Source organism: Clinocottus analis, unplaced genomic scaffold, assembly GCF_023055335.1.
Source record: "Clinocottus analis isolate CAN_PGR_092001 unplaced genomic scaffold, fCliAna1.0.p SCAF_6, whole genome shotgun sequence".
Classification (NCBI taxonomy): Eukaryota; Metazoa; Chordata; class Actinopteri; order Perciformes; family Cottidae; genus Clinocottus; species Clinocottus analis.
Window position 1 is genome coordinate 636500 of NW_027176218.1, and position 141516 is coordinate 778015.

Here is a 141516-nt window from a genome sequence, read left to right on the forward strand (position 1 = left end):
GGTAAAAAAGACACAAATCTACTTACATAGAATTATACATATCTTCCGTTTCTGCAAAGCACAATGTGAATGTTGAGATTATGTTTCACAAATACGGTTGAAATCAGCTGCATTTCACTCTTGCATGAATGCACGAAACCAACACGTTAACATTGTGAAACGATTGGTTGAACTTCAGCAAAAACAAATAAAAAACACTTGGTTACATTTTGAAAAACGATTATGTTTTGAGTTCAACCAACGTAACACATTACTACAGTTAAGAGCTGTACACATAGCGCGGGCGTGGCAAATACATTTAAATGTGAACTACTCACCTGTTAATATTTTGCATGAAATTTGACAGTGGAAGCTTTAATTAAAGATTTGAATAGATTTGCGTAGGCAGAGGACCGACGAGCAGGATCCTTGTTGCACAGCCAAAGATACTTGTCAGACATTTTTATTGAGGTCCTTTTAGCTAAATTATCTGAGTGACTTTAAGTTATGTCTAGTAAACAGTTACACTGCATGTAGTGTATGTATGTCTCAGGCTTTTATTGTGAAAGGTAAGAATGGAAGGAGTGGAAAAGGAACGTCCCTGTATATATATATATATATATATATATATATATATATATATATATATATATATATATATATATCCTCACTGTGTAACTGTCTGATGCCTGGAAACGGCCGAGTTGATAAGCTGCAGCCATTTGTCCTGAAACAAGTAGCACCTTTTGCAAGTGTTGACATGACGCGTTGGCGTTTGTTTGCATGCATCAAAAAAACAGACGCCAATTGACCTCGGTCGGCTTTTATTTAGACATTAATCTCTTCAGATTTTCTTGTAAAAGTAAAAAACAAAACCTAATTTGACGAAAATAAAAGTGCAAAATGAAAAACAAAAAGAAAGTTCTTCCACAAATGCGAATTAAAAAACTATACATGTTTAATCCTGTAAACAGGCATTGTAAACAAATGAGCCCTCCACTTAGAAGATAGCAGTCGGCGAGTCATGATTCAGAAATGTTATTGCATTCTAACGAGCAGATGTGAAATGGCAGCAAACTAAAACACTCAGCTCCTTTTATAGAAGACATTCTTCATGCCTTCGTCACAGGGAAATTAACTCCAGCGGACGGGTCGCACGTGGACTCTATTCTATTTCAAATTGTGTGTGAGAGAGTTTTTTTTTTTTTTTTTGGTGTGTCAGTTATTTTTAGAGTAGCTTTCTTCACTTGTGTCCAACAAAGTTTCACATTTAACCCAACGGGTCAAAAGAGACATAGAGAGAAAATCTGGTTTCCTCGTGGGATCAGGCGGAGCTTTGGAGTAGAAACAGAATCTGTCATTTTCTGGGCAAAGGAGACAGAAACATCCAACGACTTCCGACATGTTCAGAAGACGGTCCAACCCGGTTCTGTCACGTGAAGTGGTGATTTTACTCCACGCTTCATGCGACGACCGACGGATAAACTGTCTGTCCACGAACTAGACACGTAACATTGTTAGTGGAGGCCTTTTCTGCATCTACTGTTTTTTTGTTGTTACTTGAATGCGACCTGTGGTTCTGTAAAGTAAAGCCAATGCTGAAGTGTCTAAAACCTGCATTCTCTCTCCTGACCACCAGGGGGCGACTCCTCTGGTTGTATAGAAGTCTGTACTTCATGTGTTAAACCTGCATTCTCTCTCCTGACCACCAGAGGGCAATTCTTCTGGTTGTATAGAAGTCTATGCTTCCTGTGTTAAAGCTGCATTCTCTCTCCTGACCACCAGGGGGCGACTCCTCTGGTTGTATAGAAGTCTGTCTTTCATGTATTAAACCTGCATTCTCTCTACTGACCAGCAGGGGGAGGCTAATGGTTGTATAGAAGTATATGCTTCATGTGTGAAAGCTGCATTCTCTCTTCTGACCACCAGGGGGCGACTCCTCTGGTTGTGTAGAAGTCTATGATTCATGTGTTAAAGCTGCATTCTCTCTCTTGACCACCAGGGGGCGACTCCTCTGGTTGTATAGAAGTCTATGCTTCATGTGTTAAAGCTGCATTCTCTCTCATGACCACCAGGAGCAACTCCTCTGGTTGTATAGAAGTCTATATAAATGACTCTACTTCTCTTTTGATTTCTTATCATATATGCAGACTCAGTAACAGCATCACCACGCCACACAGTGAACGGCACAACGTTCATTTGCTACACCACACAAGTCAGGTAGTTTAGTTTAAAAACACGCTGAGCCTTTTTCGATGAGGTCACCCTTAAGGAATCTCACCTCACACACACACAAACACACACACACAGACACACACACACACAGCTCTGCTGTGCCAGGGATGTCAACATCGTGCCAGACTGAGACAAGCCTTCCTCAACATTCCACTCAGGAAGCGGTGTACGGAAGATAACGAGCTAATGGGAAGGGAGACAGTGTGTAGTTAAGTGTGCGCATATTTGTGTCTGTGCGCACTTCAGCCACACAACTTTGGATAAGCAGCCCAAGTGGCCAAGCTAAGGCTAATTAATAGCGACCAGGAAGCGTAAGATTTGTTTTCTTTGTGCAGCTGAACATGAAATTAGAGGCGTTATCTCGGTCCCTCAGGCCGCCGGTCGCCATTTTCTGAACTGATCTCCTGCAGGAAAACATAGGCCTGCTGAGGTCAGGCGGAGGAACAACTGTGTACAGAGCTGGTGGAAGTGTTGATGAAGGGCACTTTATTGGTGGGAACGTCATCTTCCATCTCAGCTAGCTAGCTAGCTAGCTACGTCCATGAAGAATTCAGACAGGAAATGGACACAAAAACGAAGGTCGGCTTGCAGAAGTAAAAACCAGTACATTGACACAGACCTAATTCTATCCGTGCACGGAAGATTTGTGACTAGCTGGAGACATTTCAAAAGAATTAGCGGCTAAATAGCTGGATATTTCCCTTTAGGAGTTGGTGGAGACCAAACCAGAGCGAAAACCAGAATCAGGAAGGTGACTCAAAATAAAGGCCCATTTTTCTCCAAGCAGGTCAATTACGGCTGCGTTACTGTAACTGTCTGCTAGCATGTTAGCCGTAGCTTTTTAAGAACTGAAAATGCCCCGGTTGTGCATCTTTCAGCTCATATCAACATTCATCTGCCCTCTAGTGGCAGCTTAAAATAATAAATACTCCTGAAATGGTCTACAAACACGCTCGTCCTGATGAATGAGCATGACTTATTACAGTAAAGTGCAAGTTGTCTTATCTGACAAATGTCTTTCTGATGAGCAGTGCAAAAAAACAAAACAACCCAATGTGGTTTTGCAGCGGTGCAGGTGGTTAAAATCAAGCGTAATCCACTGGTCTCGCTCACCTTTGGGTGGCTAACAGACAGTGATGACTCGCTGTGTTTGTCTTTGCGTCAGCCTCCGCTTCATTAACTGTCAATCTGTTCCCGTCGTTGACTTGTTTGTCTGCCATATTTAAGCCTCATTGCGCTTCTCTTCACTCCATCACCTCTCTAATTCCATCCCTCCATCACCTTTTCACACCATTTCTCTGTCTCACACTCGCCTTTTTAATTTTTTTTCACCCTTTTCTCCCATTAAAAAAAACATATGTGAATCTCCTCCCTTTCTTTACATGCCCCCTTTGCTCCTAACCATCAGCAAAATGTGGTGTAGCTGCCGAAAAGTGTCTATATAAAGCCTCCTTCACCCACTCAGCCCCCCTCCCGCCCCCCCTCCACACACACTTCCTCCCCTTCTTCCCACAATCCTCTCTGCCTCTCAGCCCAACCGACCGACGCAGAGTTTCCTGGCCTCGGTTCAGGAAATTGCCGCTCCAAAGAAGGAGGAGGAAAAAAAAGGGGGGGGAAGAGGAGGAGGAGGAGGATGGAAACTTAGAGACGGCCGCTTTGCCTTGGATACAATAATAAAACACACACAAACACACACTCACGCACACATCCAGAGAGTGAAAGAGAGATAAAGAGAGAGAGTAGATGCACACACTGCCTGTCTCTCTGATGAGGTAAACCGTCTGGATGTCTCTGTTATTAGGACATAGTGTGGGAAAATAAAGACACTCAAATAAACAACACTCTTGTCTCTCTCGCCCTTTGCAGACATGAATTATGTCACAGCGCCGGCTTTAGGTACCTGTTAAAGTTAAAGTGATGTGTTTCTGGCCTCCTCTCCGGACATCGAGCTGCAAAGCTGGAGCAATATTTTGGCACACGGTGCGTGAGAAAAGTGTCGTAGCACCGAACAAGAGGGAGTCAGATCGTACAAACATCAAGAAACAGAAGCGTTAGCGGTCCACTCGCATTATCGTCATAAACATGGATGAATTACTGGACGGGCACAACGACTATGAAAAGGAGCGAAAGTCACAACGAAGAGACTCAAAGCAACTACAAAGAGACACTAAATGAATTTAATGAGACACATACAAAAACTACAAAGACACAAAACAACTACAAAGAGACTACAACTGACTACAAAGACGTAAAACAACTACAACAACCACAGACAAAAAAAAGACAACTATCTGAGACACACACATAACTATCTGATAGACACATATAACTATCTGATAGACACACATAACTATCTGATACACACACATAACTATCTGATACACACACATAACTATCTGATACACACACATATCTATCAGATACACACACATAACTATCTGATACACACACATAACTATCTGATACACACATATAACTATCTGATACACACACATAACTATCTGATACACAGAACTATCTGATCATGGATCATGAGCCAAAAACACAAAAATGTAGACATGCACCAAAGGTTTGCTAATCACCCCCTCCCACACACACACACACACACACACAGACACACACGCTGTAACCGCAGCGCGGCGAGCCAGCGCATTCTTCAGATGACGTACGTCCTGCTCCGCCACAGAAACCCCTCCGAGCTGCTTCTCTCCGTCAACACCGGTGTCTCCCCTTTTTCCTCTAGTTGTAACTTTTAGCAGCAGGTTGCGACGACAACACAAAGCTGCCATGACAACACACACACACACACACATCTGGGAGTGTGTGTGTGCGAATGTAATAAAAGTGGCTTCAAGAATTTAACAATGGACCTAAACAAGCGAAGCAATCCACGGCACGGTTTCAAAAATCCAGATAAAAATGCGTCTTTAACTGACGACGCACATGTTGTTGTTTCTAATTTAGTCTTCATTTACTCTGACAATCAGGCGCGCCCCTCCGAGGGACACTTAAAGGAAAGAATTCAAGAGACGGGGAAACAAAAAAAAATACTAAAAACATCGGGAAGAGGCGTGAAAGACATGTGAGGGAATTCCGTAGGATGTTCGGAGAGTTTGTCAAAAACCTGACAGGGGAAACCCTATCATCCCATGAAATTCCTTCCAAAGCCTCTAACCCCACACACACACACACACACACACACACACACACACAATCTGCAGAATTGTACAAACATATGCATTCAGAAGGGGCCTCGCGCGGACACGATAGAGGCGGTCGATTAGCGAATGGGAACGTCACGCCCTCCTCCGCATGTCCGAGGACACCCCCGTGGCCACGTGGTGCGGTCCAGATGGGGAGATGGAGCGCTTTGTGTGCGGTGGGACGCGTACGGGGGTCCAGGAGAGAAAGGGATTTCCTCGCCCTTGTTAGTGGAAAGCCTGCTCGTTGAGTTGTGTGTGTTTCTGTATGTGTGTGTGTGTGTGTGTGTGAATCTGCAGGCACACGCCCTCATCCTGTGGCCCGCATTGTCCCGTTTGCCGGAGCATTGTGTACCGGCTGGCAGCGGAGAGGATATGACGCCCTTGTTTTGGAGCCCTGGATGTGAAAACGATCCCCCAGGGAGCGTTCTCCTGTTACCCAAATAGGCCTCAGCTGGCCGCTTCCGTGTATTGTCACCACGTAGAGGGGAAAGACGTGGGAGGGTTGTACAGTAGGAGAGACTTGGCAAGGACTCCCACAATGGATTCCCAAGTTAATCAGGAGGGGAAAAAAATGTGAAAACAAGGTGGAGGAAATGACCCCAGAGGGCGTAAAGTGCACCGTGTGAGTTCTTTTCCTTTGAGCTGACAGGGGAAGCCGCGTCACAGATTCCTCAACGACGGTTTGATGTGAATCCTCGTCCTGCTGGACAGGCGGGCTTCTGTCGAGAGTTCGGCGGACCTTTTTGGGTAATTCGTTGTAGGTAAAGGCCTTCACAGATCATGGGATTTACGAATAAACGACACAAAAGTGTGAAATGTAAGCAGGGGTGGATCTAGAGCGTATCGCCTTTGTCAAGGTCGAAGGGAGTAATAATGTGTGCTGTCTTAGTTAAATATGAACTCATCTGAACATGTTACGCACAACTTGATTGGCTGATGCCTATATTTACATTGCGAAAGCTAAAAAAAATAATATTTTCAACCGTTTATCTCACCTCTGTTGGAATAAACTGACACTGACAGGATTCCTCCAACACTGAGTAGTGATCTCCTTCTAAATATGAGTCTAGTCATGTCAACATTTTCCAGACCTCTGCCATGAAATTATTCAGAAAAATGTTTTAATAATCGATAGGAACCATGACCAAAACCTACATATTCTAGGGGACTGATAGGACCGAATAAATGAGGCCCCTTTAAGAGAAGGGGCGTGGCCCAAGAGGGGCCAAAGAGCACCAGGAAGCAAATGTCCGTTATGATTGTTGGGATGGAAATAAACGGCCACAAGGTTTGGCCAAAGGCAACTCTCGCCTCTTCGTTTGTTTCCATTCTCCTACATTGGTGACCCCGATGTGATCTGAACACGCAACCTTCTGTATCTACAGCGAGAATCTGCAGCTGGACACTCAACAGTACCGAGGTCCAAAAGGATGAATTCATGACTGTCGTGTAGCATGAAGCTAGAAGAGCCTTTGGTACATGGTGACGTTTCTCCGGACAGACAAAGCCTAATTAAAAAACCAGCGTTGGGCCCACTCAGATGTGGGTTTGCATGTGGTCCGGGTCTCTTGTTAGGAGGGGTGGCTGGCCTCAGGCCCAGATGGGTCTTTGCTTTTCTAATTGGTTCACTTACTGGGTTAATATTGTTCTGCTCATGATCAAAAGCGTGGCCCGCTGTCCCCGTCTGACCTCCCCCGCTCACCAAATGTTCCCTTTACGGTTAACGAGCAAACTTCTGGAGTTAATTTGGAAGTTTCCATCGCTGCATAAAGTCTGCTTTTTCTCTTTTGCATAAGTGCAGGGTGTATAGGACATTAAAAGCATTGCTGTTCTCCTACCATAAGTTAAACCATAAGCTAGGATGTGTAATTCGTGGTTCAAAGCAGGATAATGCAGAGCTGGTACTCCCAATTATGGCGGAACAAGCCTCTGTAAGTAATTCAGTTTGGGCTTTTGAGTTGGAGCCAACCGAACACATGTAGTTGCTCTTGACATTGACTGAGAGTGTACAAACAATAAGTAGTTATTCTGCTGCCTCTGCTTGAACTTGACTTGAGACTTTATGGCACTGGTTCAGGACTTGATTTGGGCTCGATCCTTATTTATGACTTGTAATACAATACCTGGATCAATGAGTACCGCAAAAGTTGGGTTACAAGCCGCTACTATCTTCGGTGGGCTAACAGCAGCGCTAGCTTGCTACAGCAGGGAGCTAGCAGCAGCGCTAGCTTGTTACAGCGGGGACACCCACCGAAGATAGGCGCGGCTTGTACCCCAACTTTTCCGGTAGATTCCAAATGACGTATTTCGTTTGCAGGTGAACATGTGGTCGTGTAACGCATCAGCAGAACTTAGCATCCCAGATCAGGGGATCAGATGTCACACTACAGACTACCGCACTATACTGAAGGGAAGAAAGGGAAGAAGAGGAATCTAAAGTAGGTCCATCAGAGTCGATCCTTGAGAATGGACGTCTGACTCTGCTGATGCTTCTTCTGCCTATGGTTGTGAGTCGAGAACCCGGCACGAAAAGAAGTAAGCGCCGGCTCTGGTTGTTTGTTACTCCGTGATAAACAAGTGTTACTCTCTGCAGAGCCTGGAGGAGTGGATCTCCCACATTAATTAGGAGGCTGGTGAACCAGACGATGGAAGGGGTCACTATCACTGAGGTCTTCTGCAGAGGACACTGTCAGCGGGGTGGGAGTGGCCCAAGCACTCAAACAGAAGGTTTTTTTGAAGCATTGACACACACATTTGTGCATGCATCAACAAAAAGAGACCAACGCACACTCTTCTCTCCCAGCCGGAGCCCCACAATCAGATGCACACTGCTGCAGGAAGAGCTACCGGCGCTAATTCCTGCCGCGGCTCCATGGCGCTGGGCATTGTGAGCAGGCAGGATTTATCACGGGGCAGAAACAGTGAGGCTCCTGTTCATGTGTCCCGTTAGAAGACGAATGGTCAGAGGGGCTGTACGGTTACACACCCCGTCACACACACACACACACACACAAAGCATATACAACGTGGGAAAAAAAGAGTCAGGGTGAGGGGGAACCATCACAGGGAGGTGGTAAGCAGACGTGAGTCCCCGTCGTTATCATTATACACATTACAATCATTATCAATCATTTGAAGAATGCCAGTCAGGGCATTAGGGGTAGAAAAACACATGGTGTTTAGCCAGGGGTTATATCTTTCTTATGATTGAATTGTTTTTTACAAATACCCTACATGTATTATACTTATTTTTCCCTGTTGGCTTAGCGCCAAACAGCTGATCCACTGAAGGCACAGGTAGAAAATCCACGGCCCGCTACTGGGAATCACCATTTACTTGATGCCATTGGGCCCGAAAATACTTTTCCCTATATATACAGTGCAGAAGAGATGTCTTTAAATCATCTTTTATAGATATCTCAACTACGAACACTTGACTCGCCCTCACTTAAATCATTAAGTCCTAAACGTTGACGGTGTAGGGTTCAAACAAAGTGAAGCTTTAAACAGGACACTATACTGTCTAAAAGAAAACAAGAAGTGTGAATGTTACTTAGTCAGTTTCATAGTAAAATCTTATGTGTTGTTACCCGACAAGACACTCGAATGCCCCAGAAGGACCCGAGCGATGCGCTCAATCGTCCACGCCGTCAAACGGCAGCTGCATCTCGTCACCGCCACAGCTGTCCACCTCCGGACGGGGATGCGTGAGCGTGTTCCTCATCAGCCCATCCCTCACAGTACCGCCTGGAGACAGGGCCAGGAGGAGAGAGGGCGACCACATATTCCTGTATGTGTGTATGGATTATGTTTACGTGAAGTACATCTGGGGAATAACTTTTTTTAAATGGAAAAAAACAGACGGATTACAGAGGAATGTTCCAGCGAGCTATGCGATGAACTGACCCACAAAAACAGGAGTTATCTCTGAGTCACCATGCAGGAGCCGCGTCAATGTGTGTATTGTTCAGGGAGAAACAAAAAAAAGCGGCAACCATATTTTTTCCAAACAAACTGGAGTGGAACTTCTACAATGACTGTGTTTGTATGTGTGTGTGTGTGTGTGTGTGTGTGTGTGTGTGTAACACACGCTGCTCTGCTATAGGTGTGTGACTTCCACGCCCTCACGCCTCGGTGGCTTTTACTGAGTCCAATCATGGAGGGAGAGCCCCCCACTTGGACGTGAACCGGGCCGTGACATTGTGGAAAGTGTGTGTTTGGCTCAATAGACGCCTGTTTTCAAGGGACAACGGGGGGGAGGGGGGGAAGGGGGAGGGGCCTCAGAGCGCTGTCAGTCTAGACGGCCGGTTGGGAAACACACGACCCAGTCAGGCCCGAGGTCGCCTCAGCGCTCCGGGTCGGCTCGTGGGGCAATTTGTCCGAGTGGAGTGAGATGTGTTTATAAAGAGGTGGAGGTGAAGAAGTGCTTTAGCAATCAATGACATCATTTCTAAAGGAGTGCAAACACGTTATTAAGGGGGACATTAGCTTTCTTTAACAACTTATTTGTTTATTTTCATGTCCAATTACAACTCCAGCCCTCACCTTACCTAAACAAATACTGAATTAGCTTCACTACTCAAGAGGGAACATGAACAGCTCTTTGCATTCAGTGCATCGCGCGGTGGAAACTGCACGAGAACACATTTAAATGCAGCAAGGAGCATTTCAGTTATTCATAAAAATGTTCTTAAATTATGTCTTTGCGAATAAGAGAACGTCAAAGTGTTGTACTTTCCATCAGGGGGACTTTGCATGTCTGTTGTTATCTATGAAAGTAGATTTGTTTGTTTTTTAGTCGAGCAAATTTCTTGTTTGTAAGTAAATTATCTCCAAATCTTTGCTCTCAAAAAAAAAAAACTGCCCAGAAAGAAAAAACGCTATAATTTACGCTGAAATTTAAATTTAAATTTACGCTGAAAAAAAACAAACTGCTAAAAAAAAAAAAAGAAATACTAAAAAAAAAATAAAAAAACCTGCTCTAGTTTTAAGAGCTTTTTTTTTTTGAGCAATTTTTTTGAACTGGGAATTTTTTTGGAGAGCGTTTGTTTTTGTTTTTTTGAGAGCACTTTTTTGAAATTTGCTGGGGTCTACATTTGTAGTTATAAGAATTATTTTTATCATTAATGATTGTAATAACGGGCAAAACTACTACAACAAGGCCTTGTCCTTTAATTCCTTTATTAAATAAGTAGTTGTTCTTAATATTCAATGTTAACATACGAACATAAGACCTATCGGACGTAATAAAAAAGAGGATTTGCTTAAAGGGACAGTGTGTGGAATGTGGTGACATCTAGTGGTGTGTTCGCAGATTGCAACCAACTGAACGTCAATCTGCAAAGTGCTCTGAGTGAACTTGAGATCCCTTTTGGTAAACAGTGTGTAGGACTTTTATTGTGAAAGGTAAGAGCAGAGGAAGCCTCTGAATCGTTGAACAATATAAGTTGAATATTTCTGCTACGCACAACTCGATTGGTCGATGCGTTTATTCGCGGCGCAAAAGATCCGAAAAATTGTTCTCGAAAAACATTACGTCACTTTTTGGGCGTTTAACATGCATGTGATGGTACTCAATAAAAATATCCTGACGCACGAAAAAAGGAACAAATTTGAAAATAGTTATGGATATTTAAATCTAAAACATCCCCAGAAATGCCGCACACCGGCCCTTTAAATCCTCTCAGTGTGATCAGCAGCTTTACGAAACAAACGCTAAAAGTCGTCGTCTGTGCTCGTCGTGCAGCGGAGACGAAGCCCGAGCCGGAATGCGTCCTGACGGTTACCTCACGCGCAAAGAAGCTCGAGGTATAAACGTCGCTGCCAGGAGCGTTTGATACAGCGAGCCTCACCGCTATCGGAGAAAATAACAACGCTCGAGACAGTCAGACGGATCAAAGCCGGCCAAGTCTCTGCAGGATCCTCCAGGATTAACCCTCAGTGGCCCGGGCTTTTAACACATGAAGCATAGACTTCTATACAACCAGAGGAGTCGCCCCCTGGTGGTCAGGAGAGAGAATGCAGCTTTAACACATGAAGCATAGAATTCTATACAACCAGAGGAGTCGCCCCCTGGTGGTCAGGAGAGAGAATGCAGCTTTAACACATGAAGCATAGACTTCTATACAACCACAGGAGTCGCCCCCTGGTGGTCAGGAGAGAGAATGCAGCTTCAACACATGAAGCATAGACTTCTATACAACCAGAGGAGTCGCCCCCTGGTGGTCAGGAGAGAGAATGCAGCTTTAACACGTGAAGCATAGACTTCTATACAACCAGAAGTGTCTCCCCTGATTTCATTGTGTGTCTCAGTTTACATCTGACAGCAGAAGCGACTTCATCCACGTCTCCGGCGCTCGATGGACATCAGAGTTCAAGGATCTTCGTTCCTTTCTGTTGCTTCAGGTCTTTGTTTTTCTGATATTCTCTGTGACAGGAAAGGCCGGCGTGCGCAATAACAACATTCCCTTGAACACATTCTTTCAACAAGTATCGACCGGCACACCAAAAAAAACACACAGAGCCAGTCAGCGGAGATAAGCAGTGTTGAAACAAGTCGATCCTCTTGATGGGATAATGTCTCAGAGATGTTCGGGGGGGGTGGAGGAGCCGTGTAATTATGAAAAATTAATCTCTCCCACAGACATCGTTGATTTAGACCAAGAAAGGGTGAGAGAGTCGATCCATGTCTTCTCATCTGCGTCTACGTTTCCCTTCATTGATGAAAGAATGACATTTTTTGTTGGAGTTTCCTGCAGCTATCCATCAAAGGCAGCAACGCAGGGGCTTTGTTTGAGGGAAATGTTCCCAAGTGTGGATTTTGGCACCGATCGCCAGGCGAGGAGGCGAGGAGGCGAGGAGGCGAGGAGGCGAGCGGGAGGTGGGTGCGGTCAGAGGTCAGAGGTCACAGGGTGAGAACCGAGCCACGGCCGACATCGAGACCCCGACCGCGCCGTCATGGAGGGGGAAAAAAACGAAAGTTTGTCTTTTCATCTTCCGTTTTTGGCTCCATCCATATTGTCAGAAGGAGACTTAGGAAGAAGGAGACTTAGGAAGAAGGAGACTTAGGAAGAAGGAGACTTAGGAAGAGGGAGGGATGGAGGGATCTGTGAGTTCTGACGGCCAGGAAGTGGAACAGGATGCGACCGCACTTCAGTAGTTTACTTTAAAACATTGTCCACACACTAAATCAATAAACCTATACACACATTCCTGCCACTTGTTTCCATTCTTTAAACATACTGTTAAAGTTCCTAACTGACACATTGTTTGTATTTTATAGTTTAATGCCCTTTGAAGCGTTACACACATATGTTATAAAATACCAACAATAGATTATATTGTACGTAACACCCTAAAAGATGGAAGTCAATGGTTGAAATGGACTGAACCAACGGCACCGACGCTTCTGTTTTTACAGGAGAGGACATTACAAATATACGTCTGCATGTTAGCAACATATGGGAGGTTTTTACAAGGCCAACCTGACGAGTTAGCAAGCTTTTAATCCTAAAATAGTGTGTGTGTGTTTTTTTTTTACCCTAAAATAGCTTTTAACCCTAAAATAGTGTGTGTGTTTTTTAACCCTAAAATAGCTTTTAACCCTAAAATAGGGGGCCCTTTTATATCAGGTCACATGGTACAAATCAAGATAAATTCATGGAATAAGTAAAAAATTAAAACAAAAAAATGTTAGGTATCAAATTAAACATAAAAATCAGGGCTACAATAATATATAATCCCCATGTAGGAGGAGGAGGAGGAGGAGGAAGGTGACAAAGCGATTCTCCGGGACAGATCTGTAAACATCACACTCTCCTGACCACCCGGGCCTGCGACACACACACACACACACACACACACACACACACACACACACACTACACTCTGGGTTTGTGTGTCTCGAGCGTTCGATTCCCGCGCCGTACTCGCGTGGTCTGCTCTGGCGTGTGTTTACTACAGTGTGTGTGTGCGTTCGCCTCACAGCGCACGTGTTTATGCCGTTTGCCAGGAAACAACTGTGGAGCCCGTTTGTGGGCGGAGCCTGGAGGGCGCTGCGGCCCTCCGCCCGAAAACAATGCCACGTTGGATCTTTCAGCTCAGTACATCTGTGATGCATTTTGGGATTCTTCTTTAAACGATGCCAAAGCGCTACTGAGGTGCTACCGATGCTTCAGAGGGGATTCAATCCTTTTGTGTCGTTCTCTTCGACCTGATCGACACGGACGCGGGTATTCTTTTTAAAAAACAGGCTTTTTCATCCAAAATGTCGCCTCGTTGTCGATTGAAATAAACTCTGAAGTCACGAGTCCAAAACTCGGTTCCCTTCTTTTCATGTCAGCTCAGAAAAAACAGTTTCTTTACACTTTCACTCGGAAAGGAATTTCCAAAAAGTTTGCATGTGAATAAAAGGCAAAAAAGAGCCTAAAAAAAACTGTGTAGGAAACTGTACGTTTCATGTAATTAAGGAAGTTTATTTTGAAAAGCCACTGTCTGCATGTAACTATCGGGAACTGTACATTTTGTGTACATATGAAAGTTTATTTTGAAAGGACTCTAAACGCATGTAATGAGCTGAAACTATACATTTTGTGCGTATATGGAAGTTTATTTTGAAAGGACAGTGTAAGGTTAGCAGCGGGAACTAGAAAACAGAGTTCTTTCACACTTTCACTTCGAAAGGAATTTCAAAAAGTTAGCATGTGGGCGAAAGGAAACTGTACGTTTTGTGTAAATATGGAAGTTTATTTTGAAAGGACAGTGTCTGCACGTAACGATCAGGATCTGTACATCTCGTCTAAATGCAGAAGTTTATTTTGAAAGGACACTTGATGCATGTAACGAACAGAAACTGTACGTCTCTTGTAAATACAGAAGTTTATTTTGAAAGGACACTATACGCATGTAACGAGCTGAAACTATACATTTTGTGCATACATGGAAGTTTATTTTGAAAGGACAGTGTAAGGTTAGCAGCGGGAACTAGAAAACAGAGTTTCTTTACACTTTCACTCGGGAAGGAATTTCAAAAAGTTAGCATGTGGGCGAAAGGAAACTGTACGTTTCGTGTAAACATGGAAGTTTATTTTGAAAGGACATGTAACAAGCGTCCCTCCCGTCACAGTGTGAGGCGTTAAGCCGCCGAGGCGTCGGGATTCAAACCGCCGCCGGCGAGAACGTGCCGGCCTCTCCGGCCTGTGAAAGCGTACCAAGAGCAAATCCTCACAGGAAGAAAAACCAAAAAAAAAAAAAAAGAAAAGACAGGAGTATAAAAAAGGAGCTGGCAGTCGGTTCTCATGACCGTACAAGGCCGCCTCACATTCCTGCCTCCGACATTAACGCCGCTCTTAAACTCTGTTCCCGCCGCTCGCCAAAAGCTCAGGGGAGGAACGCTCCTCCAGCTCCTCCAGCTCCTCCAGCGCGTTTCTTCATCTGTTTGTATGTAGGAGGGCGTCATGGCGGCAGATCAGTGTGTAAAAGGCTAATAGGAACAAATAAGGGCGGAGAGAACGAGGTCGAAGAGGCGAAAAGTCTGGAATGAGAAGCTTCCTCCTGAAGGCACGACGAGGATGAGGAGGATCTGCGTCCTTAGAAACAGCTCAAGTGTAGTGGATATAAACACATAAAGAGGGATGACGTTGGCATCACGAGAGGTTTTAATGATGTATTCATCAAAGTACTTTGACGTCAATCACTTAAGATTTATATTTATAGCATCTTAATTTCCCATATTTAACATCTGATCTCCACACTTTCCCATTTAAATGTCTTTTTGCTTTAAATTTACAGGCTTGTATATATATATATATATAAATATATATATATATATATATATATATAAATATATATATATATATATATATATAAATATATATATATATATATATAAATATATATATATATAAATATATATATAAATATATATATAAATATATATATATATATATATAAATATATATATATATATATATATATATATATATATATATATATATATGCGGGTCAGTAGGTTAATCCATGGTAGTTCAGAAAGAGACATCAGTATGTCAGCTCAGCGCACACACACACACACACACACACACACACACACACACACACACACACACACACACACACACACACACACACACACACACACACACACACCTCCTCAGTATCAGAGTGCTGTTCCGTGTCATGGGTTGAGAGTCTCTTCTGTGTGGATGGTTTTTCCACTGCTCCGCTCCGCCTGGCACAGCAGAGGAATCCCCTCATTAAAACCAGATGTTACTTTAAAAAAAGGAGAAGAAGATAAATCCAACAAGCGTTCATACTGACACACACACACACACACACACACACACACACACACACACACACACACACACACACACACACACACACAAAAGCATTTATGTGTGCTACTGGCATGCCAGCAAGCGCCCACAGTGTCTTTGATGCCAGCGCGATCGACTACTGACCAAAAGTGTTAGACATCTTTAACAAGAGTGAGTGGGCGTGTACATCCTGCGCTTGATTGACACCTTGTTTACTCTGGTTGGAAACAAAAGTCTGGTTGTATAGAAGTCCATACTTCATGTGTTAAAGCTGCATTCTCTCTCCTGACCACCAGGGGGCGACTCCTCTGGTTGTATAGAAGTCTAAGCTTCATGTGTTAAAGCTGCATTCTCTCTCCTGACCACCAGGGGGTGACCATAAAGCAGGGGACGCTTTAGGGGCGGGGCTACAAGCTGATTGACAGGTCGCTACGAGGGCCGTATATAGCATCACTTTCATTCATCGGTTGCAAAAAGCCAAGATGGCGACGCCCAAAATGCCGAAAACGCAATGGGTGACGCCATGAAGACTACAGAGGCGGGGCTTACTGTGATTGACAGGTCGCTGCCGCTACTAGAGACATATACGGCGTCTCTCTGTCACTCTTCCGCATTCCAAATATGGTCACTGCCGTTCGACTTAATGGTATGTAGGTGAAATAAATACTTGAAAAAGTTAAGCAATTTTTCTAATTACTGTCACATTATTCTGAGGTCAACTGAGTTCACTCGGAGCCGAGCTACAAAGACACTGCATGTGTAAATGGTTGCAGTGAGTCATGCACATGAAGCGAGGATGCGTTCAGGGCCCCGTGACTTTCCCCTTTTTTGCTCTCACAACGCCGTAAATCAAAAAAATTCCTCACTTCGAAATCACAAAATGTTTTGTCAGATGAAAGTCGAACCCGACGAGTGCGGATGAGCGCTCGCTGTTGTTGTGGAAAAATAAAACGCACGCATAGCTCTACAATTAAAGCTTTTAAAACCGTAATTTCCTTCGCGTGCCCTCTAATCAGGACATAGCGGAGCGCCGGCGTCACCGTGTGTCATCATTTTCATACGTTGACCTCGAGCGGAGCCGATTGCCTCGCGGTGAGAATTCAGCTTCTTCTTTTCTTTTTCCAGCTGACGGCATTGAGAAGAGGAAGAGAGAGAGCGGTGGACAATGGCAGGAAAGGGAAACGTGCACAGATAGATGTGATGGAGGAAGAGCAAAGACTGATGAACACAACATAAAACATGTATAGACTCTGGAAATAGACACTTTTAGTGGTTTTCTGCTGGTCTTTCTTGAAGTTTAGTTGTATTAAAGCAGTGAGAACACAGTAACGCACTGTTTTCTGAGATAAAAACCATCAAATACTTTTCTTTTTTTTAAAGTACACGCACGCTCAGCTGTGTCAACATCCTCAACTCGTCTATAAAAGGTTTCCACCTGGTAAACTTTCCAGGATCATGCTCACCCGGCTTTACGACGCTCTGCCGTCACCTGACATGACACGAGACTTGAAAATTGAGCAATAATGTACGAGAGGCAGTACTGTATCGTCAATAATGTAGTGTATGAAGGTGTTGTTACAAACACATTATTCACCGCGAAACATGTCTAAGCTATTATATTGTGTACATAAACAGCTGGGGCTTTTATTGTGGAGGGGGAAAACGGAAAGAGAGGAGGATTTGTTCGAGTGAAAAGGGAGACAAGAATGAAGTGGTTGCCGTCTTGTGTTACCTAACGGAGCGGCGTGTTGTTATTTTAATATTAGAACGAGAGCACTAGAACTAGAGTACTAGAACTAGAGTACTAGGACCAATGCACTAGAACTAGTGCTCAAGAACCAGAGCACTATAACTAGTGCTCTAGTTTTAGTGCACTAGAACCAGAACACTAGAACCAGAGCACTAAAACCAATGCACTCGAACAAGTGCACTCGAACTTGAGCACAAGAACAAGTGCACTGGAACTAGTACACCAGAACTCTTGCACTAAAACCAAAGCACTAATACCAGAGCACTAGAACTAGTGCACTGGAACTAGAGCTCTAGTTCTAGTGCACTTGAACTAGAGCACTAAAATCAGAGCACAGGTTCTAGTGCACTGGTGGGTATAAAACAGAGCTCTGCGTTAGCATTCCAGCAGCTTGCAGCGCCGCCAGCATGTTTAACTGAAACAAACATCGCCGTCCGGGAGGCGGAGGCGGAGTCAGCGACCGGCCAACACATCATGCAATGCAGACGGTAACCACGGAGACCCAGAGTCAATACGCAGGTCAATAAAACACACGGCCGAGCCGGCGAGGATCCGGCCTCGTGGACATGAAGCCTTGTGCAAATATGAGAATCGGCCTCTCCTCGCGTCTGGAGGTCCTCAAAGACAAACAACCCGGGGACGCCGGAGGCCTTTTTACGACGGCCATTACATCGGAACATAGCAGCGATAACGTTGCTAGCTAACGAGAAAAGGAGCGCTGCGGCGCGTCGAGTGATCTGGACTCTGACCCGACGCCGCGAGGCCCGAAGAGACGTCGTGTTCCATTCAGGGATCCGTCCGTACGACTCAGCGTTCTCTTCCAGGAAGTGAACACCAGCGGGACGAGTCCGGGCCCGTCGGCAACGTCGGCTTCCTGGCAACCGGATTTTTGGATTCCTCAATCGAAGGCGCTGACAGAATCAGAATCAGAGCCATTGAAGAATTTCCCCAAGGGGATTAATAAAAGTGTATGTTTCATTTATTTGGTATGATGCACATACGAGGAATCTGTCTCTGTGGGCGGTGCAAACATGAGACAAACAACAACAAACTACAAACATTAAATGTACAAAAGATTATCAGGTAAAGTGAACAGACAAACAGAAGTTACTGTAAGAAGTGACTGTCGCTGGATGTGAAAGTGTCGTGTTAAAGTGGCATGTGTAATAAAATATGAAGTCAATAATGTCGACTAGTTAAAAAAAAAAAAGTTTGAAAAACATAAAAATGAAGTAAAAAAAAAAAAGTTTGAAAAAAATAAAAATAAAGTTGAAAAAAAGTTTGAAAAAAATAAAAATGAAGTAAAAAAAAAAGTTTGAAAAAAATAAAAATAAAGTTGAAAAAAAAAGTTGAAAAAAAATTAAATACAAGTTTAAAAAATATTTAAAAAAATAAGTCAAATATAATTTTTTTTAAAATTAAAAATAAAAAAGTCAGTTTTATTTGTCACTTCTTCTATCTGTGCAAACACACAGAAGACTTGAAATTGTGTTTCACTGAGTGTAAAGTAATGAAGTGCAATAAAACAGTTAAAAAGTAAAACATACGTTTCAAAAACTGAAGAAAAGTCTGAACCCTCTCTTCCTTCCCCGAGCAGTAACCTGGACTCTATCTACACAAACATTTTTGTATTGTTCTGAATGTTGGAATTTGTGTATATTAATATACAAAACGCTGCTTACGACCAGAATAAAGTCAATAAAGTCAAACGACATGAAAGATGAGCAGCGGGTCATAAATTATACAAGTTTGTTCTCGACGTAAACGTCGACACTAAAACTAAACAAAGTGACACGTTAACAGCTTTCGGCCCGCGGCTCACAACACCCAGAGCCCAATGCATTGTGGGGCCTCGTAGACACACAATGCAGTGTGAACGCACAGTGTGTGTGTGTGTGTGTGTGTGTGTGTGTGGTGCCGATCAGGATGATGATTTAAGCGTGAAGAAAGAAAGTTGTAAAAGAATCTGGAAGCACATCAACAGATATATCAATCTCTTATTTGTAAGTACCTGTCGAGCCTCTATGCACACACACACACACACACACACACACACACACACACACACACACACACACACACACACACTTATTATTTTCCACGAGTGAGCACGTTGACGCTGCAGCGCGTTGAGGTTTCCAGTAAAAACACGATGCAAATTCCCGGCGTGGAACTGCAGCGCAAAAAACACAAAGCGCGAAACAAATATCACATGCAAAATACAACCGAGGCGCACAACAACACAAGAAGAAGAAGAAGAAGAAGAAGAAGAAGCCCTTTCTCTCTACGCATGAACTCTGTTCATAATGTGAGGTAAGTGTTTGACTCCTTTTGGCCGGCGGCCATCTTGGAGACAATGGCTCTCTCTCTGAGACGGAGCTTCCTTGGATTGTGAACCGTTTGCACTGAACACACGAGGCCTCGGAGTTGGTTTTTCCATCATGGCCGACCGCCGCTGCAGAGCTCCCATCAGAGTGTGTGTATATGTGTATATAAATATATATACAGTGTAGGAATAGAGCAGAGAAGTAAGTCGCTCTCCCTCTGGGTGCTAATCCTGCATCGAGGACGTGGACGAGTTGTTTTGAAGCCTCAGATTTGGTATTCAGGCCGTCGCCATCTTGTTTTTTTGCAACCAGTGAACTGAAGTTTACAAAGTTTACTCAAGGAAAACGTCAAGAGAGAAGTCATTTATATAGACTTCTATACAACCAGAGGAGTCGCCCCCTGGTGGTCAGGAGAGAGAATGCAGCTTTAACACATTTAATAAATATATTGAGAACAATAAATATACATATATATTATGATAATTATAATATATATACATATATATATAATGATATATATATAATGATATATATATATATAAATATAAAATTAGATTATTTTAAAGTGCAGTTTTTTCCACGTACGGGACGGTTCATGTCACAAAAAGATATGAATATACAATAAAGAGAGACGGGTTCATGTGCAGCAGTGTTCAGTACCGTTCCTTTATTCCTGAACAACCTCACAGTGTTTAAATCCATCAGGACGATCTAAAGAATTCATTTTATAGCACTTTCCCTTTTTTATTCATCATTTAATATATAAACTTTATTCTTTTTTAATGTTAATCTATAATCCATGAATAGACTAATACAAGATTTAACGTTACTGGATCAGACACACACACACACACACACACACACACACACTCACACACACACACAATCTCTCGGTGACGTGCAGGAGGATGGATTACAAACACAAAAGGGAGACTAGATCGTCACCGTTACCATGAATCTGATTGGCCGACAGGAGTCTCAGTAGTGAAGCGTGGCATCAAACCATCAGCAGGTTCCAGAGGAGGAGAACAGCACCAAACACCACCAAAGAAGAAAAGTACAAAATGAATCTCATCGGTAAGAAAACAGTGCAAAGAAAAAGCGACAAATAAAAGGACTTGTTGAAAGAAGAGGACTTGTTTTAAGGCAGGAGACTTTGTAGGTCTGTGTGTTGGCGGCGTCGGGCACCTGAAGTCCCTCGGCATCGGACCCCCGACTCCCCCGCAGGCGAAGAAGAGGCATCCTCACGCCGCGCTCGTCTTCTTCTTGCACTCCACGGAGCAGAACAGGGCGCCCTGCGCCGCCATGAAGCGCCGGCCCACCAGGCACGAGGAGCAGCCGGCGCACTTGAAGCATCCCGGCTCGGCGTGCCAGTGGTGCTCGCCGTACGAAACCCTCTGCGCCTCCGGCTCCACGGGCTGCCGGCAGGCGGCGCACCTCTGGGGGAGGGGACATGACGATGAAGACGACGATGAAGACGGCGATGATGACGATGATGTCAGGGCAAATAGCCGGCTATGCACGTTGATATTACTTTTTTTGTTTCACTCCCTAAGTTCTACTGTTTATTTATATTACTTGATTTGTTTTGGGGGTTCGCTACACACACGAGTGAAACACACACACACACACACACACACACAGGGCTCACCACGGCGTAGCTCTTCATGTAGCACGGCTGGCAGACCGGCTTGTCGTTCTCCATCACGTACGTCTCCCCGGCGAGGACGCAGTCGCAGTCGAAGCAGCAGAAGTGCTTCAGGTGCCAGTTCTGCTGCTCGGCCTGAGTGTACTCGTTACTGAAGATCAGCTGTGGGCGGGCAGGAGGGTGAGCCGCATGCTAACGCTAACAAAAGACCATATATTTCGATACATCGGGATGTTTTGAGACCATCTCTGAAGGTGTCGGTCGAACGCGAGTGCGTTTAAAGGTCTCGCTCAGGGGCCGGTTGACACCAAAAAGAGGCAAAAAGAAAAGATTCATGTTGGACTTAAATATGAAGTGTGGCCTGAAACATGGAACATGACCCCAAATGAATGCTAATGTTGCTACGTGTCTTCTGCGTTTGTAAATGGGCAACTCAACTATTTGCCAACACAACTAAGGGAGGCAACCGTTGCAACTTTCTTGGTGGTTTCCGATAAAAAAAGAAGTATTTTCTTGAAATTCAAAATTACGAGAAAGTAAGACTTTTAACTTATTTTTTTGAATAACCAAAAGACAGTGAGAACCGTCGTTGTTACCCTTTTACTTTGTTATTATCATCTATGGTGGATATTTCCATACAAATATGTATTTAAAAGAAAAGAAAAATTTGAAAATACATTATTTTCATTCATACGTTTGCTTTAATTGGCCTCAGTCGTGTTCATGATGTATTTATTCAAAGCAACTTAGTGTTAGGATGGTAAAGAGGTCAGAATTATCTCATTTATTTCACAAAGCAGTGAAAACGCTTCGTTAAAAACAATATTTATAAACGTATTTATCAAAATTTCTCTCCAAAATAACCTTCACTATCTCTAGACTCTCGCGCTCGCCGATAGCCTCAAACTCCGGCGTTTTCCCGCCTTTTTTTCCGACAGCGAAAGCTCCCCCGCTCACCTCGTCGCAGCCGCCGCAGCGCGGCTTCTCGCTGTCCCCGTAATGGCGTCCGCAGAACAGCTTCCCCTTCTTCCAGAAGTAGATCATGTCCACCAGCAGCTCCTCGCAGGTGCAGCACACGAAGCACGCCGGGTGCCACATCTTGTCGTAGCCGGCGCGCTCGGCGTAGACGGCCGGCTCGCCCACGCGCATCGGCTGCTGGCAGTGATGGCACGACTGGGAGGGAGGGAGGGATGAAGGAGGGATGAAGGGAGGGAGAGAGAGAGAGAGAGAGAGAGAGAGAGAGAGAGGCCGTCAGTGAGGAGGCGGAGCTTCATTTGGGTGTTTTGCTAGCAGCGCTTCCATGTCAACGACCATCTTGTGGGGTTCAATTCCCATTAATACGCGTTTAAGTTCATCAAATCAGTTTCAAATGATTCTAGTTTTAAATTAATTGTATTTTTATTCATCAGTTAGTTTGTATAATTGAAAATAAATGAATAAAACTGCAGCCCATAAGTTCCTGAAGTGTAATGTCATGTCTTTAAAGTCAAATTCTCAAATCAGTGAACGTTTGTTTTACTTGTTTTTTATTACTTACTTTTCTTTTTTTTAAATTTACTTTAATGTTTTTATTAGTTACTTTTAATGTTTTTTATTATTATTATCTTTTTGGACTCACTAAATGAGCAGAATTCCCCTTTTATTCTTTTCTCTAGTTGTAAAACACTGAGGTCATTGATCGCTGACGGGGTGAAGGTCAACGCTCTCTGCCGGGAGACGAGTGTGTTGTTGACCTCGAGTGTGACGGAGGATGGAAGCTCAGAGAGCGAGACGAGGAAGATGAGGAAGACGAGGAGACAGAAAGACGGCAGGACGGATTAAAAGAAGTCACAAGGAGACTCATGACTCGCTTTGACGGCGTCCTGATGGAGTCAGAGCCGGTCTCATGGCGCCACCTGGTGGCCTGTTGTGTCATCACGGGCAGTGATGCATTGTGGGACCACGAGGATGAAACAATTAAAGAAATCAGTTGAAAGCTGGTCAGCGCTGTACTCATGGAGCAACATGACGATGGTTTATATTTCTCACTTTAACGTGCTGTAGCTTTGTATTGTGTGTTCTTCTCATTCTTCACATTTAATGTTGTATTGTGTATTTTATCCTGTGTAGTTTGCTCCTTTTTTATGTTTGCATGATCCGTCAAGAAACTACAGATGGGAATAAACTGCAGATTAATAATCTGCTGCATCAAATATCAAATGGTGACATTATGATTTAATTGTACATGGTCCCTTTTAAATAAAGATATAAATTATATATATATATATATATATATATATATATATATATATATATATATATATATATATATATATATATACATACATACACACACTTCAACAAGTTGTACAACATGAAATTGATCTAAATGATGGTTTTAACCCTCGTAAATGACCGTTATGATTTATAGCAATAATGATACCACATTATAAAGCTTCATAATGAATATTAGGTCAAGTATCATAATACTTGTAATGTACTATTGTCTTTCATAATGCATCCTGATGTGATTAGAAGTTACTCTAAGAGGTCGTTGTTTGTAAATAAATAAATAAATAATTTTTTTCTACAGTTCATTGCTTTGACATGTTCAGTTTTTTTGCTGTATAAGGAACTATCTCTGTTATTACTGAGACAGGAGGAAGAGTACTTACAAAGTCTCGCTGTGGGAGTCCAGCTCGCTGAGCTGCCGGGTCGCCCATGGCTCCGGCGGTGGCTGTGGTGCCCGTGGCTCCTGCAGCCGGGCCGGCGGCACCGGCTCCGACTCCTCTACCCGCCGCTCCGGGTCCGAAGGCGGCGCCGCCTCCGGCCCCAGCAGCAGCACCTGCAGCCCCCGGGCCAGCACCTGCACCAGCTCCAGCTCCAGCTCCAGCACCAGCTCCAGCTCCAGCACCCGGTACAAACCCGGCCCCTCCGGCTCCCCCTCCAGTTCCCCCTCCGGCTCCTCCCTGCCCTGCAGCCCGGGCCAGCGCCATCTCCTCGGGCAGCACGACGTCCCCGACCCCGAGGGCCTCGTCCTTGTACTTGCGGACGAACTGCTGCATCTGCTTGACCTCGGCGGGGCTCAGCTCGTGGCACTTGGCCGGGTCCTGGTCGTGCTCAGGCAGCTGGCGCGCCATCTGCTGCCGGCGGTAGGCGGCGCCCTCCGAGCCGGCCACCGGGCGCTTCTCTGGCGGCAGCAGCTCGATGTAGCGCACCGCCTGCGGGACAGAGGGAGAAACCGGGACGAGTGAAAGACGGCTCGAGAGTGAAGGATGGCTCGAGAGTGAAGGACGGCTCGAGAGTGAAGGACGGCTCGAGAGTAAAGGACGGCTAGAGAGTGAAGGACGGCTAGAGAGTGAAGGACGGCTAGAGAGTGAAGGACAGCTCCAGAGTGAAGGACGGCTAGAGAGTGAAGGACAGCTCCAGAGTGAAGGACGGCTAGAGAGTGAAGGACGGCTAGAGAGTGAAGGACGGCTAGAGAGTGAAGGACGGCTAGAGAGTGAAGGACAGCTCCAGAGTGAAGGACGGCTAGAGAGTGAAGGACGGCTAGAGAGTGAAGGACAGCTCCAGAGTGAAGGACAGCTCCAGAGTGAAGGACAGCTCCAGAGTGAAGGACAGCTCCAGAGTGAAGGACGGCTAGAGAGTGAAGGACAGCTCCAGAGTGAAGGACGGCTAGAGAGTGAAAGACAGAGGCGACGAGAGCGCGACGGAGGACCAATCAGAGAACTTCTCGTGGTGAGAAAGAGAAGCGAAACAAGCGTCCTGCAGACTAAACAAACAGGACATCCTGGTGGTAAACCCAGGCAGGAGATTAGCTCAATGGTGAGAGAAGATGTACTCCCTCTTTTCTTTAAAAAACTAATCATTATTAACGTCAAATATTATCTCAAAACATGCCTGCTGTGTCATGTTGCTCCTTTCTGGGGAAATGTATCCTGCAAATTTTGTATTTCTACAACTAAAACTTGTTATCATCAACCAAGAGCTCTTTTAAAAAACATTTCTTTACTAGTTGTAACTCTCACCAGGTACTTATTGGCGACCGGCGGTGCCCACTCGTAGGTGACGGTCTTTGTCGGCGCGTCTTTGGAGACCGGCACCAGGTTGGCCGCTGTGGCGCCGACAGCGACCGGCGCTTTGTTGTTACCCCTGAGAGGCGTGAGGCCGGCTGGAGCCTGAGCCTGACCTTGAGCCTGACCTTGAGCCTGGCCTTGAGCCTGGCCTTGAGCCTGGCCCCGACCCCAAACCTGCCCGCCGCCCAGTGCCGAGCCTGCAGCGGCGGATGAGCCGCCGGGAGGCGCCGCAGCGGCAGCGTGGGAGCCGGCGGGCGGCGGCACGCCAGAGGCGGTGCCAGCAGGCGGCGGCACGATGTAGGCGGTGCCGGTGGCGGAGCTGGGCAGCGTGATGGTCACCATGCCGCCGTTGTAGCTCGGCACGCCGTCCGTCTTCAGCTTGGCGATCAGCCCGGTGTACTTGGTGTCCTCGAACAGCTTGCCCACCTTCTTGTTCTCCTCAGAGTTCATCTGCACGTTGTGCTCCGTGAGGCCGCATTTACAGTTTCGGCAGATTTTTCTGTGACGAGGAGGAAGAAGAGACGGACACATTTACTGAAAATGAGGTTTTACAAATATGCTCAAAGTGTTTTTTATGATGCAGATGAGTGTTCCTGTACATGTGGGTTATTATATGATGCTACGTTTAGTGTGGAAAATATTCACGTTTAAAGAGGTCGAGAAATGACTCAAACCCATTAATGAATATTAAAACAGTCGATTAATTAAACGCGTTGCAGCTCTGATGCGTCACTCTCGATTCCTTCACTGCTTCGCGTCTCATTTCATAAGCAATAAACAACTTTTACAATCCCGAGTGTCGAACTCGGCTTCAGAGCTCCGTCCTCGTGCCTCAACACGGCCGGCTTCATGTTTGCAGACGAGCGATGACATCATTTTACGACCCGCCGGCCGCGTGCTTCAGCACGACCGGATCCCTCTGAGCTTTTTTATATATTTCATATCGCAGTGAACACAAAAACAAACAGCAGTAATGGCGGCATTTCAATCCAGGAAGTGAATAAATTATTTTTAAACTCACAGTGAAGTCCTTTCCTTTCATTCTGGAGATGTTAAAGGGGCCATGTGGTGTTTTTTTTATACAACTTCATATTGTATATTGTGTTGTCGGTACAAACCTCCAGAAATGAAGCTCGAAGCCTTCACACTTGTCCTTGCACTTCAAACAGGACGCCCCGGCGCCGAACTCGTGCCCGAGGGTCATCTGCCAAGAAAAACAGAGCACAAAGGGGAGAAAAGGACGTTTAGAGACCAGAAGGGGAACCCCGAAAAGTCCAACGCAACAATACTAAACAGTTATATATTTATAACAATTTATACTACATTTATTTACTGCTGTGCTCACATTTTTACACACAAATACTTTTGTTCCTGCTGCTCTTGAATTACATCAGACCATTTCCCGCCACAAAATTTTTTTTTTTTTTTTTTGTGGCGGAAATGGGCTTCCATAGATTTATGTGGCAAAAGGTTGAGACAGAAACAATTTCACCAAATCAAGAGTCTACACTTCATATTTGAACATGCAAAAAAATATGCATATTATAAATACGCTCCAGCCTTATTCTAGTTCATCCAGTTCATCTTGTACAAGCGTGTTAAAGTCCATGAACGCCGTCTCATTGGGGTTCAGAGGACTCGTTTCTTTTCTGTATAGAAATATGAAATCCCTGTAATTCCCGTAGCGGCGATCGGGTGTTTGATTCCCCCCCTTGCAGTTTTTTGTTCAGACTGCTGCTCTTCTCTCAACGTCGGCATCCTTCAGAGCCAAACAATGCTCACATCACCGCCACGTTTTACGACCTTATATGGTCAACTATTCGACGCCTGGTGGGGGAATCTCTGCAGGAAACCTCCTTTTGTGAGAGAGAGAGAGAGAGAGAGAGAGAGAGAGAGAGAGAGAGAGATGGGGTTTTGACCCAAAAAGACTGTCACTGCTGAGGAATGCAGACAGAATCGGGTGTTTTTTGCTTCCATGACACCTTAAAAAGAGGAGCGAGACTTTCTGAACCTGAAGAGTCGAACGCATCAGCGGATCCTAGCGAAGCGGCCGACGCCGTGAGCATAAACAGAGCGAGGGAGTCCGCTCTCCTCCAGCAGTGAAGGGTCGTCAAAGTGGGCTTTACAACACACACACAGTGGAGCTACTGTCATGTCGGTGAATACACTTCTGCTCTGACCTTAAGCACCGCTCTCATTCTGAGCGAGCTATTTATGTATTACTTCAATTCTTTTAAAATCAACCGTATCCGTTTTAAACGAGGATTTAAAATCATTATTTAGCTCTAAACCCACCGGCACCAAACTGTAAAACCATCTTAAAAACTTCTCATTACTCTTAACTGACCGCAGAATGTAGCTAATACTATAACACCAAAACTTTAAACTCCAATTTGAAAATGTAACTCTTTAAAATGGCCGCCCTTTTTCCACATGGATTTACCAAAATAATGTAGTTGCTCAAAAACTCTTCTTTGAGGAGAAACTAGAGTTTCTCATGAGCGACGTTGGCTGAACGACATTAGCTTAGCTAACGCAACTTTTTAATGATGGCGAAATGCATCATGTAAAGCTCTTATTTTGTGAAAGAGTCGTAATAGAAGCGATTGTCTCATTTATACCTTTCCTACCGACTGCTAACCGTTCTCCCTCGAGCGATGTTAGCTGAACAACGTTAGCTTAGCTAACGCAACTTTCTAGTGATGGCTAAATGCATATATATAATATTAATACTTTTATTTTTTAGCATCTTTCTTTAAAAAGCATATTAATTATTTCAAACTGAGGACATTTACATATTTTTTTTTAACACTTTTAGGACTTTACATGGATTTTTCCAGGCCTGGAAATAACCAACCTTTTATCCATGACTTTCCCAGGTTGTCCATGACCGTAAGAACCCTGTATGTGTGTGTGTGTGTGTGTGTGTGTGTGTGTGTGTGTGTGTGTGTGTCCTTGCAGCACATGTTACACACGTCAACTGGCTTTGTGCTGTGACTCAGCCCGCAGGAGGGAATGAGTTCGGTGGTAAAGAGGCAGTTTGGACATAAACTACAGAGTTCTGGTCTCATGAGTCACGTTCATGAGTCACACACGTTGTTTGTCACGCCGCCGTGCGATCAAGACTTCCTGTTTCTGCCGCAATGAGGAGGCCGAAGACCGGGGCGTCTCCAGCGTTTCATGGAAGGAAAGCAGGAAGTAGCATTTTGCTGCTTCACCCCGTAGCAGCTGTCAGTTTTTTCTTCTTCTTAACAATACTTAATATTGTGTAATACAACGACACAACTTCCAGAGTATCTTGGGGTGATGAAACAGTTTGGGGGTGTTTACGTCCAGTTTCTGGTGGTTTTGTGACTGCTTGCCAGATAAAAGTCCCACAATGCAACAGAGAAACTCTGAATAATCAAATCTGACAAAAAAACAAAACAGAAACAACTTTAATTGAACATAACTGCAGTGACGAAGATGATGATGATGATGATGACTTCCCGGCTTGCCACACAGCGTGCTCATTGTCACTACTCATTACCTCGGCCTTCTTTTTTCTGCCTCCTTTCTGGAAGCCGGCGTGAGCTTAATTGAGCAGAACATTACCTAAACGAGCAGGTTGCTTTACTTGAAATGAGCAGCTACAGTTTGATGATAATTACGTTGGTTTTCTTTCTTTGTCTCCAGCAGACAGAAAGAAAAACACCCTGCAGCCGCTCAAGACTTTATCTCCTCCAGGGGATTAAAAGCAGATGTCGGACCGGGTCGGTCTGGGTCATCCAGATGCTCGGGACACACTTTACTGCAGAAGTTAAATCTGTTTTCATGGAGTTCACTTGTTTAGGTCTCACTGTTTAACGCGCCTGCTGCATTTAATTGGGTGTTAACAGCAGAGATTGCCAACAACATCTGGAAGGAGACCGTGAAGGGCTCCACAGGCCACCAAAATAAATCATGTGTTACCCTAAAAGCACATGCATGCCCGATTAGTTACCCTGCAGATGAGTAATGGGTCATAAGCAGACTGTACAGACGGACATGGATGAAAGAAATGTAAAGAATGCATCATGTGATGACCATCTAAAATGTACTCTCTGATCATACATGTATGAACATATGTTAGAAGAATGCTAGCCTTTTAAAAACAATTTAAAAAAAGACACTTTTCTGAGAAACAGCTGACCAAACTCCCTTTAAAGATTTCCTGAAATGTATGTAAACATGCTAAAAAGCATAAGTGTATAAATAGTAATACATAACGCCATATTGTATAAGCAATACTGAGAGCAGCTCTACAATTTGGCAGCTGCATCATTTTGAACAGCAACTCTTTGGTGAAACAACTTGTCCCAACCGGTTAGAGCATTTTTGCTGCCAAGCTGATTTTGTTGTAGTCGGTGTGTCAGGGAACAAGTCAATATCGCCAAAAAATATAAGTTGTTTTTGCACCATATTAATGCCGAATGTTTCAACAAAATGTATTGTTTCGTAATATTAACAGAGGACGTGCAACAGAGGTCGTGAGTTTTGTTAAAAAGCCGAAAGATGCTATAATTGTCAAAAATTCAAACGCAGTTTTGCGTAGGAGTATTTTTTTTGTTGGTCTGCAGTGTGTAGAGTGCTCATATCTCACTGTGTAAATCACCTACGATGACGCAAGAAAAGGAGAAGGAAGTGGAACGTTTCCCGATTCCGCCAGATTTAGAACCATATCTCTGTGACCTATTATCATGAAGATTATAATTTATTAAAAACGTTAAAAAAAAATCTTAGGTCCGCCTCCGCTTCGAAGCGGAGAAGATCTTAAGAGTGTTAAGGTGGGAACTCAAAAGGATGTAACTTTTGCTGATAAGGAAAAACTACGTCACAAGGTGAGTTTAGTGAAACCTGTCGAGTTAGCGCGAGTTATATAGGCTATAGATATAGTTTTTGTCAATGAACGTGACTCACAAAAAAAGGTTAGAAATAAAAAAAAAAAAAAAAGCAAAACAGGAAGAGTCTGTCGGTGCTCGTGCAACTTTTCTCTGCACACCTGCCCGGTGCCTCCACACCTTCTCAGAGCGTCCCCCCCTCCGGTCAGCGCGAGGGAGCCGGTACACTGCAGGAGGGAGGAAGAGGAGGAGGAGGAGGAGGAGGAGGGTTGAAGCTTACCTTCTTTACTTCCTTCTCTATCTCCATTGTCGTTGTCCGTCGGAGCGAAGTTGACTCGGTGGAAACGAAGCGAGCCGACGAGCCGCCAGTTAAACAACTGACAAAACCCCCAGAAAGCTGAGAGGAATCGGACCGGAGACGCTCCGCAGCAACCCGGTTCTCTCTGCGGATGTTTCTTTTTTTTTCTTCGGAGGTCCTGCGAACTACTGCCGTCAAGTTAGAAATAATTATCTACAGGGTTTCCGGTCAGAGCTTTCAAGATAAAAGCTTTAGAAATAATCTAAATATTTCAATAATTCAATATTCTTTTTGTAATTTATTCTTATTATATTTTATAAATAAAATGAAACAGTATTTATAATATTGATATGAATAAAATAAATATATATAAACATATATACAACGTTATATATATATATATATATATATATATATATATATATATATATATATATATGTATTTTGTTATATATATATATATATATATATATCACTTTTATTATATATATATATATATATATATATATATATATAAATAAATATAATAAAATATAAAATGTTATATATATATATATATATATATATATATATATATGTATATATATATATATATATATATATATATATATATATATATATATATATATATATATGTATATATATATATTTATATATATATATATATATATATATATATATATATATTATTTAGACAGACATACAGATAGATAGAGACTGTGTTGTAACTAATTATCTAACAAACATACCAATAAGACACAGAGCGATAACTTAAAAAATATATATGTATATGTTCATATTTTAAGATATTTTTTTTTGGAAAAAAATCAATGCTAAATTGACACATTTCATTTAACAGCTTTTTAACATTTTTTTAACAATTTAACACACAATTCAAATTATTTTGAGGAAAATAATGTATATTGTGTTAAATAAAAAACTTTAAGATTAATAAAGAAATAATTGACTTCCTTCTAAACATTTTTACATTTTAATTTATTTGACTGTTGACTGTCCTTTACTTTGAAGTCACAGTTTCCTTACTTCCGGTAACTTGACGTCATCTCTGGAGCTTGACGCTGCCCCTCCTCTGGGGGTCCCGTTCACTTTTCACTGAGTTTAAAGGGAGGGGCACTTCCGCCATGATAGATCTTCATATTGACCAATAGGAATAGAGAAAGTGGGCGCTGGAGCGGAGGACGACCAATCAGAGAGCAGAAGGGGCGTGTCCTTGTCACACAAAGGAAATGATACCGTTTGGACCGTTTTGACAGATTCAACCTGTTTTAGTGTGCTAATATTTACTTTATTTAGCCTTTTTTAAATTTATTCTGCTTGTCATGATGCTGATGTGTTTAAGGGAATATTGTAAAAAAAAAAAAAAAAAAAGAGAAAAACACAAATTACATTTTTGCATCTATAAACTCTCACCATCTCCAGGGACGTCGTCATTTCTTCTGCACAATCCAACACTTAGTTAAGTCTCATTGGGATGCTGTGGCCAGCAACCTTTAATGTGTAGAAGAAAGCATTTAAAAATGAATACATGAGTCAAAAAGCTTTTACGCTGAATAACGATGGATATGATGGAATATGGAATATAGATTTTCTTTCACACCTTGAGTCTGTACTCTGGACTACAGGTGGCACCCTCGACCAGATCTGAAAATCACCTCACAGTAAAACATTTTATTCTATTTACTAAATGAACATCAGGCTGTATAGAAGAAGACTTGGAACTAGAGATTAAGACATAAACTCATGTTTACAATGTTTACTGAGGGAATACATCAAGAGAGAAGTAGAGTCACTTATATAGACTTCTATACAACCAGAGGAGTCGCCCCCTGGTGGTCAGGAGAGAGAATGCAGCTTTAACACATGAAGCATAGACTTCTATACAACCAGAGGAGTCGCCCCCTGGTGGTCATGAGAGAGAATGCAGCTTTAACACATGAAGCATAGACTTCTATACAACCAGAGGAGTCACCTCCTGGTGGTCAGGAGAGAGAATGCAGCTTTAACACATGAAGCATATACTTCTATACAACCAGAGGAGTCACCCCCTGGTGGTCAGGAGGGGGAATGCAGCTTTAACACATGAAGCATAGACTTCTATACAACCAGAGGAGTCACCCCCTGGTGGTCAGGAGAGAGAATGCAGCTTTAACACATGAAGCATAGACTTCTATACAACCAAAGGAGTCGCCCCCTGGTGGTCAGGAGGTCATAGACTTCTCTAATAACATTTTGGCTCACAAAATATGAGTTAATACACAAAATTGAACAGTCAACAAATATGTTCTAATATGGACGACGTGTTTCACCAGAAAAAAGATTGCATCAAAATAAGGAAGTTGAATATTCTCAAAACGCTGTTTCATCGTGACAAAGACAGACTTCAGGTCGGTGTGAGCGATGCCGGGCGTGGACGCTGTCAGCTTCACCGTAAGTCTCCTGTGAACCAGAAACTCTCCTGCAGGTGTTTTCCACACCTGACTCTCGTCTCGTCTCCTGTCTCTCTTTACTTTTCCTCTGCCGTGTCCTTATCAGCCGGGTTGCACAACACGGAGTTGCCGATTCCGGGACGTCGAGTTAGCGGCTAGCGTCGTAGCCCCTCGGCGCTAGCACACGCTTCAGGTGTGTGGTGGATATGTTTCACGATAAGGACACGGTGAAGGGATTAATATGAGGATATAATTAGATTAGTTTTGTCCATTGCTCAAAGTTGAAGCATTTTCTATAACGTTACCTGTTTGAATGTGAGTTTTAAAAGTAGGAGTCATGTCCTGTTGTCTCATTTCTGTCTTTTACCGCTAACATGTGGAGTTCACAGTAACAGCTGGTTTGCTTGTTGCAAAAAAACCCACAAAAAAAGCACAAAGAGGAAGCTGAAACACGCGCTGGATGTCGCCGGCTTCCGCTCGAGCAGAGAGATTTCATCTCCAGCCGCCAACAGAATTTAGACCTTTTTTTTAATCGCGCTTTTATCTTCATTTTTCTTAGAAACTGTTGATATTCTCTGAATTTTGCTGACAGGAAAAAAGTGACAAGGGCACAGTGACAACATGTAGCACTGAGATAAAAACCTATTCTGAAGGTCAGATGGCATGAAATGAGCATCAATAAAACGTATGTTGGGTAAAATTACAGTAATAGCTCTATAAGGTGAGAAAGGGTATTTATTACTTACATTTTTATTTATTTTATTTAAATGTATTTGTCATCCAATTGATGAAAGTGTAAAAGGAAAAGCAAAGTAAAAGTGTCTGTCTTGAGGATTAATCTCATGGAAATAGATCTTTGTTTGTTTGTTTGTTTTGTTTGTCATACGCGCTCTAGAATTTGTAGTGATGACAAATAATTGTCTTCTGTAAATCTTCTGGCTGCCAATATGGAAAACCTAAATAGCCAACTACTTTATATACAAAATACATAAATATTGTCTAATTTCTAGCTTCTTAAATATGAGATTTTGCCACTTTTCTCTGTTTTATTTAATCATAAACTATTTTTTATGATCATAAACTGAAGTCAATTGGAGTTTTAGACAAAGCAATCTTCTAAAATTCTACAAATCGTGCAGACTCTGGAGACTGAGCACACACACACACACACACACACACACACACACACACACACACACACACACCTACACCCTCTATAGGCGCGCGTGGTGAAATCACCCATGATGCAACTTGGCTTCTGCTATCTCCGGGCCGGCCGTGTGAAAGGCACCAGCCGTCCGTCCAGCGAGGTCGCAGGAGGTCGAACACGTGACCCCCGCTGGGCTCGCCTCATAAAAGCCTGTGTTTGGGCCCCGCCAGGTCCACACCGCCACGTCATGATGAAGGGGCTGCTCGTACTCGCCGCGCTGCTAGGCGCCGTTCTGGGCAAGGAGACCTTTGAGGGGTAAGAAATGTGGATTATTAATGGCTGGATTAATATATATTTATATGAGGATTAAAGTGTTTTAAGTGTTTAGTGGTCGACTGAGAGCTCGGCTTGTTGTGCAGCCTGACGGCAGCGGGAAGGAAGGACTTTCCTTTACTTGTCACCCCATCAACTAGCGGAGCCAGGGGATCGAACCGCCGCTCCACAGTCGCCATTTATGAAGTAGAGTTTGGAGTTTTAGCTCCAGTTGTACAATAAAAGGAGGGTTTCTTTGCCCTACAGGAAGTTTACGAGCTCTGCAGAGGAGCGTCGGTCTTTCTTCACAACGTTAGCCAACTTCCCTCTCGGAGTCGAGTCAAAGGATGTAAAACATTGTTTATCTCTCTCTCTCTCTTTTCTTTCTTTCAGCCATCAGGTGCTTCGCATCTCTGCAAAGGATGAAGTGCAGCTGTCGCTCATCAAGGACCTGGAGACCAGGGTCGAGTTCGAGGTCAGTTGTCGCCCCACAAACACTCATGCTAACCTTCTGGAAAACACCCTTCTCCTCGAAATATGTCCTCCCCAAACTAAAAAGTGTGATATCTGCAACCACTCGGGCTGTTTGAATAATGTTGGTGTTATAATAAAAGGAGCACATGTGAGATGTTGTCCAGATGTGTAGATATCAGTCTACATGTTTCTGGTTAACAGGAAATGAAGATGACACACAGGAAGAAATGAAAAGGTTTCAGGTCCGCCTAGAAAAAAAATCGGCCCATTGGAGCCATTGGGTCCATTGGGCCCAATGGGCCCATTGGGTCCATTGGGTCCAACGGGTCCATTGGGTCCAACGGGTCCATTGGAGCCATTGGGTCCATTGGGTCCATTGGGGCTATTTGAAGTTCCTCGTGTACCAAACCATATATTTCACTTGTATATTACTTATGGTGTTCAATACATCCAAATACAGCAGTTTTCATAAAGCAAGCTATGATTTACAGCTTTATATAACAATTGCTCAGTCTTCCTCGGCTAAATAAGCTCTGAAATATAAAATGCAAAGTAAAAAGGACTTAAATTGGTTGTCTCTTCTTCCAGCTGGACTTCTGGAAGGGCGTGACCGATGTGGAGACTGCCGTGGACGTCAGAGTTCCCTTCCACAGCCTGCAGTCCGTCAAGATCCACCTGGAGAGCCTGGACATGGACTACCAGATCATGATCCAAGACCTGCAGGTATGTATATATGTATACATATACAAGACCTGCAAAACGCTGAGGCGCTTCAGGTTTGAGGGCTTCAGGAGTCCGAAGCAGATTTCGGGGCCCAGAGATGCTCTAAAAACAAATGTCTCGGACCGCTGACGCAACATGTGGTTCTCCTCAGGCGATGCTGGACGAGGAGCAGGAGGAGATGGAGTTCGCCGCTCGCGCCGCTGAGCCCAGAAACACCGACAGCTTCGACTACTCCAGGTACCACCCCATCAACGAGGTCAGTACTGCTCTCCAGCAAGCGCGTTGATGCCACAGACGACCTTTATTTCACACATTGACATATTTGATGACGAGAGTGACGTAAATAATGACTTTAAGTCAAGTGTCTGGTAATATTCCTGCAACTAATAATGCTAATATTGTGCCGTTGGTTCAGATCTACAGTTTCCAGGACATGCTGGTGGCTGAGAACCCGAACCTGGTCAGCAAGATCGTGATCGGGCAGAGCTACCAGGGCCGAGCGCTGAATGTGCTCAAGGTAAATACAAAGAGACTCTGGTTACATATCAATGAAATAAATAAATTAAAATAATTAAAAAAAATAATTAAATTGAAAAATAATAATAATGATAATAATAATAATACAATTAATAAAAGTAAAAAAATGTAAAAGTAAAAAATATAATAATAATAATAATTCGCATATTAAAATAGAAGTAGAAAAATAAAATAAAATAAAATAAAAAAATAAAAATCATCAAATATATATATATATATATATAATAAAAATAATAATATTAAAAAATAAAAAAAAATAAATGAACGACCACAAATATAATATGTAGAGCGCTTGCTAGTTAAATAAGTACATAAGACAATAAAAGTCTCCTCGCTACTTTCCTTCCTGTAGTTCAGCACCGGTGGAACCAACCGGCCCGCCATCTGGATCGACACCGGCATCCATTCCAGGGAGTGGGTCACTCAGGCCAGCGGCACGTGGTTCGCCAAAAAGGTGCTTTGAACAAATTCTCCAAATTCTTCTTCTTCTTCTTTTCACCGCTAGCTAAACAATCCCGTTCTTGGCGTTCCTTTGCGAGTAGATCGTGACCGACTACGGACTCGACCCCGCCCTCACCGCCATCCTCAACAAGATGGACATCTTCCTGGAGATCGTGACCAACCCCGACGGCTACTACTACACCCACAACTCCGTGAGTCCCTGGATCTCTTTTCCACCGATTGATTTGAGAAGCGTTTTCCTGCCACGTTCATTGTGACGAGCTCCTCCGATGTTTCCAGAACCGGATGTGGCGTAAGACCAGGAAGCCCAACCCCGGCTCCAGCTGCGTGGGAGTCGACCCCAACAGGAACTGGGACGCCGGCTTTGGAGGTAAAGTACTGGTTGTTGCAGCTGAAATGCACCAACATGATTTTACAATCAGTAACGATTTTTAAATCGTTCTCTCTGAACTCACACAGGTTTTTAAATTAATTTAGTGTAAAGTCAAATCTCTGCTTTCATGTAATGAAACATGTTAGGTTTTAACAAATTAAAAAATTAAGTTCTACCAAAGTGAAAAAATTATCTTTATAATAAATTATACTTTTTTAATTTGTATGAATGTGATTGTTTTACTTCATATTTAATCAAAATTTTCGGTTTCAACCAAATCAAAAATATTATTTGAGAGAAACTAATTAATTTACTTGTATTTTTAGTCCAAAAGTATATTTTTTTCAGTCTACTTAATGTTCCATACCATAATACTACTGGTGTTTAGTTGTTTTTTTTTAAATTTTAACTTTAGAATTGATCCAAAATGTGCAATATTATAAAGACATAAATGCATTCATGTCTTTATAATATCGCACATTTTGGATTCATTCTCTTGTATATTTGCAAGTTTTTCACAGAAATGTAAAAGTTTGTATTATTATTGTTTCATATATGTGTACAAAGCTTTTCTTTTTTAAATAAATTGTATTTAATATGACTTTTTCTTGACATTCATTGCTCGATGACCTCAAAGTACCAACAGTTTGCTTCCTACTCACAGTGGCTTCAACCAGAAGGTTCATATTGACACCGGTGACTTCCTGCCATGTCTTTGTCCCTCTTGTCTCTTCTGGAGACGCTTGTATTCCAAGTGTCGGCGTCTCAGGAGCGTTTTTCAATCATCTCTTCAGGACCCGGAGCCAGCGGGAACCCGTGCTCCGAGACCTACCACGGCACCCGGGCTCACTCCGAGTCCGAGGTCAAGTCCATCGTGGACTTCGTGAAGTCCCACGGGAACATCCAGGCCTTCGTCTCCATCCACTCGTACTCGCAGATGCTCCTGTACCCCTACGGCTACACCAGGACCCCCGTCAAGGACCAGGCGGAGCTGGTAACACGCCCCTCGCTCTCTTTTTATCTTTCCCTTCCGACGACGTGAATGAATAGACGTTGAATTGGTGATCGCGGTCGTCTCTGTCCCGCAGCACAGTCTGGCTAAGAAGGCCATCACCGACCTGGCCTCCCTGTACGGCACCAGGTACCGATACGGCAGCATCATCAACACCATCTGTGAGTGTTCCACTTCCTCCAGCTCTTCTACAGTTCTTCATCGTGTCATATTTTCAGAAAAGTAAAAGTTTTTTTGCTTGTTTTTAGGATGAGAGGCAGCAACTTGTCACATGCTTTCAGTCTTTTACACACAAAAAACATTCATACACGTTGACCAATGGATTTCCAAGACTTTTCCATGACTTTAAACCAAATTTCCATGACTTTATCACATTTCCAAGACTTTTCCATGACTAAACCAAATTCCCAAGATTTTTCCAGGACTTTAAACCCAAATTTCCAGGACTTTTCCAGGACTTTAAACCAAACATCCTTGAGCCATTTTAAATTTCCAGGATTTTTCCATGACTTAAAAACACTTTTCCAGGACTTTACCAAATGTCCAGGACTTTTCCAGGACTTAAAACAAAATCTCCATGATGTTTCCAGGCCTTCAAACCAAATTTCCATGACTTTATCACATTTCCAAGACTTTTCCATGACTAAACCAAATTCCCAAGATTTTTCCAGGACTTTAAACCAAACATCCATGAACCATTTTAAATTTCCAGGATTTTTCCATGACTTAAAAACACTTTTCTAGGACTTTACCAAATGTCCAGGACTTTTCCAGGACTTTAAACAAAATCTCCATGATGTTTCCAGGACTTTAAACCAAATTTCCATGAACCATTTTAAAAATTCCAGGACTTTTCAAGGTTTTCCATGACCGTATGAACCCTGATCGTTGGCCCAGTGCGATGCTAACTTCCTGGTTGTCCCACAAAAACAAAAACTCCTTGGACTCTTCATTATTACGGCTGCCATTTTCATTTTCCACTCGTCACATCCTAACCGGCGCCGTGTTTCCTTCGCACAGATCAAGCCAGCGGCGGCACCATCGACTGGACCTACAACCAGGGCATCAAGTACTCGTACACCTTCGAGCTCAGGGACACCGGCCGCTACGGCTTCATCCTGCCGGCCAATCAGATCCTCCCCACGGCCAAGGAGACCTGGCTGGCTCTGATGGCCATCATGGACCACGCCTCCAAGAACACCTACTAATGTGTCTTCACCATCACGTTGAAGCTAAATAAATCATTTAGTAGCTTTTGCACTTTGCTCCTGCGTCCTTGTTTCGTTTAATAATGCACAATCAGGTGTCCAATATGAGAAAATAAGGAACGAGTCGAGGTCAGTCGGTGTTTTATAAAGCGAGAGCGACTTAAACAAAGACACGGAAACGACACGAGAAACAATTAAACGCTTTATTAGACATTAATTTACAGGCGACATCATGCGATGCGATCGTTAGTGCGACCGGAAGTCGTTCATATTGTCTATAAATGCACTTATGTGGAGGCTGTGTGAGAGAAATGAGTCAGCAAGTTATGAGCAATACTGTGTATTAATGCAGGTGTGAAGGCACACACACACACACACACACACACACACACACACACGCACTATATAAATTACACCTAATGTAATACATAGTTCTGCAGCATATCCTTCATATCACAAATGCCGTGTATTTCATTGGCTGTCACGCCTTTTTGGACCAAAATAATGTGAAAAACAACAGATTGTAACAGCGTGAAGTGATTATCGGGTTCATCAGCTGGCGAACCAAAGAAAAAAATGGCCGAAAAAAAAGATTTGAGTGCAAAAAAAAAAAAAAGGTTCACAGAGGAGGAGGCACTGTGCAAACATTCACATTCACAGCATTTATTAAATATTCTAAGAAAGGGAGAATACTTCAGTCTGACATAATGTCTCCAGAGCAGAATTAAACATTACGACGTCTTATTACTTCCTACTTGTTGTCCAAGTCTTAATTAGAAATGTTCAAATATCTCAGCCGTTGACGGTCAGAGCTCATTACCTCATAAAAATCTTTTTGCGTCTGCGCGGTCGAGCGGTGTCAACCGGACTCTGTGCTCCTCTGTGTGGACGATGGGGGGGTGGAGGTTTGGGGGTGAGGGAGGTGGTTGTGGGGTGAGGGAGGTGGTTGTGGGGTGAGGGAGGTGGAGGTTGTGGGGTGAGGGAGGTGGAGGTTGTGGGGTGAGGGATGTGGAGGTCATTTCCAGGGTCTGCCGCTCTGGGCTCGGGCGCCGTCCCTCGCGCTCGTAGAGGAGCTCAGTCGGCTCCGGGCGCCGGCTGCTTGAGACGGAGGGCTGCTGGTAGACATGCTGGTGGACATGCGGCTGGACATGCGGCCTGCGGTGGACACATACACACACACACACACACACACACACACACACACACACACACACAAACACAAACACTGACGCGGCTGCTTATATACAACCCACTACCGACATCCAGGTACACACAGGGTTCATACACATGTCGACTAACAGATTTCTATGACTTTAAACCAAATGTTCATGAGCAAACATTGTGTGAAATGTGTGTGTGAACAGTAAAAAGTGATAAAATGTAGTATTTAAACTAACAATGAGGATTCAAAGCATACAGTAAACCTTAAATGACTCAAATGAATGAGAGACAATAGTTTGATTCAAAGAATAAACATTTATATAGATGCCTGTATGTATGCTGCTGATATGTTGAGCCTCTTTCTTTTAAAAGCAGATTCATTATTTATAACTAAATGAACGACATGAACACATGAATATAACACATTTACACCACTTTAACTACACTTTGGGGGATTTTTGTTTTTCAAGGACTTTTCAAGGCCTGGAAATAATCATTTTAAAGTTCAATGACTTTCATGACCGTAAGAACCCTGTGACTAACTGTAATGGACTAGATAGATCTTTTACTCGACTTTTGGGATTGTATCTTATATTTTCAATGTCTTTCAAGGCCTGGAAATAGGCCCATAATAATTCCATTACTTTTCCAGGTTTTCCGTGACCGTAAAGAAGCCTGTTGGGAACTTTGGCTCTTTTCCCCGAAACTTATTCCCCAAATAAACGGCTAAACGATGCTCTAATTAAAGGTCTTTTGCATTTGCTGAAACACAAGGTCTGAAACGAGGGACTTATTTTTTTTAAACTCTCCTAAAAGTTCACACAGACCGGCAGCAGCGAACAAACGGCGCTCTTACTGCTGCAGTTGCTGTGGATGAGGATCTCCTCCAGCTGCTCCTGGATCTTGGTGAGCTCGTCCGACGTGAAGCGCCACCTCTTCTCCGCCGCTAGCGCCGGCTGCGTTGGCGGCGGCGGCGCGGAGCTCTTCTTCGGCCTCTTCGCCGTGGGCGAGGACCGGCACGCCGTCGGGATGGAGCCCGTCGTCAGCCCTTCAGGGAACCTCTGAGCGACGACCTTTAGACCTGGGAGACGGCGGCGGACACGCGGAGCGCCGACTGTAGGGTTAAGACAACTTTAAAGAAGTGAAAACGGCTCGACGCTTTACCTCCGGACAGCAGGAACAGGTTCTCAAAGCCGCGCTCGCACATGACGGTGGCGGCCTGGCCGGCTACTCTCTCGTCCTCGTCGTACATGATGATGATCTTCCCCGCCGTGTTTTTCTGCAAAGGGGTTAAAGAAAAGCCGACTCAACGCCGATTTATCTGCATGAAATAAAGGCCAAGAGGCCTTTTTTGTGGTGAAGGATACGTATTCCAGCACGTCTTTGGTGTAGGGGTTCATCGTCCGGGACAGCGTGGCGATGGGGAAGCTGTGTGCTGTTGGAGAGAGCGAGACGCGATGTGAGAAGAGATGATCTAGCGCCGTGTTTTCTTTTAAAATTCCTTTTTTTAAATCACCCACCGCTGATAATGTGGCAGCAGTCGTACTGGTCGCGGTCCCGCACGTCCAGCAGCAGGTAGGGGCAGTCGGGGTAGGGCCCGGCGGCGAGCTCGGGGGACGCCGCCGGCTTCTGAGAGCTGCCGTCCACGTTCAGCTCCCCCACGCCGCTGATCACACTGTCAGCGGCCAAAAACAACAACAACAACAACAGGTTAGCGGCTGCGATATCTGGGTTCAGAAATACAGAAACGTGTTGATTTCTGGCGACCCCTAGTGGACAAAAGCAGTAGTGTGTTTACGAGCACCGGCATGCATTCACGAACAGCTATAACAAATACTATTGTGATGTCATGAGAGGAAGGGTCACCAATGGGAGGTACAGCCCCTCCCAGTGGCTGCAGCAGGGACTACAAATACATAGAGAAGGTTTCAAAACCTTTTTTAAAGTTCCTATTTATTAATTAATTAATGGCGACTTGTGTTCTTATTTATTTCCATTCCCCGTTTGTATGAGTTTGTCTTTTCTAGATATTTATTTGGTTTCGGCACTCTTTACGATAATAATGCACAATTAGGAGTCCAATATAAGAAAATAACGAATGAGTCGAAGTCAGTCGGTGTTTATGAAGCAAAAGCGCCTCACTGGAGAAAACCAAAAACACGGAAACGTTCCAAATTTCCATGACTTTTCCATAATTTTACCAAATTTCCATGACTTGAAACCAAACGTCCATGACTTTGAGTTGAGGTCAGTCTGCGTTAATGAAGCAAAAAAGCGACTAAGTGGAGAAAACCAAAGAGGATAACAAAAATTCAATGTTCTTTTAGGGCAACTTATTGAAGCTTTACTTTGACTCTAATGCAGGCTGGACGACCATATGAACTGATTCAGTGTGTAGAAGGAACTCTTGTACATATGAGGAGAAAGACGCGAGGGCGGAGACAAACACAAACACAAGCGCAGCACTTTCCCCGTGTGGCACTACTTTCTCTCTCCATCTGCCCTCAACACACGAGGGAATGAGACCTGGAAGCTCAAAAGCTCTGGCGTGACAGAGACCACAGGTAGAGTTACACACTGAAGGGGGGGGGGGGACAGGTGAGAGCATATGGAGGCGAGGTCATTGTGCGATGGGCAGGTGTGTTCAGGGTGAACCATGTGTTGAGTGGAGCTGCAGACATGACGGGTGTCGGGTTACAGGCGCTTGTGGTTGTTGGACAATGAGTGTAACTGAGCATAGGAAGCAGGGAAAGTAGTTAAAGGGCCACAAAGAGGCCTTCTTACTTAACTAGTTCTTGCTGAACTAGTTCCTAGCTAACGAGTAGTTCTGAGCTACGCTGAACAATATTAGTTGTAGTTGCTGGATTGAAAAAAAAACCTCCGCTCTCAAAAAAAAACTTTGCTCCCAAAAAAAATGCTCTCGAAACTAATATTTTCTCTCAAAAAAAAAAAAAAAAACCCTCTCAAAACTAAAATTTTCTCTGAAAAAAAAAGGTGCTCTCAAAAAAAAAAAAAAATTTTTTTTTGAGAGCACTTTTTTTTTGAGACCGCAATTTTTTTTGGGAGCAAATTTTTTTTGAGAGCAAATTTTTTTTTTGAGAGCAATTTTTTTTTGAGAGCAAATTTCTTTTTGAGAGCGTTTGAAAAAAAATGGAGCAATTATCGGAATTGAGAGCAAAGATTTGGAGATAATTCACCTAGAGACAAGAAATTTGCTCGGATAAAAAAGACACAAATCTACCTTCATAATTTCCAAAATGACTACTTGATATTTATCAGCCATTAAAATAAAACGGCTCCAGCTCTGATGGATGCATGTGGAGCCGCCGGCACGATGGAGTTCCATCAAGGTGGCCCGATGCTCCAAACACACACTGAAAGACCTTGTTGACCACCAAACCGCGAGGTGCGAGGTGCGTAGTGTACGGTGAGAGGTTTGAAAAGGGGGCGGAGCCGCTCAGCACCTCAACAGCGTCGACCGGGTGGTGAAGCACTTTTCCCCGGCGTCTCCTTCCTCCTGGCGGTCCGAGCAAGGCGAAGCCCGCGTGGAGCCATTGGTGTGTTCGGACGGGCACTCGGGGTCGACGTCGGACGCCACGGAGAGGCCGTCTGCAAGACAACGGGGAGGGGGGAGTTCTGAAAGTTAAAGTGTGTTTCGTAAAAGCCCATTTGGTGCAAAGCAGGAAGTGGATAAAAATACCACTCCACTTGTTACCTTCTGGGAGGCGGAAGTCGCCGTCAAACTCATTTTGATTCAGGTCGGAAACGGAGGCGACCTGAAGAACCTGGTGTGGGAAAAAAAATGGGGAAATCTAAGATGAGTGGGCTTTGGAAGAAAAAATGTATTAAAAAAAGCAGAGACATAGGAAGTAAGAGTGCAACAATAGCAGTAAATGAAGGTCATAAGCTAAGCTAATGACTAAACTCAAACTATTCACACAAGTATTCATCAATTATTAATCCCTGCGTCTCTTGCTGCATTCTTTCAAGGAGGGAAATACATGCATTGATGCTCACCAGTTGTGCAAACGTTGTCACCTTTAACCGCTTGAAGATCTCATCTTTGCGATACCTGTAATCTGAAAACAAAAGGGGGTGGAGGAGAAAGAAATATGCTTATATTTCGGTGGGGTTTCTCTGAAGGGTCTGACCCCTGGGGTGATCACACAGAGAGGCAGTGCAATCCTGCATTGGAGGGGAGGGAAGTAGTGTCACCCAGCTGCAAAATGGCCACCGTCAACAAAAGAAGTTCTTGAACTGGTAATTCTTCATTATACACACTGAACAACATTTCCCATAATCCACCTCAGACTTCAAACACATGTGAGATGTTGGAGTGCACCAAAACCAAAGAAAGAAACGTGATATAAAACACACATTTAAGTAACTGGGCTACTCACTTTTTTTAATCTCCTCCAGTTTCTCCAGATACTTTGAGAGGCTGCATCCTATGTGATGTAACACATTACACCACAATAAAGCATTCATGAGTTATTTCAGTCATTAAAAAACGTGAGATGGTGAGTTAGTTAACGCATATATGACAGGATGAGATACCTGTGTCCAGCCTGGATTTGACGTGTTCATACTTTTCGTTTTTCGGGATCCTCTTCTTCATGTACTAGAAGGAACAGAGCACCGTGAGTGAGTAAGCTAGCTGTGTGGCCAAAACAAAGGTGCTAAATATCGTGACGTCGCCGTGTCAGCGTCCTAGAGAGAGCTCCATTAACGTAACCAGCTAGTTAACTCTAACACTGACCGTAGTTAACTAGTCAGCGGGTAGATAAAACGATAAAAACGTTACCTCGACGCTGCCGATGCCCCGACTGAGCGACATCTTTTCAAAAAGTGAAATACACAAACGTCAACTGGCCATGGTGAACAATCTCGCCGCTGATTCGTCAGCGCTGTTCGCGCGGGCCAATCAGAGGCGTCGATACTCCGCCAGAGGGCGGAGCGTCATATGATACGGCTTGGCTCGTTGCTTAGCAGCGAGAGCCCCGCGCCACCTTAGGGACGTGTCTCATTCAGTGTCAGGTAGGAATAACCGGAACATTTTATTTTTGGGTAGTTATTCGTTTTTTTAAATTCACAAAATGTCGGTGGGCAGCGGCCTGGACGTATTTACAGTCACAAATACTACTTTTTAGAGCTGGCAGTCACTAAACACTGACATAACGTTCATGTATTGTTTTGTTAATTTGAGTTTTCACTTGAATTACACTATTTCTTTTACTGCAAGCCTCTCTTTACACGGAACCCTCATTAATTAGATGTACCGCCAAACTCTTGAGTTTCCCACTGAGGTTAAGTTACTATACTTAATACTTAAAGTACCAAAAGTTGTCACGAATGGTATTTTCAAACTAGTGAATGGACTATTTACATCGGGTCCTCGTATCTACACGTTTTCAGTCGCTTCGTGAACGCAGCATCAACTCTCCATCTGCCACAGACTCAAACCGCAGGTGTTGCCACAGTTATACAGGTGGTATCACCGTTATTGTACGCCATCTTCATAGCTTGCACACCTTATATGCAAACATGGAACTCCGTATTTAATCCAAGTTAATCCAAGTAGTCAATTGAGGCTCGCTAACGGACTATCGAGGGGGAGCATCGCGCTCTCTGGGTTCGACTGGTCGGGTCTGAGGCGGTTCTGCAGAAGGCGCTCTGTTTGACAGCCATGGACGGAAAGCTGCAGAGCAGCAGGGCGGCGGGACTTTCCCTCTGACAACATTGCTCTCTAATGCCCGCTATGGCCTCTGTTATGGTGAGTGTACTCTTTTGCCAATACTTTCTTGTCTATCGTTGAAGTGAAAACGTGTGTTTTACTCGTTGCCAAATAGTCGCTGAGTCGGCGAGTTCCCAAGTTAGCTGCTAAGAGGATTTACCGAGTGAGGCTGTCAACACACGTCGCTGCTACATTGTTACACTCGTAGTAAACGTGCTTGTTGTGACGTGTTTTGTTGTTTTGTTGTTTTTTTTAGCGCTTGAAGTTGTTGCACATTGTAACGTCTCTTTTAATGCGTTTCCTGAACGCAACCAAGCGCGCTGACGTTATCCCACAGGAAGTTGTTGTCCAGCCCTTCAGTACTACACAGACAGACAGACACATAAACACACACACACACACACACACACACACACACACACACACACACACACATAAACACACACACACACACACACACACACACACACACACACACACACACACACAGAGAGTTGTAAGTGCTGTTTTTCTTCATGCCGTCCCTCCCCACCTCTTTCCCCTCTAACATTAGCAGAGGGCTGACTTCCCTCTCTGCTGTCGTTGCAGGAGGACCCGGCCCTCGAGAGACACTTCAAGGGCCACAAAGATGCCGTCACCTGCGCAGACTTCAGTCCCGGCTGCAGACAGCTGGGTAAGTGTCCCGCTGGAGCGTCACGGCAGGAAACCCGCAGGAAACACTGCTGTGCTCATCTTCGTCGCTCATCTTCCTCTCGTGTCCCTTAGCCTCGGGGTCGGCGGATAAGAGCCTGATGGTCTGGAACCTGGCTCCCAAGGCGAGGGCCTTCCGCTACGTCGGCCACCAAGACGCCGTCACCGGCGTGCAGTTCTCCCCGTCCGGCGACCTGGTGGCCACTTCCTCCATGGACAGGACGGTCCGGCTGTGGACGCCTTCCATGTAGGCGGAAGTTTCTTTTCTGCTTGCTTTAAATCGGGACATTTTTTGTCATGCTGAGGCCATGTCTATTCTGCGTGTAATTCCTCGCAGGAAAGGAGAGTCCACCGTGTTCAAAGCCCACACGGCCGCCGTGCGCAGCGTCTCCTTCTCCCACGACGGACAGAGTCTGGTGACGGCGTCCGACGACAAGTGCGTGAAGGTGTGGAGCGTCCACCGGCAGCGCTTCGTCTACTCCCTCAGCCAGCACACCAACTGGGTGCGCTGCGCCAGGTACCCCAGCACAGCACCCTGCAGGACCCCAGCACAGCACCCTGCGGGACCCCAGTCGATCCAAATCCAGAGGTTTAGATTTGCTGCTGTTGACGCAATCTCTCTCTTTCTTTCTTTCTCATTCTTTCCGCTGCTGCAGGTTTTCCCCGGATGGGCGTCTGATCGCGTCCTGTGGAGACGACCGCACAGTCCGGCTGTGGGACACGTCCACCAAACACTGCATCAACTGTTTCACTGACTCCGCAGGGTGAGTCCATCCGTCCTCTCAGCTCCGTTTCAGTTAGTCACCGGGTTCTTACCTGGAAAAGTCATGGAATGTTTTTAATGGTTATTTCCAGGCCTGGAAAAGTAATTGGAAAACAAAAAAATCAACAAAAGTGTAGTAAAAGTCATGAAAATGTGGTTTAAAGTCATGGAAATGTGGTTTAAAGTCATGGAAATGTGGTTGAAAGTCATGGAATTGTGGTTAAAAGTCAAGGAAATCTATTGTGCAACATGTGTATGAACCCTCTAGTTAGATTTGGTCCCTTCGAATAGTATTTCTAAGTGGAAGTAATTATACTTTCGGCATTTCCCAAGAGGAGCTGAGTGATGTAGTTTCAGATATTTGTCCTGAAACGTCACTGAATATCACGGTGTGGTCATGACCTTTTCTCTCCCGTAGATGGCGGTGTTGTCCGTTGTTAACTGCTGCCGGTCACATTGAGCGCTTTCCTTTCTTCTTTCTGTTCTCTCAGATCGGCGACGTTTGTCGGCTTCAACTCCAGCGGCACCTGCATCGCGTCGTCTGGAGCCGACAGTTCCCTGAAGATCTGGGACCTACGCACCAACAAGCTGCTCCAGCATTACCGAGGTCTGCAACGCCGCCCCGTGTGTGCAGTCAAGGACGCAGAGTCACCACCTGAAACACCCCCGTTGACAGTGTTGTGTGTTTGTGTGTGTGGTTTGTTGTTCCTGGATCAGTCCACTGCGCCGGAATCAACAGCTTTTGCTTCCACCCGTCCAACGACTACCTGATCAGTGGCTCCAGTGACGGCACCGTGAAGATCCTGGACCTGCTGGAGGGCCGGCTCATCTACACGCTGCACGGACACGCGGTGAGGCGTGTTCTATACAACCAGAGGAGTCACCCCCTGGTGGTCAGGAGAGAGAATGCAGCTTTAACACATGAAGCATAGACTTCTATACAACCAGATAAATCGCCTCCTCGTGGTCAGGAGAGAGAATGCAGCTTCAACACATGAAGCATAGACTTCTATACAACCAGAGGAGTCGCCCCCTGGTGGTCAGGAGAGAGAATGCAGCTTTAACACATGAAGCATAGACTTCTATGCAACCAGAGGAGTCGCCCCCTGGTGGTCAGGAGAGAGAATGCAGCTTTAACACATGAAGTATATACTTCTATACAACCAGAGGAGTCGCCCCCTGGTGGTCAGGAGAGAGAATGCAGCTTTAACACATGAAGCATAGACTTCTATACAACCAGAGGAGTCGCCCCCTGGTGGTCAGGAGAGAGAATGCAGCTTTAACACATGAAGCATATACTTCTATACAACCAGAGGAGTCGCCCTCTGGTGGTCTGGAGAGAGAATGCAGCTTTAACACATGAAGTATATACTTCTATACAACCAAGGAGTCGCCCCCTGGTGGTCAGGAGAGAGAATGCAGCTTTAACACATGAAGCATATACTTCTATACAACCAGAGGAGTCGCCCTCTGGTGGTCTGGAGAGAGAATGCAGCTTTAACACATGAAGTATATACTTCTATACAACCAGAGGAGTCGCCCCCTGGTGGTCTGGAGAGAGAATGCAGCTTTAACACATGAAGTATATACTTCTATACAACCAGAGGAGTCGCCCCCTGGTGGTCAGGAGAGAGAATGCAGCTTTAACACATGAAGCATAGACTTCTATACAACCAGAGGAGTCGCCCCCTGGTGGTCAGGAGAGAGAATGCAGCTTCAACACATGAAGCATAGACTTCTATACAACCAGAGGAGTCTCTTTCGCTATCTCGTCCGTATTTTCATGGTTTAGTTTTTTGGAGTTTTTTTATTTAATTTATTTGGGTTGCTTTGTGTTTCAGGGTTCTGTAAAAACAGTCGTGTTCTCCAGGACAGGAGACCTCTTCGCGTCGGGCGGGGCCGATGCTCAGGTTGGTGTTTCATGTCGTTCACCGATACTTTTAATAACTTCTAGGTTTACTTTCCGCAGTAGATAATCTGTGTTGACGGAGGCCGTGCCGCTCCACTCCCTCCAGGTGCTGATGTGGAGGACGAACTTCGACGCCAAATCCTACCGCGACGTCCTGCGGCAGCACGGCCGGAGGTCCACCCCGGAGCCGCCGCCCCACCTGACCGACATCTACCCCAGAGGACCCCACCTCCACCTCCCGAAGCCCGCGACCATCCAGGTGAGTTTCAGCTCCGCCCTAAACATCACGGGACCGAGTCCTCCGACCGGGTCGGGGGCGAGGCGGTAACATCACGGCTCACCCGGTGTGTGTGTGTGTGTGTGTGTGTGTGTGTGTGTGTGTGTGTGTGTGTGTGTGTGTGTGTGTGTGTGTGTGTGTGTGTGTCTCGTGCCACAGATCAGCCCGGCGGTGGCCGACACGCTGACCTCGGATCCGCACGTCGTGGAGTTGGGCCAACTCACGGTAAGCCGACATGTTGCGTAACTGCACAAAATCCAGTACTCACAATTTCCGACAAAGTGGTGACGGAGGAAATCCAATCTCAATTTTATTTGCGATCAATTTATTATGACTTCATCATAATTGTTTAGTTGCTGCTTTGGATGGAAACAGATTTCTGGTTGTGTGTCTGTGTGTGTTCCTCCCCCGGCCACCAGGGGGCAGTGCAGACCAGTCAGAGACGCGGTGGTGTGGTCCGTCTTTGCTCTTGTACTAAACTAAATCTATGATAATAATCCTAATCCAAATTAAACTCGACACTACAGAGCGACGCGCACTGCAGTGAGTCCATTGATAACATGTCGGATTTATTGATGAAAATGTGAAAAAAAGATCAGATTTTGAATATTCTTCTAGCTTTCCAGTGCTAGCCTCTTCCTGTCTGTCTGCAGCTTGTCCTCTTTTGTAGTTTTTCATTTTCTTACTCATCTTATTTTTCTCTAAACCTCTTCGATGCGTTTGCGAGTCCAAACTAAAAGTGTGGCGGTGCATACTGAAGATGTGATGCTCTTCATAAACAACAACAACACAATATTCTACAAACACATCTCTCCTGATCTCTTGTTCAGTTTCTATGAAAGCATTCATTATGAATCATTCATTCATTTACTGCTTCAAGAATGTTGTTTTCTTGTCGCCAGTAAAGACTGCAGCTTACATCACATTTCCTTTCCTTGACTCCTCCCTCCTTCCTCCTCCCTCCTCCCTCTCTGCCTCTCTGCTCTAGCTGGAAGAATCTCCTCTCCCTGCATGAATCGCCCAAATGTGCCTGAATGAAAAGACCCGAGAGAGAGAGAGAGAGATGGGGGGAGAGAGAGGGAGAGGGAGAGGGAGAGAGAGAGGGAGAGAGAGAGGGAGAGAGAGAGGGAGAGAGAGAGGGAGAGGGACAGAGAGAGAGAGAGAGGGAGAGAGAGAGGGAGAGAGGGAGAGAGAGAGGGAGAGAGAGAGGGAGAGAGAGAGGGAGAGAGGGAGAGAGAGAGGGAGAGAGAGAGAGAGAGAGAGAGAGAGAGAGAGAGAGAGAGAGAGAGAGAGAGAGATGGAAAGAGAGATGCTACGGCACGCAGCATCTCTAATAATAGATGTGCTGGAGTTCCGGCTGATGCCTGTTTAACTCACTGACACACACACACACACACACACACACACACACACACACACACACACACACACACACACACACACACACACACACCATTTTGACCCAAATGGCTCGGTGGATGCTGGACCCTCCTGTCGGCTCTGATTTCCATCACCGAGGAACTCCTCCTCTCCTCTTCACTTCCTCCTCTCCTTCACTTCCTCCTCTCCTTCTCTCCTCTCCTCCTCACACAGTTGTCGGTGTCCTCAGTGCTTTCCCTTCCTTCCGCCCCTGTGTGTTCCCCCATCGTTATCGCCTAAATGGGTCCAAAGCGTGGGAGGAAGAGAGAAAGAAGGAGAGAGGGAGCGAGAGGGAGAGAGAGGGAGAAGGAGAGCGATGCAGAAGCCCCGAGGTGGAGCGTGGGTGGATGAGGAGGTTTCCTGCTCTCGATCTTCTTGCTGCCGTCGGTGACCTTCGTGTTATCGGACGTTTCCTTTTCTCTTTATTCAAACGGTTTCTTTCGCTCGACATGTGACGGATCATCAGTTTCTCATCCAGCGTCGTTTCAGCTGACGTGCAAAAGCTTCGCATCCAAACACTTGTTTGTTTTTTCACGGAGCGTTTTATCGCCGAAAAAAGCTTTTTCACTAAAAAATCAAACAATTTCCTGCTAACGAACGAATCTTTGCATCCAAGTAAGACTTAAAATAAGATTCTTCTTCCATGCATTTTCATGTTAATATCACGTTTATTGCTCTGCGGCCGACTGCAGCACTACGACCGCTCCCTGAGGAGTGAATCAAACCACCTGCATCGCCCCCTGGTGGCCGTTGCTCCTCCACTAGTTGTGCAGACCTAGTTGTGTTTAACGGGTTTAAAATATCCACAAACAGGTGGAATGAAATGACTTTAAGACGAGGTCGACAGCAGCATCGCTGGCACTGACGTGAAGCTGAGAATGTGAGAGGAGGAGGTAGTGAGGAAGGAAGGAAGGAAGGAAGAGAGAGGGAGGGAGGTAGGAGGAGTGTGTGTGTGTGTGTGTGTGTGTGTGTGTGTGTGTGTGTGTGTGTGTGTGTGTGTGTGTGTGTGTGTGTGTGTGTGTGTGTGTGTGTGTGTGTTAAGAGGCCATGAACACGGGGGTCAGATTTGGTTACTGGCGGCGTCTCTCGTGTCCTGCGGACGCTTCACTGTGACGCCGGTCGGACCAGACGAGGTGTCGTGTGTGTGTGTGTGTGTGTGTGTGTGTGTGTGTGTGTGAGATAGAGAAAGAGTGTGAAGTCCTTCAGTGAGCTCTACCTTCCGTTCTTTTCAGGCCTCCATGAAATGTAAATATGTATCTACTGTAAGGCGCAGTGTGTGTGTGTGTAACGGCAGTGTTTACTGTGTGTGTCCGCGGTCTCACACACACACACACACTCTCACACACTCTCACACACACTCACCCTCCAGCTTCCTGTGCAGAGGGAGCGCAGGATATTGGATGCCCAGAGGTTTAGATACCAGATTTAAGTGCTCAGAGGAGAACACGAGTGACAAGACACGCCGGAAACGAGCTAAAGATAGTAACTCTGGAGGGGAGTGGGGTGGGGGGGGGGGGAACTTTCCACCAGGACAAGGTCTCCCAGAGGCTACACACACACACACACACACACACACACACACACACACGTTCATTCACACTGTCTCACTTCCTACACACGGAGCGTGAAATTATTATTACCATCCAAACTGTTACATTGTGTGTACTGTTGCGTTAGACTTGTGTACATTGTGTGTACTGTTGCGTTAGACTTGTGTACATTGTGTGTACTGTTGCGTTATGCCGTCTTCACACCGAAAGAGTTGCGAAATATTCGCGCGAGTAGATTACATGTAAAGTTAATGAGTTTACTCGAACGTGACCGGGTCAGTTTAGGTTAGCTAGTGAGGCTATGTGCTGCTAGCTACAGGAACAAGACTGGGTCAGTTTAGGTTAGCTAGTGAGGCTATGTGCTGCTAGCTACAGGAACAAGACTGGGTCAGTTTAGGTTAGCTAGTGAGGCTATGTGCTGCTAGCTACAGGAACGTGACCGTGTCAGTTTAGGTTAGCGAGTGATGCTATGTGCTGCTAGCTACAGGAACGTGACCGGGTCAGTTTAGGTTAGCTAGTGAGGCTATGTGCTGCTAACTACGGGTAACGTATGTGCTGTTGTGTTAGACTTGTGTATCTCTGCTCTTCCCCCGCGGCGTCTCCGGTCTCCTTCAGCGGCGCCACGCAAGTGTCCACAAAAACTGGATCTCCCTCATCTAAAATACAGGAGCAGGACAAACCTCATCACTAATTCAGGAGGATTCTCCTCCTTTCTCTCCTCCCGTCTTCTTTTAACGCTCACTCTTTAGGAAGCGAGCGGTGACTTGAGCTCCACGTTGTCGCACTTTTCGGTTTCTGCTCATCAGTTTTTTCCTCCGCTCTCGGACTGTTAGGTTTAAAAATATATATTTATTTATTTTACAATGCAAAATCAGCACATTACAGTGTATTCATATCTAGAGCAGAACTACTGTCATAATGTCATGTGTGGTGTTGAAATGACTAATTTACTTCTTTTTTTTAAACGTTGGATGGTCACTGGGACTCGGGAGGATTATTTTTTACATTTTAAAGACTAAATAATGAATTGGTGAATGAAAATAATACAATTAAAAGAGAATAAATTGTTGCAGAGCTGCACTCGGCACTGTTTTTTTGTTTTATTTTGTATTTTTTAGACAGTTTTCAAGGACATTGGCGTCCAGAAAGACCTCGTGACTTTTTGCATCTATCCATCCATCATCCCAGACTATCTACCCATCCATCTATTCAAATAATCCCATTCACTGTATTTCATCTGTCTAACTTGCAGCCAGGTTATAACAAGCAGCAGCAGCAGCAGCAGCAGCAGCAGCAGCAGCAGCAGCAGCAGCAGCAGCAGCAGCAGCAGCAGCAGCAGCAGCAGCAGCAGCGTGCTCGTGTGTGATAATAACAACCTTAATATCTGCCAAGTGTTGCTCGCTGATGCTATTTCCTGCCGAGCGGAGGCGGAGAGGATGTGACCCGCGGGGGCGGTCAGGCGGCTTCTGGGCGGCTCGGCCGCGTTGTTGATTTTCCTGAATTTTTATTCTTCGGTTTTTATGCATTTTCTCTCTCTCTTTTTGCTCACTTTTCTGAGAAAGCTGCAAACCCTGAGAGATTAGAAGGCGAAGAAAAGGGTGACGATCGGTGCATTTTGAAGGATGTTTTTAGTTTTTGCTTGAGGTAGGAAAACAAATCCATTTCCTGCGAGCTGAGAGAGCCGCGGTCTCTCTCTCCGGAGGCGCAGCCGTAACTCAACCTGGCCCCCCCCCCCCTCCAGGGTTAAGCCCCGCCTCCTGGTGAACTCGTAGTCCACCTGTTAGGAAGTCATTCATCTCTCCGATCCCCCGAGAGGGAGAACTGGATCCTCCACCTCTGACCACACAGCTGCACAGACGGATGTCTTTAATGGCCTTTTTTTTTTATCGTTTGATGCATCCTCTCTCTCTTTTATCTCTCTCCTTCCTGCCCATGGCTTACCCGTTTACCTCATCTTCCTCTTTTGTGTTTGCTCTCCGTTGGTTTTGGTGATCTGGTAACCGGTACCCGACCCTCGTCGGTCCGAAGAGCCGCTCAGGTGCAACCGTACAGGTTGAATTAAATTTTACAGCCGGCTGCCGCGTCTGTGCACAGAGATTCAAACGCTCATGGGAAACCTGGAAAAGTCATGGGATTTTAAAATGGTTATTTCCAGGCCTGGAGAGAAAAGTCCTGTAAATGTGTTACATTCATGTGTTCATGACGTTCATTCACGCTGAGTTTGACATAATGAATCTGCTTTTAAAAGAAAGAGGCTCAAAATATCAGCAGCGTACATACAGGCATCTATATAAATGTTTATTCTTTTAATCAAACTATTGTCTCTCATTCATTTGAGTCATTTAAGGTTTACCGTATGCTTTGAATCCTCATTGTTAGTTTAAATACACACAGATTTCACACAATGTTTGTTCATGGAAATATTTGGTTTTAAGTCCTGGAAAAGATCTGGAAATCTATTAGTCAAAAAGAATTTTCCATGATTTTTCACCAAATTTTTCGAAAATTTGGTTAAAATTCTAAATTTTGGTTAAAAGTCCCAGAAATTTGGTTTAAAGTCATGTAAATTTGGTTAATAGTCATCAAAATTTGGTTTTACAGTCATGAACATGTGGTTAAAAGTCATGAAAGTTCAGAGGTCAACATGTGCATGAACCCTGTGTGCAACCGAGTGCCCGATTCACTGTGAGGACTTTAAGGTAGACCGGCCTTTTTTCGGGACAAACCTCTTCGACAGAGTCTCTTGGACCTCAACCCGATGTCCTCCCGTATCGTAAAATACAGAAGGTGCTGAAAATGATTTAAAAAACCGGCCTCACTCGGCCTTTTGCTGCTGCTGTCGACTCGTCAGAGAGGACGAGCCGGACTCTGGCTCTGAATCAGCTGGTTGCAATCTGCCACCTCGCCACTAGGTGTCACTAGATCACACACACACACACACACACACACACACTGGCCCTACAACCACCAGCTATTTCCATCTCATTGACCCTGTGAGCCCTTTTAATTTACAACAAGTAGTTCAGCTTATGCATCTTTTCATTATTATTAATTGCTGAGGATCTTTATCTTAAGCCACTTTGCACACGGCCCCGTCTCTTTGTTCGTCTTGATCTTTTAAGAAGGTCCCGTCTTAAAAATCAGACACAGACGTCTATATTTAGGGGATTGCTGTCTCCGTGCGAACACATTTAATGCGATTCAGAGCGCTAATGGCATTTTATTGCATTCATATAGGTTTTTTAATCTTCTTGTTTTAATAAAAGGTGCTTAAGTGTTTGCCGCTGGCCGTGAGCCCGGCATGTGTGGGAACATGGCGGGGGATTAAGGGGCGGGGCTTGAGCTCGCATTGTTTCACATTGTTTTACAATTACAAATTAGCAGCGGGGTTAATCTGAATGGCAAAAAAAAAGTTTCCCACAGGTGCTTTGCGGTCCTCTTGGTATTAGCTTAAGTGCTAAAGCAGATTAGCGAGCATTTGTGTGGCAACGCGGCTCAATTCCAATCCCCCCCGAGGGAAACCCCGCCTGTTCTGGCAATTTTATTGCCTCGTGAGAGATCCGGTCGTTGTTTTAAAGCTTTCTGACGTTTCTGTGCATCTTTTTTGTTGTTGTGCCGTCCTTCTTTGGAGATACTGAACAGGGCTTCTGCCATAGCTGGTTTTTCTCCACCCGAGCTGTTTACCTGTCTACCTGTCTACAAATCTCCGGCTTGGCTTTCTCAAGGATAAAAAAGGATGCAAGTCATGCTTACGCTTGGATATGTGTCAAGATTACACAGAGAGATTAACCTCCTGCTGTCCTACATACACCTAAGCCCTCCATATGGCAACACATGTCTATCTCTAAGTGTCTTTTTAGTTCAGTTTCAACATGTAAATGGAGAAAAAAGTTATCACTCAGCACAAAAAATCCCCCATGTTCACGTTAGCTGGAGCGTTGACGGCCCGTGGAGCCGCACGGCGTTATGTAACCGCCGATTCAGAACAACTTGTGAGCGGTCCGGGTCGCAGGAGGCCGCTCGTTGCTCGACAGGATTGCTAGAAAGTTCACACGCGACTGATTTTTCCGGGTAACGAATGTTACACATTAACGAAAGATGCTTTTAAAAAAAGGTGTCGGTTAAGCCGAAGGATTTTTTTTTTTCAATGAATGACTTTTGTTTTTGTCCCACTGGAGTGGCGGTTGATTCAGAGCGTTGGCCATTCAGTTCAACGTATTGATTAATGGAAGTTAATGTTTGGTCTCACTGTGGGAGGAATGGGTCGTCCATGACAAAGCTTTTCCTGCAGCATGGGATGATACTGCATTTTTTTTTAACACACCAATCTTTCTCGTGCAAGGCAAGACGGAGAATATTCATGTTCGCGTGACAAAAAAAGCTCTAAATCACTTTTTATTCATGACAAATTACCCTTTGTGTCCGAGATTGCAGCTGATTTAAGCCGCTTTTGCAACCACATAGTACAGAAACATTTATTTCGAGGAACAAATGTCTTCGCAAAAAGGAAATGTAAGTACATAAACGGTTTGAATTGGACTAAAATCACAAAAAGAAGCCTCAAAATAACCCTCAATCAAGAAAAGTTAGGACACCTGCGAAACCTCCAAAAGGGCTAAAAAACCATCCACGACATCCTCACATGACTTAACTATGAATAAACTAAAGATGATGTTGGATTTAAAAGCCAATTGGATGGAAAGTATCTGTGCAAATGGAACAAAGTGAGCGTGAATGTCCTCCCGTCGACCCGCCGCTGTTTCTTTTCCTGTCCATGTCCACATGCCACCTTTTTGTGCAGCCAGTCCCCATGTGACCGGCTATATTTAAACACTTAAGTGAGCCTAATGAAAGGAAGTCACCCCATTCCACATCCCTTCTGTCTCTCTCTCCAGTCCGGTATTCTTAGAATAGTCCCTTTGGCTGCTCTCCGACGGAGCCGAGGCCAAGCGTCTGAACCGAGAAGCCCTGGCCCTCGTCGTCGGGAAACATCCGGTAATCTTTGTGCCTCGCACACCAGGAAAGCTATGTTCGGACTTGGACCATGTGAGGCCAATCGACACAGAGGTCCCGGGGTCAACACAGTGACACGATTGATGTCCCTGAATTGGACATGCACCGATTGGATTAGGATCTCAGGAATCCAGTTACTCCGAATGTTCCCCCAGCCCTTTTGAATTCAAGTGGCGCCTTTTACTGGATCTTCTCATCGGCGGTGGAAATGTGCGCGGCGGCGAGAGGCAAAATTTGCAACTAGAATGCAATCCGGTTGGGACCTTTTGGTTTCCCCCCTAATCCACGGCGCTCCTTCTTCATTCATTCATTCATTCATTCATTCATTCATTGTCTTCTTCGTTGTGAAGCAGTTGGACTTGATGATCCACCACACTCCCCTCTCTTTTTCCCACCACTCATTGAAGAACACAAACGCCTCGGTGTTGGGGAAGGGCCATCTGTTGATCCACCTGTTTTCGGCACCGAGTGGGCTTGTAGGTTTGGACCCCCCTCCCTCCCCTCCGGACCTTGTGGAGGTGGTACCATGAAAATGACAAGAAGGAATCCACTGTTTTGAAATGTTTTCCTCGTGCCTCTTCAAGTTTTACGTCCGGTTCTGAGAATCCCCCCCACCTCTCCTGCCTCTGGAGTCTTTTTCCCTCCTCTGCAAAGTCTTGATGCATTTCTCCCTCCTTTTTTAAGATAACACATGAATACAATATGCTGTAGTATATAGGTCCGTGACCACCAACACAAACACTCCACAACGCGGCTGGAATAGTGTTTTTTCAGGCTGCAGAGTAACTCGCCGTGGCTCCGGGAATAGGACCGGAAAGATAACCAGAAATTAACCCGTCGCAGTCCGGCTGTGTCAGTTGAAAGGGCAATTATGTGTACATAATAAAATTAACCAACTTTATCAACCGATTTTGAAGAGGTTACAGTGTTAACATTACATTTTTTGCGTAAAACCAGCTAGCCCGACCCGATCGTCCTGTAATACCACTTGTAACCTCGAGAGGCGACGGTGAGTCAGTCAGTACAGTGTTAGGAGGGAAAGCAGTTCGTCAATCATGTCGATTGTACAGTACTTTCTGTACAATTTCATAGTTTCTTTATTAGATTTCTCAAAGTGGCTAAAACCCCCACACAAAAAAAGACCAAATTTGGGGGGCGTGCTGCGGTTATGTCCTTTTAGTGCAATGAACCGGCACAAACCCCAGTGGTTTATGGGTCTAACCCGTGTAGCTGCTGCAACAGAAAGTTCTCTGATCTGGCAGGAAGCCAGGCCCGGTCCCTTGGGACTCGACCCTCCGGCGCGAGGAGGTTTGCTCCAGCTGGTTCTTTGCTAGCTGGAGGTCCGTCTCCTGGAGCTGCTGCAGGTTTTTTTTTTTTTTTTCAGTCTTCTGGTGGCAGGAAAGGACAAAACAAAAATGCTGTAAGTCCTTTTTTTTCATCTTCTTCCTGCCTGTTTGGATTTAGTCCAAAATCAACTATTGTAGACTATCAATTAGTTAGTTTGTAATTGGCTAATGTTTTTGACTATTGTAAATTAAGACTGCGTGGACCCATTGGTGGAGGTCGCGGAGGTCAAACATGCTGCATCATGTGTCTTTTCAGAGGAGCGCGGTCACACAAATCGAATTTTAGCATTAGCGTTCTTTAAAGACTCTTCAAAAGGAGCAACTCAGCCTACAGAACAAGTCGTTTTGAAACCCCCGCAGAACCTGGACAGCATCTCGTTCAACCAGATATCTTAGCAGCACACACAGGATCTGGTGTGAACCTCCTCTTGTGGGATTTAGATCGAACGCCGACATGAAAACCTGGATGTTAGAGAAGGTGGGTGAGCGGGAATGTCAGAAAGGTTACCAAAATAAAGCGTCTACTCTGCCAGCTTATCTCATCACACCCCCAGGAATACAAAAAGGTAGTATCTTCCTCACAAGCACCATCCTACACCACCCACTCTGAGCTCACCTTTAGCGTCGTCTACACAACCCAGAATGTGTCTCTACCTGTGACTGATCCCACCTTTACTCACTTCCTGGTACCTTTTGAGTGATCTTCACTGGGAATCGTCAGCGGTTTGGCTGCTGGCAATGTTCTGCTCACAAAGGTGGAGCTGAAATTGGATTAATCACTTCATTGCTAATCTCTTTGTTTTGTGTTTTTTTTTGTTGCAAAAGGACATAGCATGCAGGCTTACCGGTTCACAGCTTCCGTTTTTAAAACTGCGGACAAATTAATCAGGAGCAAATCCGTCAATGTTGTTCAACATCGGAGGAGAAAACGAGACCTGCAGCTTAAAGGTTTGCAGGAGCTCATTGTGGGTCACGTTGTGTCTGATTTGATACTAAAGTGGTTCACATATTAACACAACAGCTTTAAAACAGGCCAGGTATGACACCAACACCACAAGCTTTCTGTGGAATCAGCTGTCTTTGAACCCATCGCCAGAAAAATATCTTAAACTATCTAAATTATACACTTTTAAAATGTTTCTCTGGTGCTATCTTCCAAATACAAGTCAGTCATTTGGTTTAAAGTGACAGAACATAATAAAAGTATTTCACACAAACTTAAAATATATAACTTCCTTGTTGACGTCGAGCATTTTGCAGCCATTCAAAATAAAACCCAGAGGGAATAGGCAGTGTTTTTTTTTTTTTTAATCCTGATGCTATCTTTAAAATAAAAGTCAGTAATTAGGTTTGAAGTGACAGAACATTTGTTTATAACCTTCAAAATAAAAGCCAGACTATATCTAATCACGTCTTTCATAATAAAAGTCTTTCACGCAAACTTAAAACAAATACCTTCCTTGTTAACCTCAACGTAAATCGCAGCTTGTGCAGCCTTCAAAATAAAAGCCAGAGCGAACAGACAATCTTTTTTTCTTTATCCAGATTCTATCTTCAAAATAAAAGTCTGACATTTGGTTCAAAGTGACAGAACATTTGATTATAACCTTCAACATAAAAGCCAGTAGGAATGCGCAACACTAAATCTAATCACGTTTTCATAATAAATGTCCTCTCCCTCGTTAACGTCAACGTAAATTACAGCCTGTTGCAGCCTTCAAAATAAAAGCCAGAAGAAATAGGCATTCTTCTTTTTTTCTAAAGCATATCTTCAAAATAAAAGTTGCATTTAAAAACAATATGTTTACTCTTGCAAGCCGATGACGTCTATCACATAAAGATACAGATTTTTAGCGAAAGCTGCACTTATGTTTGTATTGTTAGTGTGTCCGCTGTTGACTGCAGACGACGTGAATACCAGCTCTCTCTCTCACACACACACACACACACACACTCACACACACACACTCTGCATGGCACCTCTTGCTCTCCGGACAGCCATCATCGGTCCTCATGCTTCCCATCGTTTGATGCGTGCGGCCTTCGCAGCGGACGTCAGCTCGATGCAGCTCCTGCAGCGAGAGGTCTGATCTGACCCCGCGGGGCCACCGTAGCAGAACGTCCAAGAGAATGAGGCTCAAAACGAGGAAGACGAACGCACGATCAAGACTTTCTTACGGACGCTGTGACTGTCAATTTTCTGGTCCATACTTCTGAGACGTCATACTCTCGCTATAACTAATAAAACGAATTACAGTAAAACTAAACACATAAAAAAACAAAGAAACCTTTCAACCGAAGCTAACGTTAGCGACGAAAACGTCTCCGTCTAAGCAACTGTACTTATCCGAGTTTCTCGCATTTGAACGCATCACGATAACGCCCTCATTTCATTTCTACTGAACAGCGCTTGAACGCATCACAGTGGAACTTCCCGTGGTGAACTTTTAGCATCGATCGTCCATCGATGAGCTCCTCGGATTTTAGAACAAAAACGTTTTGGAGCAAAGACACACACACACACACACACGGGGATATCTGGACGTCCTCATGGACCGATAAGCCGGCTGGTTGTCCGTCTCTCTGGTGGGAGGCTGAGCGGCGGCTCGGCGCTGCAGGACCCGTGATGGCGGACCACAAAGCCCCCCCGCGGCTCGGTCCGCTCCCTCCTGCCTGTACGGTGAAGGGCAGAGACGCAGCATGACCTCTAACCCCTCACCCCCGCCGCTCCACCTGCCAATCAACCAGTTCCCAAAGCCCACCCCCCCTACCCCTCTTCCTCAGCCACGATGGATACAGAAATAGCTCTCTGTTAATGTCCGTTTGTTTATTAAGCGCTCATCTGGTCCAGTGCTGCTTCTCATTTAGTGAAGTGGAACCGACTGCTCATTCAATCAGGATACGTAGCGTTCACGCTAACGCTTGTGCGGATAACTTAATTCATCCAGATGACGGCAGAGCGCCGCGTCCCCTCGACGGCTCTGGACAGAAAGTCCCTTCTGCATTTGAAGGCTTTGAAGTTTTCTTCAAACATGGTTTCCAACGACTGCGATTCTGAGTTTTTAACTGAACTAAAGCGGTTAAAAGACGATCCTTTTACATGCTCTGTTTTTAGATGGGTGTGCTCTTCAAGGCGTTTGCTCTCCACCACTGTTTTGGAAAAGTGAATCAACTTTGGCATTCAATAGATTATTTGATTTTTTTTTTTTTTTCTCGGAATTTGGAAATCTCATTTTTAGTTTAAATACGACATTTTCTCACTTTTTCATCTTTACACCGAGATTTCAGAACATGTTTGGTCATGGAAATTCAGTTTAAAGTCCTGGAAATGTGGTAATAAGTCCTGGAGAAGTCCTTGAAATGTGGTTATAAGTCCTGGAAAAGTCCTGGAAATGTGGTTATAAGTCTTGGAAAAATCATGGAAATGTGGTTTAAAGTCCTGGATAGGTGTTTTAAACTCCTGGAAATGTGGTTATAAGTCCTGGAAATGTGGTTAGAAGTCTTGGAAAAGTCCTGGAAATGTGTTTTTAAAATCCTGGAAAAGTCCTGGAAATTTGGTAAAGTTCTGGAAAAGCCATGGAAAGGTTGTTTATAGTCCTGGAAATTTATTTTGAAGTCCTGGAAATTTATTTTGAAGTCCTGGAAGTTTAGTTTTAGGTCCTGGAAATTTTGTTTAAAGTCCTGGAAAAGTCATGAACATTTTGTAAAGTCCTTGAAAAGTCATGGACATTTTGTTTACATCCCTGGAAAAATCCTGGAAATGTGGTTAAAGTCCTGGAAATGTGGTTTAAAGTCATGAAAAAGTCATAGGAAATCCATTGGACTAAATGTGTATGAACCCTGTATAATGCTAAAGTTTGGGGGCTAACGGAAAAAAATGTCGCCGTTGATCCCAGATAGAAACTGTGCGGATGTTGCGTGCGTCCATCTTCTTTCTGCTTTTTTAGATTGTCCTGTAAAGCCTTCAAACCGAAATTCAAGAGAAAGTTGCTGCATTGTCCAACAACAATACGTCTGCATGTGGTTGAAAGCCGTCGGTACGAACGCGACCACGACCCCTCGGTGTCGGGGCCGGTCCCTTCGATGGAGCGATTGTGTTGGCCTTTGAAGAGTCGCGTTAGCTTGACGTCCACTGTTTGTTTGTCCGCGCTCGCTCATGCAAACAGGTACAAATCTATATGTGTTTCCCCCATTTCAATAACGTCAATACTCATCATTGTGTTCGCACAATACTCGCACTTTTGAGCGAGGTCGACGAACCTTGACATTTCTGCCGCCTTATTTCATTGGCACTTTTTTTTTGTGTGGTGATTTTCGCCTGCATGTTGTGGGTGGGAATGTCCATTAAAATGTGAACGCTGTGGGTAAATCTTACTCAGGGGGCTTTAAAATGGGCTAATCCCATGCTAAAGCCACAATGACGCTCATTCACTTCCTCGCCGTGAAAGGATTCGCCTCCACTTGAGACTTTGGTGGGAAAGAAACCGAAAGGGGGGGAAAAAAGAGAAAGAAAAAAAAACCTTCTGGTTGGGATATTAGTTTCTGAACTTCTCAGCGAAAAGACTCATTTCCTTCGCTAGCAAGAGACTTTTTTTCCTCAGCAACCGCTGCTGTGCGATGCCAATCCACTCAAAGGTCATTTTAATAGAGCGTCAGCCTCAAAGCTGAAGGAGTAAACCATCAACAACTGGTGCAACACTTGCTAGCTAACCCAACATTAAAACGGTTGCAGGGCCATTGAGGTGGCAAGTAGCTTAGCGTTAGCATCGTAGCATCCAATGATGTTTTTGTTGTAACTTTCTACATGTGTTTGTTTGTCTTTGTTTCCATGACTTTGATCAAATAATAAAAGAAATACCCCGTTGGAGGTTGGAAGTCTGGTCAGACGTCCTCTCCTCTGAGGGAGAAGTGTAAAGAGGAAGTGTGGAGGAACAGGAAGTGCAGAAAACAACAGGAGTGATGAAACAACAGCTGACTCACAGGAGACGAGAAAGAAAGAACGGAAAGAAAACACTGTGTGTGTGTGTGTGTGTGTGTGTGTGTGTGTCTATATATGTACGTGTGTGTCTGTCTGTTTGTGTGTGTATGACGTTTTTGTGTGTGTGTCTGTTTGTGTGTGTGTCTGTCTGTTTATTGTGTCTGTGTATGACATGTATGTGTGCGTGTGTCTGTGTATCTGTGAGTGTCTGTGTCTGTGTGTATGACATATATGTGTGTGTGTCTCTGTCTGCGTGTCTATGTGTGCGTGTTTGTGTGTGTCAGTCTGTGTGTGTGTGTGTCTCTATGTGCCTGTGCGTCTGTGTCTATGTGTATAAATGTGTGTGTGTGTGTGTCTCTATGTGTGCGTGTGTCTCTGTGTGTATGTCTGTGTGTGTAAGTCTGTGTATGTGTCTGTGTGTATCTATGTCTGTATGTGAGTGTTTGTCTGTGTACATCTCTGTCTTTATGTGTGTGTGAGTGTGTCTGTGTGTGCATCTCTGTCTCTGTGTGTGTGTGTGTGTGTGTGTGTGTGTGTGTGTGTGTGTTTATATGTGTGTTTTCATCCGTATTGATGATCCAAATTCTCGGCCTCCTCCTCCTGCACCTCGTGCTCTGAAGCCGCCTCGCTGCTCGTGAGGTCGTGAGGTCAACGTTGCCCTCATGTGCGGCGTCGATTAAACCCGAGCGAGCGGCGCTGCGACGCGCTTCATGTCCCCGTGACAGTAAACATCCTGCAGATGAGCCCACACTGCTGACCTCTGACCTCCTGGGAGACAAAGCTTTCATAACTATTGAGGAGGGAAGAAGAGAAGAAGAAGTGATTTGCATATTATTTACTGACCTTTTATAAGAGGCTGGAGGCCATTGATGGATGTTTGGCTTCAATAGGGTTGTAAATATACCGTAAGAAACTACGATAGCTCGCATTTTAAATTGATAACAAGTCAAATTCAATAAAAGGAGGATTTAAAGGCAGAGCCTGTGATTCTGTCTAATACAGTTTGTCAAATTAGGCGAATATCTTCTCACGGTACGCCAGCTGTCTCTTGTGTGTTTGATAACAATAAAATTCAGTCCGTACGACCACTTTGTGTCAACGCACTCGAAGCGGATCACAAAACTTAACACACATAAGCAGACGGCGCTCCGCGGACGACGCTATCCCAATCTAGCGAGCGCTAACTTTCCCCCCGGGAGGAAATCCGGCAGCGCGCGCTCGCTCTCCACCAGCTGCACCATCGCTGGTCAAACACCAGCCCGGGCGGCGCTTCACTCGCACCTTGAGCAAGCACTGGGCGGCGATTACATCTCGTGATGTTTACAGACGTTATAAAGTCAAACAATGCGTTGCCTTTGTCTGATATACCTTTGTTGCAAACAATGTCGTTGTCACTCAGCTAGCCGGATGCTAGCTTAGCTTATTGTCTCTGCGGCGGGTTCACGTGCAACTTTTTTAGATAACGATGAGTCGGCCTTTTGCAGCGCTCCCTCTCTGAGGTTAGTTTGGTGCCCTCAAACAAGAGGATGTGGGTTATAATTCAGGTTGCCTGGCACTAAATATACACAGCTGAGATTAAATTAGCCGCTTTGACGTAGCATCCAGACTAGCGGATGCTCGACAGGACTCCAGACTCTGAAATACAGACGTTTTTTTTTTTAAAGACGAACACACAAGTCCTCTGTGCCGTGGCAGCAGCCCAGAGGTAACAGGTGGGCTGTTAAACCAATTAACAGCATCGGGACAAAGGTGAGTATTGTGTGTGTGGGTGTGTGTTTGCTTCGGTGTGTACTTGTGTTGTTACGTCCTACAAAGCACACGCTGGCGTCAGGACGGGTGTGTTTGCTCGGTGGGTGTTTGCAGAGTGCGATGCAGCCGAGTCAGGACAAACACGTCCCTGCCACCTCGGCCACGCTCGTGGTCGAGAAGCCGTGGTCTTCCTCTTTTCCCTCTCTCGTCTGTCTCCGTCTCCTCCATCCATCAACACTCGTGGCGGAGGGGGCGGAGCTTATCGGCTCGCAGGGCAGCAACCGTTTATCATCTGGGACGCCGGATCAAAGCAAAAAAAAAGCCACGACCTTGACTCGCTACGTTTAATCTCTCGTGACCTCGTTCGGCGCAGAACTCGGAGTGCCCTCGTGTTGTCGAATGGAGGCCGTGTGTTTGCTTTGTGCTGCTATCTTTTGTGTAAAGGCTACATCTTTTGTGTAAAGGCTACCGAGCGGCGTTCGCAACGTCAATGATCAACGAGTGTTTGATGTCGGTGAGAGTGAACTCCGGTTAAGTTTATCTCGACGCATTTGTGGCGTCACGCACTTTCAGAGCAGAAGCAAGACTTCCATACGGTGCCACTGCAGCTCAGTTATAATTATTATTATTATTATTATGAAACGTGCGTCGTTAACTCCGGCTAACGGTTTTCTGTCTTGCCGGCAAGTTGCAGTGTTTCTCCGCAACCGATTTAAAAAAAAAAAAAAAAAGAAGCCAAAAACCATCTGATAAACATACGAAGGTGGACTTAAGACCGTAGCCCTTTAAACCTTTAACCGTAACCCTAAAGCTGCGTTCACATCAAAAGAGTTGCGAATTATTCGGGCGAGTAGATTACACGTAAAGTCAAGCGCAACGGATTTGAAATATTTCAACTCGCCACAAAAATTCGCCCTCTTTCTGCCTCGAATGAAGCGAATTTACCACATGAAGTCGAGCGAATAAACTCAGAAGGAAAAGCGTTGCAGAAGATCATCCTATTTATTGTTTGAGTTGTGTTTCGAGGTTGCACATGGGGATGTTAGGGGATTTTTATGTTTAATTTGATACATTTTTGGGGATTTATGCCATGTTTTTTGACCTGATATAAAACTTAACAGGTTCAAGAGCCTTTAAAGAAGGAAGGCTTTCCATTTTTTGTGGAAAGTTGTGCCAAAAAATGGTACGCGTCATGTTCGTACTTTGCCATTTACACAGTTATCAGAAGTTATCAGGGTTTGCTGGGACAAAGTCGAGATTAGAAAAGGTTCTCGCAGGAGGTCTGACGTTCAGAGGAGAACGGTTAATAAAGCTCAGATTACATTTACCGTCACCGGTGGCCCATTCGCCTCAGACATCATTTCATATCCATAAAGAGACAAAGCAGGGCTCACAGCTGAGTCTGTTCTCTATATAAAAAAGAAAACGGTAGAAAACATGGAGTGGAAAATATATATTTGGGAGCACGGGAGCTGTGGAAAGCCATAATACTCACTTACCCGCCACGAGCGAACGGCTGGGACATAAATGTCTCAGAGGCAGCCAAATTTAATTTCCTGCCCCGGTTGTCTGGTAATGCCCCGTTAATGGCTTCCTGCGCTCCTGATTGTCTGTTTCCGCCTCGGCCCGTAAAGCTCACCGCCACGCCGGTGACCCGCTCGCACAAATACGCACGATTGTTGTGAGTCAGTTGTCGTAATTGACGAACTGACGCACAACCGCTTGTGGAGTTCCTGCCCATTGGGGGAATTTAGGGTAAAATACAAAACGGTTGGTTGGTTGGTTGGTTGGTTGGTTGGTTGGTTGGTTGGTTGGTTGGTTGGTTGGTTGGTTGGTTGGTTGGTTGGTTGGTTGGTTGGTTGGTTGGTTGGTTGGTTGGTTGGTTGGTTGGTTGGTTGGTTGGTTGGTTGGTTGGTTGGTTGGTTGGTTGGTTGGTTGGTTGGTTGGTTGGTTGGTTGGTTGGTTGGTTGGTTGGTTGGTTGGTTGGTTGGTTGGTTGGTTGGTTGGTTGGTTGGTTGGTTGGTTGGTTGGTTGGTTGGTTGGTTGGTTGGTTGGTTGGTTGGTTGGTTGGTTGGTTGGTTGGTTGGTTGGTTGGTTGGTTGGTTGGTTGGTTGGTTGGTTGGTTGGTTGGTTGGTTGGTTGGTTGGTTGGTTGGTTGGTTGGTTGGTTGGTTGGTTGGTTGGTTGGTTGGTTGGTTGGTTGGTTGGTTGGTTGGTTGGTTGGTTGGTTGGTTGGTTGGTTGGTTGGTTGGTTGGTTGGTTGGTTGGTTGGTTGGTTGGTTGGTTGGTTGGTTGGTTGGTTGGTTGGTTGGTTGGTTGGTTGGTTGGTTGGTTGGTTGGTTGGTTGGTTGGTTGGTTGGTTGGTTGGTTGGTTGGTTGGTTGGTTGGTTGGTTGGTTGGTTGGTTGGTTGGTTGGTTGGTTGGTTGGTTGGTTGGTTGGTTGGTTGGTTGGTTGGTTGGTTGGTTGGTTGGTTGGTTGGTTGGTTGGTTGGTTGGTTGGTTGGTTGGTTGGTTGGTTGGTTGGTTGGTTGGTTGGTTGGTTGGTTGGTTGGTTGGTTGGTTGGTTGGTTGGTTGGTTGGTTGGTTGGTTGGTTGGTTGGTTGGTTGGTTGGTTGGTTGGTTGGTTGGTTGGTTGGTTGGTTGGTTGGTTGGTTGGTTGGTTGGTTGGTTGGTTGGTTGGTTGGTTGGTTGGTTGGTTGGTTGGTTGGTTGGTTGGTTTTCGTCTGCTGTCCTCATTTAGCGGTCATGAATTACAAACAAAACACCGCTAAGCAGGATAGTTTTGTCTGAGCGTGTGTGTGGGCGACTGCTACAGACAGACACGAAGGAAGGAAGGAAGCGAGGGAGGGAGGGAAGGACAGTGAGACATGAAGAGGATGTATCCACTTCCTCAAAGCCACATGAATCATCAGCTCGTCTCTCAAACTTCACATTAGTGGTTCCAGCTAATAATATTTAGTCACTTGCGAGCAGCCGCATCCTTAACTTTGTGTGTGTGTGTTGTTTTAGCAACAGATGAATGGAGGAAAAGGAATCCTCCGATGAGGCGATTCGGCGACACAGACAGGAAACGTAGCCGTCGGTGGCTTCAGATCTCTCGCCAGGTTGAACCAGCCGTCTGACTTCCTGTTAGAGGTTGAAGGTTAAAGGTCAGGGGAGAGGAGGGATATAGCGCCGCTGTTCCCTCTTCTGCTCGTACTGCAACTACCATTTGTTTCTGCTGAATTTGTTGCAATCAAAACGAAGACAATGAAGTTTTTAAAAAGTTCATAAGCATAAGTCTTTGGGCCGTACACCCGACGGTGCGAATTCCTTCCCGGCTAACTCGCGTACGCGCCTCTAGCCTCTTGCTAGCTTGACCGTTTCGACTTTAGCGTAATTTTGTTGCGCAATTCTCGACATAATCGCTGCGCTTTCCCTCTGAGAACGTTTCATGTGCCGTCGCTGCCGTCGGATCATTAGTGTCATGACAACATCTGTTTGTGCACTTTCTATACGTGTGTGTGTGTGGGTGGGTGGGTGTGTGTGTGTGTGTGCACTGATTTGACACCGGCCGGGGTACCCTGCCTGTTAAATGTTTGATTGCACCCAAACTTCCTGGCGGACGGGGGGAGGTCTGCATCTGCCGAGTGCAAATGAGCCGAGCAGATGTTGGCCAGATGTGGGAGGAGGAGGAGGAGGAGGAGGAGGAGGAGGAGGAGGAAGAGGAGGAAGAGGAGGAGGAGGAGGTAAAGAGAGAAGAAAATGAAGAGAGAAACGAGCGGTAGCGATAGCAAGAGGGACTCACCATCCGCACACTGACAGCTTTGTTCACCTCCACTCAGGACACACACAGACACACACACAGACACACACTCTGCTCCTCTCCTCCTTCTCCCCCCCCCCCTTTCCTCCCTCCCTCCCTTCCTCCTTCCTCGCTCTCTTTGAAGTCGAGGACGGAGCGCAGGAAGCGAGCCGGAATCGATTGCTCCGCGCATTAGCCCGGGAATGTTTGACACCCTCCTCCTCTTCGCCCTCCTCTTCCTTCCGTCCTTCCTCCTCCTCCTCTTCCTCCTCTGTCGTCCTCCTGACACATCCCTCGTTTATTCGCCCTGCTCCTCTCCTCCTCCGTGTCTCCGTACACCACCTGCTCCTTCACACGACACCCTGCTGGCGTTTTGGGGAGGAAAGACACGACTTTGCTCACTGAGCCGAGTACAGCGGCTCAAGGTGTCACAGTGTGTGTGTGTGTGTGTGTGTGCGTGTGTGTGTGCGTGTGTGTGTGTGCGTGTGTGCGCGTGTGTGTGTGTGTGTGCATCCTAATGTCCGTCCGCGACTCATCCGTATACTACTCGGCCCTTCAGCCTGATATTTGTTGTGTTTCATACATGAAAAGCAGGTGGTGGGCAGCAGAGCTCACAGAGCTAACGGCTAATAATAATAATTTTATAATTGATCAATTAAGGTGTTTTTTCAACCAAAAATGCCAGATATTCCCAAACGGGAGCGTTTGTTTCTTTGAGGTTTTGACTGTTCGTAGGATAAAAATAAGAAATCATGACGTCCTCGTTCATTAATAACCAATCAATGAAGTGATTATTCAAACCCAGATTAATGGATTCATAGTAATACTGGTCACTGGCAGTTTTTATTTAAAGTGTTTAAAGTGTTTTAATTATATTGTATTTTGTATGGAAAGAATCAAGGTGCAAAGTAAAAATGGCTCTGATAACACTGATGATGATATTTAAGCTCTTTTCTTCACATTTCAACTTTATTCTCCACATTTCTACATTAGATATCCTCGACTAACCTTCTCCCAGCAGCCAGCGGGCTGCAGCGTCCTCATGTGTGAAAGTATTTAAATGTGAAGTCGCGCTCGGTCGTGGTCACGGACGAACGAGGAAAATGCGTTCCCGAACAAGATGTTCTCTCCATTCCCTTTGTTCGCTCCGTCACAACATCTGGTTTTTATTTTACCGCGAAAAGAAATTGAAGGTCGGAATAAAGAAGAAGAAGAAACCAGAAGTAGGTTCTCTGTGTTTGGCTGCCGCCGCCTTCAGAGCGCTCATGACCTCGTGGAAAAGGTTGAGGTGAGTCACACGAGTTACAGCTCCAGGCTCCACCGACGGGAACCAAGAGGCGAGACCTATGACCATTAGAACCATTAGAACCATTAAAACCATTAGAACCATTAGAACCGTGGATCGTACGATTAGTTTAAATAGTTTTCTCTCTCTTACGTATCGATGTTGGTTTCGTTCACTGTGTTTTCCCTTCAAAGCGTTTAAATGAGACGTTCACCTCAGTGATCCGATTCTTTCTTCCTCTCTCGTCTTCATCTCAAGCCGTCGAGCAGTCCAACAAAATGGCCGCCCCCGCAGGCCGCCGCCGCCGCCGCCGGCCACCACCACGCCAACGCCAACGGATTGCCGGTGCGTCACACGACCGGACCGAGAGCGGGAGGATGGATGAGGGAGGAGAGGAGCGGCAGGAGGGAAGGTACGCCGGCCTGGAGCCAGACTGTGGACGGAGGGGGAGGAAGAGGAAGGAGGGAGGAGGAGGAGGATGAAGAAGAGGAAGAGGCGAGAGGGCATACGCACCTGTCGGAAGTTCTCTCCGGTCATCCGTCCACGCTGGACTCCACCCTGCGGCACATTGTGCGGCAGTTGGACGTCCTCACGCAGGTCAGCCGTCCAAACGCTCGTCTGGAGACTTCGTTTAAGTTCAATGTCTGCTTTATGCTTATTGTACCCCCCTCTTCCTCATCTTCCTCCTCTTCCTCCTCCTCCTCCTCCTCACAGACGGTCTCGGTGATGGAGGAGCGTCTCACGCTGACGGAGGACAAGCTGAAGGAGTGTCTCCTCAACCAATCCCAGATCCTCCAGGACGCACGGCGGTCGGAGAGCGAGGAGACGGACTGAGCTGTGTGTGTGTGTGTGTGTGTGTGTGTGTGTGTGTGTTTCCACCTCGGTGGTCTCTCTCAGGGGTCATGAGGTTTATCAGGATTTGTGTGTCTGTGTATAATATTTTCTTCATGTCTTTCATCGCCTCTTAAGGATATCCAGCTGTACAGCCAGTCACAGTCTGACGGGGACATTCCTTGTGTGTGTATGTGTGTGTGTGTGTGTGTGTGTGTGTGTGGGGGCGTATATGTTCTAGTGTGTGTGTGTGTTTGTGTGTAGATATGGATGTTACGTCCAATCGGGACAGCTGCAGCTATGAAAACAGACGTTTCTTGTCTGTTCTATGACCTGTGTGTGTGTGTGTGTGTGTGTGTGTGTGTGTGTGTTTACACGGGTGCATTTGCGCATTCGCTATCGCTTCTGCTATTACTGTCAAACTTTTTGCATATTTTTTTTGTAATTTTAAGACGTGTTTCGCATAATTTATACAAATAAATGAACAAATATATTGCACTAACTGTTGTTATTATGGTCTGTATGTACGTTGAGACAAAAGATGATGAAACCCTCAACACTCAGTGTTTTAGACTAGACGATGAAGCTGAATTTATGCTTCATAAATCATATTTTTATGGGTCAGAAAAGGTTTTTGTGTTCTGAATTTGTTTGAGAAGTTGTGACTTTTATTCTGATAGTTCATACCTGTTTTAAAGGGTTTTAAAGCGGGATTAAAACTAACTCTAGAAGTGAGATTTCCATACATCAAGAATCTTTTTACTGTAATTTATAGTAATCAAATAATAAAGTCACAGAAGACAACGGGCGACATTGAAACTCGCTGTCTGAAGAGTCTCTCCTCCTAAATATAGACGTGTTCATCACTGCCAGCTTCATGGTGGTTTTGGCCCTGCTGGGCTTCCGTACGTGTCGCTCTCGCTCGTCCACGTGATTGGTGTCGCGCTGCCTCTCGCCGTGGAGACTTTAGCTGTTTATGTTGTTTCCTGCGGTGGCGATGTGGCGAGCGGTCAAGAAGAAGAAGGAGAAGAAACACAAGAAGAAGAAGAAACACAAGAAGAAGAAACACAAGAAGAAGAAACACAAGAAGAAGAAGAAGAAGAAGAAGAAGAAGAAGAAGAAGAAACGCAAGAAGAAGAAGAAGAAGAAGAAGAAACGCAAGAAGAAGAAGAAGAAGAAGAAGAAACGCAAGAAGAAGAAGAAACGCAAGAAGAAGAAGAAACGCAAGAAGAAGAAACACAAGAAGAAGAAGAAGAAACACAAGAAGAAGAAGAAGAAACACAAGAAGAAGAAGAAGAAACACAAGAAGAAGAAACACAAGAAGAAGAAGAAGAAACACAAGAAGAAGAAGAAGAAACACACGAAGAAGAAGAAGAAGAAACACAAGAAGAAACACTAGAAGAAATACAAGAAGAAGAAGAAGAAACACAAGAAGAAGAAGAAGAAGAAACACAAGAAGAAGAAGAAACACAAGAAGAAGAAGAAGAAACACAAGAAGAAGAAGAAGAAGAAGAAACACAAGAAGAAACACAAGAAGAAGAAGAAGAAACACAAGAAGAAGAAGAAGAAACACAAGAAGAAGAAGAAGAAGAAACACAAGAAGAAGAAGAAACACAAGAAGAAGAAATACAAGAAGAAGAAGAAACACAAGAAGAAGAAATACAAGAAGAAGAAGAAGAAGAAGAAGAAGAAGAAACACAAGAAGAAGAAGAAGAAACACAAGAAGAAGAAGAAGAAGAAGAAGAAGAAGAAGAAGAAACACAAGAAGAAGAAGAAGAAGAAGAAGAAACACAAGAAGAAGAAGAAGAAACACAAGAAGAAGAAGAAGAAGAAGAAGAAGAAACACAAGAAGAAGAAGAAGAAACACAAGAAGAAGAAGAAGAAGAAGAAGAAGAAGAAACACAAGAAGAAGAAGAAGAAGAAGAAGAAGAAGAAGAAACACAAGAAGAAGAAGAAGAAACACAAGAAGAAGAAGAGAAGCCACAAAGGGAGCAGGCTGCTGTTCGCTCTCCTCACCACATCCCTCGCTTCCTCTCCGGCTTCACGGGCTCGTCCTCCTTCCTCCCGTCTCGGTTGCTCGCTCCTGGTTGCATGAAATGTTGCGGCCGGCTGAGCTGTGCCACCGAATCCAGTTCACCCACTTCAGAGAGGAGCCTGGTGGAAGCTTTTATGTGCCATTAAAAAAAAGACAAGATGCGTGAAAAAGTGTAAAGCGCGTTTGTTTTGTCCACAAACGGGCGACCGCTTCTTAAGTTTATACGAGTTCCTGACGTTGAAACATGTTTTGGTTTCTTAAAATATCACTGAATTATTTGCCTTCATTTTTTTTTAATGAATGAATGTTGTGGATTGGATTTATAAAGCCAGCAAAAAGGGCAGCAGCTGTTTATGTTAAAAAACATTTTGGAATTGACCTTTCACTCCAGGTCCACTTCCTCATTCGTTCTGGAGCTCTTGATCATCTTACAAGGTGTTAAAAAGCCACGAAGATAGTTTTGTCAACCTTTTAGAAGGTCAAGCCCGGACCTGCAGCTTAACTTTGGGCCTAAAAAGGACAAAAAAAGTCCTTTTTGTGACTAAAAGCGGCTAATAGCGGCTAATAGCGGCTAACAGCGACTAACAGCAGCTGACAATGACTAACAACAGCTAACAGTGGCTAACAACAAGTAACAACAACTACCAACGACTAACAACAGCTAACAGTGGCTAACAACGAATAACAACAACTAACAACGACTAACAACAGCTAACAGTGACTAACAACGAGTAACAACTACCAAAAGCTAACAGTGACTAACAACGGCTAACAGTGACTAACAGGGGCTAACAGTGACTAACAACGGCTAACAGTGGCTAACAGGGGCTAACAATGACTAACAACGGCTAACAGGGGCTAACAGTGACTAACAACGGCTAACAGTGGCTAACAGGGGCTAACAACGGTTAACGCTGACAGAGCTAACAGTCGACGTTCACTGAAAATGTACGTCCTTAAAGGGCCAGTTCACCCAAAAGTGAATGAGGTAATGATATCGAATGTTACTTTTATTTGTTTAGGATTTTCAGCCCAACACACGTGGCGGTGATTGGAAATGAGTTTGTGGCGTTCACATCAATGAAGAAGAGAGAAATGAACTTTCTTAACTGTTCGATGTTTGGGGGAAGATGAAAAGCCCCCCAGCAGATAAGTCACCCTTCTTTTTAAATCCAGAATGTTTTTCAGTATTTCTCAGTGTCCTCGGGGGTTTCGGGGATTTCCCCGTCCTGATTTTGTACAGAAATACAACACAACGCTCTGTGTACGCCATCGTTTTACCCCACATGGCCGAGTCACATGATGGACGCCAAACTCTTGAGCTCCCAACTGAATCAACAGACCTCCTCCTCTTCCTCCTCTTCTCTGGAAAGCAAGAGAAAAACAGGAGGATCATCTTTTTGGGAAATTCCCCCCCTGAACCTCCTTCAGGGGACGAGGCGATAAGACAAAAGCAGGAGGGAGTGGAAGAGAGGAAGAGAGGAGCGGCGAGGAAGAGGAAGAGGAAGACCCACGCTTATTGAGTTACAGGGAACTTCAGGATTACGTCCTGAACAATAATTGATTGTAGTTTTATGTAATGCACAGCGACACCTGTGCAAACAGGCTGCGGGAGGCGAAAGGCACACACGCTGCCCAGCTAATGGCTGCCATGTTTGTTTTCTGATGTTTGACTTTTCCTCGTCCGGAAAAATGCCGCCTGTTTGCCAGAAGCGGTTTAACAAGCTGCTTCCGTTGCCGCTCGTTAAAAAAAAAACAGGTTTTTTATTTGATATGTGATTGGCAGTTAACGTCGTTGCTGCTGATCTGGTGACAGAGAGACAGGAAGGGAGAAGCAGGACCGCTGCTGTAAAATGAGAGTTTTTAAAGGGACTCTGGCGCTCGGAGACACTACCGCTTCTGTCCACAGGGACCGCCAAACTCAACATAATTAAATAAAACATCCTCTTGGTTTTAGACTTTTATTTACATGTATTTACCATTTTATTCATATATTTCACTGATTTTGTGAACCTAAGACCTTTGGAAAACCAATTTCACAAAAAGATATGAAAAATTTCCAAAATCGAGATTAAATGTTTTAGCTTTAGAGTCATATTTTGTCTTTACACTTTTAAACCTAAACTTACTCTGAATTAAGCGACAGTTCATAACCAGCTGGTTGTGTGTTCATAACCAGCTGATTGTGTGTTCATAACCAGCTGGTTGTGTGTTCATAACCAGCTGGTTGTGTGTTCATAAGCAGCTGGTTGTGTGTTCATAACCAGATAGTTGTCTGTTCATAACCGGCTGGTTGTGTGTTCATAACCAGCTGGTTGTGTGTTCATAACCAGATAGTTGTGTGTTCATAACCGGCTGGTTGTGTGTTCATAACCAGATAGTTGTGTGTTCATAACCGGCTGGTTGTGTGTTCATAACCGGCTGGTTGTGTGTTCATAACCAGCTGGTTGTGTGTTCATAACCAGCTGGTTGTGTGTTCATAACCGGCTGGTTGTGTGTTCATAACCAGCTGGTTGTGTGTTCATAACCGGCTGGTTGTGTGTTCATAACCAGCTAGTTGTGTGTTCATAACCAGCTTGTTGTGTGTTCATAACCAGCTGGTTGTGTGTTCATAACCAGCTGGTTGTGTGTTCATAACCAGCTGCTTGTGTGTTCATAACCAGCTGGTTGTGTGTTCATAACAGCGTTAAGCCTCAGTGAGCTTTCCGCTAATTCTCTCTAGGAAAAAACTAATTAACTGTGTTAAGCTCCTGCATTCCTTTTGTTTAAGACCTTTACAACACGTGCAGTGAGCGAGACACGTGTGTTTTGTGTGTTTTGTGTGTTCTGTGTGTGTGTTTATGGTCTGTCCGGGCAGCAGGAAGACAACCGCTGTCTTGATTCCCTTCATCTGCGTCCATCAAAGTGTTGACTCTCTGGACTAAAGGCCCGAAACGTGGGAACGTCTCCGTTTCCTCAGAGAAGGAAGCGCTGGACTTCCCGGCGTCATGTGGCACGGCGTTTTGGTCCGGAGCCGCGAGGGTCAAAGGTCACGCGAGTGTGCGACGACATCCTTCCTTCCTGTCCGCGACCTGCTTCAATATCATGAACTGAAATGTTTTTCATCAAACTCTTTATAGACACGATCTGTTCAAGTTTCTTCAGTCGTATCGATAAAATAAATGTTTTTCTTTTGGAGGCGGCATCTAGTGGCCATTAGAGGAACTTCATCAGGACCAGCTGACAACATCGACATAAGAGTGAAGAGTGTGTGTGTGTGTGTCAGTGTGTGTGTGTGTGTGTGTGTGTGTGTGTGTGTGTGTGTGTGTGTGTGTGTGTGTGTGTTTGGCCACAGTGGATTCTGAGGAAAACGCATTGACGGGCACATCCTATGTATCCTTCACACACACACACACACACACACACACACACACACACACACACACACACAGAGTCTAAAATGGTGACAGTTTCACTTAATAAGTGTCAAGGACGCTGAAGGAAGTGAAGCAGGCGTTTCATTTTTTTCTCTTTAGATAAGAATTAAGATTAAAAAAAACATAATTTCTTTATTGACACCTGTTCAAATGAACAACACAGGACATGGAGATGCTGTCATTCTTGTACATATCTCCACAAAGTAGTAAACATGTAGTTACAATTTCAAATTCACTAATATTAGTGTTAAATAGTCTATCAAATTATTTTAAAAAAGTAAGTGAAAGTAAGTAAAAGACACAAAAGTGCTGCTCCGAAGCCAACAGACTTTTTCACCCAGTGGTTTACCTGAACACACACAGTAAGACACGCTGTGCTACGAGTCAACAAGAAGAAATAATAATAAAACCAAATCCAACAAAGCATCTTTGACCCCTTTGTGTTTTGGGACCAGTAACCAGTAACCAGTAACCAGTGACCAGTGGTTGAGTAAAGCTGTTTATAGCCCACTTCCCAGTACTGCTGCCATAAGTCTGCTCTGATCCCTGGTTTCTTTCCTCTTATCCCTCCGTCCTGCTTTACCTTCCCTGATTGGATTGGCAGCTGCTTGCTTTCGCTCTGTTGTTTCTTTTCCCCGCTGACCTCGATCATGATGCTTCTCCTCGGCTCTTATTGTCTCCACAAACTTCCTCCATTGTCCTGATACCACGCGTTGCGCTGTAAGCGTGTTAACTTGAGGGGAAATAGTGTCTTCCAAATTCTTTTTTGTGTGATTTCAAACCTTTTTAGACATCTTAAAATTTCGACTTTTTGAAGAAAAAAAAAATCCCCACAGAAATGTTATAATTCTCATCCTTTAATGACTACTTACGATGAAATCCCTGAAGGCAATGACAACAATAGCCTTTCACGGCACTAAATCACCTTTAATAACCCTGATGTGTGTGTGTGTGTGTGTGTGCCTGTGTGTTTTGGAAAAGCCCAACTTCCTCAACTTCCACTCCAAGCCTCTAATCTAGCGAGAAAAAAAAATCATTCCTCCAGAACACAACACAACCCCCCTTCCCTCAAACTCCCACCCATCCCACCCCCGATAATCCGCACCAGGTGTTGGCAAAGCTCCCCCCCCCCCACACACACACCTCCTCCACCCTCTCTTTCTTCCACCACTTCATCATCCCTCCATTCCTGGAAGCAGACATCTCTACTCCACTTTCTATCTGGCAACCGCCGCCGTTGATCCCTGTCTCCTGGCTTCCTTCTTATCCAGGTCCGCCCTTTCTGACCCTTCCTCGCTCCCTCACTCCCTTCCACCCTCCCTCGTCCGGATGTCCTCGGTCCATCTGTCAGCGCGTCTATCCCCAGACTGGAGAAAGGTAAAGGAGGCGGGAGATGACAGACGAGAGAAAGCGTAGATGAGCAGCCCAAAAATAAAAAGTGGCTCGTATCTTCTCCCTGACGTGGTGAGCGGGAATTTGTGTTGGCTCTCGAAAGCGAACGCCCACCACGTCAGGTGAGTTCAATGAAGGAAAGGACCCGAGCTGTTTGGCAACAACAGAGCGCGTTGAAACCTTAAGTCCTTGCTTTGAAGTTCACTTTCATCTGATGGCCGGCCAGCCCTTTGTAGACGGACGAGAACGCTCTTCCAAGAAGCTTTTGGAGTAAAAGCATGTTTTGGAGGAAACAGTTGGGAAAGAGGAGAGCGTCTTCCCCTGTTTTCCACCCCCTCCTCCTGTGAAGGCCTTGATTTCACGCGCCATCAATCCTGACCTGTGTAACCCAATGAGAAGCCTTTGTTCTCCACATCAAAGAGGTCCCACCGGACCAGAGATCAATCGGCGATTGATAGCGCCCAAAAAAAAAAGCGGATTCCACACCATTTGGAAAGCCATCAATACCGTGACCGAAAAGGAGGGAATCCTTCTTCAGAGAACCGATTGATTGATTAGATCTCCTCCTCCCTCTCTCGATATCTTTCACTGGTCATCCACGCTAAGATTTTTGTTACCAGGATATATATTTTTTATTCATCCCACCAAAGGATGTTTCCAGATTGTTGCGGTGCGTGTTGTGTCTTCGATAACTCGTTCCATAACAGGAACATCTGGCTGTATTTTATGAAACAGTTACCAGCAAAAAGAAGCTTACAGACAGATTGTTGTTGTGTCTTGTGTCTCTAGTTTGGAGAACCTTTTGGTAAAGACCCACTGTCCTCCCGCTATCTAAGATAGAACATATTTTACACACATTTCATGGACGTCAGTTGGCTTCCAATTTAGAGACATGGATCAAAATCGAAGGCGCTCCTCTGGTTTGGAGTCGTTTGGAGAACTTTCTGGTAACGACCCACTGAGCGCCGTGTCTCATCGTGGATCGTCTTCTCGTCGCCGAACAGGCTCGCGACCTCGCGACCTTCTTCCTGAACAGAAGGCGGAAACGGAGGAAAGGAGGTCCGTGTTGTGGCTAAGTCACGATCAGGCGCCAGGGAGGCAGGAAGTGGACTATTTCCACATAAACACTGACGAGTCAGCACTTTTAGGCGAGACACAAGAACTGTTTGTTTCGCTTAAACCGCACAAACAGACAGAAATACCATTGTTTGTCTTTAGCGTGACCCAGTGAGTCACACATCGGCACCGGGAGGACCCGCTGGGCGAGCCCAGAAAACGTTATCGGTGGCGTCGTAAAGAAACCAAAATGCAGCGAAAGTCTCCCTGATGAAGCGTTTGTTGTGGCTCAAGAGCTCCGCCCCCGTCGACCAGTGAGGCCTCTCTTTAAAGTGTTACTACCAACAATGACGATGGCTCTGTTCTACTCGAGGGTTTCTCGGGCGAGACCAGAACAAGGCGAGTTCGAGACCATCACCGGGACCGGACCACCTGCAAGTCTTCATGTTATTCAACCAGAGGCACTCCGTTAAATTGATCGGAAAGATCCACATTCCCATGAGAACAACAGAATGATCAACAAAAAATGATGTGAAATTGATGTGGGAAGGTTCCTTTGTTGCCTATAAACAATTATTATCATGATGCTAATACATAAAATCAGACAATGTACAGAACATGTAGAGATATCCGGATGTTTTGAGCTGGTAAGTAAAACCAAGACCTTCGAAAAGTGGACCGATCAGCCGGCCAAACTCATCAAACCAACATGCAAGTCATTCCCAGTTATTTTGGATTATAACTGGAGCTCAGAGAAGATATTTTACACACATTTTACCAACGTCAGTTGGCTTCCAGTTGAGAGACATGGATTAAATGCAATGGAAAGGCGTTTAATGGGAACATTGGCATTGGTTGTATTTCCCAAGGATCTGCACAAAGGTCATGAAAAACGTACCCAAAGGTGTTCGAGTATGAGCATTGTGCACTACATTAGAGACCAACCTCTGTTCTCCAAAAGGTGGAGATACAGATGTTAAGGGACAGGCAGTCAATCTGGATTTGGATTACAGATGGTGAGAGAATCCCATGATGCATCGCTGTTTCCCTTTTCCAGAAACGCCACTAATCCAATAAAGAATGAAGGAACTTTTTAAACCTTTACTCAGAAGTTAACGGAGGCCAGGTAGAAGCAAAAGCTCAAGCTTTGCTCTCTCTTTCCTCCCCGGCGGCCATTACAGCCCATACGGTCGCCCATACGGGAGATCCTTTAAGACGCCGCCGGCCACGCGGGAGGCCTTGTGGGCAGCTGGCCCGCCCGCCGCCGGGGCTGATGGGATTGAAGGAGAAAAAGTGCATCGCTGGATTGGTGAAGAGGACGTACGAGGGCGGCTTATGGACTCACCTGCTTTATTTCCCATGCTGCATTGCACAAAGAGGTTTGTAAGAGCTGTATCAGGACGGGAAAAATGCGTCGCTGGTGGATTTGAATGGTGTGCTGCACGTCCCGATTAAAAAAAGAAGTAGAAGAAGAAGAAGTAGTGTCTTGTGTTGTGGTCATGTGACTTGAACGGCCATTTTCAGATGCTGGAGGTCTTCAAAAATCTACATTTGAGTATATATTTTGATGTTGGATTACCTTCAGGCCTTTGATCTCAACTTTGGAGCAGTTAGAGAGAGAGAGAGAGAGAGAGAGAGAGAGAGAGAGAGAGAGAGAGAGAGAGAGAGAGAGAGAGAGAGAGAGCACATCCTTTTAGCTGGAGCGAATGAACCACCCTCTTCAAGCGAGTTATTGTTTATCTTTAGGAGCGTGTAAGACTCCTGGCTTTGTGTCCTCTGGAGCTCATTTCTTCGCCGCCGCCGCTCAGTCGGTCAGAGGTCGTCTCTTGTGCTAATTGTTCCTGAAAAGGGGGGACGGAGCGGAGCGAGGCCGGTTCGCCCTGGACCGGCTCCAGACAGCTGAACAATGGTGACCCACTGTGTGTGTGTGTGTGTGTGTGTGTGAGTGTGTGTGACAGCCTGGGTGGCCCACAGCTAAGCTACATGCTACATTGGTGGTGGTGGTGGGGACCCCCTACCTTCCCTTTTCCTAGACATTGAATGTGTAACCTCCTAGTCCGGCCACGTGAATAGTGTTTTTTTCTTTCATTCAAAGTTTGATTAGCGGGAGAGAAACCTCCTTAACTACCAGTAAAACCAGTCCACATTGCCCACAATGCAATTCTCGGCGCTATTACTCGGTGTGTCGAAGGGTCAGCGAGATCTGTGGAAGAAAAAAAACAACCTTTGTCTTTGAAAGACTTTTTTATCACCACTAAATGGCCAAATGTAATCGTTACTATCACATCCATATGTGATTCCTCTGGTTGTATAGAAGTCTATGCTTCATGTGTTAAAGCTGCATTCTCTCTCCTGACCACCAGGGGGCGACTCCTCTGGTTGTATAGAAGTCTATGCTTCATGTGTTAAAGCTGCATTCTCTCTCCTGACCACCAGGGGGCGACTCCTCTGGTTGTATAGAAGTCTACGCTTCATGTGTTAAAGCTGCATTCTCTCTCCTCACCACCAGGGGGCGACTCCTCTGGTTGTATAGAAGTCTATGCTTCATGTGTTAAAGCTGCATTCTCTCTCCTCACCACCAGGGGGCGACTCCTCTGGTTGTATAGAAGTCTACGCTTCATGTGTTAAAGCTGCATTCTCTCTCCTCACCACCAGGGGGTGACTCCTCTGGTTGTATAGAAGTCTATGCTTCATGTGTTAAAGCTGCATTCTCTCTCCTGACCAGCAGAGGGCAACTCCTCTGGTTGTATAGAAGTCTATATAAATGACTCTCTCTTGATGTATTCCCTCAGTGAATATTGTAAACATGAGTTTAAGTCTCAATCACACACACACACACACACACACACACACACACACACACACACACACACACAGACAGACACACACACGTCTCTCGGTCCTCACCAGCCAGATGTTAACAGTAATAACTGCACTCGCGGTCTAATTACAGGGGCCCTCTTCTCACTTAAGGTTACACAACAAGCAGCAAATAAGCAACAAACAACCACATAATGGCCCTCATCCTGCTCGCCAGCCGACCATCCCTACTCTGCGAGGGGGGTGGGGGTCATTACCCACGCTGCTTCAGGGCCTCCTTCCTTTCCCAGCGCTGAGCGCATTCCTCCCATACTTTAGCCGTACTTTCATGGGAAGCTCGAGACCACGCGAGGATATATGTGTGTCAACGTGTGTGAGTGTGTGTGTGTGTGTGCGGGACTGAAACATCTGTCGAGGCGCGAGGGTTCCTCGTCTGAACTCGCGAGTCTCGACGCGTGGTTGCTGTTTTGCTTCGCGGGACGTCGTGGAGGTATGACGGAGGCCACGCCGGCCGGGAATGCAGCGAGCTCAGACCTCGCCGTCTGCTCATCGCGTGGACTTTGTTGTCTTTTGATTTGTCTCCCGACACAGAGTTACCTCTGATGTACGAACGTATTCAGTTCCCCTCGAGAGAGAGTCGAGATCCTGAACGTCTTCCACTTCATCGCCGGTCTCTCACGCTTTGATTCCTTCATGCGTTTTCTCCTACAAAGTGTTTTCATGTCCAGCTTCTGAGTTAGATTTTGTGGCTTCTGCGCTGGACGCGGTAACATTGGGACCAGATAAAAGAGCTTTTGTATTGTTAGCGTTATTTCTCATAAAAGTTCGAGGAATTTCCCCACAGCAATGGGTGCAATTGGACTTTCAGACTTTTTCGTTTAAAAAAAAGTCAAAAAGTGTTCACGGTCGTCGTAAAAAAACACAATAGGCAGCAGTTGGCGAGCTCCATTAGCGACATGCCATTACAGTGCGACATTCCCGTGTTTCATTTTTGGGACGAAAGACCAATGAAATCTGATCACATTGTGCTGGCGAGCGTTTGAAGGTAGATTTGTGTCTTTTTTACCCGAGCAAATTTCTTGTTTGTAAGTAAATTGTCTCCAAATCTTTGCTCTCAATTAAAAAAAACGCTCTAAAAAAAAAACACTCTCAAAACAAACATTTGCTCTCAAAAAAAAAAAAAAAGATTAAAAAATAAATTGCTCTAAAAAAAACGCTCTGAAAAAAAATTGCTGTAAAAAAACATTACTCTGAAAAAAGCTCTCTCATAACTCAAATTTGGTCAAAAAAAAACGCTCTGAAAAAAATACTTTAAAAATAAAAAAAAGGAAAAAAAAGCTCTAAAAAAAAATTTTCTAAAAAAAAATTGCTCTGAAAAAAAACCTCAAAACTTAAATTTGCTCCAAAAAAAAATTGTTCGAAAAAAAAAATTGCTCTGAAAAAAAAAAATGTCCTAAAAAAAATTGCTCTGAAAAAAAAAAAGTCCTAAAAAAACATTGCTCTGAAAAAAAAGCTCTCTCATAACTCAAATTTGGTCAAAAAAAAAAACGCTCTGAAAAAAATGCTTTAAAAAAAAAGTAGGAAAAAAAGCGCTCTCAAAAAAAACCTCTCAAAAAAAAGCTCTAAAAAAAAAATTGCTCTAAAAAAAATTGCTCTGAAAAAAAACCTCTCAAAACTTAAATTTGCTCCAAAAAAAATATTGTTCGAAAAAAAAAATTCCTCTGAAAAAAAAAAAAGTCCTAAAAAAAAATTGCTCTGAAAAAAAAACCCTCTCAGAACTAAAATTTGCTCAAAAAAAAGTGCTCTCAAAAAAAAACGCTCAAAAAAAAGTTCTAAAAAAAATTGCTCTAAAAAAAATTGCTCTGAAAAAAAAACCTCTCAAAACTTAAATTTGCTCCACAAAAAAAATTGTTCGAAAAAAAAAATTCCTCTGAAAAAAAAAATTTCCTAAAAAAAATTGCTCTGAAAAAAAAAAAGTCCTAAAAAAACATTGCTCTGAAAAAAAGCTCTCTCATAACTCTCTCTCAAAAATTGCTCTGAAAAAAAAACTCTCAAAACTTAAATTTGCTCCAAAAAAAAAATTCTTCGAAAAAAAAAATTCCTCTGAAAAAAAAAGTCCTAAAAAAAAAATTGATCAAAAAAAATTGCTCTGAATAAAAAAAAACCTCTCAGAAAAAGTGCTCTCAAAAAAAAAACGCTCAAAAAAAAAGGTCTAAAAAAAAAATTGCTCTAAAAAAAATTGCTCTGAAAAAAAAAACTCTCAAGACTTAAATTTGCTCCAAAAAAAAAAATTGTTCGAAAAAAAAATTGCTCTGAAAAAAAAATGTCCTAAAAAAAATTGCTCTGAAAAAAAAAAGTCCTAAAAAAAAATTGCTCAAAAAAAATTGCTCTGAAAAAAAAAAACCCTCTCAGAACTAAAATTTGCTCAAAAAAAAGTGCTCTCAAAAAAAAAACGCTCAAAAAAACCTCTAAAAAAAAAATTGCTCGAAAAAAAATTGCTCTGAAAAAAAACCCTCTCAAAACTTAAATTTGCTGCACAAAAAAAAATTGTTCGAAAAAAAAAATTCCTCTGAAAAAAAAAAATGTCCTAAAAAAAATTGCTCTGAAAAAAAAAAGTCCTAAAAAAACATTGCTCTGAAAAAAAGCTCTCTCATAACTCAAATTTGGTCCAAAAAAAAAAAACGCTCTGAAAAAAATGCTTCAAAAAAAAAAAAGGAAAAAAAGCGCTCTAAAAAAAAAACGCTCAAAAAAAAGCTCTAAAAAAAAAATTCCTCTAAAAAAAATTGCTCTGAAAAAAAACCTCTCAAAACTTAAATTTGCTCCAAAAAAAATAAAAAAAATATTGTTCGAAAAAAAAAATTCCTCTAAAAAAAAAAGTCCTAAAAAAAAAGTTGCTCAAAAAAAATTGCTCTGAAAAAAAACAACCCTCTCAGAACTAAAATTTGCTCAAAAAAAAAAAGTGCTCTCAAAAAATGCCCCCGCCCACTCGGTCTTTTTGGATTAAGAGCGCAGGTTTGTTTTTTGAGAGCGTTTGTTTTTTAGAGCAATCTTTTTTAAGGGGGAAATTTAGTTTTGAGAGCGTTTTTTTCTTTTCTTTTGAGAGCACTTTTTAAAATTGAGAGCAAAGACACAAATCTTCCTTCATACGAGCCTCCGCCCGCCTCGTTCAGGCGCTGCCGCTCGGATCGCGGCCGACACAATGACCCTTTTGTGTCGGCTGAAGGACTTCAGGACCGGGGACACGCCCCCCTGTTGTCCGGCTGCATCAGCATCTGCACATTTGCACTTGTCGTCTCAGCAGCAGCTGTCGGCTGATGAAGTCATCCAGTTGAGTCTAAATGCAGAGGACACCGCTTCAGACGAACGCTAACAAAGTCGCCTCGGCCGGTCTACGATGGAACAACGGAGAGTTTTGAGAGTATTGGTTGTGTTTCATTCTGTCCAGAAACCAAGACAATATAAATATGTATATCTTGAGCTGCAGAAACATCCGTCATGTGAGTTAAATGTCAGAACTTGTTTCCCTAAATCAACCCAAAAAAAGCCCAGTTGAGGACGTTAAACCAAGTTATGCCGTTAGCTAGATTTTTAAAATACGATGCTTCAAAAGTCGCATGAAAATCCGATCAGAGATGCTCGTTAAAAGCTCCGCCAATGGTTAAAAACGGCGTGCACTTCCTGTCCGTCTCGCTTGGAAGCGTCGGATGAAAACAGACGGGTCGTAGCTTTACAACGTGTTTATGTTTTCTTTTGCTAATACTGGATATTTTACCCAGCTAACGGGCACATTTAGCGTCCAAAAATGTGTTAGCTGTGGCGTGAATTGCCTGGTCGCGCGAGCGAAACATCTCAAACTGAGGACATTTATTATTTGCGTGTTCGAAAAAAGAAGAAAAAAACAAACATTTTAGTGTCAGAATGTTTTGTATTCAGTTTATGAAAAATGTTGTCTAGTATTTACTTTGGTGACGAAGCAAAATAATCTGTCATAATCTGTGTTCACTTCATTTGAATTTGGAGTTAATAGTCTGGCGAATCCAATAGATACAGGAAACTGTCTCTGATGCGTTGATGGACATACGGCTAAATACTTCCTAAAGTCCTTTCACAATAAAAGCCTCCTCGGACGAGAAGAAAGCCACTGGAGGGCGTGCCCCGCGTTTAAAATTAGCAGCAAATCGACATGGAAGCTGATCGGAAAAACAGGCTGGCGTGCAAAAAATCTGCTAAAAATACACCGTGGCATTGAATGTAGAAGTACAAGTGTGTACAAGTCCTTCGTGGCACTGAATTCTCGTCCATATTTAATAACACGGGATCGGCCGGCGGGTTTGCACACGTCCCAGAGTCTTGTTGTGACGGTCGTCTGTACACGGCGTCCGCTGGCCGGCGTCTCTACACGTCTGCAACAGCTGTTTGGAAACGGAGAGACGCCCCGCTCCCTTCTCCAGGAATGTCTGCAATGTTTTGCTAAAAGAGAGAGAGAGAGAGAGAGAGATAGAGAGAGAGAGAGAGAGAGAGAGAGAGAGAGAGATGGCCTTCTCAAAGCACTCACACTGTTAGCACACATATTGTTAGCACTCACACTGTTAGCAAAAGCACATTGTTAGTACACATATTGTTAGCAGACACAATGTTAGCACACACACACTGTTAGCTCACATTGTTAGCAAACATATTGTTAGCAAACATATTGTTAGCGCATACGATGTTAGCACACACATTGTTAGCACACACATTGTTAGCACACACACTGTTAGCACACACATTGCTAGCAAACATATTGTTAGCACCCACATTGTTAGAACATACAATGTTAGCACACACATTGTTAGTACACATATTGTTAGCACACTCGTTGTTATTCCACACACACATGCACACACACACACACACACACACACACACACACACACACACGCACACACATCTGTGTTTCCTGTTTTCTTCACGCTGGTTCTCGTCTGTCTCCAGCGGACTTGTTTGTTTGCTAACGCGCTCTGGATGGACGCCCTTTCTGTGCGACGCTTCCTGTTTTCACTCGACCGCACAAGTCAAACGTTCAGGGCGGCGGCAGGAACGTCCGTCCCCACAGAAACACACCTCGACTCTTTTTTTTCCATCACCTGCTCGTGGAAAACACCACAGGGCAAACTCCAGGTTGTGAGATTCATGCTGCTGTGTGTCATGACTATTGTCTGCAATAAAAAAATCAGCTTCCAAGTGAAACTGCTGGATTTTTAACGATAACAAAACCCTCAGATGGAAACAAAGTCCAAGTGGACAGTTTGTACAGTTTGTACAAAAGCCACTGACCGCAACAGGAGACACGCTTGTTTCCAAAATAAGATAACGCCGTGCGTCCGGCTCCGGCTCCACTTTTGGACAACAGCTTAAGTGATACTGTAAACACGTGAAAAATAAATATCACCTTACCTACAAAAAAACCCACACAAAAACATGAATTCAAAATGGATTTTGTAATTCTTTTTCTGTCCCATTACCACCGTTTATAAGGAAATACTAATAATGTGCTTATAGTAAAGGGACTTTTCATGCATGAGAACATATGGAAAGACATTTTTAAAGCTGACATTACTGAGGTTCTAGTGTAGTTTTTTTGCTTTCCTCCCATAATGCATTGCTTCATTGTAACCCGGTCGCTCCCCCGAGGCGGCGGCTGCTGCGTCCACATTACAATCAAGACATGACAAGAGAGGAAAGCACCTGTGGAGTGGATTGATGATGCTGGGTCGCCTCAGAGCCAACCCAAAACCTCTGTGGAGGGGGGGGGGGGGGGGGGGGGCAGGAAAAAGGGAGGGGGGGGGGGGCAGGAGGATGGGGCAGGAGGATGGGGGGTCAGCCTCTCCAACATGGAGAAGCTCCAGTTTAATCATCACCATCAATCATTGGACGGCAGCTGGAAGCTGAGCTCGTGATGCTTGAATACTATAAATCACTATGCAGACGATGTGGCGCTGTTTCCATGCAACGCGACGACAAGGCCACATTTTAAACACAACGACGGGCCCGTCCTGTCACTTCCTCATCGAGAGCTGCAGCGTGAGAGGACAGGCGTGTGTGTCTGTGTGTGTCTGTGTGTGTCTGTGCGTGTGGACGCAGAGTGACACACAGAAAGGAGGCCGAAGGCGAAAGGGAAGTGCACTCCCAGTGAAGAGGAAATCCTCTCCGTGGGTCTCACACACACACACACACACTCAGCATGTGATGGTGACTTTATTGAAGCTGACTACGCCTCTCTACACAAACAGCCCCTGTAAGACACACACACACACACACACACACACTGACACACACTAACAGACACAGATACAGAAGCAGGACGGTGTTGAGGCGATGCAGAGCAGAGACAGAGTGATGGAGATGTTGATAACGGTGGAGCCGCCATTGTCTTCAGCGAGCTCAGACCAGGGCGTGTGTGTGCGTGTGTGTCTGTGTGTGTGTCTGTGTGTGTCTGTGTCTGTGTGTCTGCGTCTGTGTGCTGTCACGAAACAGCTGGAGGGAACCTCCCTGGAAATCACTTTCTGTATCACTCTGATAATGCAACGACAAACAAACACAACATTGTGTGTGCGCGTGAGCGTGAGGTCGCACAACATTTTTTTGTTATTTTCACGTCCAATTTACAACAACAAAAATGTGCAAAACCGTGACTGTTATCCCCCCAACGGGGATCGCAGCCTCACTGAGCGCAGATCAGCTGTGTGGGGAGACGAGAGGTGATTCACAAAGAACACACACACACACACACACACACACACACACACACACACTGCCATGTGTAACACAGGAAATAGGTGCACGCGCTCGCTTGAGTGTGCATGTATAGAACGCTTGCACAACACAGGAAACATGCGCGCCAACTTGTCTGCATTAGTTTGCCTGTGTGCATGTGTGTTCTTGTGTGTGTGTGTGTGTGTGTTCTTATGTGTGTGTGTGTGTGTGTGTGTGTGTGTGTGTGTGTGAGTGTGTGTGTGCCCAGCGCCCCAGGTGTTGTAGGTGTCAATGGTTCTTTGATTAACATGTGAATGGGGGAGGGGTGGAGACGGCATACACAGGTGTTTTGTCATATGCAACGTGTACGGAATGAGTTGTGTGTTTGTGTGTGTGTGTGTGCGTGTGTGTGTGTCAGATAGAGTGCGATAAGAGGAGGAAGCTCGTGGTTGTTATCTGTGACCGGGAGCTGCTCCTCCTCGTCTTCAGTGAACGAAGAAGAAGAGCAACTCCTGAAGACGTTCAACTCTCGATTGTTGACTTGTCCCCTCACACACTCGTTTGTGTGTTTGTGTCAAAACAACACACTGTTTATTAGACAATAAGAGCGATACAGATAGCCAGTAGACGAGCATGACTTTTTCCTTTGAGGTGGAACGTACTATTTGTTTGTTTTGTGTGTTAATAAAGTAGAATAATTGTCTCATGCGCTGCTGGTTGGATGTAGATGTTGACTTCAATGTGTCACAAGAGGTGAAACATTTTGTGTATCATATATTAACTCGTGTTTCCTGCGTGCACCTTGACACATAATATTGACGACACACACGCTTGGTTGTTCCCGTGTGTTTCTGTGTGTGTTTGTGTCCTCATTGTGTGTCTGCATTGTGTATCTTTCGCATCACACCCGGTTGCTTCACACGGCGACTTTTCAGACTTGTTTTTTCACAACCACGACGATGTCTTTCAGCCGTTCTCGTGTGATAATTTCCTATGATAGGCCGCACTCGCTTCCTGAGTGTGTGTCATGTGTGCACACACACACACACACACACACACACACACACACACGGACACCAGCCCGCAGACAGGTCGAGCTCCAGACCCGATCAGTCGTGTGGTGAGTCTTTGTTTGAGGACAAAAGGATTTTCTCCGTCTGAGACGAGCAGCCGGTGGCGAGAAGAAACCAAGAGGACAAAGATTAGCTGCTGGAGGCCAGAGGGTGGAGGGTGGAGGGTGGAGGTTAATTAATGGTGGGGAATCGCTCCAACCCGGCTTCCAGATCCTGTGAGAACCGGCCGATCCGTTAGGACATTTATACTTTTACATGTTTGACTCACAACCTGTGAAGCTTGAACTGGAGCTTGTTTGTGTTTCGGCCACGCGGACAGGAAGTCAGTACGGAAATAGAGATAGATGGATGGATAGATAATTAATAATAATTAATATATATATATATAAATTAATAAATAAATATTTGTATTTATTTATTATTATTTATATAAATATGTTATAACAATAAAGAAAAATAAATATGTTTTTTATTATTTTTTATTTTTTATACACATATATATATATAAAAATATATATAAAATATTTCTTATTTATTTATTTTTTATGTATAAATAAAAAATAAACTTTTTTAAATTAAAAAAATATATAAATACATAAACATTAAAAAATAATCATATAAAAATATATTTATATATATTTATTTATTTTTAAAAATACAATGAAGCTCATCACATGTGTCAATGTTGCCGCAATCACCAACTCGTAGCTCGAGTGTTTGACAGACTAAAAGAAGAAGTGACCTCTGTTTGTCTTACACTGTGTTGAACACAAACACAAACACAAACACAAACACAAACACACCTCGTGTGTCTTCGCCTATTTCAGTGGATTCCCCCCCAAAAAACTACAAGTATGCGCTTATTTTGGAAATCGGTACATCTCTTATCGGCCAGGTTTCTTTTGTGTTTTCCCGCCGTTAAAACTCAAGTTACCGGCTAATTCAAGTGGGAAGACGGCGTTTGGCTCCTCTACACAGGAAGTACTCGTTTCCTTTGTCGGTCACACCGAGGTGATGGCTGTCGTTGGACCGAATGCGAGGAAGTGAGTCGTTCTCGCATCGCGACACTTCGATCGCACGTAGATGTCGCGGCCGTGCTGCGTTCAATGCCTCCCGTCAAAAAGAAACACCCCTCCCCCTCCCACCGACATATCTAGCAGACGACGGGGACAAAAGAGGAGAGGGGGATGAATTGAAACAACGGGGTGTGAGAGGAAGGGAGGAAGAGGAGGGGGCCGCGGGTCAGAGGCAGGAGAATAGGGCGAGCAGCGGGGAGGAGGAGGTCGTGAGGAAGGCCGAGCCGCCGCTGAAAGAGAGCAGAATTCATTTGAAGGTGAATAGAAACAGCTTGCCTCCATTCACAGGGACTCCTGTCACGCTGGGAGGCGGTGGAGGGGGGGGGGGGGCAACTTTAACGCCGGGGGCCTGAAACACACTTCATATGCTAACACGCCACAGAGACACTGGCACTGGTGCAACAACAACAACAACAACATAACCCCACACACAAAGAAAGGCAGGATGTGAGGCAGGAGGCCGTCTGTCTGCTTTAGAGAGACAGACAGGTGTGTGTTCATGTGGTACGACGTGAAAACGTTCATGGAGGTCCGTGCGTTACGCTTTCGTCACATTTACACGCCTTGAAGGGATCCTGAAGAGACCGTCAGACACCTGCTGCAGTAAAATAAGAGGTTTTCTGAAGGGACCCTGGTGCTCGGAGAAACACTACCGATTTTGTCCACAGGGGGCTCCAGAATCTACAAAGAAATACAAGTTCAAGTCACGATCTATAAATTATGCTAATGAGAGTATTGCAATGTTCACATGATTGCAGTATTACACTATTATAAGGTGGTGGGGTTTTGTTTTATTTTGGGGATATGGAAGCAGCGAGCAGCATATTTGGCAGGAAACTAGCACAAAAGAGGTAAATGAGGTAAATTTTTAGAGGTAAATGTTTAAAGGAAGAATTCAACTTTGCTGTCACGTTTCACAGCGTAAAGCAAACCAAATATTCCTGTTGTGTACCGTTGTACACTGTGTATACGTCATGTTATCCACCACGCTGCACCTTTGCTGCTTCCTTTGCCCTCTGGATATGAAGATAGATTTGTGTCTTTTTTACCCGAGCAAATTTCTTGATTGTAAGTAAATCATCTCCAAATCTTTGCTCTCAATTCCCAAAAAACTGCTCTCAAAAAAACAAAAAAAACACTCAAAACTAAAATTCCCCCTTAAAAAAATTGCTCTATAAAAAAAATGCTTCTTTTTTTTAGCAATTTTTTTTGGAGCAAATTTGAGTTCTGAGAGCGCTTTTTTTTTAAAAGCAATTTTTTTTTAGATTTTTTTTTTTGAGAGCAAACATTTGGAGATAATTTACTCACAAACAAGAAATTTGCTCTGGTAAAAAAGACACAAATCTGATTCATATCTGGGCAGATGCAACAGTTGTCACAGTACTTGTACTATGTGCAATGGAAATGGAAGTTGAATCTGAAATCATGAAGGAATAAAACAGACGCAGCAGCATCCTCACAGCTTGATGCTGCTTCATGCTGCTGCTGCTGGTTGTGCTGATGGAGCTGCGGTCCTCCTCCACCCACACCACCACAGCCTCTTCAGGCCGGTGAAGGCTGCGCGGACAGAAATAGCCGCGGCGCTGTTGTGCCGCTCACAATGTCACAGCGGTGTTATCCAACCGAGCTTATCGCACATGAAGAGCTGCAGGGACGAGAGAGAGAGAGAGAGAGAGAGAAAGAGAGAGAGAGAGAGAGAGAGAGAGAGAGAGAGAGAGAGAGAGAGAGAGAGAGAGAGGTGTTGAATGAAGCTTGATTAGCGTCTTATGTAAAAAGAAAATGAATAATGAAAAAGCACACGAGCGAATAGACGATGAGATCCACATGAAGAGGTTTGATGTTCTTCTGACCTCTGAATGTATTTTTTTATGGTTTCTTTCATGCATTGTTATTACAGCAGGAACTCAGTGACACACACAGCTTTGTACTCATTTATAATACATTGTTGTGTTATGTGCTGCTGTATCACTGCACATTGACATACATGATTATCACACACTATCATAAAATAGTAATAATAATAGTTATTGTTATTATTTCATAATAATACAGCAGATTTATGCAGAGTTCTCAAAGACACTTATTGGATGAAACAAGTCAACAAGCAGTCACCTCTTTATATTAGAGTAAACTAGGATAAAGTACACACACATATATAATATATAATGTACTTGTATGTATTCTACGATGTCGTTTTAACAGGATGTAACATTGTAACAGAAGTTTGTTCCAAAAGTTCTCAACATGAACTTTCTGAAAGTGCAGCTAAACTAATATAAAGTACATTATTATACAGCCCATAATACCTCGCACTCTTATGTGAAACCCATCGCTCCCTCTCTCTCTCTCTGAGTAAAGGCCTCCCCTCCCCCCCCCCCCCCCCCCTCCCTCCCCCCTCCCCCTTCCTCTCTTCCTTCCTTCTGCCCGCAGTTCTTCTGTTTGTTTGCACTCACTTGATCCGGAGCGGAAATTCCTCTCCGTTTTTGTGAATGACAAACTCATTAACAATTCATCAACAACGGGGAGGGAGGGAGGCGGGGCTGGGGTTAGAGAGAGAGGGGGGAGGGGGGCGGAGGCGCTCCATCCGGCCCCCGTTTCCAGGGCGACCGCCGCCGGGGACTCCTCTGATTGGCCGAGGCCGAGATAATGTATCCGAGTGGAAACGCCTCCTTTCCAACCGCGTTGTAGCCATTCAGAGAGCCGCAGAGAGAGAGAGAGAGAGAGAGAGAGAGAGAGAGAGAGAGAGAGAGAGAGAGAGAGAGAGAGAAAGGGGGAGGGAACACAGAGAGAGAGACCGCAGAGCGTCGCCTCACATCGCAGAGACACACGCGCACAAATAGGACTCGCTCCCTCCCCGCGCGCTCACAACCAGAGAGACAGCGGAGCAGCTCGCGCGGAGAGTTCTCCAGAGAAAGCAGAGCGCGAGCGCAGCACAGGAGGTTACGTAACAGCGCGAGAGGGACTCATTGATAAATACCGCGAAGCTCTCACTCTCTCTCTCGCGCGCGCTCTACCGACGCATGAATGGTGTGGACTCTGTGAAGGGAACCCAGCGCACAGGAGCGCATTGAAGGATTTTTTTGGACTGTTTTTTGCTGAAGATTTCTTCTGCGGAGCCCTTTATTTTTTTTGGTGTGGTTTTACAATAAAACCCTCGCTTCCTTTTTTTTTCTCCCCTCTCCTTCTTCGACTCCCCCGCCTTTTAAATGCTCGACAAGCTCAAGCCCGTCCTCCAGCTCGACTCGGTAATGGCGATCAGCAAGACGGTGGGCTGGCTGCGGGAGCAGCTGGAGACGCGCAGGGACGACGGCGGCGGCCTGCTGGTGATGGACTGCCGGGCCCAGGGGCTCTACGAGTCGTCGCACGTCGACGCCGCCATCAACGTGGCCATACCGAGCCTCATGCTCCGCCGGCTCAAGAAGGGCAACCTGCCCGTGCGCTCGCTGCTCTCCGACGGCGAGGACCGCGAGAAGTTCGCGCGCCGCTGCAAGACGGACACCATCGTGCTGTACGACGAGTACAGCCGCGAGTGGAACGAGAACGTGGACGGCGGCTCCGTGCTGGGGCTCCTGCTGCGGAGGATGAAGGACGAGGGCTACAGGGCCTACTACCTGGAGGGTGAGTCGCAGCGGGGGGTCGTCCACTTCAAAGAGGGCCGAAGCCGCGGATTCATGCGCATGCAGAGACGGGAGCGCGCGCGCGCTTCAATGTTGTCATTTTTTTTTGAGTCGCAACCTCGTTGACAGTTTTTAGAAAAACACTGCATGTGTATTGGAAACATAACTATTTATATATATTGTATATTATATTATTATAACTGTTTGCAGACAGGAAAAAACAATATGCAGCTTTTTATGCTTTTTTAAATGCTTTTTTATGTTAAATGCATTTTTTAGCCACTTTAACTGCACTCTTCTGGTGCAATATAAATGCATTTAATTACTTATGTAATTAAAAAAAAATCTGTCTATATATTTAATGTAATGTTGCCACCATATTCTTTTTCTTTACTATCATTTATTAGTGTTTTACTGTTTATTTACATCAATGATTTTAATTTACTATTTGTACTATGTGTCTCTTGTTTGGATTGCTGCTGTAATCCTGCACATACACACACACACATATATAATATATATATAGGATATATAGAGGATGTATGTAAAAAAGGATTAGCGTACGCAGCGGCCTCGTACTAATCGCATTTTCTCTTTGCATTTTTTCCTTTTTTTCTCTTATAAATCTCCAGGTGGCTTCAGTAAATTCCAGGCCGAGTATCCGGGTCTGTGTGAAACCAACCTGGACGGCTGCTCCAACACCAGCTCCCCCACCGCGCACGTGCTGGGCCTCGGCGGCCTGCGCATCAGCTCCGACTCCTCGGACATTGAGTCGGACATCGACCGCGAGCCCAGCAGCGCCACGGACTCGGACGGCAGCCCGCTGTCCAACCCGCAGCCCTCCTTCCCCGTGGAGATCCTGCCGCACCTGTACCTGGGCTGCGCCAAGGACTCCACCAACCTGGACGTGCTGGAGGAGCACGGCATCAAGTACATCCTCAACGTGACGCCCAACCTGCCCAACCTCTTCGAGAATGCTGGCGAGTTCAAGTACAAGCAGATCCCCATCTCGGACCACTGGAGCCAGAACCTCTCGCAGTTCTTCCCCGAGGCCATCAGCTTCATTGGTGAGTAACTATCTCAAAAAAACAAAAAAGCATGTTTTTAAGTTGTAAAATGACAGAAAACGGTGAAGAAAAAATTAGCTTTGCTTGTTTTTGTTTGAGAAGTCAAACACGTGAGTGCAACGACACAAACGGGATGCAAACATCCTCACATTTGAGAAGCAGGAAGCGACTAATCACCCCCCTCCACACACACACTCACACACACACACATTTAACCCCCCAGCAGACAACGAGGTGTGATTGTTTTGAATGTGCAGACGGGGGGAAGTGAGCAGCAGATAGCTGCGATCTTATTAATGGAACGAGGTCTTGTAACCGGCAGGAAGTTCTCCAGGTTCCCATTGTGCAGGAGAGAGATTAGAGGAAGTGTCTTATCTGGTCGGTTGGGAGGGAGGGGGGGGTCGTGTCTTTAAGGCCGAGCAGGACGAGCCCGGCCGGCGTGCCCCGTCCGCACACACGGTTTGACTTCAATGGTGGACGTCCTGTCTCTTGTCCCGGGCGCTTGTGTAATTGCAGGCACAAAGGGCGGCGTTGAAACAGGAGAACGGAGAGAGGAGAGGAGGGGGGGGTGAACAAGGGGAGGAGGGGTAATTCGAGCGCAACAGGAAGGAAGTGGCATTGAAAGTAATCTAGGACATGGCATTGCCCTCTCTCTCTCCCCCTTTCTCTTCCAACATAACAAAAGGAGCCATTTACAGGCCCTGTTGACATCCTGTTCGCCCTCATGACTCCGACGTTTACACGCCCCAAATGGCACCATTGTCAGAGCGCGGCCCCGGCCGGCAGGAGAATGGTTTAATAGACCGTAATAGTCAATGTCCCCCCCCCTCCAAAACAAAAAAAAAAAGACGAAAGAATGTCTACTCCTCTTGTTTGTTGACGGACACGCCTGGGAGATAGCCGGGGTAATAACTTCCGCTGCTCTGCCTCCCTGGAGCCGCTCCGACTTCCAGCACAGCTTGACTTAAATGTCACAGATGTTTATCACGAGCTTTGTTCTGTTTGTGTGGAGAAGAAGAAAAAAGGGGGAGGCAGCACTTGTAAAGGAGGACGAGTGTGTCGAAACCCATATCGGACAAACCGGACACAGGGCTCTGCGTTGGGCCCACTCGCTTTCCTACATAGTGCGCTTATAAAAGCCAAAGTTGAGCTGTTTTTTAGTCGGTTGCGTTCTGCAAACCCGCCGCTAGATGCCGCCAAATCCCACACACAAGCAAAGCAAACAAATTGAAGATACCACCGTGAACCTTTCTGGCATTTTATTGACTTAAACATTGGATTCATTTGTCTGGTAACCCCCAGTTTCTTTGCTCTCACTCTGCTGCGTTCTGTAAGGGTTTCCCTAACGTTTCCACCCTCCTCTTCCTCCCAGACGAGGCTCGAGGCCAGAAGTGCGGCGTCCTGGTCCACTGCCTGGCGGGCATCAGCCGCTCGGTGACGGTGACGGTGGCCTACCTGATGCAGAAGCTCAACCTGTCCATGAACGACGCCTACGACATCGTCAAGATGAAGAAGTCCAACATCTCGCCCAACTTCAACTTCATGGGCCAGCTGCTGGACTTTGAGCGCACGCTGGGCCTCAAGAGCCCGTGCGACAACCGCATCGCGCCGCCGCCCGGCCAGCAGCTGTACTTCACCACGCCGACCAACCACAACGTCTTCCAGCTGGACCCCCTGGAGTCCACGTGAGGACGCGGGGGGGCCGGGGAACCGCCTACCTAGAGGCTTTTCTTTTTGGGGAAACAAAAAAAGCTGCGAAAAGCTGTTTTCTCGGCGACGACCGCCGACGCCGGGCCGGCGACCCGGAGGAGGGACGACGACGACGACGCCGCCGTCGCGGCCGCTTTGCTCGCTAAAGACGAGGAGAGACAAAGACAGCGAGGAGGAAGAGCGCAGATACCTTCCCTTCCGTCGAGGACTTCTACCTCTTTGGGTAAAAAAACTTCAAAAAGTGACTCGTGTGGACAGCTGATGCTTCAGAGCTCCGGGGGGCCGGCGTGCCAAAGCGACGCGATCGCTCAAACTAGACACACATTCAAAATGAAACTCTTTTCTTCTTCTTTTTTTAAAAATGACTTTAGTTTCGGGGCGACTCCCCCGAGACGTCCCTCGTCTTCCGTGAAGACTCGCCTGCTTTGGACGGCACTCGACACACACCGGACTTGATTTTTTTTGGAGTCTTTTCAAAACATTTATACGACGTGTATATATATATTATATAATATAAAAGACAGTACAAAAAGCCTTGCTCTAGTATGCCCTTTTGCAACAAGTGGGTACTCTTTGTTTCCTATTCTACTTTTATGTAAGCCAACGCGCTGCATATCGATCAGCGTGTTTTTCAGTTGATTATGCCAAAAAAGAAAAGAAAAAAGAACTCCATGAATCGTGCAAAGATGTGTACATGTGTAATATATATTTGGATGATCGCTTTACGTGTGAATTCTGCCGACGGGCCTTGTCTTCGCACCCATCCCTCTCACCAATCAAAGTCACCTTGCCTTACTTTCGTGCTCAGAAGGGGTGTGTGTGTGTGTGTGTGTGTGTGTGTGTGTGTGTTTTCTTCGGAGAGATCCCCCCCACCCGGATGTTTGTATTATTTTTGTATTATTATTTTCAACACAAAACCAAACCGTGAGCCGACACCAACGAGGTCTCCTTGAAGGTCGACGTGAGTCGGTCTGTGCACAAGCGGTTGAAAACGTCTCTGACGTGTGGACAAAGTCAGGGGGCGTGGCCTCTACAGGGAAACGCAGATGTTGTGTGTCGCAAAGAATGTGCAGAGAAGGCCATTTTTTACATTTTTTTTTTTCTCGGAGGAAGCCATCTTTAGCGACCTCCTCCCCCCTCCTTCCCTCTCCACTTTCCTGTCTTACGAATGTAAAGAAAAGATAAGTTATTATGAATAAATTGCTATTTTTGTCTACACTTCATTCTCTCCTTGCCTGTTTTATCCGTTGATACACGCTCATAAAAATCTCCCGCGTACATTCTTCCGCTCTGTCCTCGCCGACAGTCATTCAACCGACAAACTGATCCCAGTCACAAAAGCACAACAACAGCCCGACCGGTTCTTCCAGGTGCGGCGAGGCCGTCGGGTTCATGGAAACACTCCCCCCTCTGGAGGAGGGGGCGGAGCTTCCTGTGGGCGGAGCCTCCTGTGGGCGGAGCCTCCGCTGCCTTCAGCCACCTGAAGGGGAGCCGAAAAAGCAGCGAGATATCGGGTGTCGCTTTGACGGCAGGTGCGTTGGCGGTGTACCTGTAAAGACCTGGAGGAAGAGGAGGAGGAAGAAGAGGAGCATTGTGTTCTCACGCGAGGTTTTTCACGGCTCAGTAGAGACCTGCACCAACATTCCCACACATGCTGATTAACACCAGCAGCAGAGTGTGTGTGTGTGTGTCCTTGCATCAAAGTTGACAAGAGAAATGAAGCCCGAGTGAGTTCGTCGGGGAGAAAAGTCTTCACACTACAGTTCAGTTGAGGTAAAGGTGACTGAGCAACTCATTCTTTATCTCTGGTTTCATCAAACAAAATAATGTAAATTCATCAAAAACAAGTCAAAAACAGAACCGTTTCATTCTCTGCAGCATCTATTCATATCAGAATACACAACAAATACATGAAGCACGTCTATTTGGAGAGAAAGTAACGTGCAAAAGGTAGGAAGTCTTGCACAGAAACCTCTTTACAATGTGATAGATGAGCAACTACCGGACAGCCTGAATGCTGTAAAGGAGTGTTTTCAGGTGTAATCCTGGAAGATGCAACCTGAACAAAGCCGGTGAATCATTGGCTCCGTGACAAAGAGCCCAAACCTGCACACTCATGTCCTGACGTAAATGATTTATAAAAAGACTCCTGTAGGCGCCGGCGCGCTTCTCTCTTTGCCCACTTTCCGGTTTCAATGATTTTTTTTTCCTCCAGATTCTTGGGTAATCATTTCTTGATAATGTGACTCCGACACTCGGGCTGCAACCGCTAAGTACACACAGTTGTCACGCACGTTTGTTCAATCTCATTACAATTTAGTTTTTTTATGGGTCTGAAAGTTCATTTTTCAATTTTCTTCCCACAAGAGTTTGCATAAGAAAATGCAAAATACAGGACGCAGACTGTAATTTTTCCTATTTATATAAAAACAGGGCTCATACGAGTAAAGTTTTACAGCATATTTGATAACTATAGTGTTCTACATTCAATGTAGTTTTCATTTGGGGGTCTAGAGGAAATTAATCACATTTAAAAAGGGTTGTAAGTCCAGTTCTTGAAGGTATTTTTGAACTGAATTTCTCTCCACTGACCACCAGGGGGCGAGTCCTCTGGTTGTATAGAAGTCTATGCTTCATGTGTTAAAGCTGTTTTCTCTCCTGACCACCAGGGGGCGACTCCTCTGGTTGTATAGAAGTCTATGCTTCATGCGTTAAAGCTGCATTCTCTCTACTAACCACCAGGGGGCGACTCCTCTGGTTGTATAGAAGTCTATGCTTCATGTGTTAAAGCTGCATTCTCTCTTCTAACCACCAGGGGGGCGACTCTTCTGGTTGTATAGAAGTCTATGCTTCATGTGATAAAGCTGCATTCTCTCTCCTGACCACCAGGGGGCGACTCCTCTGGTTGTATAGAAGTCTATATAAGTGACTCTACTTCTCTCTTGATGTATTCCCTCAGTAAACATTGTAAACATGAGTTTATGTCTCAATCTCTCGTTTCAAGTCTTCTTCTATACAGCATGATGTTCATTTAGTACATTATGGTCCATTTAGAGGCCGTGATCCAAGATGGCCACCGACAAAACTCGGTTCAAGGTCTTGCTCAAGGACACGGTGACAGATTTGGACCTGCAGGGGATCAAACCTGCGCAACCTGCAGGTGAAGAGACGGGTGTCTATAGCCGAGCTCTTATTTTTAGCATTGAGCCGCTGTGATGTCATGGCAGGGCTGGTAACTGACAGATAGGGTCCGGGGGTATGCGGGGCACGCCGGGCGTCCCGGGGCCCATCTTCCTGTCTGCGGCTTGGCCTTTCGTGGTTTTTAAAGCTCCGGATTAAAGGGCACAGGAAACTACCGGCGCTAATTTTAGACAGGCATGTAGATGGACTTGCCCCCCCTCGCCTCGCGTCCCCATCAGCGACTTCATCACGGCTACGACGAGCGAGCCCATACAGGGATCTGCAAACACGCGTACGCTCGGGTCGCGGCGAGGGCGGGCGGCATGCGGACACATGGTCGGGAGACAGAATGTACAGTGGAGACGAGGTGAGCGGCTGAAGAGGGAGCGTGGGTCCACTGTGGTGGGCTGCTGCAGGTGCAGGTGAGGCTTCAGGCTGTGAGGTGCATCAGATAACTCGGTTTGTGAATCAAGGGTTGGGTTGCACCAACTAGTATAAAACTGTAAATCATAGCTTGTTTTATGAAGAAGAAAAAAAAGCCCAAAACTGCTGTATTTGGATGTGTTGAACATCATAAGTAATATACAAATTAAATATATGGTTTGGCACATGAGGAAATTCAAATAGCATTCAAATGGACCCAATGGCCCCAATGGATCCATTGGGGCCATTGGGGCCATTGGGTCCTCGCCTGAATGTTCTCTGTACGAAACCCTCTCTAACTTTGTTATGCTTCACTTTATGTCGAATGTTCACATGTTGAATGTTCACATGTTGAATGTTCACATGTTCTGCTATGGTTTGTTAGAGTTGGACTTTACAGCTACATCATTTAAAAACAAATAATCATCCTGAAAGTCTTTTATTTTCAAGGCGGACCTGAAACCTTTTAATTTCTTTCTGTGTCATCTTCATTTCCTCTTAACCAGTAACATATAGACTTTTCTCAATAACATGTGGACCAAAGAACAAGTTCACATCTCCATTAATTACATTTTCAATCATGTTTTATTGGCGATCCCCAAATTTTTCACCCGATTTTAAGCCTTTTTTCTGGTTTTGGTGATAACTGTTCATAGTTTTTATGAGAAGTTCTACAGGTTAAAATAAAGTACTTCAATTAGCCTTGTATTATTGTATTTTAATATATTTTGATGAGAAGTATATTTGATAAGGTTACTTTATACCGACGTTAGTGATAGTGTGACTATTTGTAACGTAAGTGTTCTAGGGTTAAAGACGAGTGAGGTATTTATATTGTAGAAAGGTTTATATTTCTTGGGCTTCTGTTGAACACAGACTTTATTTTAGGAGTCTAAATGAAAAAGCCTGGTGTTCTGGACTCAAAAATAACTTGTTGATGATAAAGCTGCGCATATTGGAGTAATAACAGCTCCAAAGTTTTTTTTGGGCTGGAGTTGTTGAGTCGCAGAAATGGCTCACGACTCCAGGTGCTCGGTGATAACACCGTCCTCCAGCCGGAGCGGCGACGTTGCCAGTGCGTGGGGATTTTGGGCTAGAAAGTAGAGCGCTGGGCCAAAAAGAAAGAAGAAGAAGGAACTTTTCTTTTGGAGAAAGTCTTGAAATCAGCACCTGGAGGAGTGATCGTTAAACTTCTGCTCCTTTTGTGGCACAGGGCATCTGAAGGAGAACAAAATGGCCGACGCTTTTTTCCCTCCCGACACTTTGGGGTGTTGAAAAACGACACATCCGGCCTGGACACGCCATCCGGCCTGGACACGCCATCCGGCCTGGACACGCCATCCGGCTTGGACACGCCATCCGGCCTGGACACGCCATCCGGCCTGGACACGCCATCCAGCGGCGGACGCATGAAGGCAGAAGGTTGCAGGAACCTACACTTGGTGCGCCTGCTAATCCTCTGCTAACGGTTCCTGTCCCTCTTACCCTCCAGCGACAGCGTGTTGACAGCACCCTACACCCCCCCCCCCGCCTCATCTGCCCCCCCGCCCCTCATCCGCCCCCACCTCCGCCCACCTGTCTCATGTCACATTGCTTCCCCCCTCCATCCACTCCAGCAATTTCCTGTTGCCCTCGCAGATCGTGTTACAAGTTCCAAAATCTCTCTCTCTCTCTCTCTCTCTCACACACACAAACACACACACACACACACACACACACACACACACACACACACACACACACACACACACACACACACACACACACACAAACACACACAAACACTCTTGCATGCCAGCCGTGCTATCATTTTCACTGCCAACCCTCACAATCTCATCGCTGCACCATCACACTTTCCAACTCTCGCTCTCACACACACATAACACACAAACACACACGTACACACACACACACATACACACGCACACACACGCACAAACCAGATTATTAATCCCGCTCAGGGAACAGGCTGTGACCAAAATCTCTTCGGAAGCAACAGATGGACCAAAAAAACACCAAAACACTTTGTGTCGTGAGATTTCAACACAAACACATTCATGTTTACTTACATCAAAAGAGAAGTAGAGTCATTTATATAGACTTCTATACAACCAGAGGAGTCGCCACCTGGTGGTCAGGAGAGAGTGCAGCTTTATCACATGAAGCATAGACTTCTATACAACCAGAGGAGTCACCCCCTGGTGTTCAGGAGAGAGAATGGAGCTTTAACACATGAAGCATAGACTTCTATACAACCAGAGGAGTCGCCCCCTGGTGGTCAGGAGAGAGAATGCAGCTTCAACACATGAAGCATAGACTTCTATACAACCAGAGGAGTCGCCCCCTGGTGGTCAGGAGAGAGTGCAGCTTCAACACATGAAGCATAGACTTCTATACAACCAGAGGAGTCGCCCCCTGGTGGTCAGGAGAGAGAATGCAGCTTTAACACGTGAAGCATAGACTTCTATATAACCAGAGGAGTCACCCACTGGTGGTCTGGAGGTCATAGTCTTCTATACAACCAGAGGCAGCAAGTGGAAGCTTAAAAATACTTTTTTTTCATGCTTTTCAAAATAAACTTCCGTCTTCACCGGAAACAACTTAGTTGGAACTCACTAAGTAGTTAGTGTTTGGGGAAGGCCTGTGTGTGTGTGTGTGTGTGTGTGTGTGTGTGTGTGTGTGTGTCTCTGTGTGTGTGTGTGCTTTTGTGGCCTTAATTACATGCTCCATCGTCCAACATGACTCGGTGGGATACCTGAGTATTACAGAGTTCTTCAGCTCCGTCGTGGTGGACCGAGCACAGCCGGCGCCGCGGTGACTCACCGCCGGCTCTCGCGCTACGAGTCGTGTCACAGGACGGGACCGGCTGCCGCTCGCCGCTCAGCGCCGTTCACATCAGGACACACAGTCACCGCTTCACATTCTGGCGATGTCCGTTCGTGTCTTTGCATGTTTCAGACACACATTGAGATCAGATTCACGAGCTGAAGGAACGCCGTTATCTTCATCATGTGGTCCTCACAAGTATAGATGAAGTACGCACATGCGCGTAGGTTCCCTCAACGCGCTTTCCCACTGTTAAAATCATCTTTTATGTCGTTGTGACCTCTGACACCACCCACGCCCTGTGGAATGCTGGGAAGGAATGTCTGGAGTGGGAGGAGGGGGGGGGGGGGGCAGAATGAAGAGCTTTGTTTTGGCCTCGGTGTTTTTCTCTGTGTGTGTGTGTGTGTGTCCGTGAAAGAGTGTGTACAGTGTTCTCTATCACAGCCCACACAATTTCCACAGCAAGAGAGGTTTTTTTTTCTCTGTGCGATCTCAAGCCGACACAGACGTTTGCTCTCCAGAGCGATCTGACATTTCAAACGTCTCCATTCCATATTCAACCTTTTCAAATGTGCGTTTGGAATCTGACGTCGTCTTTTCTTTGGAAGTGAACATTTCCGCTGGAGGTGAAGACGTGTTTTCCACCAAGTTTCTATGGCAGCGACAGTAAAGCCCGAGAGCTCCTGTTCCTTTTTCAAGACAATGGAACTGCCTGCTCTGCTTTGATGTAAAATACGTTCCCTTATTGAGAAACATATTTCCTCAACTACGTTTGTTTTTAAAGCCTCAAAAATGAGTTATTAATACGTCTGCTGGTGTCAGAGGTTGGATGGATGAATGAATGAATGAATGAATGAATGGATGGATGGATGGATGGATGGATGGATGGATGGATGAATGAATGAATGAATGAATGAATGAATGAATGAATGAATGGATGAATGAATGAATGAATGAATGAATGGATGGATGGATGAATGAATGAATGGATGGATGAATGGACGGATGGATGGATGGATGAATGAATGAATGGATGGATGGATGGATGGATGGATTATATTGATGGAGTGATTTTAATATTTTGTATTAAAATAGAAATATTAATACATATACATATATATTAATATAATATATATGAATTAATATGTATATATTAATTCATATATATATATAATATTTTGTATTAAAATAGAAATATTAATATATATATTAATATAATATATATGAATTAATATGTACATATATATATATATATATATATATATATATATATATATATATATATATATATATATATATATATATATATATATATACACCACATACACTGTATGTGTCTCCTACAAAATGGCGTTCCAATACAACTAAACTTTGCACTTTTATTCATGTTTTAAGTGGAATAAAAATCATCCTGGATTAAAGTTGCTCTTTTAATGTGAATTGAAAATACATATAAATACAACAGAACTACTTAGTGAAGCGTTACAGTTCGTTATAAATCTTTTTCTTGTGTATCTCAGGTGTAAATGAAACATCGAGTTTGGGTGATGTCGTTGTTTCAGGAGGAAAATTGGACAGTGAATGTGAAAAGGTTCATGCTTTTCATCGGTTAATGGCGTTTCCATTGAGTTTAAAGTCTAAAAATAAACCTGTAAATGTGTTTTTCTGCTTCGCTCCTTTTCAAATCCATCTCATAAAAACCTTTTCTTTCACAAACTATCTTTGGAAAGCGGCGCGAGCCTCAGAGTCGGCGCGTCCTTCCGCCCACGCGGCCTCGACCCGAAGCGAATACACTGATCTCTCTATTATTGCTCTGCTGGAGAAAAGAGATGGAGGGAGAGAGAGAGAGAGAGATGGAGGGAGATAAAAACAGAAAGAGAGGGAGGGCTGCATGGAAAGAGGAGCTGCGGTGGACAAAAGGCCGTGAATCATCCGTCTCCTTCGAGCCCACGCAGCGACTCAAGAGGAGTATAAATAGTCGTATCGTTTAAAAACATCACGTCGCGCCCACGCGGCAGACCTGCTGCCACGGCCGCTCCACCGAGGCCCAGTTATGATTATAATCATTATCTTTGTACTCTGTTGCCTCGTTTACACGCTCAGCAACGTGTCAGTCAGGCCGACGCCGGTCTGGAGTCTGACTGATGCGGGTACAGAATAATGCTCTGGTGGACTAGGACTCTTGTTTTACCCATTTTGTACCCAAAATAAGTGAGAATATGCGGAAAAACACCTTAAAACCAGCTTTCATCTTTGTGTCTGTGTTGTTGTAAACAGAGAACTTTCTTTATATATATATATATATATATATATATATATATATATATATATAAACTTTCTTTATATATATATATATATATATATATATATATATATATGTATATATATATATATATATATATATATATATATATATATATATATATATATATATAAAGAAAGTTCACTGTTTACAACTCGTGTTTCTTACGTCAAACAAGAAAAAAATATATTTTTGTTTAGTTTCTCAGGTTTTAACAAAGTGTGTTGTTTTACGACCAGCGATGTAAAATGATCATTTCTTTGTGGTTTTATTTCACATTTCATAACTCGGTGAGTTCATTACGGGTTTATTACAAAACTAAAGTCTCTGATTGTTGCAACATCGGAAAGACCAGCGGACCAGTTTGACTGCGGTCTGTTAGCTCTCAGGTTAGCATGATCACCTGCATGTGAAACGATCTTCTAAGCATACAAATGAAACGTTACGAGCGACAACCCGTGTCCCCGCACACGGAAACAGATTGCACGCTCCAGGTGAGACGGCGTTGAGGTGTTTGGACGATGTCTGTGAGCAGAACATTCAAGAGCTGCAGAAGAACATCTGCTGTGTGAACCAGTGAAGCTTCATCCTCGGCTCCAGACCCCCTCCCCCTCCCTTCCTCCTCCTCTTCCTCCCCCCTCCCCCGCCCTGTATTAGTGAAACTATAATAACATCCCAGTCGAGCGCTTCCCTCCTGCCTCTCTGCTGGTTGCGGCTGAGCCGTTTCCCGTCATCGGCGTCCGCCCACGGCGGGGCTGCTTTGGCAGCGTCGAGGAACAGGAAGTGGAAGTGGGTGATTAAGGCGGATCCGGGCCCGCCCGCCCGCCCGCCTGCCCTGTGTGCATCCAGCCCAGGTATGAGTAATGCTGCTGACACGACGCAGCCACTTCACCGACAGAAAGAAAGCTAATAAGGGAGACAAAGAGTGGGAGGAAATGGCACTTCATCATCCTCGCACACTCCACCGACTGTTGGATGATCAACAGAATACTTCACAGGACTGTGGACGCGCGGCGAAATAGTCACAAAATGTAACTCGGGCGCAATGCAGCTGTGCTGGTGTCACAACGCCGCCGAACCTGCACCATATTTTCAGCGACTCGAGTCGTTGTTGTCAGGAAGGTTGAGAAGATCCATCACAATGAAACATTCGGGCGGCTTTTATTTGTCTTTTCTTTCTTTTTTCTTTTTCTCGGCGGGAACGTTAGCGACGCCGCTAGCAGACGGGTGTCTGTAGTCGGCTGAGCAACAAGTAGTTTAAAGAGACTTTATGTCAAATGAATTAATTGATAAGAAGTTAGAATAGAAATATATACGCATTAAACTTCTGGCTCTGAAAAAAAAGTGCTCAGAACTCAAATTCGCTATAAAAAAAACGCTCTCAAAAAAAAATGCGCTAAAAAAGATAGCGGTTTTCTTTTTTTTTTTAAAGCACTTTTTTTAATTGTGAGCATAGATTTGGAGTTAATTTACTTACAAACAAGAAATTTGCTCAGGTAAAAAAGACACAAATCTACCTTCGTACATATCCCTGTTATGCATTGTAATGTACACAATAAACATTCCTGTATATACATGTGCAAGTCCAAAGTAGACAAAATCAACTATTACAATTCTACACTTTAGGTATTGTATTGTGTGTAATGATTGACTAAATAAAACACGTACTACTGCTTTAAGAAGCGATAAATCCTTCCAGGACAACAATGTTTAGTTGATTTACTCGTTAAATTGTTTATCTTCACTCAGAAGTACAGGATGAGGGTTTAGTTCGTGCCGTCGTGCGGTGAAGACCGTTTGAACCTCTGAATCAATCTTTTGCATGTTGTTTTTTTTAGTGCACTTTCTTCTGGTCATGTTGAGAAAAAGATTGAGAAAAGAACAAAAGTTAAAGACATGAATCCCTTTTCCTCGCGTGCAATTCACCCAGTTTACAACCTTCACCCCACACTACAAATAACCGTCCGTTTATTGAAGGAATCCATGTCTTTATCCGTCTCTGCGGTTTCCCCATCGACAGATAATTCTCCCGCTTATTGCAAACAAGTCTGCACAGCAGAACGTTGGCTCTTCCTTCATCTTCCTAAACCGATGAAACACCGATGTCCCTCCTCCCAGCAGCTCCCCCTCTGCTAGCGTACAGCGGAGGAAGTCCATTAACAAGCAGCGGGGGGGCCACACCGGATGGCAGAGCCCTGGCACCCGATGAAGGCCGGACGGAGGCTTGTAAATATTTCAGTGTGTCTAATGTGATGTTTTTTTTCTTTCTTCTCCCTCCATCCGCTCTAGAGACTCAGCTTTACTCCTCGCCTCATTGCGCAACGGTCTGATTATTGACTCGTTAAAGGTCAGAGGTCAAGGTCAGATGCACTGTAGAACCCGATGGCTTTTGGAAAGATGAAGCTGAACGCCAGACGCTTTCATGTGCGATCATTACGCTCATGAAGATGAAACGTTTCCTCTCTGATGCACTTGAGTCGGCTCGGACTTTAAACACCAGTTGAGGGATGACCCGTCGCTCGATACGCCAGCTCCTCTCCTCCTGCTCCGGTTTCCTGCTCCACTTCATCTTTTGTCTGGAAAAATCGACTTTAGATAGCAAGGGAAAAGTTTATATCTCTTTTTTTCCCATCATGCATGACCTATAACCTTTGTTATAGGTCAACCATATTAAATACATTCATGTAAAGTGTGATTTATTATAGACATAGATATATTTTTAGTGTTAAATACGGGTGGATAAAATCAAGCATTCTGATTGGTCGAGAGTGAGTCACAGGGTGTACTGTATTGAGCCATAGAGTACTGTACAACCTGTTTACATTTACCAGAGCGGTCTGTATTAGTGTGCACCCAAAATACAACAGGTAGACTGATTATTGACTCCTTAAAGATGTCCAACTACGAGCTACGCGTCGGGCCTAAAAACATCCTTAAACCGTACATTATTGACGATACAGTACTGCCTCTCGTACCTTATTGCTTAAATATATTTTGTCTTTGTCCATTCTTAATATTTAAGGCCTTCACACCAAATTCATTTGCATTTCAATATATGTATTTATTTTATTAACTATTGTTTTGGTCTTTTTGTCTGTTTTAGCACACAATATGAATATTACGCCGTAAAAAAAGCAACTATCGTGATCAGAACGAAGTCGATTTTGTTTTGCTTTTTTTTTTTTTTAGGACAGACTTTTTTGTGCTTTAGTTTCCACTGCCGTTCCTGAGCTGAACCGGTGTCAGTCAGACGGCGCCGGAGAAGAAACTCCACGACCTCTGACCCCAACCGGCTCTCTGTTTGTAACCGCGGCGGCGTCTGACGCCCGCGGGGCTCCGACACCGAGCCCGCGGGCCTCAATCCGTCGGCCTGACACTCAGGTGAAAGGTAAGAAGAGGAAGCCGTCCTGACATCAATATCCCCTTTGTGCCGACGGCTCGCCTCCTCCTCTGGAATCCGGACATGTTAAACCTCCGAAGAAAAGAGGGACTTAAGCGGATTTAGCGAACGGATGCGATATCACGCCGACGGAAAGAGGCTTCTGGTAACACGAGTCCTCAACAAACCCACGAAGAAACATGTTAATGGACCTTTCTGCTTCCTTGAGTCACAGGATAGCTCCGTGTGTCCTGATGCTGCAGGTTTATAGTCCATGTGTAGACTTTGACCACCCAGTGGTTATCGTGACGGACAATTTTAGCGCGACACAAGAGAGCTTTCTGTTTGGAATAGTTCATAAAGGATCAATAAGTTGTACCAGGCTTTATGAATGTGAAACATTTACTTTTAATTCTAATATTTAGATGTATTTCAAATGGATTATAACTGATTTATAAGCTATTAATACATGTTTTAAAAACCTTTTCAGGCTTTGGTTATCACTCGTTCACACCCGGGATTAATAAATTGACGACCATGTGTTGCTCCGCCGATCAGCCCTAAAGCTGCGTTCACACCAAAAGAGTTACGAATTATTCGGCCGAGTAGATTACACGTAAAGTCAATGACGCAAACGGTTGCGGAAAAGCAAATTTTCCTCCGGGTGGCGTGAATGAGGCAAAAATGCGTTTTTTGCAACGCTTTTTAAAAATATTTCAACTTGGGCAAAAAACGTTGAGTTGCAAAAGCCAATCGGCCACGGGAAAGCCACGCCCCTTTTTTTGCCACGCCCCTTTTTCCGCAGCGAAAAAGCAAATAAAGCAAATTTACCACATAAAGGCGAGCGAGTACACACGTGAAACAGCGTTGCGAAAAAGCGTTACGAAAAAGCGCAACGCTTTTGGTGTGAACGCAGCATAAGAGTCACGACTGACCACCAGGTGGGAACAGGGCTTTAGAAATCCTTATTTCAAATGCTTTATTTTAAAGCTGCACTTTCTATGTATATATATGTATGTATGTATATATATATATGTATGTATATATATATATATATATATATATATATATATATATATATATATATATATATATATATATATATATATATATATAATTTTAAATCAAACAGCAGTCAAGCGTTTGCAGCGTTACAGCCGCTGACAAGGTCGACTTCTTTGAGAAGAGTGAACCTCCTCACCTCTGACTCAAGGTGAGTTCTGTCTGCAGTTTTCTCAATGAAACGCGTCACCCAGTGACATCGCAGGAGGAAAATAAGAATAGGACTCGGAAATAAACCATAATTGGGCTCGATGCCGGCCGGGTTTGCATGTGTGTGTTCATACTTGCTGGTAATTTCCCCGGTGATCACCATGAAACCCCAGAGAGGCTGGTTGCTGCTCTATACTTTCTTCCTTCTTTGTTCCTGGAGACCAACACTAATGACTAGCATTTACTGACTAAATTACACACACACACACACACACAAGGGCGTGCAAATTGTGGACACACACAGGCAAGTACACCCTGGAGGTACACCTGCAAATATATAAGTACATCCAAATGGAAAAGGAAGCTAAGAGCAGAGTTTATTGTCTCGCCGGGAAAAAAAGAGTGTAGACGTTTTTTAATTGAAGGAAGCTAGGATCCATCCTTGAGGAACCACAAGGAATTATCTAGGGGACATCCTTGAGGAACCACAAGGAATTATCTAGGGGACATCCTTGAGGAACCAGGTGGAAGGTCCTAGAATGCATCCTTGAGGAACCTCAAGGAAGGACAGAGGATGCATCTGCGGGGAAGGACCGAGAATGCATTCATCCTTGAGGAACCTCAAGGAAGGACCTAGGATGCATCTTTGAGGAACCAAGTGAAAGGACATAGGATCAATCCTTGAGGAACCAGGTGGAAGGACCTAGGATCTATCCTTGAGGAACCAGAAGGAAAGACCTAGGATGCATCTTCGAGGAACCATGAGGTAGGATCTAGGATACATCCATCTTTGAGGAACAAAGGAAGGACCTTTGATGCATCCTTGAGGAACCAGAAGGAAAGACCTCGGATGCATCTTCGAGGAACCCGAGGAAGGACCTAGGATGCATCCTTGAGGAACAACGAGGAAGAAACAACGACCTTCCCTGTATCCTGCTGTTGGCAGAAAACGGACATTGCCAACACATTTGTTTTCTTCTCCTGGCGACTGGGTTGTTTGTCGTTGTTCTAATCTTGTGAGGACATCGACGGCAAAACACTTCTCCGGCCTGGAACCCCTGACCTCTGACCTTAAACGTTAAACCACGACGAGGCTGCTGTTGTTCTTAGAAACATGTGTTCAAACTGAGATCCTGTCACCGTCTGTCAGTCACAAACCACATTGGTAGGATCGCTTCCTCTTTGACGAAAGTGTGTTTTTATGGTCTCTTGGTACGACAGTGTGGTTCGCTGATGTTTATATATTTAATAGTTCATCCATAATCATCTCTTTGCCACACAGCAACAAGCAATACTACACAACACCACCATGTTTAGGGTTCAATAGCTTTTTCTTGAAGAAACGAGAAATCAGTCGCTGAATAGAAGTACAAGGGCACCACACACACACACACACACACACACACACACACACACACAACAAAAGCATCCTTTTAATGATGATGTTTACGAGTGGCCGTATCCAGTCCACACACACACACTAACGCACACACAGGAATGCAGACGGCCCTCACACAGTTGACCGCCACCTGCCCGGGCCCCGCCGGCCCCTCCCCCTCCTGTTTTACAACGCAGGAGGAGTGTTGAATTGCCTCGACCCCGTGTTCAACTCGGCCAAAGTGATCCCGAGGAGTGAGATGGATTGGGTGGCGGTCGAGCCGACAGGCCGACGGGCGAGCAGAGTTCAGCGAACAGTGTGGTTTCCCTTCTGGTCGAAAGGGTGGAAAAATATATATATCGGGCACGACCTTCTTTGTTTTATAGCGGAGAGGAAATAAAAAAGACCGCTGTTTGAAGTCGTGCAGGATGTGTTTTTTAACGTCTTTTAAAAAGATTCCACGCCTTCGAATGGATCGGTGCAGTATCAAACAGGCAACAGGTGCCGTCTAGTTTTATTTTCTTTACAGGGAATTCACGTCAGGAGTCAACGGATCCCAATGTTGAGTATTTAAGACATCCATAGTCAACACAAACCTCTATTGTTCACCTAAATGACCACTTTGTTCCAATTAGCAGGGGCTCTTACACTCATGGAAAACCTAGAAAAGTCATGGAATTTTAAAAATGGTTATCTCCAGGCCTGGAATTTTAAAATACTACTTTTTATCACTTAAGTGGAAGTCATGAAAATTCATGAAAAGTCATGGAAATTCATGAAAAGTCATGGAAATTTGGTTTAAAGTCATGAAAAGTTATGGAAATTTGGTTTAAAGTCATGGAAAATTGGTTTAAATTCATGAAAAAGTCATGGAAAATTGGTTTAAAGCCATGAAAGTTATGGAAATTTGGTTTAAAGTCATGGAAAAGACATGGAAAATTGGTTTAAAGTCATGGAAAAATCATGGAAATTTGGTATAAAGCCATGAAAGTTATGGAAATTTGGTTTAAAGTCATGGAAAAGTCATGGAAAATTGGTTTAAAGTCATGGAAAATTGGTTTAAAGTCATGGAAAATTGGTTTAAAGTCATGGAAAAGTCATGGAAATCCATTGGTCCCAATGTGCATGAACCTTGATTGCCAAAAATAGGATAAAATATATGCTATGAAATGGTGGCAGAACCGGAGTTTTCCACCTGGGCCAAGTGATGAAATTACAATTTTCCCGTCATGTGATGCCTAAAAAACTACTTATCCTCCCGAGTATGAACACACAATCCTGTTGGTGTCAGCCTCCTCACATTTACAATGAAAAAAGCCATGAATGTAAACCTTTTAATCCCCTTTTTTATGTCCCAACAGACGAGGAATGATGCCGTTCTGTCCAACCCTGTGGACTCTGGGCCTTTTTTAGTTGGGTTTTCACAGTAAAAGTGTCGGACTGCGGCAGAAAGGAAACCGGGGTCACACCTGTTCGAGCGATCGACGCCCACGGCTTCCCAGAAACTTGCTAAACTATCATCCCGTACTCTCCTTTATTTCATTCTTTTTCTCCACTCGTCTCGTTCTTTGCCCCCCGAAGGACCGGATAACAGAGCGCTGAGAGCGACAGCTGCACTTTAACTGCCCCGGGAGGAGGCATCAGGGAGGGTAGGGGGGCAATGAAAAGGAAATAAGGAACGAAAGTGTGCGAGTCCAAAGGTCACCGAGCTCGCGCCTCACCTGCGAAGAAGTAACCCCAAAGTCCTTCCTCGTGGCTCCTCAAGGATGGATCCTAGGTCCTTCCTTGAGCCCGAAGAGGAAGGCGGGAGGAAGAGGCGGAGAGGCTTTTTTAAGACATTTCAGATCTCTACAAGCCGGGAAAAAAAGTCCTGAATTAGTGTCGTGGTTGCGAAATGTCGCGGCTTCTTGTTTGGCAAGTTGTCTGCTTGACTGTTTTCCTCCAGACGGTGACTTCCTTCTGGGGGATTCTGTGTTTGGTTTTGCCAAAGAGGTGAAGTTGTCTCCAAGAAAACTTTTACGAACACAACTTCTCTCCCCTCTCTGTGGCACCAAAGCTCATCAAGTTCATACGGAAACATTCATCTTCTCAAACGTGTTTCTTTCTTCTCTTTTTTTATATATTTTACGATCAGCTCCATTGTAATTTTTCGATTTTTTTTTATTTAAACAGGAAGAAATAAACCAAAATAACTCCAACAACACTACTTTGTCTTGTTGGTGACCAGCAGTGAGGCTCAATTATGTGTTTTTAATAGATTTTGGACAACAGGAGAGCTTTATGGCACAGAGGAAGGAGATATATCAGGATCAGTTGACTTTTTGTCTTTCAACCCGGACAACATTGCTGCTAATGCTTCCACTAAAGCAACATTTTGAAAGTGTTTTTAACATGACGTAACAATACTTTAACTATTTACTGTCGTAAAAGACCTGTCTCTTTCATCCACAACAGGGATTATGTGTTTTTTTTTAAGTCAGAAATGGCTGGAGGGTTATTGGCTGGTGAGCCGCACAGAAGATGAAAAGCCTCGGATGAGAGATTTAAATATCCCCCCTTCATAAAACCCCAGAAACTCCAGCGTCAGTGAGTGCGTTGCACTCTGCGTAACCCCCGTCTTGCAGGCGAGCCACGGGCCATCGATCTGCACAAAGGCCTGACGGGGCCCCCGAAGGGAGGCGGAGCCACGGAGGATGGATGAAAGCCAGGAGGAAGGAGCGAGAAGGGGGGATGAGTCCACCGACGACAGCTCCGACCGCCGGCGCAGGAGGATTTCATGCCGTCCGAGAGGCGGCAGCGGGCCGAGCGAGGAAACACTCTGAATTCGTGTGTGCGTGTGAATGCCTGTGTGAGTTTGTGTAACCCTGAGTGTGTGGGAGTGACTGGAAGCGTTGAGCGAGAGCCACTGAAAGGTGTCAAATGTTTTTTTTTTCCTTCCTCTGTGTGTGTGTGTGATGTAGAGGAGGGATTATCAGCAGGACAATGCAGGGCAGTAATCCCTGTTTTCCCCCCTATACCTTCCTCCGTTTTGCTTTTGCCTTTAAAACTGTGAGAGAGAAAGTTGAATCACAATGAACTGACCCAGATTGAAGGCTGAAGGCTGAAGGAGGGGAGTCATCAGAGAGCACAGGGGCGCATTTGCCATTGAAGAGACGGCAAGACGTTTAGCCATCGTACGGACCTGTCGATGCGAGGAACGAGTTCAATCTCACTCGGCACTATCGGAACGAATCGGTGTTCGTCAAAAATTTCCCGCAAGCAAAAAAGCCCAAGGCTCTGCATACAGCCTCTGAGACAGTATGTGAGACAGTCTGTAAGATAGTCTGTGAGACAGTATGTGAGACAGTATGTGAGATAGTCTGTGAGACAGTATGTGAGATAGTCTGTAAGATAGTTTGTGAGACTGTATGTGAGACAGTCTGTAAGATAGTCTGTGAGACAGTATGTGAGACAGTCTGTAAGATAGTTTGTGAGACTGTATGTGAGACAGTCTGTAAGATAGTCTGTGAGACAGTATGTGAGATAGTCTGTGAGACAGTATGTGAGACAGTATGTGAGATAGTCTGTGAGACAGTATGTGAGACAATATGTGACACAGTCTGTGAGACAGTCTGTAAGATAGTCTGTGAGACAGTATGTGAGACAGTCTGTGAGACAGTATGTGAGATAGTCTGTGAGACAGTCTGTGAGACAGTCTGTGAGACAGTATGTGAGACATTCTGTGAGACAGTATGTGAGATAGTCTGTGAGACAGTATGTGAGACAATATGTGAGATAGTCTGTGAGACAGTATGTGAGACAGTCAATGCTCGGCATTTTGTTGGCTTCTGCTGGAATTAAATGTACGACCATGTCACGATGGCGTGTGTCCAAAAAAAGAAAGTTAATTAACTTTGGATGGCGAACACCGTTCTCAAATGTGAGAATGGTGTTGTTTTTATTGTTAAGATGGATTCAAGATTAATTCAATAAATAAATATTGGACATTAAACAGTTAGACATATGCATTGGAAGATTATTATTGAAATGAATAAGAATAAAAATAAATACCGAATCACAAGAGTTAAGGTTTGAGAAAACAAGACTAGCGACAAACCCCCAAAAATTGTCATGATTTCAAATTCAAGATCTTTGGGTTTTGTCCCAGTGTTGGACAAAAGAAACGATTCAAAGACAGCAGGACCTCGCAGTACTTCTTGACTTTTTTGGGGCCCAATTTGACATTGACTTGATGAAGCCTAACCCCGGAACAGTCGGGGTTAAGTGTTGCATCATGACGCACGGCCTCGCTTGGAGTTTTACTCCAAATTCATGTGGTCATCCTCACTTACTCATTTGTGTACTGTAAACATAAAAAAATCGTATTATTCGGATTAGACCAAAGCAAGTTAGAACAGTGGAGGTGTGTCGATGAGAGAGAGAGCAAATGGTGAAAACCCATCACCTCACAGTGTATTGGGGTTAAAGGTCGGGGGCTTCCTGCGGGCTTTAAGGCGGCGTTTTTTTTCCTCTCTCCTGTGGTCCGTTCAGCGTGCCGCTGGTGGGGAGGCGGCGGGGGGTCACCGAGGGGTCGAGAGGTCGGCTTTTGAGTCGCCGGAGAGAGAAAAGAATCGAAGTTGGAGACGGAGAGATGAAGGTGGTGGCCGCTCGGTGGAGGCCGACGGGAGCTGAATGGAGTCTGGCTCACGTTAGTTTATGTGACAGCGTTATAAATGCTCCCGCCGAGGAGGATTTAGGTAAATGGAAACTAATCACTCACGCATGAGTGAATAGATGGACAGAAATGTCATTGATCCTGAGCTTAGTCTTCAAGAAACATCGGTGGTAAAAAAAATTCCAATCGGGAGTTTGAGGTGAAGATCAATATCAATTTAAACTTTTAATTCAGTGCAGAAGGAGTGCATCAAATCAATCAATCAAATCAATCAAATACTGGTCAGCAAATACACACACTGACTGCGAGGGCCGATCACGCGAGGGGCCATCAATGGGCCGTTCGATTCAAAAGGGTCGATTCAAATGGGTGTCGCACAAATGGACCATTTAAGTGGGACTCGGACGCTTGATTTGGTGCGAATGTAGCCGAAGGGTACAAACCGAACCATTCAATTCAGCTTATTTAGTTTAGCCCCAAATCACAAATTTGCCTTAGAGGGCTTTTAACAATCTGTGGAACATAAAACATCCTGTGTCTCGGGACAGGACCCTCGCATCGGTCGAGAATAAACTCGATAACGGAGAGCAACTGATGAGGGTTCCCGCCCCCAAGGATGGACGAGTGTGATAAATGTCAAAATGAACTAGCCCGAACTATAAAGCGGAACCAGCCCTAGCTGTAAGCCTGAGCTAGCCCTAGCTATAAACCTGAGCTAGCTCTAACTATACACCTGAGCTAGTCTTAACTATACACCTGAACCAGCCCTAGCTATAAACCTGAGCTAGCTCTAACTATACACCTGAGCTAGTCTTAACTATACACCTGAACCAGCCCTAGCTATAAACCTGAGCTAGCCTGAGTTATAAACCTGAGCTATCCCTAGCTATAAACCTGAAGCAGCTCTAACTATAAACCTAAGCTAGCCCTAGCTATAAACCTGAGCTAGCCCTAACTATACACCTGAGCTAGTCCTAACTATACACCTGAACCAGCCCTAGCTATAAACCTGAGCTAGCCTGAGCTATAAACCTGAGCTAACCCTAGCTATAAACCTGAAGCAGCTCTAGCTATAAACCTGAGCTAGCCCTAGCTATAAACCTGAGCTAGCCTGAGTTGTAAACGTGAACCAGCCTTAACTATACAGCTTAGCTAGCCCTAGCAATGAACTTGAGCTAGCCCTAGCTATACACCCGAGACAGGCCTAACCATTAGCGTTATCAAAGAGGAAAGGCTTCAGTCGACTCGTACAAGTGGTGGGTGTCTGACTGAAGAGCCAAAAGGATATTTGACCCAAAGACGCCCTTTTGTTTCATGACTCCATCTTCTTTAAAACTCTAAACAAACCACAGATTTCTCAATCTGTCTTTCTATCCGAACAATGTGTAGATCCATCACTCGTTGGCTGCTCACGTCCAACCCGTCGGTCGGCCGCCATGGCTGAATAAACTCGGCACAACCTCTGTACTTGGAGTTCGTATATCATGACAGCGAGCGCATTCCCTCCTGCCAATAATACATCTGTCTGCATTCTCTCCCAGATTAGCCGCAGGCCGTAGCCTCCCCGTTGTGTAACACACGGAGGAGGAAGATTAATGTTGTGAAAGAGTGTCAAAACAGACAACTGGCTCGCAGTAAAGAAAGGCCAAGGTTGTACTCCATGTACTTCTTTGCAGTGCAAAGCAAGAACACTTTGTTCTCAGCAGAGAAGTTTCTATTATCAATGATGCTGAATTTCTGTCATGACACACACACACACTCACATATATACATGTAACGAGCATACACTCTAACGAGCATGCAATGTAATGAGCAAGTAATGTATTAAGCATGCAATGTAACGAGCATGCAATGTAACGAGCATGCAATGTTATGGGCATGCAATATAATGAGCATGTAATATAACGAGCATGCAATGTCACAAGCGTGCAATGTAACGAGTGTGCAACGTCACAAGCGTGCAATGTAACGAGTGAGCCATTTGTCTCTATGGAAGTGGTTATTTCACCAACTTTACAGCGCAGATAAACATCTTTCTAGAGTGGTTTTGGTCTCCAAAGCTAATACCCCGTCCGACAGGAAGTTGCTGCTCTTCAGAACCTTTTTGGTGACGTCACAGAGACAACGTCCACCTCCAGTCTGTGTTTCCATAGAGGTCAGCTGCCGTGCAAGGTGACACTATACCAGCATTTTTCTGCATCTAAAAAGCATTTCAATTACAAGTCTCTCTCTCTCTCTCTCTCTCTCTCTCTCTCTCTCTCTCTCTCTCTCTTTCCTTCTTATAGCCGCAGATACTCAATCACACCTCCGGTTCCTGTTAGCTCAAACAGCAGGCCAACTTTATGTTTCATTGCAGGAATGTGAACTTGTTCACATTGACTTTTGAAAAAAAAACAACTCCCACACAGAAAAAAAGTTCAAAGTCAAGTAGACTTGTGCAGCAGCTCTTCATCACAGCTCCATCCACTCCGGGATGGCTCCAAAAAACCTACAATGTGAAACAAAGGGAAAACACACACTCACACACACCCACACCAACACCAACGCACACTGTGAAACAGGATACTGAAGGTCTGGCTGCGGGCCAGAGCGTGATGGTCTGATCGGTCGCTGGCGCTCACTCCCACATGGTCACGTGTGCGGCTCCTCTTCACGCCGCCGCTGGTCTTTTCACGCTTCGTTCCGAGCGCTTTTGTCACGAGGACAAAACAGGAATTGGACTCAGGTGTCAACAGCGTCTTCCTGTCTTTGAGATCCGGGCGCTTGCCGGTTGACGCACGGCCAAGAAGAGATCCAACTCTGCATCGGCCTTCAGTGCCGACTGTTGAATTAACGAGACAATGAACAAAAGGGATGTAGAAACATGCAACTTAGTGGACCCTGAGATCAAAAACTGGATGTTTGAAACTTGGCCTGAGCAGCAATGTGGACCTGTGAGTTAATCACATGCAGTCAGAGTGTTACCGCTCATCACACTCACGGACTAATTGTGCACTTAAGTGATAAAATACAGCAGAAAATACCTGCGAGTGTCTAAAACGTGGACGCGTGAAGAGTGATCGCCAGGACCGAGGCGTATGAAGGTAGATTTGTGTCTTTTTTACCTGAGCAAGTGTCTTGTTTGTAAGTAAATTATCTCCAAATCTCAAAGAAAAAAATACTCTCTCAAAACAAAAATTTTCTCTAAAAAAAAAACGCTCAAAAAAATTTTGCTCTGAAAAAAAGCGCTCAGAACTCAAATTATCTCTTAAAAAAAACGCTCTAAAAAAAAAAATTGCCCCAAAAAAAAAAAAAAAACACTTCCAGAACTTAAATTTGCTCTAAAAAAAACGCAAAAAAAATCTTTAAAAAAAAAAAAAACTCACAGAACTCAAATTATCTCTTAAAAAAAACTCTCCAAAAAAAATTGCCCCAAAAAAAAACAAAAAAAAACCGATTTCAGAACTTAAATTTGCTCTAAAAAAACGGCAAAAAAATCTTTAAGAAAAAACAAAAAAAAAACCTCTCAGAACTCAAATTTGTTAAAAATATAAATCTGAAAAAAACAAAACAAAAAGTTACAAGTTAAGTTTTTTTGTCGTTTGTTGGCTAATTTTAGTTTTGAGAGTTTTTTTTTTTTTTGAGAGCGTTTTTTTTTTTTTTTTTTGAATTGAGAGCAAAGATTTGTAGATAATTTACTTACAAACAAGAAATTTGCTCAGGTAAAAAAGACAAATCTACCTTCACAGAGTCGGGGCCGGAGAGTCTTTTTGGGCTCGGTTGCACATCTGCTCTGCGACGACCTCGCGGTGACCCCTCCCCCGCCGGCCCGGGCGGAGGAAGCGGCGTGCATGCGCGTGACGAACGGCGTCATAAACGGAGCACATGCTCAGCACCCAGCTGGGACGTGGCACACCTGCGTGACAGGTGAGCAACAGTCAGCCCGTGTATGCGTGGTTTCAAAACTCCATATTTTACATGAGAATATGTGGAGACTACTCCACAGTTTCAGTTGTATATTTACTTGGGATTCATTATTTGTTTGTCTTTGCTTCCCTCCTACTTTTAAATGCATTTTTAACAGTTCCAGCTGTTTGAATTGTTTAAATATTCCCGGCTGGACTCATACAGCCTTTGTCGAACCTACAAGAAATATTCTTTTCTTTTGTATATACACTACCGTTCAGAAGTTTGAGGTCACCCAGACAAATATTCTGTTTTCTGGTAGGTTCTGGCATGCAATAGCCAACACTCTGCACATACATGCAGATAATTATGCACGCTTTCTTATCTCAGTCGGATATCTTACCGCCACGAGTCCCGGCGGGCGTTGCCGACCTCGTGGACGTAAACTCTACTTGACGCCTCGCCGGCTTCTCGCCTCGTGAAGCGGGAGTCGGGGCGGAGACGCTCCCGTCGTTCCACAAAACTAGCAAACAGCTCTTTGCCTTCTCACACCTTTTCAAACCGACATCCCCGAGCGTCTCTCTAATCAGCCGACATCTGCGGTCACATCTGTACGTGAAGAGAGAATAAACTCAACGCTCACGTGCGAACAACAACCTGGCCGACCTCAAGTTGATCCCGCCGTCTGGAGCTACAACGAACCAGAGGAATAATGAGGGGAAAAAAGGCTCTTTTTCTTTACTGCCACACTGAGAAGGAAGTCACTAAATGAGGGGGGGCAGTAAAGCCAGAGGCGATCGGTCTGTTTACAAGCCCTCGTATAAAAAAATAAGAAAAGAGAGGAACTTTATATTGGATGCCAGATCGCTGAGCGGTCGGCGAAATGCTTTCTGATTTAGAAACAGATGTGGCTCAGAAATGCTCGTCTCTGGCCACGTCGGGGGAAAAGGTCCACAGCGGGGGAAAAGATCCACGTTGGAGCAAAAGGTCCACGGTGGGGGAAAAGATCCATGGCGGGGGAAAGGATCCATGGTGGCGGAAAAGGTCCATGGCAGGGGAAAGGTCCATGGTGGGGGGAAAAGGTCCATGTTGGGGGAAAGGTCCATGGTGGCGGAAAGGGTCCATGGTGGGGGGAAAAGGTCTATGGCGGGGTAAAAGATCCACGTTGGGGGAAAAGATCCACGTTGGGGGAAAAGATCCACGTTGGGGGAAAAGATCCACGGTGGGGGAAAAGATCCATGTTGGGGGAAAAGGTGACCTGAGCGTTAGCTTGTGTCAAACACAAGCTAACGCCGTGTGTTAAACACAAGCTAACGCCGTGTGTTAAACACAAGCTAACGCTGTGTGTTAAACACAAGCTAACGCTGTGTGTTAAACACAAGCTAACGCTAAGGTTCAGCAAGGCCAAGGAGAATAAAATGTCACAGAAAGTTGTTATTCTAATTATCATGAGTGGTTTTTTTTGTGCTTCTGTCTCTCTGAACCATCAGCAGCCGGCACTTAACGTGGAGGCGTGCTCTTTATTCTTTTTCTTCTCTCTCCTGCTTTTTACTGTCCCTCTTGCTCGGCCTAATGAGCGAGCGCAGCGTGCGGAGGACGACGGTTTTAGGGATGTTTTCAGGTCAATAAAAAGCCAACAGCCGACTGCTAATTAAAGGAGCCGGAGTGGAGATTCAGGAAGCTCCACGGCTGCTGTTTTCTTTCCGATTATGGCAGCAGCGGTGGGCTGGTAATGAAGGAGCTGTGGCACGGCAGATGGGAGGCCCGGCTAATGGCGGCGGGGGGAGGGGGGAACTTCAAAAAGAAGCAGCGAGAGCAAAGGGGGGAGGCGCTTTTTTATGGCCAAACAAGAATGTTTGCGTAGTCTGGCTCTGCTTCAGTCTGCTCAGATAACAAGGAGCTTTTCTTTAATACATTTACAGTGGTTCTGGTGTGGTAAACCGTAAGAAGAGGTCATGTTTTAGGGAAATGTTGCAATGTGTGTATTCGGGAGCACACGTTTCACTTCCGACTACATTTGAGGAAACCTTGAAAGCAACAAAACAAAGCTGATCGCACACTTGGAATGTGGATACCAATAAAACCAGAACTATCACCCAGTGAGATAAGATAAGATAATCCTTTATTAGTCCCACTGCGAGACACATAGTGAGTAAAAACAGAATATGAAATGTCTTTAAATGTGTTATATACTGCACCAGATGATGCACGTGATGAAAGTGTTGTAAAGTGTGTGTGGTCCACTGTGAGCTCAGCTTGTTATGCAGCCTGACAGCAGCGGGAAGGAAGGACTGTCAGTCGACAGTCCTTCTCGGAGAAGCAGCAGTTAACTCTTTATTCATTTTCCCTCCTCGGAGGTTTATGTTGTTCACTTAAGCATAGTGAGTAAGAATTGACACACACACACACACACACACACACACACACACAGAGACACACTCTAATGCATCGACTTAACACTCTGCGTCTTCCTCTTCGTCCTCTTTCTTCCTGACAAACAAAAGTGGATGCACAAACACACACACACTCTAATGCATCCACTTAACATAAAACAAACACTCTGCTTCCTCCTCTTCTTACTCTTTCTTCCTGACACACACACACACACACACACACACACACACACACACACACACACACACACACACACACACACACACACCGGGGCCCTCCAGCCTAAACAGGACAGTTACTGGAGTAATGGTCCTCGGGGAGCGGCAGCCGTGCTCCCCCGAGCTGCTGGTGCATTATTGAGAGGCCGGCTCATTCATGTCAACAGGAACTTCCTGCCCGCCGAGCGAGTGTAAGGGATCCGCACACGGACCCGACTCAAGTAACCCGAGAACGCCAAGGTCCGGCCGAGCGGAGCCGCCACATCCGCCTCGCCGGGTGAACCCGAGTCGCCGCCGCCGCTGCGCGTACGTGGGTCGCGTGACCCGCCGGGGGACACGACGCAGGCGACGACGTTCCCCTCCGCCGCGATTAGCAATCAGGAAGCCGAGAGGAGTAAAAAGAAAAAAAGAAAAAGAGGGTTTAAGCTCACGGGAGGCTTTTTCAGGGAGTTTGTGAATGGATTGTTTGCTGGTTCACCTCTCAGTGAGCAGAGCTGTGAGGAGGGATTACGAGCTTTCAGCAGAGGACAATGGACATCCTGAACCCTAAAAACCAGCCCATTAGCACGTCCGCCAATCACAACGCTGCTTATTTTGAATTAAGGAAAACTAAATACGACCGTGTGTTTTATGTACATTGGCAGCAACATGAAAACACGTTTAAAAAAATATAAAAATAACGCAAACACACACAGCTGAGAGTCTGGCTGTGTCACGCTGTTCCTCTGAGCTACTGTTGGCGGCAGTAGCGAGTCAGTTTTAGAAGGCCGCTAGCTCGTTAGCATGGACCTCGAGGACACAAACCGCTTTTTAAATATTCAACAAAATTAAAAAATGAAGACCTTTGTGTTGTTGGGGTCGGTTTATAAACATGAGATTTGTTTGATTCGTCGTTGTTTTTTTGACTTTGCAAATCCAGATTTTGTGTTATGACTTGTTCTACTTTTCATGTTGTGTTTGTATTAAAGTTCTATTGCTGGAAAAAATACTTTTTAGCCCTTTTCTTGAAGTAAACATGGGTGGTAATTGTTTATTGACATAATAACAGCAACGTCTTACATTATAAAGTTCAACTGATTACAAATCGAGTAATAAATGCAAAAAATATAATTTTATTAATTGTGTGTGAACCTCAGCCAACAAAGACAATATTTTGAGAAACACTTCTTTAGTGGATCGTATGAAAGAACTGTTTAAAATGTTTAGAAATAAATATAAAAACAACCAGAAGAATATAACATGAATATATATTATTGATATTATCAGATAATATTAACACAGCAGAGAGATAGAGAGGTCACAATCGAAGGCCTCATAATAACACAAAAGCCCCAAAAGCGTCGCACAAAGTGCCGTAAAAGCCAACATTCTTCCTCTTCGGCTTTATTTACTTGACCTCTGAGCCCGGTCGGGGGTCACATGCCTGGCCCTCCATTTTTTTTTTGTTTTGTTTTGAAGTGGGCCACTTGTGGAATTCCCAGCAGGCCTTTCATGTCGTAAACATTCCAGCGCATCCTGGTCAACAAACCAGGAGTGTGACCTCGTCCTGAGAGGAAGTTGAAAAGGTCACCGTGGATGACGGTCGGGCGGCGGGCGCGAGGGGGAGGGGCTTCTGACACACACCTGATGAGCAGCAGATTACCGGCTGACCCACCAGGGAGCGTCCTGCGTGACCTTTGAACTCTTTTGAGAATGATCAGCGACCACACAGGAGAGAACACGCGATAACGATGTCGGGGGAGGGGTGGCGGTGCGTAAGGACAAATTAGTAATCGGGCCCCTTAAATTAATAATTTAAGCCATTCAGTTAATCATGTGAAGTAATTTGAGGGTGTGAATTATTTATACCTGTACCTCTCTACACATGATCAAGACTTTCACCTGCGGTAATGAAGAGGCTCTAATATGAAGATGTGTGTCTTTTTTACCCGAGCAACTTTCTTGTTTGTAAGTAAATTATTTCCAAATCTTTGCTCTCAATTCCATTTTTTTTTTTGCGTTTTTTTTTTTGTTTGTAAAAAATTTGAGTTCGAAGAGCGTTTTTTTTTTTTTTTTTTGAGAGCAATTTTTTTAGCGTTTTTTTTTTTTTTAGAGCAAATTTGATTTATGAGATTTTTTTTTTCAGAACAATTTTTTTTTTGAGTAACTTTTTTTCCCGTTTTTTTTAGAGCAAATTTGAAATCTGAGAGCATTTTTTTTAGGGCAATTTTTTTAGCATTTTTTTTTTTTTAAGAGTAAATTTGAATTCTGAGAGGGTTTGTTTTTTCAGAACATTTTTTTGAGAGATTTTTTTTTTTTAAGAGCAATTTTTTTTTAGAGCGTTTTTTCATTTTTTTAGAGCAATTTTTTTTAAGAGCAATTTTATTTTTTGGTAGCGTTTTTTTTAATTGCGAGCAAAGATTTGGAGATAATTTACTTACAAACAAGAAATTTGCTTGGGTAAAAAAGACAAATCTAGGCTCATAGTCTAAACCTCTTTTAGAAGTCGTATGAACCCCAAATGAGTTATAATACTTCAGAATTTTCCTGGGAATAAAATGTATATTTTCAAAAGAATCCCTTTCATACCATATTTTGATCATAACTAGCATGATATGAGGAAGTATCAACAAAAATGCCTCGAGAACTTTTTAAACTACACAGTTTAGAGCCTTAACCGCAACACACATACTGATAAGACACCTTTTTTGGGCTAGGGTTTGGGTTTTTGGAAAGATTAGGACCTAAAGGATCTGAATCTCGGTGGTTAAAAGGGTTAAAGACCGGCTCGTCTTCACACCCGGGCAATGAATCGTCTCTCGACAGCGGAGATCGTGTCCTCCAAGGCCGTAACGTTAAACTCCGGCTTCCTGCGGCCTTTAAATAGGTCCGTCGTAAATCACAGGCGGGATGTCGCCGCTCGGGGGGAGGCGACTAAAGTAAACTTTTTTTTGTGTGTGCAAAAGAGCAGGTGTGAGGAAAGAGAACATTGTCCAACGTGATGTTTTTTCTGTGCTGACCTGTTTTAAACCCCATTCCTCCACCTTTTCTCGGCAGAATGAGCTCAGACTAACAAAGTCAAACATGTGACTCAACGTCGCATCACCGGCGAGCGGAAGCAGAGTTTGGGGCTGAAATATTGATGCTGTGAAAGGAGGCGGGAGTTCCCAGATTTTACCGGCCTTTCAGTGACTCAAATCTAAAACTTTATGTTGTTCTATTTTTTTTAGTGTGTGTGTGGGGAGGAGAGGGGGGGGGGAAATAACTCATTTTATTTGGGGCAACTGAAATGATTGTCTTTTTACGATCATGCGGCAAATCACGGGTACCTTGCTGTCGGGATGTAAAGAGAATTTAAAGAAATATAAAATACAAAAAAACATGTTTTTAAGATTACCAAACGTAGCCTAAAGGGTGCTTAAGATCATGAAATACAGTTTAGAGTCTTGAGCTGCGTCTAAACTTCCACACTAAAGATACATAGTTAAACCCAGTTCACCCAGTTTGTAACTCTGCAAATTCACACACCAAATTCCCTGCATCACATAGAAGTCCCTTTCACCTTGCGTGCGGTGAAGCGGGCGTTCGATGCCCTGGCGGTCCGGGCCTCATGGTCCAGGAAAATTGGCCACTTGACTCCTGACACCATGTGGTCGCAGCCCGCAACTGTTCAGCGGCCGTGAACTCACTCGGCAGCCGGTTCAGAGGCGACTCGGCGCGTTGTTTCTTTTGTTCTCGAGGAACATTTGAGTAGATCCGGTCACACGGGACAACAACATAGGAGCCTTTCTAGAAGATCACTCGCTTACGGGAAGTTGCGTAACACACCGGATGAATCAGAGTGAATAGGTTGATGACACAACAGTTTGTGTGTGCGTGTGTGTGTGTGTGTGCAGGTAGATATATGTGTCAGAATGTGTTGTGCAACTACTTATGTGAGACAGAGAGGATGTGCTTGTAACATTGTGTTATGAGAAGCAGCAGTGTGACATCGCAGCGCTGAGCTAATGCCCCGCCCCCTTCAGCTGTCACTCACGTGTTACTTCTGCAACAACAGGTAGCGCTAAACAAAGCGACCTGATTGGTCACGTGACACAACCTGTTTGTCTGTTTTTTGTTTTACTGCTGCACTCCTGTATTCTCCTCCCTCTCTGTTTGTTGTGTGCTTTATGACACTGGTTTTGATAATATAGATGCTTCCGGTAAACCAAGCCTGCCTCCCATACAGCTAACCTGCAATCTCAATTACGTGTCACGGGGAAACTACTTTACGTGTCACGAGAAAACTATTTTACGTGTGACGAGGAATCTACTTTACGTGTCACGAGAAAACTGCTTTACGAAACTGCTCCGTTAATGTCCGACATTTTTAAATAAACATAACTTTAAATTTGAAAAAAACGCTCTAAAAAAAAAAAGAATGGCTCTGAAAAAAAAAATTGCTCTGGAAAAAAAAAGTTGCTCTAAAAAAAAAAAAACGCTCTTAGAAGTCAAATTTGCTCTAAAAGAAAATTGCTCAAAAAAAATTGCTGTAAAAAAAAACACTCCAAAAAAAAAATTGCTCTGAAAAAAAAAAAAACGCTCTCAGACCTCAAAGTTGCTAAAATTTAAAAAAAAAAAACGCTCAAAAAGAAAATTGCTCTGGAAAAAAAGCTCTCATAACTCAAATTTGCTCTAAAAAAAACACTCTTAAAAAAAAAAAAATTGCTCTGAAAAAAAAAAACGCTCTCAGACCTCAAATTTGCTAAAGCAAAACAAAACAAAAAAACGCTCCAAAAAAAATTGCTCTGGAAAAAAAGCTCTCATAACTCAAATTTGCTCTAAAAAAACACTCTTAAAAAAAATTGCTCTGAAAAAAAAAACGCTCTCAGAACTTTTTTTTGAGAGCACTTTTTGAATTGAGAGCAAAGATTTGGAGATAATTTACTTACAAACAAGAAATTTGCTCGGGTAAAAAAGACACAAATCTACCTTCATATTGTGTCATGTCACAAACCATTTATCTCTGATTCACGATGCTATTTCAATATGCGATGGTACATGCAACAAGCGATAGTATCCAGACTGCAACGTCTGCAGGACAGAAAGCTGAAACATCTTGACAAGCAGATACCCAGACCCGCTGTGCATCGGGCTGGCATCGGATGTGCGATTCCACCCACGGCACCCAGCAGAGTCCTGCACTCCTCTAATTATAGAGCATGGTAATGTGGATTTGACTGTGATCTTCAGGAGCTTTGGGACAATGAATCATATCGGCTTTGTCAAGAAGCGCGATGGAAACAACAACGATTTAACGACGGAAAAAAATAATAATCTGCGAATCACAGCACACGCAGCTGTAAGCATGTCAGGTGAGTCATGTCCTTTATAACGCGCCCGTAATCACCATGATTATGAAGTTATGTTGTGCAAACACCTCCGGTGACCTCCGGGTTGTAACGTTGCTCAATCCAGGTGAGTCACAGAGGAGAAGTTACGACCGCCAACACCGTGAAAATCCACACTGTTGTTACTCATCATTATAACTTGTGTCATATTACTGAAAGGAAACAAACTGCTTTGTTGTAAAGCAGCTTCATATAATTAGTACCTTAAAACCATTTAAAATGAGATGGTACAAGGCATTTGAGATGGTACAAGGCATATATATATATATATATATACTATTATATTTAGTTATACTGTTTGGCAGCCATCTTGTTTTTCTCCCCTCCCCTGTATGGTGTGTGTATATATAGAAGTTAAAGTTCTGTATTATAACTTTTACTTTAAAGCTGTAACAAGAAACTTTCATTTTTAGTTGAATTTGGCGGCCCCTGTGGACAAAAGCGATAGTGTTTTCTTGCACCAGGGTCCCTTTAGAAAACCACTACTTTTACTGCACCAGGGGTGTGACAGTCCGCTCCGCTCACTGCTGCTTCTGGTTCTCCCGGTTCCCTCCATCGGGCCCGGCAGAACGTCCTCGGCCTCCAGCGGCGCGGAGAACCCCGAACTCTTGTGTTTTCTTTAAAAGTTTATCGTGACTGTTCCTTTAAGATCCCCGTCACATACGAGTGTCTTGGTTTCAAGGCGTCAGCACCGAGCCGGAGAACACTGGTGACGTACGTGGGCTGCATCCGGAGAGCGCTCTAGCATGATGTCATCGCGAGGCGGCCATTTATAATTCAGCCTGCTGGCTCACAGTGAGGTCAGGTCTGCTTTAACAAGCATGTGTAAAAAAAATATATATAAATATGTGATGGTGGGGAGGAGGGCTCATGGGTTTTTAATGATTGGGTTCTTTGGCGAGAGCCAAGGTGCTGAGGTAACATGCCGGTGTGTGTTTGTGTGTGTGTGAGAATGTTTGAAAACTCTCTCGCTGTCATATCGAGTCCATCCGACTCAGCACTCTGCGCTCCGTGTCGGCGTTCGGGCGCCGGGTGTTTTCCCGCTGTCATCATGTGGTCACTGACGTGCGAATTAAGCACAATTAGTGGCCTCAAACTTCCTGCCACCTCCTTCAGTCAGACAATGTGCACACACTCTAATTACACCCCCGACGCGTCTCCTTTCACATAATCTGTTTGTCACAAAAGCTTCGGACAGGATGCTCGCGGGACGTTTGCAGGGCGAGGTTTCTGTAATTGTACGTTTACTTCATTTCAAAAGGATTAAGTCAATTATTTTTTTTCGCTTTGACGTCGCCACAGAAAAAGCATCCGTTTGAAACGGTGACGACGACAGCTCGAACCAATCGTGTGTTTACACTCCTGGTTTTTATTGGCTGGGCGCAACGAGAATGTGTTGTTTTTTGGGGGATTATTGAGAAATTAATCCTGATTGTTGAGCCATTATTGGTTGATGGAATTTGCAGTTTAGCTGAAAAAAAAGGAGCCGAATTGTTCTTTTCTGTTTTATTACTGTTGTACTGTTTATTTATTTTACTTAATTTGTATTTTACTATGTGTCTCTTGTGTCTCTTGCTGCTGTAATCCTGTAATTTCCCAACCCCGATAAAGGATTATCTCATTTTATCTTATCTTAAGTCCTTCCTCTGGACGTCAGATTTTGGTTTCACAACTATTTCCGAAGTCAAGAATAAACTTTTATGCTCAATTTATATATTTTAAAGAAACAGTTCTGTTCAACCAGAGAATCAGATTACAGAAATATTATTTGCAGTAAAAAAAAAATCTGTCAACTGTTTGATCAGTTCTCTGCTGGTCCTGAACAGAATCACAAAGTGATAGCTATTTTATTTTAAAAAAAAGAAAGACTTTTTTTTTTAAACTAAACAGCTGCGCAGGGACCATGTCCACAGCCCACCACTGTGTTTAGAGTTTGGTTTTCTCCTTTACTTTGTTTTTTTTAATACTGTACGACAGTGACAACACAAAAGGTTAACGTTTATAATATCTAGAATGACTAAAGTTATTTTTGGGGACAGTTACGGGACCGTCGGGGAAGAGCGAGTCTGTAGCCTCGAAACCTAAAATGTGCTACGACTCTTAAATACACTAATAATATTATTTCATGCAATTCAAGCAATGCAATTGATTTTTTTGAGTAAAAAAAAGACTACTTATTTCGTCCTATTTTCTCAGTTGTATTCGTATGTATAATCACAGATGGAATAATAAGTACAATTAAGTAATTTAACAATTTGTGTCACACAAACCAAGATAAAAAGTCGTATCCTATACAAAAGCCATTTGTTCTGACTAAGAGACTATTTCACTGGTTGATGTCAGAACTTCAAAAAGAGAGTTCACAACCACTGAACCAGCGTTTATTATCCACATTTGTATTATTTAAATGTTGAGCCACATTTGTTCCCAGAAAGCTGGTAAATAATTCATATTTTCTGTCTACTATCGCTCCCGAGCTGCGACTTCAGGATGAGTCAGCGCGTGAGTGCGTAGTCGTGACTTTATGAGGTTGTGTGTAAGATTTAACAACGAGCTCGTCTTTTTTGGCATGAATATTAATCTAATCTTCTCATTAATGCGCGAGCGCCTGCAGGACGTCTGTGGGATGAAAGCTCGCTGACCGACATCTTCCAACGGCATCAAACATCCAGGATGCATGAATAAAAGCATGCGCAACAAGAGCGATATGTGTGCGTAAGAACTGCCAGTATTTATATTTATATACATGGTCATAATTAAAAAAGGAAGCACAATAAATTTTCAGCTGCTTACTTTCAAGGAAAAGAGGTTAAGACTGAAAAACAACATATTTATAACTTTAACAGTTTTAAAGCAGTGATTTTAGTTCAACTAATTAATAAATTAATAACAAACTTGGGGTGAATTGATTATGGGATGTTAAGAGTTAACCTTTTAACGGATTTATCGGTCAAACGGTTAAAAAATGTATTTTAAATAAAAGAATAACGACGTACAGAGAATAGTCAGTCCACCTTAAAAGGTCAGACCGCCTTAAGTGAGCGTTAGCTGCTAACGCTCACGGGCAACTGGCTAATTTTGCTTCTACAGTTCATTGAGCGTGTTTGCTTCCTGGTTATTATGGGATGGAAATAGTCTTTCTTGAGCTGCACTACAAGATTTTTTTAAATCTTTGAAATACATTAGCTGCTAACCAATTAGCTTAGCGGTTAGCGTTCATTCATTAGACCGAACGTTAGCTAACGTTAGCTACAGACGCTGCTGGCCATTTTACTAATTTAGTGGCCGTGCATGTGGAATCATATATATATATATATATATATATATATATATATATATATTTATTTTTATTTTTATTTTTTATTTATTTATATATAATATATCACGTTCACAACACTGAAGCACAAATGGTTTATTCATTCGTTCACCCTGCGGTTAACAGGAGGTTCAGATATCCGTTCAACACGCTGAGTGTACTGTACACGTAGTACTTCATAGTGTGTACTATGTATTGTGTACTGTGTGTAGAGAGAGAACTGCATTCCTCTCACCTCGCCTGTCACTTCACTCATATATGTGATATCCAATGAAAGGTCATGAAATTGAGTCGGCGGGTAAAGGGTAAATGTGTGTGTGTGTGTGTGTGTGTGTGTGTGTGTGTGTGTGTGTGAGTGTGTGTGTGCGTCTACTACTGGATGTGCAAAGATGAAAGATATTATTTAGTATTTTCAAAATATTTAGTTTTTATAAACCCCCCAAAAAATTATTCAAATGAGGTTTGAAGGTTTGAGTTTGAGAACGTTTGCTTATGGAAATGTATCTAAGATACCAAAAGTAACAATTATTATGAAATTATCAATAAATCTTTCACTTTTTAAACACTTTTAAGTCAAATTTAGTCATTTACTCACTTTTACATTGCAGCTCTTTCTCCGATTGACCAGATTTTGATCCAATTTTCAGCGAAATCTAAATTAGCATGCGCTCGTTATTATTAATTACCATATGATTCCATTGAGGGGTACAAACACAAGTCGGCCATCGCCTCAAACTAGATAGATAAATAGATATATACTTTATTCTCAAGGGGAAATTTGTTGTGATAGTAGCAAAAAAACCATGCAGGGGAAAATATATAATACATATATTTATATAATTCACCGCCGCTCTGTTTCTAAAATACGGTGACATTCATCAGTTGTAAAAAAAAAAAACAAGGTGATCCTTGGGCTTTATGTTGGAGGGGAAAAGCCAAACTAATATAGATGATACGCAGCACTGTAGATCTCCTTCTTTCAGAATAAAAGGACGCAGTCGGGTTTCCTTTTCTACACAAAGCGCAGTGCAGCTCCTTCACAACGACAGCGTCTGTCCTGCCGCCGCGACGTCATCCTTTACAGACATGGAACCCCACAAATCAGGCGCTGATGGTGGATCGAAGGCGATCGATCCAGCAGTGGACGAGGGGAGTTAGTGCATTTCTTTTCCTCCGCTTCACCTGACATCGCCTCCCTTTGCCCCGCCCCCTCTCCTGCTTACGTAAGAGGCCGGTCCCGGGCCTCCGAATGAGGAGGAAATTATGAATGAACAGGCAGCCATTCTTGAAGAAGTCTCCCTCCCTCTTTCCCTCCCTCTCTCTCTCCTCTCCTCGCTCGCCCGTCCTCCCAGCATCACGGGCTCTGTTGCCGTGCAGATTAACTGCTGTAATCCTGCAGCGCGGGAGGATGCAGCGCTTCGCCGCCGCGAGCGAGCGAGCATGCGCGGTCGTGTCTGCAGAGCGCCGCCGGATGTTTCTAGTCGCCTTTTATACGCAACTGCCAACAGCTTATGGCCCACACACACACACACACACACACACGCACACACACACACAACCCATCACATCATCCTCAGCACCGCCGGCCATGTCATCATCGCTCCATCTCTCCAGTTTGGAGGAAGGAGGAGGGGAAAGAGGGGGCGAGGGGGAGGGAGGGTGTTAAGCACAGCTGAGCCAAACGATGAGGTCATGGGATGGATTTCAGTGCTCATTCAGGAAAAGCAGCAGCTGGATGAAAGAGGGGGAAGGGAGAGAGGAGACCAGAGAGCCCGAGAGGGAGGGGGGGAGGCATGCCGTCATCGGAGGAATTAAACCCATTCAGAAAAAAAACTGTCTTTGACAGAGAGAGAGAGGGAGAGAGAGAGAGAGAGGGAGGAGAAGGCAGAGGCGGCTTTAGAGCGACGTCGAGCTGTAACGACCTAGATGATGGAGGGTGAAAGAGTGATATGAAGAGCGTGGAGGCAAAGACACGAGCAGAATGAAACCAAGCGACGCACACGAGGAAGCAACGGATCGGACACAAAGGAAACTCTGCTGCTGCGAAGATGAAGAACTAAAGTGCAACACTGAAATGAGCTCCATGTGAAAGGCAACACATGTGTTTGGAGCATGGAAGATGTCGACTTTTCCCAGCATTCATTTATTCTGCAGAAGACAATAAAACAGCGACATCACTGTTTCAAACCTCTGTGTAAAAACATGAATCATGACCCATAAAAAAGGTGAAAACATCCACTCCAAGTGGACAAAATGAACAACTTGGGTGAGCTTTGGGCAGCGGTTCTCAAACTGTGGGGCGCGACCCTCTAGTGGGGCGCGGAGGTATTACAGGTGGGGCGCAGGGGGAAATGCAGATTCTTACATTTTTATTTTTTAAGAATCCTTTATTAATCCCACAGTGGGGGGATTATTCTCTGCATGTCACCATCCTGAGTAATGAAGGAGCTTTGTGCTGCTGTGAAGCTCTGGGGCTTCAGTGCCTTGCTCAAGGACACTTCAACATGAAACTATGGGGAGAAAACAGGGATCCAACCGGCTTCCTTCATATTTTTTTTTTTTTTGCACATGTATGACTGTGTGTTTGCGTCAGTGTTGACTTGTTGTGTTGAGACTTTCACACACAACTCAACGCAACCCCAACGTGCACTGTCGTGAACAACGACACGGAGTCGAACCGAGACAACAACGCGTTGTCGCTCCTATCGGAGAGGATCCACTTCTTCTGTTCTCTTACCTTTCAGAATAAAAGCCCCAGACGTAAACACAGCGTGACAAGATGGACGCAACCTTTCAAGAACGCTAACTGTTTGTTTGCGTGTTAGTGTGTGTGTGTGTGTGTGTGTGTGTGTGTGTGTGTGTATATATGTGTGTGTGTGTGTGTGTGTGTGTGTGTGTGTGTGTGTGTGTGTGTGTGTGTGAAGGTTCATTTCCTTCCGTTGGCTCTCCATCAGCACGGAGAAAACCACTCAAGAGAGCAACCGGTTGACTAATGGCACGCCAGCGACAAAAGGAAACACACACACATACACACACATACACACACATGTGCAACCTCAGGACCAGAAGCCACACACTTACACATAAGTGCACACACAGCGAGCTATACAGGCTCAAACTAACACACCCTCATGTTTGCACACACAATTAACAACGTGACACACGTATACTCTTTCTTACATAAACTGTGGGCTTCCTTTCTCTCTCACACACACACACACTGTCACACACACACACACAGACCTGTCTGACATACAAACACAGGCCCATTGACTCAGCCGGCTCGAGGCCCCGCCCACTCCGGCCTCGGGGCTTCTGGCACACACCGTGCGTCCAAGTCTACGACAAACCCGACTGATTGAGACCTTTTCGGCGGCCGGGCGCTCGTCTGTTGTGCAGTGAAAACGATCACGTGGTATTTTTACTACGGACAAAACCTTCTATCCCGTCATTTAAATATCTCGACGTTTTTTCTAGGGATTCAATAAGTAAATAGTCTCCAACCACACGGTAAAGCCTCGCTTTGTATTCAATCACATTTTATTCAGATATGAGGGGTTTCAAGGGAAATCACAGAGAGAGAAAAAATAAGTATAGGGATCACACAAAGGGGGCAGCAAATGCAATATCAATCAAAATCAGCTCATAAATGTATTTTATAGGACATTTAGAGTCATAACAATTTGAATGTAAACCCTGATTATCATACAATGGATTATAGAACCGATGTAAGCTGTGTAGAGGAATGTATTATAAATGTTTTGCATTGGTTTTTAGATCTCATGTCATTTTTATAAAATAAAAAAACAGTTCTGAACGCTGGTTTGATCAGCCGACATCACAGCGACCATATTCTGCTTCTTTCTTGATTTTTAAGATTTTTACTGGTTATCTTTAAACACGTCTGGCGTCTAAATATACAGGATAGAGGAAATATTAAAGCCCTCATGAGCTCGCTGCTTCAAGTCCTCCTGTGAGGCCTTTGGAACGACCTGCCGGGTGAGAGAATCAGTGATATATCTTAACCTCCTCCGTAAAAGGTTGTAAATGCATAAAAGAATCACATAAATGTTCATTGCATGAAGGCTTTTTGACTTTATTGTTGTATGAATCAAGTTCCGAATACTACAAACCCCTCAGTGGAAACCTTCAGAATATATTTAAGAATGAAAGTGTAAAGTTTGGTGGATGTAAGAGCTGCTCAAGTAAAGATTTCTAGATCAGAGTCTAATCATAAGTTTCTGTTAAAGCCGACCAATATGGAAAACTTAACTTGGATGAATGTGACTTCCAGTGGAGCAATCCTGCCTTTGGATGTGCTGCCATCTTGAGTACAAAACAGTTCACAACCTTTTTCCTCCTCGGCTCTCTGGGGAATAGACATTCTGCAGAAAAACAGTTTTCAAGAACATCGGTTGAATCCACTAAATCCATTAAATCCATTAATGCAGCGCGAAGTGTGAACACGACAACCAGCTTTGTCCATCGGCCGTCAACTGCTGATTTAAATCACAACATTGCTTTTATAAAACGCCAAAGATTGAGTGGAAATATGACAAGTTATCACAAAATTATAGAATAAAGAGAATTGAAATCCCTTTCAAGTAAACCACATTGTTCAATCAGACAAAATGTAATAACATGTGCAATCACTTTGTTTGAACAATGCCAATAAAGTGCTATCTGTGCAAAAAAACACTTCTTTTTACACTTTTCAATATAAAAGTAACGTGCAACCTGTGCAAGGGGGTCCAGTCCAACAGTAAGACGGACATGCAAACCATTTATCCACAGTCACAATCGATGTAATCACTGATATCATTGTGTTAAACATGGATCACGTCATGAAAGTGGCGTCACAAACGAGGGAATCTGCAGAGAAGAGCAGGCAGATAAACAGAGAGCCGATATCTGAATTTTTCGTCTTTATGTTTCTAGTTAATTACTGAAAGACCTTAAAATAGAGTTTATCATCCAAACACCTTCACCAATGATTTAAATAGAGGAATGTTGTTATTTTTGCTGTGAGTTTACTGTCCGGCCCACTTGAGATCAACATGGGCCGCATGTGGCCGCTTCACTAAAATGAGTCGATGTAAACTGATGTAAAGTTTTCACGTTCATGGCGCGAGCGTTCGTCCTGAAACCAGAAAGGTGGCCGGTTCCACCCCGTAGTTTGCAGGTCAAAGTGTCCTTGAGCAAGACACATACACAACGCAGAGAATGATTTGCCTACTGTGGGATTATTAAAGGATTATTTTATTTAATAATACATATATTTAAAGGACCTCCTGTGCTGCCGGCACACACCAAGCAGGGTTTGCCTATGGATGATGTTACGCCCCCTGGTGGCTCGGAGTGGGACGCAACATAAAAGGCAGCAGGTGTTGGCAAATGAGGGCGCAGTCGCTCCAAAACTCAAGACACAGAAGTGATACGAAAGTATTTATTCACAAAAAAAAAGCAACACAGGACTTTCAGTGGCACCAAAGAAAACATGAAAAACCCACGCCCCCCTTTACAGGTGCTGAGCTCCCAAAAAGTACAGTGGGTGGTGCTCACTCTCACCTGGGGTATTAACAAGTAAACCTTCGTGTATGTAATATGTAATATGTCCTCATTGACCCTGTTCACACAATAAAAAGGAATTAATAAAGACAAACTCGGTTGCTTACAAACTAAAGTAGTAGAGGTTAATAAAAATAAAATAAATAGACAAAGCAGTATTCAACTCGCTCAGTCAGCGCTCTGATGCAGCTCAAGCCAACAACAACTAACCCAAAGAGACCGACACAAACACGCTGAACAAACGCAGGACTTTAAAGGGGAATGGTTGATTGGCGATCGGGAACAGGTGTGATGATGATGACTGGAACCAGGTGTGCACGTCTGTGAAGTATGAGAATGACAACAGGAGGGGGAGACAAAGCAACAACACAACACAGAACACAATATACAACACTGTACGTAACAATGAGGTCGCGATGGGTTGCAGCTAAACTACCAGTCCGCGATTTACCTGGTTACCTGGTTACCTGTTACCTGGAAGTGATCCCACGGCGGCCCTCGAGCATCTATAACCTTCTGAATAATGGACTGAGTGAAGGATGCAGAACGCTCCTTTTGTCCGACACAGGCCTGACCCTCGTGAAAGAAACAAACACAACCTGATGACTCTGATGATCGCTTATCAAACCCGTTCCCAGACCGGATCAAAATGTGTGTCACACACAGGAAACGGCCGATTGGATCGGTCTACTCTCAAGTTCACGGGTCTATCTCGCAATGTGGTAAATAAAAAATAAAAAGGTTTACAACGACGTCTAATTGTTTAGTTCTGTCGTTATCCAAAGATTAACTTCTGTTTTCCGCATTGGAAATGATGTGTCCTCGGTCGTGTAAAACTTAGACAGTAAACAATGGAAAGTACAATTTTTTTCCATTGTTATCGCCAAAGCTCGTACGTTTTTCATCCTTTATTGATCCCTTTAAACATCAAGAGCTAAGTGTCAATGAACTAGCGGTCCTCTGATAGCCTGTTCACTGCGAGGCTCATTTCACTGTGCGATGAAGGAAACATAAATGCACATAAATGTGTTTTATGTGCCATTTTAAGCAAATATGACAGTAAATACTAAAAACTAGCATTTTGCCATTTTGTAGTCGGTTTCGTTTTTTTGTACGTTTTTGTCGAGACTCGACGATAAGACTTTAGAAACAATACTTTCTAATTGAAGTGCTTTATAATGCGATTAGGAAATAAGAGAGAATGCAGATCAATACTTATTTTAAAATTCAGGCAATGTCGTAGCAAACTTGAAAAAAGTCGCAACTCGACTCAAACTTTAACACCAATTGAGACTTTAGACTTTAACATAAATATTTCCCCTGAGGCCAAAAGATTTAAAAGAACGTGTTATTTAAAAAGCGCGCAAACAAAGTCGATCGACTTCCCGCCCGGGAGATATTTGGGTTTATTGACTTTGCGTTGCGGCGTTCCGCGTGGAGCCAGTTATTCTGTTGTTAAAACACGGTTTGCGTTCGGTGAAGAGAGCGTTTTGACTCGAAGGTTTGGGACTCGAGGACTTGACTCTTGCAAAAACCTGCAAGACAGCGACTCGGTACAACCTCTGCTTTGTGCACACATCATCCCCCCTGACCTTCTTCTCACGACTTAGTCGCGCTCTCGGAACATCGTGTTACTTCCCCACTATGTCCGTATAGGTTGTGTGTGAGTGTGTGTGTGTGTGTGTGTGTGTGTGTCTGTGTGTGTCTCCGGGGAGGACAGTAACCCTCATGCCGATCAGTTGGTCCACAGCTGCTCCTTCGGCTCGGGGCGTCACACCGTCACAAGGGGCCACGGTTCATCAAGGCCTGAAAATGAGGCTCGGATCGATTACGTTGGGTGGACATCCACTCACATGTTTTATTCGTCACCGTCCACGGTATCGGTCCGATTGTTTTGAGGTGGCGGGCAGCATAGTCTGCCTGCAACTCTTCACAATACAAACGGTCGTGGGAGCAGCTCCTCTGAATTCGATGGCCAAACTGCAAAAACCTCCTATCTGTAAAATGATCCAGAAAAAGTGCGGGAAACTCCTCATATCTGCACTTTTGTATCGCATATCCTTAAGAAATACCATTCTGCAAGAAAACCACAAGTTGTTTTCTTCTATTCCCTAAAAGGTAAACTTTTCAGGTAGGCGGTCTTGGTGTTGGGCCATGGATATGCTGTACGTACAGAAGCTGCAAAACAAAACCGAAGGTTGTACTTTTTTCAGGATGGAAGTATTCTGCCCTCTTTGGGTCGTTTCATCACGTGGGCGACTCGCCACAACGTCGTTGTGAACCGTGAGAAGCCGAAGGTACAAAGGACCTTTTCACTGCGAAGAGGTCCATGTCAAATCCCTTCAGGCGCTCACTGTAAAGACTCTCAGTGGCAAGTCATCGGAGGGGGGCTGGAAGTTTCTTAGCTGCACATAAAAAGGCAAAGGGGATCAAATATCTTGAGTATGGAGAGGTGTTAACGACGTGAATGAAAGTACGACCCCATGGTGATATTTATCGTGTCTTTTATCGGACATGAAGGACGACGTCGCATGTGGACGACGTGCTGTCAAACACTATTTACAGCGACGAAAGAAGCTCCTTTGTGTCGGTAGCTACATGGAAGAAGGTGATAAATAAAGAAATCAAAGGGCGGCTGTTCAGGGCCAAAGCATCCAGAGGTCGGCTCAGACACTCGGGCTCACAGCCGGCGGGCGTTTCTGAACAATCATGAATTGTTGTTTCCTTTTCTCGACAACAGTTCCAGCGCTACGTGGTGCCAAACACAGTTGTGTAGTTTCTTCAATCCGTGAGCTGTTTTTTTCTTCAAGTGCACACTTTTTGGGGGGTTTTGCACAAGACAATCATGAATTTAGAAAAGAAGGATTTCGTCTAAAATGTTCTTTTAACCCCGAAATGAAGGCGGGAGAATGGTTCCATAGTTTTAATTGGGAATTTGTGTTTATTTTACTGAATTGTTTGTTTGTAAATAACTTGTCCGTAGGAGCAGTAACCACCACAGCGTGTATGCGGGTGTGTACATGGACAAACCAAGCATCTGATGTTGCACCAGTGAGAAATTAGGAATATGCAAGTCTAGATGCTCACAACGATGTTCATGTACAGAACAGCAAATACTTATATTACTTAATACAAATACTTCATACTAAGTATTGGATGGTTGGGGCCAAACTCCACTTCCGTATTTTTCTCAATGACTGACACTCTCATGACTCAAGTCTGGATACGGCACGACGAAAGCAGTGGATTGAGTTCTAATCCCATTAGCAGGAAAACCAGTTTGCATTAAGCACGCAGGACGGTGGACATCATAGTGTGTCTGTGTGTGTTTACATGCACAGTGTTCGTCTTCATACCCGGAGCTCGTCCGATTCCTTGCTTTTCGGGTCAGACGAGGTTTCAATTGTGGACAAATTGAAAAGTGTATTCAGATTAAAGGTTAAGAAAAGGTTAAATCATTAATATGAGCCGTAATAACCATTAGGAATGTTATCTATTTTGAGTATTAGCTGTATTCCTATATATTATCTATATGTAATATCATCTGTAGTTTAATATT

General features: G+C 44.4%; 5 protein-coding genes across 6 annotated transcripts; 3 read left to right on the plus strand and 2 right to left on the minus strand.

The window, feature by feature from the left end:
• Nucleotides 1-20446: 20446 nt before the first annotated feature.
• tes (testis derived transcript (3 LIM domains)) lies at nucleotides 20447-30836 on the minus strand. Its single transcript, XM_068602624.1, has 7 exons — nucleotides 30653-30836; nucleotides 26632-26717; nucleotides 25466-26012; nucleotides 24113-24658; nucleotides 22416-22631; nucleotides 21462-21620; nucleotides 20447-21249 (listed from the first exon to the last, which is right to left on the minus strand). The coding sequence occupies exons 1-7, from the start codon at nucleotides 30677-30679 to the stop codon at nucleotides 21055-21057; spliced, it is 1776 nt and encodes a 591-aa protein (XP_068458725.1). The 5' UTR covers nucleotides 30680-30836; the 3' UTR covers nucleotides 20447-21054.
• On the plus strand, nucleotides 30303-39368 carry cpa5 (carboxypeptidase A5). The gene is made up of 12 exons (XM_068602625.1): nucleotides 30303-30372; nucleotides 34498-34582; nucleotides 34973-35054; nucleotides 35642-35776; nucleotides 35928-36032; nucleotides 36192-36293; nucleotides 36666-36767; nucleotides 36856-36966; nucleotides 37055-37145; nucleotides 37943-38142; nucleotides 38237-38321; nucleotides 39181-39368. Exons 2-12 carry the CDS (start codon nucleotides 34515-34517, stop codon nucleotides 39366-39368), a joined length of 1269 nt encoding a protein of 422 aa, XP_068458726.1. The 5' UTR covers nucleotides 30303-30372; nucleotides 34498-34514.
• Nucleotides 39369-40009: 641 nt separating this feature from the next.
• Nucleotides 40010-45441, minus strand: cep41 (centrosomal protein 41). Of its 2 annotated transcripts, none has more exons than XM_068603088.1 (11): nucleotides 45334-45441; nucleotides 45087-45150; nucleotides 44930-44977; nucleotides 44547-44608; nucleotides 44245-44314; nucleotides 43994-44165; nucleotides 42050-42204; nucleotides 41897-41964; nucleotides 41694-41808; nucleotides 41386-41610; nucleotides 40010-40523 (listed from the first exon to the last, which is right to left on the minus strand). In XM_068603088.1, the coding sequence occupies exons 1-11, from the start codon at nucleotides 45364-45366 to the stop codon at nucleotides 40384-40386; spliced, it is 1152 nt and encodes a 383-aa protein (XP_068459189.1). In that variant the 5' UTR covers nucleotides 45367-45441; the 3' UTR covers nucleotides 40010-40383. The 2 variants fall into 2 exon arrangements, with proteins under 2 accessions (XP_068459189.1, XP_068459190.1); XM_068603089.1 differs by having other exon boundaries at nucleotides 43994-44138; nucleotides 45334-45439.
• A 323-nt stretch (nucleotides 45442-45764) lies between these two features.
• poc1b (POC1 centriolar protein B) lies at nucleotides 45765-72332 on the plus strand. Its single transcript, XM_068603032.1, has 12 exons — nucleotides 45765-46302; nucleotides 46852-46936; nucleotides 47029-47200; nucleotides 47291-47470; nucleotides 47610-47717; nucleotides 48208-48323; nucleotides 48434-48567; nucleotides 49558-49626; nucleotides 49732-49884; nucleotides 50062-50127; nucleotides 71284-71622; nucleotides 71740-72332. The coding sequence occupies exons 1-12, from the start codon at nucleotides 46279-46281 to the stop codon at nucleotides 71857-71859; spliced, it is 1566 nt and encodes a 521-aa protein (XP_068459133.1). The 5' UTR covers nucleotides 45765-46278; the 3' UTR covers nucleotides 71860-72332.
• Nucleotides 72333-94295: 21963 nt separating this feature from the next.
• dusp6 (dual specificity phosphatase 6) lies at nucleotides 94296-99051 on the plus strand. Its single transcript, XM_068603985.1, has 3 exons — nucleotides 94296-95077; nucleotides 95709-96143; nucleotides 97516-99051. Exons 1-3 carry the CDS (start codon nucleotides 94666-94668, stop codon nucleotides 97830-97832), a joined length of 1164 nt encoding a protein of 387 aa, XP_068460086.1. The 5' UTR covers nucleotides 94296-94665; the 3' UTR covers nucleotides 97833-99051.
• Nucleotides 99052-141516: the final 42465 nt, after the last annotated feature.

Bases quoted from the DNA above. Each gene is read 5' to 3' on its own strand.
- tes (XM_068602624.1), bottom strand. From the start codon at position 30,679: ATGGAGATAGAGAAGGAAGTAAAGAAG. The intron at 22,632-24,112 runs GTAAGTACTCTT...CCTCCCTCCCAG, and splicing joins GACTCCCACAGCGAGACTTT to TCGTGCCATCACTGCCAGCA. The intron at 21,621-22,415 runs GTGAGCGGGGGA...GCCCGCCCACAG, and splicing joins GCTGCGGCGGCTGCGACGAG to CTGATCTTCAGTAACGAGTA.
- cpa5 (XM_068602625.1), top strand. From the start codon at position 34,515: ATGATGAAGGGGCTGCTCGTACTCGCCGCGCTGCTAGGCGCCGTTCTG. The intron at 35,055-35,641 runs GTCAGTTGTCGC...CTCTTCTTCCAG, and splicing joins AGACCAGGGTCGAGTTCGAG to CTGGACTTCTGGAAGGGCGT. The intron at 36,967-37,054 runs GTGAGTCCCTGG...CGATGTTTCCAG, and splicing joins ACTACTACACCCACAACTCC to AACCGGATGTGGCGTAAGAC.
- cep41 (XM_068603088.1), bottom strand. From the start codon at position 45,366: ATGTCGCTCAGTCGGGGCATCGGCAGCGTCGAG. The intron at 44,609-44,929 runs GTGAGTAGCCCA...TTTTGTTTTCAG, and splicing joins ACTGGAGGAGATTAAAAAAA to ATTACAGGTATCGCAAAGAT. The intron at 40,524-41,385 runs GTAAGAGCGCCG...TGTCCACCGCAG, and splicing joins CATCCACAGCAACTGCAGCA to GCCGCATGTCCAGCCGCATG.
- poc1b (XM_068603032.1), top strand. From the start codon at position 46,279: ATGCCCGCTATGGCCTCTGTTATG. The intron at 46,937-47,028 runs GTAAGTGTCCCG...CGTGTCCCTTAG, and splicing joins TCCCGGCTGCAGACAGCTGG to CCTCGGGGTCGGCGGATAAG. The intron at 48,568-49,557 runs GTGAGGCGTGTT...TTTGTGTTTCAG, and splicing joins ACACGCTGCACGGACACGCG to GGTTCTGTAAAAACAGTCGT.
- dusp6 (XM_068603985.1), top strand. From the start codon at position 94,666: ATGCTCGACAAGCTCAAGCCCGTCCTCCAGCTCGACTCGGTAATGGCG. The intron at 95,078-95,708 runs GTGAGTCGCAGC...ATAAATCTCCAG, and splicing joins CAGGGCCTACTACCTGGAGG to GTGGCTTCAGTAAATTCCAG. The intron at 96,144-97,515 runs GTGAGTAACTAT...TCTTCCTCCCAG, and splicing joins CGAGGCCATCAGCTTCATTG to ACGAGGCTCGAGGCCAGAAG.